The 144,179-nt window shown below is 43.1% G+C and overlaps 1 long non-coding RNA gene across 1 annotated transcript; it reads left to right on the top strand.

Moving 5' to 3' along the window:
* Nucleotides 1–25,682: 25,682 nt before the first annotated feature.
* LOC140187685 (uncharacterized) lies at nucleotides 25,683–86,885 on the top strand. The gene is made up of 4 exons (XR_011883137.1): nucleotides 25,683–25,904; nucleotides 73,479–73,585; nucleotides 75,334–75,402; nucleotides 85,173–86,885. It is a non-coding gene; the product is annotated as an uncharacterized lncRNA (long non-coding RNA).
* Nucleotides 86,886–144,179: the final 57,294 nt, after the last annotated feature.

Genomic DNA, 144,179 nt, shown 5'->3' on the forward strand with positions numbered 1-144,179 from the left:
AACAGACGCACTGTCAAAATGTGAATTCGGTCCTGCTCAATAGGTTAGTTACATCTAGCTGGCTTTGATACCCACGTGGAAAGCTCGCACGCTTCTCTCTGAAACCTTGTCAAATGAGTTAACGACAGCAGCTGATACTTCACTGACAGCGACTTTGACCTGTTTATTTAGGGTTGGAAATAGGCGGGAATTCCTCAGTGGAATGGAGGATATGTCCTGGGCCCAGCTCATAAGTGCAATTATGAAGAGGGCACGGCAGCGCTTCTAGTTCCTTAGGAGCTTACGAATTTTCAGCATGATATCTAAAGTTTTGACTAACTTCTATTGATGTGTGGTGTAGAATATTTTTCAGGCTGTCTCACAGCCTGTATGGAAACACCAATACCCTTGAATGGAAAATTCTACAAAAAGTAGGGGATACAACCCAGTCCATCATAGGTAAAGAAGCCCCACCATTGAGCACATCTACTCAGAGCATTGCAGGAAAGTAGCATCCATCATCACGGTTCCCACCACCCAGGCCATGTTCTTTTCTGGCTGTTGCCATCACGAAGAAGGTGCAGGAGCCTCAGCATTCACCCCACCAGGTTTAGAAACAGTTATAACCCCCTCAAACATCAGGATCTAAATCAAAGGGGATAACTTCACTCAACTTCACTTGCCCCATCATTGAAATGTTCCCACAACCTATGAACTCATTTTCAAAGACTCTTCATCTCATGTTGTCAATATTCATTACTATTTATTTATTATTGTTTATTTATTTATTTTGGTGTTTACACAGTTTGTTGTTTTTTGCACATTGGTTGAACCCCCAGCTGGCCTTTCATTGATGAATTAGGAATTTATTGAGTATGCTCACAATAAAATGAATCTGAAGGTTGTACATGTTGACATACAGGTGCTTTGATAATAAATTTATGTTGAACTTTGAATACAGAAGAGTTCAAAGAGTCAGGTTACCACAGGATAGTATAGCCTTTTATTCTATCTAAGCTCTTAATTTGATTTAATTTTAAAACAGTTCACTGGATAGTGTTTATTTTTGTTTGGGAAGGTTCAGTGATTTAAATATATCATTTGGTTAAGCATTCTTTGTTGTTTACGTAAGTCATATGTCATTATGCCACCACATCATAAGTGCGTGCCTCATTTAAGTAAAAAATGAAGTAGACATATTATCCCAGGTTCCATGTTTTTCTTACAATTTGTTTTATGTTTTTAAGTTGCAAAACATACAGTGGGAAAAGAACACAAAACAACTTCCTACAAGTTGAAGCACGGCGAGGTGTTTGACTTAAAAAAAAACGCAGCACCTTTTTCCCCTTCAGAAGGAGGAGAGAAACAGTCAAGATAAAAAAAAAGAGGTAGATAACAGACAAAATTCACGAGTTCATAAATAATGACTACTACGTGATAATATTCAACAATTCTTTAAAAAGCAGAAATGGCTGGCTACATCAGAAAGATGGACACTTTTGATTACACAAGAGATAACCAGCTGATGTATACTGAATGAACTGAACAGCATTTTAAAGCAAATGGAATAACTGATGAGAAATAAGTGTCAATTCTGTTGAGTGCAATTGGTGGAAGAAGATGCCATTTGCTCAGAAGTCTGTGGCAGTGAATTCCACAGATTTGCCACTCTCTGGTGAAAGAAATTCCTCTTCATCTCCGTTCTAAAAGGACAACCCTCTATTCTGAGGCTGTGTCTTCTGATCTTAGACTTCCCCACCATAGGAAACATCCTCTCCACATCCACTCTATTGAGGCCCTTCAACATTCGATAGGTTTCAATGAGGTCACCACGAATTCCAAGAATGAGGAGTGGCCTCATTGAAATCTATTGACTGGTGACTTCAGACACTGTACTGACATGTTATGATCCACATTGTCCTGTGAAGCTTGGCTGTGATGCCTCGCTTTATGTTATGTTCTGCAGTCATGTCACATGTGATGAAAGTGAATGCCCCATAGCATTTTGCATCATGTTTCCTTCCTACCACAGAGAAAAATTGCACACAGATTTACAGACTGGCCTTGAGTGTGGTTTGGGGTGTAAAACATTTCAGTCAGTACTTGTATGGGACAGAGTTTACCCTCATTACTGATCCTCAACCGCTAGTGTCCATTTTCAATCCACAGAAGTTACAGAGAAAGGTTGAACAAGTTAGGTCTTTATTCTTTGGAGCTTAGAAGGTTGAAGGGGGACTTGATAGAGGTGTTTAAAATTATGAGGGGGATTGATAGAGTTGACGTGTTAGACTTTTTCCATTGAGAGTGGGGAAGGTTCAAACAAGAGGACATGGGTTGAGAGTTAGAGGACAAAAGTTTGGGGGTAACATGAGGGGGAACTTCTTTACTCAGAGTGGTGGTAGCAGTGTGGAATGAGCTTCCAGCAGAAGTGGTTGAGAAATGGTTGTTGTTGTTTAAAGTTAAATTGGATAGATATATGGACAGGAAAGGAATAGAGGGTTATGGGCTGAGTGCAGGTCGGTGGGACTAGGATAGGGTAAGAGTTCAGCATGGACTAGAAGGACCGAGATGGCCTGTTTCTGTTCTTTAATTGTTATATGGTTATATAGAAGGGTGTTCCACTAACAGCAGCAGTATGAATGCAGAGGTGGGCTTCGTTTCTTGGAGGGCCTAATTACGAGAGTGAATTCAAGAGGACAACTAATTATGGAAATGCTGATGGATTGTCCCTTTACCCTTGGAAAAGTAAATAACTATTTACAAAAGCGGACACTCCTCTTGAAGTATTCTCCCTAATGCAAATCAGAAGTCTTACTATTACAGCAGAGCGGATCCAAGGGAAACCATAAAAGACCCCAGGCTGCCTCAGGTCTACATGGCAACACAAAATGGAAGGAATGTGCAGTAGAAACTCCAGTTCCCCCATTTTTACCAACGTCAGGATGAATGTGCCCTTTTGATGGGGATTGCCTTACGTGGGGATTGAGAGCTGGATCATCCAAAAGCTGAGAGCTAAAGTGCTGGTGGAATTACATGCCGGTCATCTAGGCATGGTCAAAATGGAAGCATTGACTCGAAGCTTTGTCAGGTGGCCTGGAATAGATCAGCAGCTCCAGCAGCTTGCCATGTGCTGTTCCGGATGCCAATACGCCCAGAAGAAAGGTAGTCAGAGCTGTCAGAACCACTTCCTGCAGTCCCAGAGTCTATTCCTACAGCCACCATGGGGGAGGCCTCAGAACCTGAGATTGTGTCACAACCACATCTCACCTGCCAGGCAGAGTGAGCTCCCTGGTCAGGAAAGATGTTATCCTGCAAGAGCAAGAAATCCTCCACAACGATTAAATCTTTAGGCCTGAATGTTGTACATTTAATATTTCAGTAATATTTGCATAATATTGTCAATATATTGTCTGATTAAGTGTTCTTTGTTGTGCACATAATTCATTATAAGTTATATGTAAAAGTACATCATCACACCACAACATCATAGCTGCACACCTCACTAAAGTAAAGAATGAGGTAGACACCCTATTCCAAGCTCCAAGTTTTTCTTTCAATTAGTTTTATGTTTCAGAGTGACAAGCAGTATTTGTGGAAAGAGAAACAGAGTTATTGGACTAGGTCAATGACCTTTCATTGTTTTTAATGATGGGTTGAGTGAAAAAACAGAGATGAAGAAGCTGCAAACTAGATTTAAGAATTAGATCCTGGACAGGACTGGGTCAATCCCCTTCCTTCTTACTGATGTGATCTTAGGGAGAGAATAGTTATATATTTGTACAGCTTGAATGTTCCCATTGAAGACATTTAGGAATGGTTATTGGTAAAATTGTTATCCTTAACCAGTAAAATTTTAGGCTGATAATCTACAGTACATTAACAGACAGAATTTACATTTTTGTTTGTTTTGCTTTCTAAATCTCACAAGTGGATTTCAAAGTGTGAGGATAGGTCACTAGTCTGAACCTACTTGTGAGATATGGTCATTGATGGAGTATGTGTGGTAGACTGGTGGTAAATTTTAGCAATATATTATCCATGTGTTAATATTATAGTTGTGCTTTATGAATGGGGGTGTTGACCCAAGACCGGCCCTCTTAACAACCGGAAGTACCTAGCTTTTGCCAGATACCAAGAAGGGTGCAGCAAGAGGAGCAGCAGCATCCCAGCTGGTTTGACCCTGGTTCTGTGCTCTCTACATGTAGCTTGCACCTTCGCCTTGTGACTGTGTGGGGTTCCTCTCGGCACTCCAGCCTCCTCCCACATCCCAAAGCTGAGCTGCTTATGAATAGATTGGCTTCTGTGACTTAGATTAGGTGGGTGGTGGGAGGCACATTTCACTGTGTGTTTTGATGTCCTGATGTACACGTGACAAATAAAGCTAAACTTTGTCTTTTTCTGTTGTAAGGGGTTTCTTCTTTTATGTTACTGCGTAGGCTAATTAAAATGGCTTCTTTGTTATGTTAACTTCTGAGAAAGTCCTCCTGCTAGCAGTTTGTTTGGATTACGTTATTGATAAGAGAGTGAATGAACCAATTGGGATAGATGTTATTCTTTCTAGTGTGTCTGTAAGTTATTGTGATGCGCGGGTTTTGGGGCAGAAGGTGCGAGAGAGAGACAGAGGATGGACAAGGTGCTGTGAGTCATCTAACGGGGTCCGACCCCGAGCAGGAGTCCGAGGTCCAGGGGACTCAGCGAGGAGAGGAGACGGAGATGGACTCGTGTGGAGCATTTGGTCGACCACCGCTGTTGGTCCCAGGCGGCAGGTCGAGGTGGTCCGAGGGAATCGCAAGGTGAAGAAGGAAGGTCCCGAGCTCCAACTGTTTGTGCACGAAAAGATTGAATTTTGATAAGTGTGGTGCCCTTTATCTTCCTTTTATATTTTATCTCTATTAATTATATAGTTCCAGTAATATCTATAAACTGTAATTCATTTAATTGTATCTGGTGCATTGTCGGTTATTTGGTGGGGTGGGGTACATCGCACAGCATCCACACAAACTAATTACCCAGTTTGGCAGGGCTGAGGGCTATTTCCCTAGACGACAGCAAGCTGAGCGACCCTGAGGCTTGCCGGGGGGGGGGGGGCGCTACACTGTAACCCAAATTGATGGGTAGATGCGAGAAGATAGGAAAGAGGAAAGTAGATTAAGTATATTGCTCTCAGGGCTGACATAGACTTGATCTCATTGAGAAATAAAAATAAACAGAAAGACTGCCAAATGAACTAAAAATAAAAGTCAACCATATTCCAGAACTGTCTATCTCTATTCAGAGTTATCCATCTAAATGTCACGGCATAAGCTGAAGAAAGAACAGCAGAAATATATTCCATGGCCAGCAGATGGCGCAGTGAACTGCATTTACAAAGGGTCTTCTGCAACAGGCTCTCGAACCTTCCCCAATAGAGGAAAAGAACATTTTTTTCTCATTATCAGTATTGTTACTCCACTTTACCTTCCTCCTGAAATCTCAATGTACTGATGCATGTCACATGTGGATTTGTATGTTATTTTCACAACCCAGTACACCACCACTAGCATTTATTCCACTGTCACTTCTACTTCAGAAATTATTTTGCCCTCAAACTTTTCACTATATTTGAAAGAATCTTTCATTTTCTCTATTTCCACCACTTCATGTGTTTTTTTAATCTCTCATTGTAAGTGCAATCATCCTTTCCCAATGTCATAGAGCGAGAAAATTCAACATGAGAGCACAGTACATGCCCTTAGGCCCACAATGTTACGCTGAACTTCGAAACAACTCTAAGATCAATTGAACTCTTCCCTCCTACATAACCCTGCATTTTTTAATCATACATGTACCTATCTAAGAGCTTCTTAAACATCCGTAAAGTATCTTCCTCTAGCACCACCCCTGGCGTTCCATACACCCACCGATACTCAGTGCGAAAAAGCTGCCTTTAACATTTCTCCCGTACTTTCTTCCAATCACTTTAAGATTAACCTCTTTTGGATTAGTCACCATATTATGAAGTGATGATCTTCCAGCTCCTGAGAGTGGTCACAAATACCTTTCCAAGAATTCACAACCCATCATTTTAACCAAGGACAAATAGCTAATATGTGTTTGTTTAAAAGTTGTTCCTTTAATATTAGTCATCTAATATTAAGGAATATTTTGTTAAAGTTTCTTGTCACAGATTAAGGCTGCTAGGTTATTAATTGAGCATATCAACTGTGATCTAACAATAACAACAAAGGTCTGAGGGCCTGGTTAGCCTATTAATATTGTTATGCAACACACACAAAATGCTACAGGAACTCAGCAGGTCAGGCAGCATCTACAGAAATGAATAAATAGTCAACTTTTCAGGCCAAGACCTGAAGAAGGCGACTATCTATTCATTTCCATAGATGCTGCCTGACCAGCTGAGTTCCTCCAGCACTTTGTGTGTGTTGCTTTGGATTTCCAGCATCTGCAGACTTTCTTGTGTTTGTATCATTGCTAATGTAGCAACGTGCTACACACAGAGTTAGAAATAACGACACGCAGTCTGTAAGTTGCACTGGAGACTAGTTTATCCAAACCTCGCGCCACTGGCTTTTACGCAGCTCCGTTCCCGCCCTCTCTGGGCGGAAATGACATCAGAGGTGCATTACAAAAATCTCTTCCCGCGTGCGGGCTTTCTCCCCTTGCTGGTGAAGAAGAAGGTCCAGCGCCATTTTGGGGCTGGCCTCTCTGCCGACACGCGCGCCATTTTGTGAGCCGGTTCGCCTGCGTAGAAAATAGGTCGCCACATAACCCCCCCAAAACCGGCGATACACCCCCCAATGTCCACAGTCTGGATCAGTCTCTGTTTGGGTGGTCTGCCTCTGCGCCGCGGTGCCTGAACCTCGACCGGCTGCGCCAAATCCACATGGGCCACTTTGAGTTGGTCCACCGTAAAAACTTCCTCTTTCCCCCCAATGTCCAGAACGTACGTGGGCCCGTTGTTCCTGATCACCTTGAACAGCCCCTTGTAGGGCCGCTGTAGCGGTGCCCGGTGTGCCCCCCTTCGTACAAATACAAACTTACAGTTCTGCAGGTCTTTGGGTATGCAGGTCGGGATCTGTCCGTGCTGTGAAGTCGGTACAGAGGCCAGGTTGCCGAGCCTTTCGCATAGTCTGTCCAGGACTGTTACGGGTTCTTCCTCTTGCCCCTGTGGGGCTGGTATGAACTCTCCTGGGACGACCAGGGGTGCGCCGTACACCAACTCAGCCGACGAGGTGTGCAGATCCTCTTTGGGTGCTGTGTGGATTCCAAGCAGGACCCAGGGAAGCTCGTCCACCCAGTTAGGCCCCTCCAGGCGGGCCATGACAGCCGATTTCAGGTGACAGTGGAAGCGCTCCACTAGTCCGTTCGACTGTGGGTGGTAGGCAGTTGTGTGGTGTAGCTGAGATCCTGAAAGGCTGGCCATAGCCGACCACAGGCTGGAGGTGAACTGGGCGCCTCTGTCGGAGGTAATGTGGGCCGGTATCCCGAAACGGGCTACCCAGGTTGCAATCAGTGCTTGGGCGCAAGAATTGGCGGTGGTGTCGGTGAGCGGGACCGCCTCTGGCCATCTTGTGAACCGGTCTACCATAGCTGGGAGGTACCACGCTCCTCGCGACACTGGCAGGGGCCCCACGATATCCACATGGATGTGGTCGAACCTCCAGCGGGTGGATTCGAACTGCTGCGGCGGGGCTTTGGTGTGCCGCTGCACCTTGGCCGTTTGGCACTGTGCACACATTTTGGCCCATTCGCTGACCTGTTTGTGAAGTCCGTGCCACACGAACTTGCTGGAGACCAGCCGGACGATTGTCCCGATAGATGGATGCGCCAAGCCGTGTATGGAGTCGAAAACTCACCGCCGCCAGGCTGCCAGGGCGATGGGGCGAGGTTGGCCGGTAGCCATGTCACACAGGAGGGTCCTCTCACCTGGGCCTACAAGGAAGTCTTGCAGCTGCAAATCCGAGACTGCGGTCCTGTAGCTGGGCATCTCGTTGTCTGCCTGCTGCGCCTCCGCCAGTGCTGCATAGTCCACCCCCTGGGACAGGGCCTGGATAGCTGGTCTGGAGAGTGCGTCCGCCACGACGTTGTCCTTTCCCGAGACATGCTGGATGTCCGTCGTGTACTCGGGGATGTAGGACAGACGTCGCTGCTGGCGGGCCGACCAGGGATCGGACACCTTCGTGAATGCGAAGGTCAACGGTTTGTGGTCCGCGAACTTCTAAGAAGTACCTGAAATGCCGGATTGCCAGATATAGTGCCAACAGCTCCCAGTCGAAGGCACTGTACTTGAGTTCGGGTGGCTATAGGTGCCTGCTGAAGAATGCCAGGGGTTGCCAGCGCCCCTCAATGAGTTGCTCCCGCACCCCACCGACTGCTGTATCGGATGCGTCCACTGTGAGGGCGGTTGGAATATCCGTTTTGGGGTGCGCCAGCATCGCAGCATCTGCCAAGGCTTCCTTGGCTTTAACGAAAGCAGCCGTGACCTCTGTGTCCCAAGTAATGTCCTTGCCTTTACCCGACATGGGTAAACAAAGGACACATGATACGGGCTGCTGAGGGGAGGAAGCAGTGGTAGAAGTTCACCATACCAACGAACTCTTGCAGGCCTTTGACTGTGTTGGTCCGGGCGAAGTGGCGGATTGCGTCTACCTTGGCGGACAGAGGTGTTGCCCGGTCTTTGGTAATCCTGTGGCCCAGGAAGTCGATGGTGTCGGGTCCGAACTGGCATTTGGCCGGATTGACCGTGAGGCTGAAATCACTCAGGCGGGAGAAGAGCTGGCGGAGGTAGGACAGATGCTCCTGACGACTACTGCTGGCTATGAGGATGCCATCCAAACCGATGAACGCAAAGTCCAGGTCGCGTCCCACCGCATCCATTAGTCGCTGGAACATCTGTGTGGCATTCTTCAGGCCGAACAGCATTCGGACGAATTCGAACAGGCCAAATGGGGTGATGAGTGCTGTTTTGGGGATGTCTTCAGGGTGTACCAGGATTTGATAGTATCCCCGGACGAGGTCTACTTTGGAAAGGTGCTTGCCTTGTGCAGGTTTGCTGCAAAGTCCTGTAGTGGTAGCGGTCTGGAGTTGTAGCCTCGTTCAGTCTGCGGTAGTTGCCGCATGGTCTCCAGCCTTCAGCTGCTTTGGGCACCATGTGCAGGGGGGAGGCTCATGGGCTGTTGGACCGCCGTACGATCCCCAATTCCTCCATCCTCTTGAATTTGGTCCCTGGGTCAGAATGTGGTGCTGTACTCCATGGCTGGGCATGGCTGCCGTGATCTGCGGTGCCAGAACCAATGGAAGGTCCAGGATTCTGGTGAATTCATTGTCAGACAGCATGATGGAGTCCAGGTGTGGGGCCAGCAACTTGGCTTCACCCAGGAAGAACGTCTGGAAAGTCTTGGCATGGACCAGTCTTTTCCCTTGCAAGTCGACCAGCAGGATGTGAACTCGCAAGAATTCCGCCCCCAGGAGTGGTTGGGCCACGGCGGCCAGTGTGAAGTCCCACGTGAACCAGCTGGCGCCAAACTGTAGCTGCACTGTGTGGGTGCCATAGGTCCGTATCGTGCTGCCGTTTGCAGCCCTCGGGTGGGTCCCAGCTCCCTGTTGCGGGTGTTGTACCCTGTCGGGGGTAAGACGCTTGGTGTCGACCAAGAAGCAATGTCCCGACTGTTTGTCCCAGACGTACAAGAGGCTGTCCTGGTGGCCAGCCACCGTAGTCATTAGCAGTGGCTGGCCCTGGTGTTTTCCAGGAACTTGCAGTGTAGGCGACAACGGCGGGCTTCTCTGCCCCACCGCTGGTGGTAGAAACACCACTGTTCATTGGCCTCCTCACTCCTGCCTCTGGGTTGTGTGTGCTCCGTTGCCGGGCCTGGTCTGGCCTGCTGTTGGGGCGTGGCTTGGTAATCTGTCCGACAGATGCCTCGCTCTCCCTCTTGGCTTTCCACAGCACGTCTGCCTGGGCCGCCACCTTCCGGGGGTCACTAAAATCTGCGTCGGCCAGCAGCAGATGTATGTCCTCGGGCAGTTGCCCTAGGAATGCCTGCTCAAACATGAGGCAGGGCTTGTGTCCTTCAGCCAGGGCCAGCATCTCGTTCATTAATGCTGACGGTGGCCTGTCTCCCAAACAGTCCAGGTGCAGCAAGCGGGCACCTCGCTCACGCTGTGAGAGGCCAAAGGTCCCTATGAGCAGCGCTTTGAATGCTGCATACTTGCCTTCTTCCGGGGGTGACTGAATGAAATCCTCAACCTGGGCGGCTGTCTCCTGGTCAAGGGAGCTCACCACATAATAGTAACGCGTGGAATCAGAAGATATCTGCCAGATCTGGAACTGGGCTTCTGCTTGGACAAACCACACGCGTGGTCACAGCGTCCAGAAAGTTGGCAATTTTAGCGAAACTGCGTGAACAGATAAAGAGTCGATCATCTTTGGTCCAAATCCCATTTGGACCGTCAGGGTCACCAATGTAACGATATGCTCACAAGCATTCAGATGTATCTTCTGCACAGTGCTGGCAAAGGGCTTTGGGTGAACTCTTTCACCAGTATGGGTGATTGCCTTGGTAAACATGATAGCATCATGTGACTCCTGTATGAAATAAAAAGTCATAGTATTACGGTATAGAAACAGACTCTTCAGGCACAAAGTCCACAATGATCATTAACGGCAAGTTCCCTTGCAGAAGTCATTGGCTGGGCTGTGCTTGGAGTACGGCGTACAGTTTTGGGCACCTGTTGTAAGAAAGATATGATTAAAATGGAAAGAGTGCAGAAAGGACTTAGGAGGGTGTTGCCAGGGATAGAAGGTCCTTGGCAAATTTTTCTACAGAAGTAATTTACCATTGCTTTCTCCTGGGCAATGTCTTTACAAGACAGGTGACCCCAGCCATTATGAATACTCTTCAGAGACTGTCTGCCTGGCATCAGTGGTCGCATAACCAGGACTTGAGATGTGCAATGGCTGCTCATACGACCATCTGCCACCTGCTCCCATGGCTTCAGGTGACCCTGATCGGGGGTGGGAGGGGGTGAGAGGGCTAAGCAGGTGCTCCACCTTGCCCAAGGGTGGCCTGCAGGCTAGCAGAGGGATGGAATGCCTTACACCTCCTTTGATAGAGATGTATCTCCACTCCGCCACCCATCTTTAGAGATACAGCGCGGAACAGGCCTTTCCAGCCCTTCGAACCGCAATGCCCAGCAACCCCCAACAACCTTGATTTGACCCTAACTAAATCACGGGACAATTTACAATGACCAAATAACTTATCTGGTGCGTCTTTGAACTGTGGGAGGAAACCAGAGCATCCAGTGAAAACCCAAACGTTCCACAGGGGAGGAGGTACAAGGAATCCTTACAGAAAATGCTGGGATTGAACTCTGAACTCCAAAGCCCCAATCTGTAGTAGCATTGCACTAACTGCTACACTACCTTGGTGCCCTGAAGGGGACCTGAGAGGCAACATATTCATGCAGAGGGTGGCGAGTATGTGGAGTGAGCTTTCAGCAGAAGTTGCTGAGGCTGGTAAAAAAAATATTATTTGAGAAGCAATTAGATACATACATGGATGGATAGGGCCTAGAGCAGGGGATCCCAGCCTGTGGCCCATTGACCCCTCAGTTAATGGTAGTGGTCCATGGCATAAAAAAAGCTGGGAACCCCTGGCTTAGACGATTATAACCATATAAACATATAATAAATAACAGCACGGAAACAGGCCATCTCGGCCCTTCTAGTCCATGCCAAACTCTTACCCTACCCTAGTCCCACCGACCTGCACTCAGCCCATAACCCTCCATTCCTTTCCTGTCCATATATCTATCCAATTTAACTTTAAACGACAACATAGAACCTGCCTCAACCATTTCTGCTGGAAGCTCATTCCACACAGCTACCACTCTCTGAGTAAAGAAGTTCCCCCTCATGTTACCCCTAAACTTTTGTCCTCTAATTCTCAACCCATGTCTTCTTGTCTGAATCTTCCCCACTCTCAATGGAAAAAGTCTAACCACGTCAACTCTATCAATCCCCCTCATAATTTTAAACACCTCTATCAAGACCCCCTTCAACCTTCTACACTCCAAAGAATAAAGACCTAACTTGTTCAACCTTTCTCTGTAACTTAGGAGATGAAGCCCAGGCAACATTTTAGTAAACCTCTTCTGTACTCCCTCAATTTTACTGACATCTTTCCTATAATTCGGTGACCAGAACTGTACATAATACTCCAGATTTGGCCTGACCAATGCCTTATACAAATTCAACATTACATCCCAACTCCTATACTCAATCCTCTGATTAATAAAGGCCAGCAAACCAAAAGCTTTCTTCACCACCCTATCCACATGAGATTCCACCTTCAGGGAACTATGCACCATTATTCCTAGATCCCTCTGTTCTAAAGCATTCTTTAATGCCCTACCATTTACCATGTATGTCCTATTTTGATTAGTTCTACCAAAATGTAGCATCTCACATTTTTTCAGCATTAAGCTCCATCTGCCATCTTTCAGCCCGCTCTTCTAACCGTCCTAAATCTCTCTGCAAGTTTTGAAAACCTACCTCATCATCCACAACACCACCTATTTTAGTATCATCTGCATACTTACTAATCCAATTTACCACCCCATCAGCCAGATCATTAATGTATATGACAAACAACACTGGACCCAGTACAGATCCCTGAGGCAAAACACAGGAAGTTGTGACTAATTGGGTAAGTACTGTGGTCAACATAGAAAACATAGAAAACTTCAAGTGCAATACAGGCCCTTCGGCCCACAAAGCTGTGCCGAACATGTCCTTACCTTAGAAAGTACCTAGGGTTACCCACGGCCCTCTATTTTTCTGAGCTCCATGTACCTGTCCAGGAGTCTCTTCAAAGACCCTATCATATCTGCCTCCACCACCGTTGCCGGCAGCCCATTCCACGCACTCACCACTCTGCGTAAAAAAACTTACCCCTGACGTCTCCTCTGTACCTACTTCCAAGCATCTTAAAACTGTGTCCTCTCGTGCTAGCCATTTCAGCCCTGGGAAAAAGCCTCTGACAATCTACGCAACCAATGCCTCTCATCATCTTATACACCTCTATCAGGTCATCTCTCATCCTCCGTCTCTCCAAGGAAAAAAGGCAGAGTTCACTCAACCTATTCTCATAAGGTAATGGAGTCATTGGGCTGAAGGGCCTGTATCTATGCAGTATTGCTCTAAGACTCTATATGGTTGGGTATATGACAATAAACGCAACCTTGATTTTGATTTTAAGCACCCCATTTACACAAACCCTACACTAATCCCGTTTTATTCACCCCGCATTTTGAAAACTCCACCCACTTGCCTACACACTAGGGCTGACTCGCACTGGCCAGTTAACGCCTCAGTCCACACATCCGGGAAGAAAGCCTGAGCAGTCAGGTGAAACCCAGCTGGTCACAAATTCCGCACTGACACCAGCCGAGTTTGGGACTGAAACCAGGTTGCTGGTTCGTGAAGTAGTGGCTCAATCAGTTCGGCCCAACGTGCTGCCCAAGTGATTTCAAATTTGGACGCATACCACAGGCAAGAGAAACGGTATTGAGTAGACATTGGGAAAAATTCCCTATACTTCAGCAGCCAACATGCATTCGCAATGGATGAATGAGTAGAAAGCACTTGGAACGACAAGGGACTGACACATTGAGTTCTATAAATACTCCTGGTTACTTATTCATCATTCACTGGTTCCTAACCACACAGGGTGAATCCCCACTTGTTCCATCGCTTTAAATTACCCCCACCCACACCATCACCACTAGGTAGCTGGTGATGACACAGATCACTTCTTTTACAGAATTGGGCTGCCCCAGGAGTTATCAAAGACTATTAGCAGCCCTACAACCAGAGAGGAAAACATGCCAAATTTATTGTTTATTCATACTTTGACTTCTGTTTGAACTTTCTAATAAATCACCTCAATATTATGCACCCTCCCAAGAGGAAGTCACACAACCCGGCTGGATAACCTATTTGAAGAACACATTCTGTTACATGTGGCCTGGTATGGGAACACAAATGCCCTTAAATGGAAAATCCTACAAAACGTAGTGGATATGGCCCAGTCCATCACAGGTAAAGCCCTCCCTACCATTGTGCACATCTACATGATACACTGTTGCAGGAAAGCAGCATCCATCATCAGGGATCCCTACCACCCAGGACTTGTTCTCTTCTTGCTGCTGCCATCGGGAAGAAGGTACAGGCGCCTCGGGACTCACATCACCATGTTCAGGAGCAGTGGTTACCCCTCATCCATCAGGGTCTTGAACCAACAGGGGATAACTTCACTCAATTTCACTTGCCCCTTCATTGAAATGTTGCCACAACCAATGGACTCACTTTCAAGGACTCTTCATCTCCTGCTCTCGATATTTATTTATTATTATTATTTCTTTCTTTTTGTATTTGCACATTTGTTGTCTTCTGCAACAAAACTTCTGCCCAGGTTGGGTGGTCTGTCACTGATTCTGCTATAGTTATTAATCTATAGATTGAGTATGTCCACAAGAAAATGAAGCTCAGGGTTGTATATAGTGATATATATGTAATTTGATAATAAGTTTACTTTGAACTTTGAACATTGAACGTTACTTCTTTGTGGCACCCTTATTGGACTAATGCAATATTGTTCGATGTCAGTCTGAACAGGAGATGAGTCACAGAGTGACATTATCACCTACATATGCTCAGATGAAACTCAGTCGGCTAGTAGTAAGGTCACAGCCCTAGTTCTGGGTCAATGATCAGTGTGTTAGTGGGAGGGGGGAAAATCTGGGGGGAGTTGATAAGAACGTGAGGAGCTGAGGAGGTTAAAAGACTTTGGATCAGTGCAGCGTTTGTGTACGTGCAGACTCAGTTAGATAAAGAGCACATTTCTGTGCTCTATTTCCCTATGACTCATGTGCAAGATAAGCTCTTCGTTGTACCTCAGTACATGTGACACTAGTGAACCAGTTCCCATTCCAGTTTGAATCCCACTCACATCCCTAACTGTGAGAGAGGATTTGAAGTTCAAGCAAGTATTTTTTTAATGATTTTAGATTGTTGATAGGAACCTGGCTGGTTTGCTATCAACGTTCCTTGGACTGAGATCAATTGTATTTACTTATTTATTTAGAGATGCGGCCCAGGAACAGGCCCTTCAGCCCCGAGGAGCCCGCACTGCCAAATTACACCCATGTGACCAGTTAGCCTACTAACCCGTACATTTCGGAGTGTGGAAGGGGACAGCAGCACCCAGAGGTAACCCACTTGGTCATGGGGAGAATATACAAAATCCTACAGGCAGCGGTGGGAATTGAACCTAGTCGTTACACTAACCACTATGCCACTGTGCCACGAGTGTGGGTCCAGACCACCAATCTTGCTGATCCTTACTTCAGGGGCAATTAAAGCTGAACGAATAACATGAGCATTGACAGTGATGGCCAAAAATGAATCATTTTTAAATAAAAATGGTTCCAGACTGTGCTTTTGTTATGTTGTTTTAGAATAAGAGAATGGCCACAGTATAGAAGGAGACCACTCAGCCCATCTAGTCTTTACCAGAATTATGTAAGAGACGTTCAGCTTGTTGCACTCCTCTGCAAGTTTAAAGCAGGTACACCAGATGACTCTCCTGTCCAGCAATATCACAATCCATGGATAGGCAGAGTGCAATATGTTCAGGCTGATTGATAAACTCTGTTTACAGTCTAGAGAATTCATACACACTTCTCCTCAGTGCACTGATTGCTCTGGGAAGACTCAGAAGGACAAAGCACTGCCCACGTCTTCCAATTGTGTACTTTTAACAAGATTTTCCCCAGTGGTGTCCTCAATGTGATCCTTGTTACAAGTTCTAGACAACTATTCTGTGAAGTATCTGGCCTGGCTCTCTATTCCTGTGCCTTGATTTTTTTTAATGGATAAATATCTTAGCTTTTAAATTTAGCTAAGAATTTTCTTTTTGCTTTCAAATCCTCAGCTGAAAAATTTATTGCAATTTGGGATCCACAAGTTGTTTTGCACCACTGTGAAGTAAGGTGTGGTATGGTAGCACAGCAGCTGCTGCCACATTTTACAGTGCCAGCTGTAGATCGGAGTTCGATTTCCACTGTTGCCCATAAGGAGTTTGCACATTTCCCCTGTGACTGTGTGAGTTTCCTTCTGGTGCTCCAGTTTCCTCCCACATTCCAAAGATGTACGGTTAGGATTAATGAGTTATGGTTATGCTAAGTCAGCACCGGAAAGGTGGACAGTCCTCCTATTTTGATTTGATGTAAACAACACATTTCACAGTACGTGTCGAAGTACACAAGACAAATAAAGCTAATCTTTATCTTTTCTTCAGTTTACAGCTACTGATCCTGTCCTGCAATGGCTCCGTTGTAGAGACTGATTAAGTACCATATTCCCATGGCTAATTATGGAAAGACCAAAGCACAGGTCACAAGTTGATACTGGCAGCCTCCGAAGTAAATTATGGTCCAGATGGCAGTCAGAAGGTTATGGACTGAAGTTCCACTCCAAGGACATAAAACCCAGAACAGCTGGAATGTAAGAAACAGAAGCAGGATAGAGCACTGAGCCTTTTGTGCTTGTTGTCGCTCAGACTGGGTGATCTTTTACTTCAACACCACTTTCAATGCTAATCCCATATTCCCTACTGCTGTCAGTACATACCACCTATCTTCAGTCGTGTGTTCAAATTTTGTTTAATAGTCCCTTATGTGACACCTATTGAAGATTTCCTGAATGTCCAAGTGCATCCTAGACCATAAGACTTGGGAGCAGATTTAGGCCATTCTGCCCATCAAGCTTGCTTCGCCATTCAATCAAACCCATTCTCCTGCCTTCTCCCCAAAACCTTTGACACCCTTACTAATCAAGAACCTACTCAACTTCTGTTTCCGTGGCAATGAATTCCACAGATTCCCCACCTTCTGGCTAAAGAAATGCCTTCTCATCTCTGTTCTAAATTGATATCTCTGTATTCTGAGGCTGTGCCCTCTGGTCCTAGATTCCCCTACCATAGGAAACATCCACTTCACATCCACTCTATCTAGGACCTTCAATATCTGATAGGTTTCAATGAGATCCCCCCTCATTCTTCAAACTCCAATGATTCAATTCCCAGAGCCATCAAATACTTCTTATATGGTAACACTTTCATTCCCAGAATCATTCTCATGGACCTTCTTTGGATTCTCTCCAATACCAGCACTTCCTTCTTATACAGCTCTTCTTCTTCTTCTTTTTGAGCCCATCGCCCCTAGTGTGGTGTAAGCTGCTGACAGCAACTCGTCGGAGTCCTCTATCTGGGGCTGGTCTTTCAAGTTATCCCCAGGTTTAGCCCATCTTCGAAGATTCCCTCCCAAGGGTGAGGTCTTTGGAGCTTCTGTTGGTGTTTCTGTAGTGCTGGGTTTTTATGGGATGGGGTTGCCAGCCCCATGCCCAACCCTCCTCCTTTCATATCCGAGCTTGGGATTGCACATGTCAAAATGAATGCTAACATTGCATTTGTCACCTTACTACTGATTCAATTGAAAAGGTAACTTTTAAGGAATCATGCCCAAGGACTCCCAAATCCCTTTGCACCTCTGATTCCTTCCCCTTTAGAGGAAAGCCTATACCTTTATCTCTTCTACCGATATGCACAACCACACACTTACATACACTACATTCCATCGGCCACTTCTTAGCTCGTACTTCTAATCTGTCCAAGTCGTTCTGCAGACTCTCTGCTTCCTCAACACTACCTGGTCCTGCACCTATCTTTGTATCAAAGACCTATCTTTTGTTCCCCTAATGCATCCTGCTAACTTCAACTTCAAAAAACTTTGTTGAAAATCATTTTCTCTTTATAGGTCCTTGTTGATTCTACTCAATCCAGTTATTATTTTCCATGACGAATAATGCTGTTGAGAGAGAGTGGGAGGAGGGAGGGATAGAGAGAGAGGGGAGAGAGAATGAAAGGGAGAGGGAGAGGGAGGGGGAGAGAGGGAGAGGGAGAAGAGAGGGAGAGGGTGGGAGGGGGAGGGAGAGGGTGAGGGAGAGAGAAAGAGAGAGAGAGAAAGAGAAAGAGAGAGAAAGAGAGAGAAGACACCATGAGAAGGGCTGAGAAAGAAGGAAACAAGTAAAAGAACAGTGAGCTGGGAGGGACAGGGACAAAGGGAGGTGCAAGCCCCAGGGAAACAGGAAAGACTGACATGGTGCGATGGGGGAAGTAATCAGCTGGTAGATGTGAAGGAGGGAGCAGAAGGAAAAACATGAGGCTGGATCACGTGTTTGTGTGTGTGTGTGTGTGTGTGTGTGTGTGTGTGTGTGTTTGTGTTTATGTGGGTTCCTGTTGTGATAGATGTTCAGCCAATGGGCTGCTTGGTTGTTTGCTATCTTGATTTTCTACACACAGTATCTGCCCCTTGTGAGATCAAATCAGATGAGAGTAAACTTCCAACTTCCAACTAATATTGCTTTGTTTAATTTCTGGTCATAAATGGGAATCGTGGGCACGTGGCCAAGTGGTTAAGGCATTGGACTAGCGATGTGAAGGTCGAAAGTTCGAGCCCCAGCTGAGGCAACGTGTGTTGTGTCCTTGAGCAAGGCACTTAATCACACATTGCTCTGCAACGACACTGGTGCCAAGCTGTAATGCCCTTCCCTTGGACAACATTGGTGTCGTGGAGAGAGGAGACTTGCAGCATGGCAACTGCCGGTCTTCCATACAACCTTGCCCAGGCCTGCGCCCTGGAGAGTGAAGACTTTCCAGGTGCAGATCCATGGTCTCGCAAGACTAGCGGATGCCCTTAAATGGGAATCAGTCTTCAGTTCTTAAAATGTAAATGGAAAGCAGTAATCAGCTTGAAGTTAAAACAAATATTGTCTGTAGAACAGCTTTGGAAACAAGCTCTGTTTATAGCATGAGTGCTCTGTCTGTGAAAAACAAGTACTAGCTCACAGCAACCTTTCTGAGTATAAGACAATGGGTTATTTACTTTAGGTTGTTTCAAACAGACAAGCTAACTTTTAAGCAACACACATAAAAGTTGCTGGTGAACGCAGCAGGCCAGGCAGCATCTCTAGGAAGAGGTGCAGTCGACGTTTCAGGCCGAGACCCTTCATCAAGTCCTGACGAAGGGTCTCGGCCTGAAACGTCTACTGCTCCTCTTCCTAGAGATGCTGCCTGGCCTGCTGCGTTCACCAGCAACTTTTATGTGTGTTGCTTGAATTTCCAGCATCTGCAGAATTCCTGTTGTTTGCGTTTTTAAGCTAACTTTTAAGCTGCTTAGTTCAAGGAAGCTCGCAGATCAGGTGGAAAATATAATTTAACATATAAATAACTAATGTGTTTATACTTGGAAGGTTTTATTATTCAAGGAAGTTTGTTTTACAGCATTAATTGTGGAACTGCATGTCTAAGATGCTTTTAGACTATTAAAATGATATCTGAGGAAATTTCATATGCATCTGAAGTCACTCAAGTAGCTGAAAAGGGTATAAATGCAGAGAACAGTTCAAGTGTCTTAGGAATGGGGTAAAGAACATCAAAAAGAAACCTGAAGGAAACATGGGGTGAACTAAAATCCATTCCTCCTGCTTCGGTTTCTGCAGCAGACAATTCGTCTTCTGCATTGTGGTATATCTTCATTGTCAGTAGGAATTCTACCTGTGTTTTGGAAATCCTTTATCCTTTATGTTTACAGAAATGCTTTGTGTTTTGAAAATGGTTTGTAATTTGGAAATGCTTAAGATAGAAATCCTCTGTGAGTCTTAAATATGCTTTAAGAATATTGTTTGGATTCAAACATCTATCTCAGAAAATAAATGAATTTTGTTTTAAACTGCTTTGTTAGATGGAAGTATCTTCTTCTTGGTAGGGAGAGGGAACCCACCACTCAAGTACTGGGTATTGGCAGCTGAACTCGCCGAGGAGAATAAACAGGGAAATAAACTAGCCTTTGAAGATTAGCTGGTTGCAGTATAATCTCCCTTTATGAGGGTACTCATGGCTATTTATACCCTATAGGGCTGAAGGTCTTTGTTTGTGTTTAGAACTTTGTGGTCAGCAAAGTCAATTTTATCACTGTGTGTGTGTGTGTGTGTGTGTGTGTGTGTGTGTGTGTGTGCGCGCGTGTGCATGTGTCTGTGCATGTGTCTGTGTATGTGTGGTGTGTGTGTGTGTGTGTGTGTGTGTCTGTGCGCGTGTGCATGTGTCTGTGTGTGTGTGTGTGTGTGTGTGTGTGTGTGTGTGTGTGTGTGTATATGTGCATATGCTGCCACTGGGCAAGAAGAACAGAAGTTTGGAGTCCCTAGCCACGAAGTTTAAGAACAGCTATTTCTCTTCAACCATTCAGTTGTTGAATAGTAAAACGTTAATCACTGCTTCAGTACAGCACCATTATGATAACTCTGCACTACAATTGTTTCAATTGCATCCTTTTTTATAAACATTGTGTATAACTTAGATTTAATTTATATTTTTCTTGGGTATGTTGCAGATCTGATGCTATGTGCCCATGATCCTGCTGCAAGTCAGTTTCTCATTGCCCCTGTGCGTAGGTGTACTTGTCCATATGACAATAAGCATGACTTTAAACTTTGACTTTAGTTGAATGCAAATGCAACCATCTCTTTAAAAATAACAGTAAATTTCCATTGATTATGAGATAACGTATCTGCTCGAGGAGTTGAGAAAAACCTGAAGAGTGACTAACTCCAAAACTTCGTTTTGAGTGTGAGCCAGTACCGATTTTGAGCACGAGCTACTACTGAACAAGTAGACAGAGGGCTGGTGCTGAGGGCCAGTTGAATGTGCGTGCAGAATGTGAATCGGTTTCACCGTGCAGTAACTGATGCTGATCAAGAATAAAAATCTTAACATAACTTGTTAATTTTTTTTTCTCATTTCCTTTGCTGGGCTATGTTGCTCCCTCAGAGACACCCACTCAATCTCAGACTGCCCTTAACCTCCACCTCCTTCCTCAGAGTCTCTCCTCCACCTTCACTTCCTCCCTCAGAAACTACCCTCCACCTTCATCGGGGTAACAGGTGAATCATTCTTAGTATTGCATTCATAACACTAGGGCTTGTGAACTGAAGGGTACATTTTGCCCATTTGCCTCCCCTGACAAGATGTCTATGTCATAAATCCTCTGTATTCAGAATCAGATTTAATATCACCGGCATATGTCATGAAGTTTGTTAATTTACAGCAGAGGTGCAATGAAATACATGATGGATAAATGCTGAGGATGTTCTACGAGTCTGTGGTGGCCAGTGCTATTATGTTTGCTGTTGTGTGCTGGGGCAGCAGGCTGAGGGTGGCAGACACCAACAGAATCAACAAACTCATTCGTAAGGCCAGTGATGTTGTGGGGATGGAACTGGACTCTCTCACGGTGGTGTCTGAAAAGACGATGCTGTCCAAGTTGCATGCCATCTTGGTCAATGTCTCCCATCCACTACATAATGTACTGGGTGGGCACAGGAGTACATTCAGCCAGAGACTCGTTCCACTGAGATGCAACACAGAGCATCACAGGAAGTCATTCCTGCCTGTGGCCATTAAACTTTACAACTCCTCCCTTGGAGGGTCAGACACCCTGAGCCAATAGGCTTGTCCTGGACTTATTTCCTGGCATAATTTACATATTACTATTTAACTATTTATGGTTTTATTACTATTTAATTATTTATGGTGCAACTGTAACGAAAACCAATTTCCCCCGGGATCAATAAAGTATGACTATGACTATGACTATGACTATCAAGAACAAAATCGGAGTTACATTAGTTATATGTACATGTCTATAAAATCGTTAACTTAAAATAAGTAATGCAAAAAAACAAAAATATAAAAGTAATGAGGTAGTGTTCATGGGTTCATTGGATGGCAGGGGGGAGGAAGCTGTTCCTGAATCGCTGCGTGTGCGCTTTCAGGCTTCTGTACCTCCTTGCTGACAGTAACACTGTGAAGAGGGCATGTTCTGAGTAGTGGGACTCCATACTGATGAACGTCGCCTTCCTAAGGCATCGCTCCTTAAAGCTGTCTTGGTACCCATGATAGAGCTGACTGATTTTACAAGTTTCTGCAACCTATTGCGATCTTGTGCGGTAGCCCCCCCTCCCACCCCACCCCCCCATCCCCGTACCAGACGGTGATGCAGCCAGTCAGAATGCTCTCCACAGTACACTTGTAGAAGTTTTCAAGTGTCTAACTTCTAAAATTCTAAATTCTAAAATCTTCCCAGTTGATACTAAATTAAATTTCAACTCATGAATTGAATCCATCTCACCTCATTCTGGTAAGGGTTCTGGGATCTCATCCACCCCAGTGATGCGCTGGCTACTTACACCTGACTCCTGGTTCAAGAGCATATCATGGATCATGAAGCTAATCCCAAAGAGCATGGGGGAAACAAGTTGTTTTTTATCGTACTTCAAGATATTTTTCTTAAATTCATCACTTTTTTTTTCAGATAAACTCAGGCAGGAAATGAGGCAAAAATAGATAGTGCTGCAGATTTTCCATTGCAATGTGGTTTCCTTTCAAATACCGAAATTAAAATCATATCGTTTGCCTTTTGACAAGCTGTGGTGGTAAAGGGCGGCAAAGTTGCAAATGCTGTGGAAATTTATCAAAGTAGGAGCTGTTTACTTTAATCTGCAAGAAATGTAGGTTAATGTTGACTAGAACAACAGCAGCAACAAAGGCTTTCATACAATATAGTATCTTTCAGCAAGGGTGTTATTGAACAAGATCAGATACCACACTATATTTTGTAGATACTTTGGGCAGCTGTTCGATATAGGTTTGAAGAAACATTGTAAAGAAACAAGGTAATGTGAGGAGGTGTAGGAAGAGAATTCCAGAACTCAGGGCCCTGACAGCTAAATGCACAGCCATCAGTGGATTCTCAGCAGACTGGAATTGCAGAGATCTTGGTGCTGGTGGAGATTACAGATAGTGAGAGGATGGGATGGGAGAAACAAAGCGGGAACTCTTCAGAGGAGTCATTGCTTAACCAGGAAACAATGTAGGTCTGCAGGATGTCGAGTGAGCGAGCCGCAACACGGGGAACAGTCCTGCTGAAGGGCCCCCAGCCCAAAACATCGACTGTACTCGTTTCCATAGATGCTGCCTGGCCTGCTGAGCTCCTCCAGCATTTTGTGTGTGTTGCTTGGATTTCCGGCGTCTACAGGTTTTCTCGTCTGTAACGGAAAACAGAGCCTGGGTTTTAGAACATTTGAAGATCTTGAAATAATCAGTTCCAGTGGTAATAGAGAAAAAGATGAAGGGTTTCAGAGCCAATGAAACTGAGGTAAAACCAGAGTCAAACATATCACTGAGATGGAGAGGAGACAAAGAGGACAGTGGTAACTTAATGCTAAGTGTTGTCACAGTGCATGTGCTGATCAATTTGTTGAATGATGTCCCTGGCAAATGTTGTGTAGCCATGAAACAGGACCAGATGAGAAGCAGTTATGAGGTCTGAGAGTGATACTATACAGAAACACGCCAATCAGCCCATTTTGTCCAAGCCAACCAGCAAGTATGGATGCTTCAGAATGTAATAGTGCCCAAGAAGAGCAAGGTGTCCTAGCTTAATATCTACCATCTCACAGAGCTTACATCCATCACAAGGAAGTGCTTTGAGAAACTGGCTATGGTTCAAATCAACTCCTGCATTATTAAGAACCTGGGCCCACTTCAATTCACCTATTGCATAATAGGTTGACAGCAGACTTGCTGGCTCTCCAGTCTGCTACGGACATGGATTGTCAGACTGTGTACAGTAAGCCATTGTTCATTGAGTGCTGCTCTGCATTCAATACCATCATCCCCTTAAAACTTGTCATCAGGCTCCAAGTCCCAGGCCTCGGTGCCTTCCTATGCAATTGGATCCTCGACTTCCTCTTTGGGAGACCACAATCGTTGCAGATCGAAGACACCTTCTCCTCCTCGGTGACCATTAACACAGGCACACCTCAGTATTACGTGTTTGAACCGCTGTTTGACTCTATACCCACGACCACGCAGCTCAGCGTCACTCCAGTTCCATCTACCGATTTGCCAATGATGCCAATGTTGTTGGAAGAATCATGGATGGTGGCAAAGAGGCACTCAGGAGTGGTTGAGAGGTGCTGTAACCACAACCTTGTGCTGCAGGTCAGCGAAAAGAAGGAACTGATTGTGGACTTTGAGAAAGGAAACTTGGGCAAATATGTGCCAGTCCTGTTTGAAGAGTCAACGGCAGAAAGGATGAGTGGTTTCAAGTTCCTGAGTGTCAGCATCTCAGAGGACCCATCTTGGCTCCAATACATAGATGCAACCATGAAGAAAGTGTCTAATATCTCTACTTTCTTAGGACTTTAAGAAGTTTCAGCATTTCATTGACGGCTCTGGCAAATCTCTTCAGATGCACAGTGGAAAACATTCTGGCTGGTTGCAACATAGCCTGGTACGGAAACTTCAACGTACAGGAACACAAAGAATGATGGACTCAGCCAATTCTTTCTTGGATATAGCTTCCTCGACCATTGAGATCATCAACAAGAGGAAGCATCTCAGGTACGGAAGGTAACACCATCACTAATGACACTCACCATCTAGACATGTCCTCAATGGTGCCAACAATCAGGAGGTGCAGGAACATGAAGACCCACACCTCAAGCTTCTTCCCCACTCCCACCAGATTCTAGAACTGACATGAAAACCTTTATTCTACCTTGGACTCTATCTCGTTTCTCTCACCATCAATTTCCACTGATGTCGTCGTCTTTGCTTTTATTTATTTTTTCATGTGAAGTCATGGGTAACTTATGTTAATTTAAGTGCATATTAACTTATGTTTGTTATGCCTGTAACATATTTTGCAACATAAGTTAGCATGGGACGCCACAGCAGCATAGAGGTCAGTGTCTGCTATTACAGCTCGGAGCGTCGGGGTTCGGAGTTCAATTCTGACACGGTCTGTAAGGAGCTGGTACATCCTCCCTGTGAATTCATGGACTTCCTTCGGGTGCTCCTGTTTTCTCTCACATTCCAAACACCTATGGGTTAATGGGTTAAGTGTCCTGTGATTAGGCTAATGGGTTGCTGGGCAATGCGGCTCGTTGGGCTGGAAGAGCCTGGTCCATGCTGTATCTCTAAATAAAATGAGATAAATAACATAAAGAATTGTCATATGGTGTACGTATCTTACATGAAAAGCTGATATCCATGGCATTATACTCTAGGGATGCATGCTCAAGACAATCAACTTGAACTTGACCGCTAAAGACGTTCAGTCACACCAGCACTTGGTCCATTATCTACTATGCCTTGGAGATTGAGAAGTGCATCCAAATACTTGCTAGAAACCATTGCAAGTGGTTCTGTGGCTACAACTGGAAAGGCAAAAATGAAACCAGAAAAGCATATTCTACACTTCTTCATTAGTTTCAGTTCAAGATAAAGAATCATAATTTACACAATTAGAAGACAACGCAATGTCCAGCTGCGTAAGAAGGGCCAGTGTCAAGTAGTCATCACTGACATTATAATGAAAACCACGGTGGTACTGCAGTGATCAACAAGGAGATGTCAAACATTTATTTTGGTTTAGAATCGTACCTCTGATTTCCTCATCAGCTGAAATGGCGAATCACTGAATAGTGCGTGGGTGTCATTTTCATCTCACCTCATGCTCTTGCACACATCATGGAAATAGTTATTTATAAAGATGGGCTGAAAATTGTGGCTGATTGATTTTTTTTATCATCAATGCAACTTCACTGAATCTCAAAACTGTTCAGTCGTTCACTCTGCATAGAGTTATGAATATGAGTGAAATCAAAATGTTTTGGCGTTGGATTATAGTATGCAATCAGCAATTGCTTCATGAGGGAACTAAATGCCAACAGAAGTAAGGTAAGATTTCAACTTTGAATCATAAATTGCTTGTATATATTTTAAAGGATATTGATGTTTATGTTTAAAGGATATTGATGTTTAAAGTGAATTATACCTAACAGTGAGTATTTATTCTTGATAAGCACAATAATGGGAAAGCAATCTTCTGGAATATTCAGTGATAGTGACTGTAGGTGCAAGCTTTAAAATTTTAATGAACATGAAATGGATTCTGACTAATTTGTGAATGATGCTGATAATGTGTTGCTGCAACAGACTTATTGGCCAAAAGAGATAGAAGGAGTTGTACTCCTTTCACAACTTCACAAGTAGTAGTGTACTTTCTGAAGAGAAGATGCTGACATGAATGAAGGGTCTTCCAGTCTAGAGTTCCACTCAAGTATTCTCTTAGAGAAGATGCTATGAAGCATTAGGCACCCTCACACTCTGTGAAGAAGAGAGAACCCCTCCACGCTGTTTCAAAGTCGTGAGAGACAAGCCCAGCCACCCACAAGGACCACCTTGTTGTCTGCTAGGAGAGGGGAACAAAGTATGAAACCAGGAATATGAATTTCACCAGCAACTGACCACAGTGAAAAAGAGGACTGTGTCCTATTTTCCATCAAACGGCAATGCACACCTCAGTGGTTAACCCTTTGTGTTCCAGCATTTTTTTTTTTGCTTCATCCATTCATGGAATGGAGATGTCTCCTGGTATTCATTCTCCACCCCAAACTACCCTGAACTGGGGGAGGCAGCTGAGTACCAACCACTCTGGTGGGCCCGAGGTCAGACCAGATAAGATGGCAACAAGAACATTCGTGAACCAAGAGGGGTTTGACGTGACATTCTGATATTTTCATGCCAGTAATTTTTTTAAATTCTGGTTTTATTTAACTACTTGCCCGTTGCCTCACCCCACCATGACGGGATCTGACCTCAAGCCCCCAGATCAATTATCCTTGTCTCGGACTACTAACCCAGTAATTTAACCATTAAACAGTGTCGAAGAAAATCCAAGATTTCTTCATTTGCCCCCATTCAGATCAGTGGACTCTGAGAAGTTCAGTGAGGTTATCATCTTCCCTGTTAATACTGCACTCGTGATGGGCACAGTAAGTTCTGAGAACTGTCTGATGTGTCTAAAGGTGTCCAGTAGAAATGAGAGTGGAATAACACATGTGTATGGGAATAGGGAGAAGTTACCTTAATATCAGAAAATCATTTTGACAGTCAGGTGAACGTTGAATATGAATATTGCTTTTCCATTGTACTAGCTCTTTGTACTGATGTGATGAAATGTTCTGTATGAATGGCATGCAAAGCAATGTGTTTCACTGTACCTTGGTATATATAATATTAACAATAATGAATATTAATAAATAATAATTATAATCATTCATTCAGGACTATTCAGGGTAGGTAGTGCATGGTTGAGTAATGGGAGGAACTGTTCAAATCTCTAATAGGTATAATTTGTTTTTCTTTTATGTTTTAATGGAAGTTTATTGAGATTTAAGAATAGCAACATGATAAAATAACATGACAGTGCCAATGCTACCAACCTTGCAGAATGTGCAATAATGACTCTGTGCTAACTGAACCTGTGGGCAAAGACAGCATTTTTAAAACTGCTTTGATAAACTTCTCATTGAGGTTAGAAGAATGAACTAGACTGACTGAATTCTTGGATTAATACATGATTGGTTCTTAGTTTCTAGTTTAAAGTGAGTAGCAGGTGGAAGATACAAACTTCTACTTCTCCGTGTTATTTTGAGATAGCCTCTGTCAAACTCAGCATCTTTCACAAGCCCGTCTTGCGTGCCTTTAAGTAAATCCACTTCCTAGAAATGCTGTTGCTTACTGTAGATGTCAGAGATATCTACAATGAAACCCACACAACTTCATTAGCTTCGACACAAGAGATACTGCAGGAGGGTCCTAATGCAGGGTCTCAGCCCAAAGCACTGAATGTTGATTCCCATTCGTAGATGCTGCCAGACCTGCTGAATTCCTACAGCACATTGTGTGTATTTCATTAGAACTTGTAAGGGTCTTCAATCTGACCTGTGAATTCAATGTCATTTTCCATGGTTTCTGCTTAATCTGTGATGCATTTCCAGTATTTTCTGTTTGTTAATCCCAAAGGCTTGGGCCTACTCAGCAAGATCCAAGGTCACCAGGGTTGGAATGATTAACAACAGAACACACGTGTTCCAGAATTCTTTTTATTAACATATACTCTATTCATAGTATGTACAGTAAATACATTCAGCCCGTGATCCTTTAGTTTTCTGAAAATTCTATACTTAAAGATCTGTAGCAGTTAAGTTGAATGTGTCAAGCCCAGTTCACACCACCTTTACCAATGGACGTTCGTGCACCAAAAAGATACACAGTTGTGGTTACTTTAAGTTTATTTCAAGAAAAGTTAATCTGTGCTTTTGCCAAAGAATATTTCTGTTCTATGAATTCGGCTTTGAAATGTAAGAAATAAAATTTTAACTATTTTGATTAAACATAAGAATATTTTTGAATATTGCAAAGGATATTTAATAACAGAAGAATTGATATTTACTTACTTTGCACAGTACTGTACCCTTTGTGTCTCCCAATTATCTATAATATTTGGTGAAATAGGAGGAAATAATCTGCTAGTTAGGTTAATAATCTATTTTTCAAGATAGCTAGTTGGAGGCCTGGTATGACACAGCTGCTTATACCCAACTATAGAATAGAAGGGCTTGTATTGGCAGCAGAGAGGCTGTCTATTCAATGCTAAACACATTTATGACAGCAATCAGCTTCCAAAAGATAGAAAACAGTGGTTGGGAACTACCACACCCTATGGAAAGGTAGTATATGAACTAGCAGGTCGTGCAGCATCTGTGGAGGTTTAAGTTGAGAGGGCTAAGAATTAAAAGGGATCTGAGGGGCAACTTCTTCATGCAGAGGTACATGGAACAAGTTGCCAGAGAAAATAGTTAAGGCAAGTACAATAACGACTTGTAAAAGACCTTTGGGTAAGGCTCCTCCCCAATCATCTGTAATATTTGGTGGGATAGGAGGAGATAATCTACTAGTCAATCTAATAATTTGCCCCCACTTACTTGAACTTCAAATTTAACTACAAGTCTATTATGAGGGGTTTTAGAACATAGAACATTACGGCACATTTAGTTTTCAACATAGTCCCCTCCTACATTTACACACTTAGCCCAGCGGTCATGGAGCATACGGATCTTGGACCTCCAGAAAGAGTTCACAGATGGGTGATTAATAAGTTCATGGCCTAAGGTAGAAGAAGATGAATTATACAGCTGTTGTTACATGCACGTGCAGGTCAACCCTTTGAGTGTTTATGCAGAAAGTTTGAAGTTAATAACTCATCTTCTTCTACCTTAGGCCACAAACTTATCAATCACCCCTGATGAGTTATTAACTTCAAGCTTTCTGCATAATCACAAAGGGTTGACCTGCATGTGCATGTAATGAAAGTTGCATAACTCATCGCCTTCTACCTCAGGCCAAGAAATTATCAATCGCCCCTGCTGTGGACACTTTCTGGAGGTCCAAGATCCGTATGCTCCACGACCGCTGGTCTAAGAGTGTAAATGTAGGAGGGGACTATGTTGAAAACTAAATGCGCCAGGTTTTCTAAAATTGACTCCTTCTACCTTAGGCCACGAATTGATCAACCACCCCTCGTAAGTTGTTGCTTGGAAACATAGAAAACTACAGCACATTACAGGCCCTTCGGCCCACAAAGTTGTACCGACCATGTAACCTACTCTGGAGACTGCCTAGAATTTCCCTACCACACAGTCCTCTATTTTTCCAAGCCCTGTGCATCTATCTTAGAGTCTCTTAAAAGACTCTATTGTATCCACCTCTACCGCCTTCGCTGGCGTGCATTCCACACACCCACCGCTGACCGATGAGGAGTCTCAGTATGAAACATTGACTATCTATTCCTATCCACAGATGCTTCTCAACTTTTGGATTCTTTTGAAAGAAATAATCAGGGCAATGTTCAGAATATTATGAGTATTAGTTTATCTCCAGGCATGGCAGTAGTTGCTGTGGTTTCATTCACCAACGGTGCTGTAGAATAGTGCTTCCCTGTTGATGAAAATGTGTTGCCAATGCTGGTTATGTTAAGCACAATCAAACTTAGGGAATCGGAAGGTGAGAGGGAGCACCATATTAAGCTTGTCTACCCGCACTCAGAGTCACAGAGTTCCACCGCTCCAGAAATGGGCCCTTTATCCAATGGCATCTACTTCAGCATTCTTGCCCATCGACACTAATCCCTTCGGCTGTACTGGGATGGTATTCTAACGTAATCAGCTGAAGAGCTCAGACTTCTCACGTAGACTGGGGACAGCTCAGTTAACAAAGGCGAGACATTTCTTAATAACATTATTTCAGAAAGAAGCAGGCTGCTTTTGTACTTATCTAACACGTTAGCAACAGAAAAAAGCACGTCAATAGTATCAAAATGTTGTACCAAGTCATCAACTGTATATTGCTCTCCGTAGATGCTGTTTGACCTGCTGTTACTTTAGCATTTTATATGTGTTGCTCCATTTTTCTAGCATCTAAGGTCTCTCTTGTGTCTCTGTGATAACATGGGGGAAGGAAAGACCGAGACAGAGCATTTTAAAGGAGGAAAAAGGGAGAGGGAGGCAGGGTAGCTTGTGGAGGGAGAATTTCAAAGCTCATAGCCTTGGCTACTGAAGGCATGGCCAACAGTGGTGAAAAGATTAAGACAGAGTGTCATTAAAAGGCCAGCACAGAGAAGATTTTCGTGGTCAATAAAGGTGTTGCCATGGAGGGATTTGAATTTGAGGACAAAAATTTAAGGTGACACTTTGCTCAGCTGGGAGATCAGCAGCAAACAATAGGGAGACGTGCCTTGTGGGAGGAGGATTTTCGACGATTTCAGGTTTACACTGGGCTAACCCGTGGGCCGCCTTGGAAATGTCAACACTAGGAGAAGAAAAGATGTCTGCAAGCGAGCAGGAGATGGGTCAGGAGTTGAGTGGGATCACCTTAATAATGGTCTGGATACAATTCTGGGTCAAACAGCTCACAGAGGTTAGAAACAGGGCATTTCTGCCTCAGACTGTTGCTAGAAAGAGATCAGTGGGATCTGGATCCGGTGCCTGAGGTTAAAGGCTCAAAAGTTCAAAGTTCAAAAGTAAATTTATTATCAAAGTAGCATATACTACCCTGAGATTCATTTTCTTGTGGACATTTATAGTAAATACAAAGAAACACGATACAATCAATGAAATCTTCACAAACAACAAACAACTAATGTGCAAAAGACAACAAAGAGTACAAATATAAAAAAGAAAAAGAAAGCTGTGATAATAAATAGCTATTGAAAACATGAGTTGTATACTCCTTGAAAGTGAGTCCATAAGTTGTGGAATCAGGTCAGTGTTGGCGTGAGTGAAGTTATCCCCTCTGGTTCAGGAGCCTGATGGTTGAGGGGTAATAACTATTCCTGAAATTACACACACAGCCAACATGCCCTCTAATTGTTTTACAGCAGTGCAGACCAACCATTGCTTTGTGCAGGAAATGTTTACACAGCTTGAAATCTGCACGGCGCTAAGTGTTTTTTTTTGCAGTCTACACATCAAACACAAACCACAACTCACAACACAACAATGTCAAGTAGTCAAAACAACAAACAGGCACAATGGAGAAAATAAAATGTTTTGACTAGATGGCGTCGGCATTCAAAAGGCCTGCTGTTTATTAACAATGAGCTACTGACTTCCATTCTGTGTTTATTGTTACAATTCCTAACAGTAGTAACATAAAATACTGACAATACAAATATGTCGAAGCTCTAAAACATTTCAAAGTAGAGAGTGTGGTATATTTATTACTTAGAAAATTTATGGATTATATTCATTAACATAATTATTTGCAGGACATTTCACAATTATATTAACAAATTTTAAAATTTTATTACCATAATTTCAAAATTATATAAACATAATGTAAAAGAAAATTTCAACTGCATGACAATAAAGGCTATGTGCTTGAGCACAGCTTGAAGGAAACAGTGCACACAGTTCTGTTCTGATTGTCCCGATATTTAGTTGGAAGAAGTTTCTACACTTCCAACATTTTAGTTGATTGTTCCCAGCCTTCCAGGGGTTGAGACAGAAAAATTTGCTGAGCCTGAACATTGCCACCCAGGTATTTAGAATGAGGTAAGATGGCAACTGGAACATAAGCCCTGCAGAGCCCCATAATGCAACTCACGTTTTCACTAAGAATGCCTGGCATACACTCAGTAGCCACTCTATTAAGTCCTTGCTGTATCTAATAAAGTGGCCACTGAGTGTATGTTCATGATCTTATGCTGCTGTAGCCCCTCCATTTCAAGGTTCAATGTGTTGTGCATTCAGAGATGCTCTCTACACACCACCGTTAGTTGAGTTATTGTTGCCTACCTGTCAGCTTGAACTAGTCTGGCCATTCTCCTCTGACTTCTCTTAATAACAAGGCATTGTTTCCCAAAAAGCTGCTGCTGACTGGATGATTTTTGATGTTCACATCATTCTTGGTAAACTCTAGAGACTGTTGTGCATGAGATACTCAAACCACCCCATCTGGCACCAACGATCAATCCACAGTCAAAGTCACTTAGATCACATTTCTTCCCCATTCTGATGTTTAGTCTGAACAACAACTGAACCTCTTGACCATGTCTGCATGCTTTTATGCATTGAGTTGCTGTCACATGATTGGCTGATTAGATATTTGCATTAATGAGCAGGTGTACAGGCGTACCTAATACACTGATTGTCTGTTTATAATGTGTGTCTGTAAATGTGGTCAGAGTTAAATTCCTGCATAATTTGCTGAAACAGTAGACATGCTAGTCATTTTCTTAAGCCCTCTGCATTTGTGAATTACACTCTAGGATTGAAAAACTCTTGTTCCATTATCTAGGATGAGTAGATGGGAGAAACTAGACAGATACAGAACGGCTGGTTTAACTTAGTATTTGTGGAACACAACTTTTCACTGGGCCCTGTGTTACATAGTGACACATACAAGATACTGGAGGCAAACATGAGGAATTCTGCAGATGCTGGAAATTCAGCAACACACATCAAAGTTGCTGGTGAACGCAGCAGGCCAGGCAGCATCTCTAGGAAGAGATACAGTCGACGTTTCGGGCTGAGACCCTTTGTCAGAACTAACTGAAGGAAGAGTGAGTAAGAGATTTGAAAGTGGGAGGGGGAGGGGGAGATCTAAAATGATAGGAGAAGACAGGAGGGGGAGGGATGGAGCCAAGAGCTGGACAGGTGATAGGCAAAAGGGATATAAGAGGATCATGGGACAGGAGGAACTCTCTTTTTCCCCTCCACCATCAGATTTCTGAACAGTCCATGAACCTATGAGCTCACAATTCTGATCTTTTTTTTGCACTGTTTTTATATTTGTTTTTATTGTAACTTACAGTAGTTTTATGTATTGCTCTGTACTGCTGCCGCAAAATGAAAAAATTCACAAATGCCAGTGAAAATAAATCTGATTCTGAGGTTGGGCAGCATCTGTGGAGGGAAACGAACAGTCGACATTCGAGGTTGAGACAAACAGTGACCGTTTCATTCCCCCGCCCTCTCCACAGACGCTGACTGACCCGCTGGATTCCTCCAGCATTTTGTTTCCCGTGTTTGCCGAATCCCTTGTGTCCATGTTTTGCGCAGGCCTGGGCAAACAGTAGCTAATGAGAAAGCTCCTGTTTCACAAATCTAGTGTCACATCTTGAGGAAGTCACTAGCACAGTGTCTGTGTCACACCTGTGAATATTCGTAAGAGATTTTATAAATCTGCACAACGATACTATTGTAGCTATATATGTTGTGTGTGACTCTGTGGACTGCGCTGTTCACCTTGAGCCCAGCGAAAAGATGTTTCATTGAGCTATATACATGTACATGGTTGAATGAAAATAGAGTTGAAGTTAAATTTGAACTTGGAGTGGTTAACACATAGCCAGGCAACCTTACACCTAAAAACTACCTTCCCCTCACTCTGCCCGAAAGCTAAGTTGTTAGGGACAATGTACAGTGTAGTAGCTAGTGGTGCTGAGAGGTATTGCTAAAATTTGCAAACAAGAAAGCCTTTGAAAGGCCATCAGTACATCATACTTCTTTTACCCGCACCCGTCTCACCTCAGTCCCGGGTGAATTTCTCTACATGTCTGCTGCCATAGGCAAGAAAACAATCAGCTTGGTTCTAAAGCGGAGTTCATTTCTAGAGTTAATGCCTACAACGCAGCCACAACCACCTCCTATGACGTAAATAAATTTGTTTCGAAGAATAGCAGCCGAATATACTTGCTTGCTGACGAAGAGGGAATTTCCTGATGAAAGATTATTAACGTGGAGTTAAAACAATGCTGCTTGATCTCTGGAGTATATCCAACAACCTTCTGAGTTTATTTCCGTTTGTTTTTTTTACCATTTGTCTGTTAGTCTATGAAAGCAAAGAAATGGTTGAGGTTTCAAGTAGAGACGGCACTGTTTCAAAATGTGACCATCCCTTTACATCCACAGATACCGCCTGACCTGCTGAGTTCCACCAGCAGTTTGGCTTTTGACTCAACAGTCTGACTGCATACCTAAGCCCTGAAGGATATCTCCTCCTCCACTTCTTTATTCTTTTCCAGAGGTGATGCCTGACCTGCTGAGTTCCTCCAGCACCTTGTGTATGTTGTTTTGGATATCCAGCAACTGCTGGATCTCTTGTGTTTATTATCACCTGAGTAGTTCTCTCCCAGCATAGAGAACAACTACGCCTCAACCTGTGTTTGCCATTGGTTTGTCACCATTAGACCACAAGATATAGGAACCGAATTCAGCAATTTAGCCCATCAATTTGGCTCATTGGGCAAAGAACATTTCAGCTCTCAAAATATGGAATAGACAAACATTCCTTCATACAACATTCTAATAATGAATGAAAAAAGATCTTTCAAATCAGCCACCTGTTGAGGTATGACGGTCGTGTGACTTAGGATACTAGGGGGTTTTCTCAGATGTTTGATCAGTGAGCACATTATGTACCCAGTCTCTATTCTGTTGCATCAACATCCCCTAAGAATAAGAAAAGACAATCAGAATCACTATCAGGTTTATTATCACTGGCATGTGTCATGAAATTTTAGCAGCAGCAATTCAATGTAGTACATAATATAGAAGAAGAAGAAGAAAAAATAATAATGATAATAAATAAATTAGTAAATCAATTACGGTATACGTATATTGAATAGATTAAAAATCGTGCAAAAAGCAGAAATAATACATATTTAAAAAGTGAGGTAGTGTTCACGGGTTCAATGTCCATTTAGGAATCGGATGGCAGAGGAGAAGAAGCTGTTCCTGAATCACTGAGTGTGTGCCTTCAGGCTTCTGTACCTCCTACCTGATGGTAACAGTGAGAAAAGGGCATGCCCTGGGTGCTGGAGGTCCTTAGTAATGGATGCTGCCTTTCCAAGACACCACTTCTTGAAGATGTCCTGGGTACTTTGTAGGCTAGAACCCAAGATGGAGCTGATTAAATTTATAACCCTCTGCAGCTTCTTTCGGCCCTGTGCCCCCGCCCCCCATAACAGACAGTGATGCAGCCTGTCAGAATGCTCTCCACAGTACATCTATAGAAGTTTTTGCGTGTATTTGTTGACATGCCAAACCCCTTCAAACTCCTAGTGAAGTATAGACACTGTCTTGCCTTCTTTATAACTGGTCCTTCAAGCCTATTCTATCCTCCAATCCAACCCGGCCTATCCTGCACCTGAATCTTCTCCTCCGCTTTATGCCAAACCAAACAAAAAAAAACTCAATCTCAATAAATGCACTTGTCCCCAAATCTGCAGCTTCTTGAGAGAGGAAGATGATAATTTTGCATGAGAAATACAGTACTTTCTGGTTCCGCTATAGTTTCCATTTGCAAACTCTCTTCCTCCTGTAATAAACTCCTTCCAGTGTAAACTCAAGGGACGGTTGATTTATTCTGCATGTGGCCCTTATCATTTTATCCTTAACTTGGACCTTCTTGGACAGATTGTTTCCAAGCACATATCTGTAAGTGGCCCATTGTCAAGTTAATTGTTCATGGTTCATTGTCTTCTCATTACTGTCATCAGGGAGGAGGTATAGGGGTCTGAAGACACACACACAGCGTTTTAGGAACAACTTCTTCCTCTCTGCCATTGCTGCTTGACCTGCTGAGTTCAAGTTCAAAGTTCAAAAGTGCATGTAAATTTATGATCAAAGTCCGTATATGCCACCAAGAACTACGCTGAGATTAATTTTCTTGTGGGTGTTCACAGTAGATACAGAGAAACACTACAATTCAATGAAAAACTACACACCAACTAACCAATCTGCTTAAGAAGCCAAACAGTATAATTACAAAAGGAAACAGATAATAGTAAGTAATAAATCATATTGAGAACATGAATTGTACAAGTCCTTGAAAGTGAGTTCATGGGTTCAGTGTTGAGGTGAGTGAAGTTATCCACACTGGATCAGAAGCCTCATGGTTGAAGGGAAATGATTGTTCCTGAACCTGGTGGTGCGGGTCCTAATTCTCCTGTACCTCTTTCCAGATGGCAGCAGCGAGAAAAGAGCATGGCCTACATGGTGGGGATCCTTAATACTCGAGATTGCTTTCTTGTGACACCGTTCAATGGTGGGGAGGGCTTTTCCTATGATGGGGATGGACTAGACCCTATTCACTACATTTTGTAGACTTGTCCATTCTTGGGCATTGGCGTTTCCATTGGCCTTGATACAACCAGTCAGGATACTGTCCACTGCGCATGTGTACAGGTTTGTCAGATTCTAGATGATGTGGCGAATCTGCACAACATTCTAAGAAAGTAGAGGCACTTCTTTGTATTGGAGATTTCCCTGCAGTTTGCTTCATTTTTGCCCCAAATTCCAGCACCTGCAGTTTTCATGAGTCTGGAATCTTGAGTCAGTCCGGGACTCCTTATACTCACCAGAGCAGGGCAAAGAAAAGCTGAAAGAAAAATTGGACAGAAGTTGAAAACCTGAAGTTACAGATGTGCCCACCAGATGGCGCCCTCCACCACGGTGATAAACTGCAGCGTGAGCAAACCAAGCAATTGGTTTTCTGAAATAACTGGAATTCTGAAATAAAATCAGAAGATACTGGAAGGACTCAGAGTCTTGGAGAAAATACAATCCTGCTCTTCCTCTCTCTGCAGATACTGCCTGACCTACCATATGTTCCCAGCATTTTTCTGGTCTTATTCTTGATTACCAAAAGACTTCTTATTCTTAATATTCTATTATTTTTATTTTGAGAAACCGCACGGTTATGCCCATGTGACCAAATAATTTACTGACCTGTATGTCCTTATAACGTTGGAGAAAACCAGAGCACCCAAAAGAAACCCACAGGGTTGTAGGGAGAATGAATCCTTACAGAGAGTGGCAGACTTGAACTCGGGTTGCTGGCGCAGTGACAGCTACACGAGTGTGCCTCCCCATTTGTTCTCCTGCCTCTTCTTCAGCGGTCCCTTGGAATCAAGGATGACTTGCTTCAGTCTGGTCCTGTGTGTTTTCAGGCATGTGATGAGGCCTATCTGGGAATCTACAGAACGGCCAGTAGGGGGCAGGATTTTAACAAGAGAAGATCTGCAGGCTGGAAATCCAAAGCAACACACACACACACACACACACACACACACACACACACACACACACACAAATGCTCGAGGAACTCAGCAGGCCAGGCAGCAACTATGGAAAAGAGTAAACAGTCGACACTTCAGGCCAAGACCCTTCAACAGGACTGGAAAAACGGATGAGAAGTCAGAGTAAGAAGGTGGGGAGGGGGAGGAAGAAGTATAAGATGATAGGTGATGGGTAAAACTGAGAGGGAGGAGGAGTGAAATAAAGAGCTGGGAAGTTGATTGATGAAAGAACTACAGGGCTGGAGGGGGAATTTGATAGGGGAGGATAAAAGGCCATGGAAGAAAGGGAAGAGGGAGGAGATGGGCAGGTAAGGAGATAGAAGAGAGAGGGGAACAGGAACGAGGAAATGGTGAAGAGTGGCGCAATTACTGGAAGATTGAGAAATCTATGTTCATGCTGTCAGGTTGGAGGCTACCCAGACGGAATGTAAGGTGTTGCTCCTCCAACCTGAGTGTGGCCTCATCGCAGCAGAAGAGGAGGCCATGGACTGACATGTTGGAATGGGAATGGGAAATAGACTTGAAATGAGGGGCCGCCAGGAGATCCCGTTTTTTTCTGGCGGATGGAAATGATCCGAAACGATCTCTCAATCTACGGCAGGTCCCACCGATATACAGGAAGCCACACCAGACCACCAGACGCAGTAGATGACCCCAACATACAGAGAAGTGAAGTGCCATCTCACCTGGAAGGACTGTTTGGGGCCCTGAATGGTAGTGAGGGAGGAGGTGTAGGGGCAGGTGTAGGACTTGTGTTTTAGGAGCTTTGGTATTGCACTGTAAGGCCTGCTACTGAAGACCTGATCTTCAGTGAATGCGTTTAATGGTCTCAGCCTCTGACCACACTCAGCAGCACTTTGACTGCCGAGCTTTGGGAGACCCTGGTTCCAGAGAGCTGTCGCCATAAGTTGCACAGTTTCCCATTAACTCTGAGGATTCACTCCACTTCTGCAGAAAGTTTGTCAGACATTGCAACATCGTGCGAGAGAGTTTGAGAGAAGTGTCTGGGTAGCCTCGACTGACCTCAGTCTGCACTGACGTGGGCTCTTTTGTAGACCTGATCTAATACCAACCAATACCCTGTCAGGGTGAATCAGTGAGGGCCTCCTTGATTTCGGGAGAGGATGATACAGGAAGACTGTCGGAGAAATTGGATGGAATGGAAAAACCCTGAATAGCAGTTCTGGAAGTGTCCATTAGGTGGAGCTCTCCACCACATGAGACAAATGCCAGCTCTGTCTCCTAGTTACCAATAGGAGAAGGCCAGAGTGTCTGAAAATATATTTTAAGAGTCACAGTATAATATGCAACATGATGAACAGTGATTAGATTAAACAGTGAATGAGAAGTAAAAGTGAATAAGTTTACGACATGAAAAAAACTATAGGATATCTAAACACAAGGAATTCTGCAGATGCTGGAAATTCAAGCAACACACATCAAAGTTGCTGGTGAACGCAGCAGGCCAGGCAGCATCTGTAGGAAGAGGTACAGTCGACGTTTCAGGCCGAGACCCTTCGTCAGGACCAATTGAAAGAAGAGCTAGTAAGAGATTTGATAGTGGGAGGGGGAGGGGGAGGGGGAGATCCAAAATGATGGGAGCAGACAGGAGGGGGAGGGATGGAGCCAAGAGCTGGACAGGTGATTGGCAAAGGGGATACGAGAGGATCATGGGACAGGAGGTCCGGGGAGAAAGAAAAGGGGGAGGGGGGAAAGCCCAGAGGATGGGCAAGGGGTATAGTGAGAGGGACAGAGGCAGAAAAAGGAGAGAGAGAGAAAGAATGTGTGTATATAAATAAATAACGGATGGGGTACGAGGGGGACGTGGGGCATTAGCGGAAGTTAGAGAAGTCAATGTTCATGCCATCAGGTTGGAGGCTACCCAGACGGAATATAAGGTGTTGTTCCTCCAACCTGAGTGTGGCTTCATCTTTACAGTAGAGGAGGCCGTGGATAGACATGTCAGAATGGGAATGGGATGTGGAATTAAAATGTGTGGCCTCCTGTACCTTCTCCCTGATGATAGCAATCAGAAGAGGGCATGTCCTGGGTGCTGAGGGTCCTTAATAATGAATGCCACCTTCCTGTGGCACTGCCCGTTGAAGATGTCCTTGATGGCGGGGAGGGTCGTACCCACGATGGAGCTGGATGGACCTACAACACCCTGCAGCCTCCGCACCCGGCAGTGACGCAAACAGTCAGAATACTCTCCATAGTACATCTGTAGAAACTTGTTGGAGGCTTTGGTGACATCACAAAGCTCCTCAAAATCCTAATGGAAGCGTAGCTTCATAACTTCATCTGTATTACACCCGGGATAGATCCACTAAGATGATGGCTCCCAGGAACTTGTTGCAAAAACTGAGTGAGAAGCCCATGTCAAAGATCTTAACAGTGCTCCCCAAACCCTACCTCTGCTGGCTAAAGCCCTTTCCTCACTGGAGTGGGTCACTGTCCGAGGTTTAGTGAAAAATTTGCTTTGCACACTGATCAGGTCGCTACAGAGCGCACTGAGGTGGACCAAGGTAAAACAATAACAATGCAAAATAAAGTGTAGCGGCAGCAGGGATCGAGCGGTGCAGGTAAACAATAAGGTGCAAGGTCACAACGAGGTGGACTGTGAGGTCAAAAGTCCTATTTATTGTGCTCGGGAACTGTTCAACAGTCTTGTATTGGCGGATAGAAGCTGTCTTTGAACCTGGTGGGGGGTGAGAGGGCAGAGGGATTTATGCCAGGACCATGGTCTAATTAACATGACACATTCTCAGAATGTGGAGGAACTCTCCAGTTAAATAACATCTTCTCCGAGTTTATACAATTCATACTCAATGCATGCATCAGGGTCATATTATCAGAGACAGGAAAATATTTCCATTTTTACACCCACCTGAATCCAGTTTTTGGATTTTCCATAAATTCCAGCACAGAGAGCTTGGTGATTATTTGAGAAAATCCCTGCACACCCCACAACCCATTTTGAGCTTTTCCCACAGCTCACTCCTGAGGCACTGGGTAGGATATTGCTAACTCCCTGAGTGTGATTATCGCAGCATAACTATTTTCTGCCTTCCCTGAAATTCTCCCGGGCCGTTCTCTCCTAACCCACCTGTGGCACCAATTTCAGACCTGAGCAGATCTGAATGAGGATTTGGCTCCCAGCGTGCATCGTAATTATTCCAAATTGGCCACAGTCAATTTAACAGAGGTCTTACTTTGCTCTGCTCTGTGGTTTTGAATACCTCGGAACACGTGGCTCACAGATTGTTACTGTGAACCTTGGGCTCCCGCTGTTTGCTGTTAGCTGTTAGCTCAGCCAGGCTCTTGGCAGAGAGCTGAAAGTGTTCAGCTCCTTTCCGCCCCACTCAAACAGAAGGGAGCAGAAAGCTGAACTGCAGGGGAGGCAAGCGACAGCGGGAGAGTTTGAGAAAGTGGTTGCGGAAGTCAAAATTGGATTAGCCATGAATCGTGGAGCGGGCTCGTTGGCCTATTCCCTTCCAGGTCTCCCATGTTCTTAAACCTGTGTTAGCTCTACATCTCTCCAAGGTTTCTGTCCTCCCCAAGTTCCGATCCCCTGCATATCCTTCATTTCCAAGTTGCTACAACTGGCCACAGTGCCACCAATATCCTGGGCCCTGGGATACCATCCCTAGACCTTTTCCTATCTCCCTGCACTGCACTTTCTCTCTGACTACAACACTACGTTCTGCATTCCAGCTTGTTTCTCTTCGATTCAGCTCAATGTACGTTCTTGTGTGTGCAATGTCCGGGCTAGATGAATAGCGAGTGGTGGTTTTTCACTGTATCTCGGTACTTGTGACAATAATAAAGCCATTTCCCCTTCTCTAATACTCTCTCCTTGGTGATTCTGCTTGAAATGTGTCCGTTCCCAAATCCAGACCCATAACTCCTCCTGCAGGAAGAAGACAAAGGCCCATCATTTCCTCAATTACCCTGCTTCCACTCTTGAAGAAGAGAATGTCATCGGCTACTCCAGGACCCGTTGCTGGTGGGGATGGAAAGATCTTCATCAAGGCCCCAGCAATCTCCTCTGTTGCCTCTTTCAATAACCTGGGATACACGCAACAGGCCATTGGGATTTTCCCACCTTGATGAACTTCAAGAGATCCTGCACCACCATTTTCTTGATCTCAAAGTTCTCCAGCATATTAGCAGGCCCCACACTGTCCTCAATATGCTGTATGTTGAATACCGATGCAAAGTTTTCATTGAGTAGCTTGCCGACATCCTCTGACTCCTTTCTCCTTGAGTGTTCTTGCCCCCTTCCTAGTTTTTAACACAAGCATAAAATACCTTGGGATTCTCTTTAGTCCTACTTGCCAGGGCCATTTCGTGCACAAAATGCTGGAGGAACTGGGCGGGTCGGGACGCATCTATGGAGAGGAGTAGGTAGTCAACGTTTCAAGCTGCGACCCTTCACTAGGACAGCTTTCACATATCATACGTGGACTTTTCCTAATGACGGGCCGCAGCTTGAAACGTTGACTATTTACTCCTCCCGGTAGATGTGTCCTGACCTGCTCAGTTCTCCTAGAATTCTGTGTGTGTTATTCTGGATTTCCAGCATCTGTAAAATCTCTTGTGATAAGGATATTTCATGGCTCCTTTTTGCCCACTTAATCTCCTACTTGCGTTCTTCCCTGCTTTCCTTAGATTCCTCAACTGCGCTGAATGATTTTAGCCTCCTAAGCTTTGTATACGTTTAGTTTTTTTCCTTTCTTACTAAATTCCCAACCTCTCTCATCATCCAGGGTTCCCTCACTTTGCTATGCGTGTCCTTACTCCTTACTGGAACATACTGATCCTGAGGTCTGATCAGTGTTGTAGGCAACACTCACAGGTTGGATGTGGTCTTGCTTGATTAGACTTGATAGGTTAGATTAGATTCAACTTTACTGTCATTGTGCCGAGTACAGATACAAAGCCAGTGAAATGCATTTAGCATCTAACCAGAAGTGCAAAGAATAGTGTTATTTAGAAAAATAACTGTGAATAAAAAGTAAGTGCTACAGCACACAAATATAGAAGTACTGAGACAGTACAATATGGATGCAATACTGCTTAGCGCTGTGACGTGAGGTTCAGCAGGGTCACAGCCTCAGGGAAGAAGCTCTTCCTGTGCCTGCTGGTGTGGGAGCGGAGGCTTCTGTAGCGCCTACTGGATGGGAGGAGAGTAAAAAATCCGTGGTTAGGGTGAGATGCATCCTTGATAATGCTTTTCGCCCTGGCCAGGCAGTGTTTATGGAAGATGTTCTCAATGGTGGGCAAGTGGGTGCTGATAATCCGCTGGGCAGTTTTCACCACACGCTGGAGTGCATTGCGGTCCGATACGGGACAATTGCCATACCACACTGAGATGCAGTTGGTGAGTATGCTCTCAATGGTACAGCGGTAAAAGTCCGTCAGTATCCTGGAGCTTGCTTGATGCTCTGCAGGAAATAAAGGCGCTGTTGCGCCTTTTTGATCAGGATGGAGGAGTTCAGGGACCAGGTGAGATCCTTGGAAATGTGGACACCAAGGAACTTGAAGCTTGATACTCGCTCCACTACAGCTCCATTGATGTGGATGGGGATGTGAGTGTGGCTCCTAGCATGCCTGAAGTCCACAATGATCTCCTTGGCCTTCTGGGTGTTTAGGGCCAGGTTGTTGTCGGCACACCACGCGGCCAAGTGCTGGACCTCATCCTTGTAGGCTATCTCGTCATCCCCTCTGGTCAGGCCAACCACTGTGGTGTTGTCTGCGAACCTGATAATGGAGTTAGGACCATGTACAGGAACGCAGTCATAGGTGAAAAGGGAGTACAGAAGAGGTCTCAGCACACAGCCTTGAGGCACGCCGGTGTTCAGGGTGAGAGTGGAGGAGGAGAGGTTGTCTAACTTAACTGATTGGGGTTTGTTAGTCAGAAGGTCCAAGGTCCAATCACAGAGGGATGAGCTGATACCAAGCTGGAGAAGTTTAGCGATCAGCTTGGAGGGGATCACAGTATTGAATGCCGAACTAAAGTCAATGAACAGCATTCTGACGTAGGAGTTGGGGCTGTCCAGGTGGGTCAGAGCAGAGTGAAGTGCCATGGAGATGGTGTCCACTGTTGACCTGTTGGTGCTATAGGCAAATTGATGGGGGTCCAGGGTAGTGGGCAGGCAGGATTTCAGATGTGATAGAACCAGTCTCTCAAAGCACTTTGCAATGATGGGGGTGAGTGCAACTGGGCGGAAGTCATTCAGGCCCGTGGCAGTGGAATGCTTCAGCACTCCACTGATAACAGCTGCTCCCCCAACTCCTGACAAATAATGTCGTAGTTTGTCCTTTCTCAATTTAGTAATTTTCCTCAAGGTCCAGAATTATCCTTATTGATAACCATTTTAAAATTTAAGGAGTTATGATCATTGTTCCCAAAATTCTCCCCCACAGAGAGCGCTATCGCCTAGTGGGAGGCTCATTTCTCATGGCGAGGCCCAGTGTGGCGCCCTCCGCTTGTTGTACTATTTCCAGAAACTCTCTTGGAAGCACCCAAGAAATTCTGCCCCATCAAAGCCTCTTGCGTTAAGGAAGTCACAGTCAATATCACCCACTACGATAATCCTGTTGTTTTTACATTGACTTTGTCAGTTACCCCCCCCCCCAAGACGCTGCCTGACCTGCTGAGTTCCTCCAGCATTTTGTGCGTGTGTTATGCCTTTCAATAATCTAGATTCTTATTCCCCTGTTAATTAACTGAACTGAAATTCAGCTTCAAATGCCTCTCCAGGTCAGTAATCAATGTTTCCCGTTTCATTAACAGGACTATTTTGCTGCAGGATCACCTGGAGGACTGTTAACCCCCAGGCCCATTGCTGGGGTAAGGATTCACTGACAGGATGGTCCTCCCTGTCCTGACCTCACTCATGAGCCAGACACTTCTAAACAATGATTTAATTTGGAGGACCAGCACGGTTACGGGTCCTTCTGGCCCAACGAGCCTCACTGCCCAATTACACCCATGTGAGCAATTAAACTACTAACCGAAGTTCAAAGTATATTTATTATCAAAGCCTCTGGAATGTGGGAGGAAACCAGAGCACCGGGAGGAAATCTACGCAGTCTCGGGGAGAATGTACAAACTCCTTACAGGCAGTGGCAGGTATTGAACTTGTGTCATTGGAGCCATAATAACCTAATGTTAGCTGCTCCATTACCACGTTGCCCATAATCTGGCTGTTTCATTGCAAGCACAAGAAATTCCACTCTTTATTCCCTTATACGCAATTAACTGAATCCAAATTTCCACTTGCGGAGGAATTCAGAATGCGCAGCTATGAGTAAACAGTCCAGGCCTCTAGAGACCAGAAACATGCCTTTGCACATGTCTGATAGTGTTACTGTGCAGCACTTTGAGAGGGACCCACTTAAATTGTGGGATGAACCTGCAGCCAGGCTACAGAGAAGTCAGGGATATCATGGAAAAGTAGAATAGTTTTTTTATTTATTTCAGCAATCTGTGGAAGCCGACAGCAAATATGTGTTGATCATTGACACAAGTGCTGCATTTCACAGTTTCAATGCACATCAGATACTGTACGTCTAATTTGTTTCTCTTTTCCTCATATTTGATTCAAGAAATATAAAACAGATTAAACTACTTGCTCGGAACATTAAAGTCCTGTCTGTGGAGTGTTTGACTTTCGATTTGGCCTGAAACATCGACTGTTTGTTTCTCTCTATAGACGATGGCTGGCCTGCTCGTTTCCTGTGTTAGTCCAGGTTTGTAACTGGGTTGGTAGGTAGCAAGTTGCGAAGTGGCTGAGAGGCAGGTCAGGGGTCAGGAGCTGGTCCAGCTCTTACCCCTGGGCTTTGTAGAAGGCGATGTCATGGGATCTAAGTGACCTAAGCCTTGCATCCATGGCCCCTCTTGAAGGTAAGGTCAGATTGAGAAGAGCAGGTCTGGAATTCCATAGAACATTAAACATCGAACAGGACAGGCCTTACGGCCAATGATGTTGTGCCAAACATTTCCAGCCAAAGCTTTGCCCCTGATGAACAGTTGCTTAGTGACAAGATGTCTGTTTCTCACTCTAGTGAGCAACCTTATCAGGCAAATTCAGCTGCTTGTTTACTTTTCACTTTTAAGTTTTATTTTATTTTCTCATGATGTAGGAGAAAGCCATTCAGACCATCAAATCCAGGTTGTGGTCTCTGAGCTATCCTCTCAGTCCCATACCCCACCCAGTACCCTGTAATCTCTCATGGCCATCAACCCCACACCAACCTACCCGTGCTCCTGCCAGCCACCAACGCCAGGGGTGAGTCACTGTCGCCAATTAACCTGGCAACCAGCGTGTCTATGGGAAGTGAAAGGGAAGGAGAACCCTCCGGGGAAGTCCCCAGAGAGCCACACAGAGAACATAAACACTCCACGCAGGCAGCCTGTGGGTTCGTGATCAAACTCAGGTTACTGGAGAGGTGAGGCAGCACTCTGCAAACCTCCAAACTTTGGGTTTAACACAGAACATTAAAGCACACAACAGGCCCTTCGGCCCATCATGCTGTACTGACCTCTTAGCCTACTCTAAGATCAACTTAATCCTTCTCTCCTACATAGCCCACCATTTTTCTTTCATCCTATTTAAAAGTCTCTTAAATACCCCCAATACATCTGCTCTATCACCAACCCAGCAAGGATTCCACACACTCTGATAAAAAGCATACTTCTGACCTCTCCCCAATACTTTCCTCCAATCAGCTGACAATAATGGCACCCCCCCCCTCGTATTAGCCATTTCCTTCCTGGGGGAGAAGTTGCTGGCTGTCCGCTGTATGTCGTTTGCCATCTTGTACAGCTCTGTCAAGTCACCACTCGTCTTCCTTCTTCTCTCTGGAGAAAGAAGCCCGAGCACACTCAGCTTTCCCTCATAAAACAGAGCCAGCAATAATTCTAGCTCTTTCTCTGCCCTCAGACTGTGGGTGGGGTTGACAAGTGAAGCAATGAAACTTTATCACTGTAAAATCTGTCAAATAACCTTCACTGTGTTCAGATGGTAAACTAATGAGGAGCTAGAGAAATTGCTCAGTAAAGAAGCGGTGCCTTAGGCGAACCATAATCACAAACTACAATATTTCTCATGAAATAATCAAGTTAACGAAGACGTCTCTCCTAACATTAGCTCCCTTCGTGGACTTTATTTCAAAACATTGTTGTTCAATGCTTGCAGTTGCTTAGGGTGTGAATAGCCTTCCTGGCAGCCTTGATGCAATTTGTTATTGAAGTAACTTAAATTACCAGAGGGATGAGGTAAAAAAAAAGCCCTGTAGCTGCTGGAAATCTGAAATCAAAATTCTGGCATTATATACCTGCTTTTAAGGTGGGTGTGGGAAGGGTTAAAAGGTGATGTGAGGGGTCCGTTTTTTTTTGTAGAGAGTATTAGGTGCCAGGATTGGGGAACCAGGAAGCAGGTAGCTTAGTGCAGCTTAGAATCAGAATCAGAACCAAATATTACAATTTAAAAATTAATGATTGGCTTTATGTGTCGCATGTACGTCGAAACATACAGTGAACTGGGTCGTTTGCATCAACGACCAATGCAGGCGGGACGTGCCGGGGACAACCCAGAAGTGTCACCGTGTTTCTGATGCCAATGTAGCATCCCCCACAACTGGCTAACACTCACGCTAACCTGTATGCATTTGGACTGTGGGAGCAAACCAGAGCACCGAGAGCAAACCCATGCGGTCGTGGGGAGAGCGTATAAACTCCTACAAGAGGAATTCTGCAGATGCTGGAATTTCAAGCAACACACACAAAAACTGCTGGTGAACGCAGCAGGCCAGGCAGCATCTCTAGGAAGAGGTGCAGTCGACGTTTCAGGCCAAGACCCTTCGTCAGGACTAACTGAAAGAAGAGATAGTAAGAGATTTGAAAGTGGGAGGGGGAGGGGGAGATCCAAAATGATGGGAGAAGACAGGAGGGGGAGGGATGGAGCCAAGAGCTGGACAGGTGATTGGCAAAAGGAATATGAGAGGATCATGAGACAGGAGGCCCAGGGAGAAAGAAAAGGAGGAGGGGAGGGAAAGCCCAGAGGATGGGCAAGGGGTATAGTGAGAGGGACAGAGGGAGAAAAAGCAGAGAGAGAGAGAGAGAGAGAGAGAAAGAGATAGAGATAGATAGATAAATAAATTAATAAATGAGTAACCGATGGGGTATGAAGGGGAGATGGGGCATTAACGGAAGTTAGAGAAGTCAATGTTCATGCCATCAGGTCGGAGGCTACCTAGACGGAATATAAGGTGTTCTTCCTCCAACCTGAGTGTGGCTTTATCTTGACGGTAGAGGAGGCCGTGGATAGACATATCAGAATGGGAATGGGATGTGGAATTAAAATGTGTGGCCAGTGGGAGATCCTGCTTTCTCTGGCGGACAAAGTGTAGGTGTTCAGCGAAATGGTCTCCCAGCCTGCGTCGGGTCTCGCCAATATATAGAAGGCCGCATTGGGAGCACCGGACACAGTACATCACCCCAGCCAACTCACAAGTGAAGTGTTGCCTCACCTGGAAGGACTGTCTAGGGCTCTAAATGGTGGTGAGGTAGGAAGTGTAAGGGCATGTGTAGCAGTTGTTCTGCTTACAAGGATAAATGCCGGATATAACACCTTATATTCCGTCTGGGTATCCTCCAACCTGATGGCATGAACATTGACTTCTCTAACTTCTGTTAATGCCCCACCTCCCATTTGTTATTTATTTATTTGTTTGTTTGTTTGCTTGTTTATTTATTATTATTTTTTCTCTCTCTTTTCCTCCTTTTTCTCCCTCTGTCCCTCTCATTATAACTCCTTGCCCATCCTCTGGGCTTCCCCCTCCCCCTTTCTTTCTCCCTAGACCTCCCGTCCCATGATCCTCTCCCTTCTCTAGCCTTGTATCCCTTTTGCCAATCAACTTTCCAACTCTTAGCTCCGTCCATCCCCCTCTTGTCCTGTCCTATCTTTTCAGATCTCCTCCTCCCCCTCCCACTTTCAAATCTCTTACTATCTCTTCTTTCAGTTAGTCCTGACGAAGGGTCTCAGCCCGAAACGTCAACAGTACCTCTTCCTAGAGATGCTGCTTGGCCTGCTGCGTTCACCAGCAATTTTTGTATATACTCTTTATAGGGAGATGAGGCTGAGTACAGGCTACGGTAGGAAACTTTGTCACATGGTGTGAGCAGAATTATCTGCAGCTTAATGTGAAAAAGACTAAGGAGCTGGTGGTAGACTTGAGGAGAGCTAAGGTACCGGTGACCCCTGTTTCCATCCAGGGGGTCAGTGTGGACATGGTGGAGGATTACAAATACCTGGGGATACGAATTGACAATAAACTGGTCTGGTCAAAGGACACTGAGGCTGTCTACAAGAAGGGTCAGAGCCGTCTCTATTTCCTGAGGAGACTGAGGTCCTTTAACATCTGCTGGACAATGCTGAGGATGTTCTACAAGTCTGTGGTTGCCAGTACTATCATGTTTGCTATTGTGTGCTGGGGCAGCAGGCTGAGGGTAGCAGACACCAACAGAATCAACAAACTCATTCGTAAGGCCAGTGATGTTGTGGGGATGGAACTGGACTCTGTCGTGGTGGTGTTTGAAAAGAGGGTGCTGTCTAAGTTGCATGCCATCTTGGTCAATGTCTCCCATCCACTATATAGTGTACTGGGTGGCCACAGGAGTACATTCAGCCAGAGACTCATTCCTCCGAGATGCAGCACAGAGCGTCATAGGAAGTCATTCCCGCCTGTGGCCATCAAACTTTACAACTCCTCCCTTGGAGGGTCAGACATCCTGAGCCAATAGGCTGGTCCTGGACTTATTTCATAATTTACTGGCATAATTTACATATTACTATTTAACTATTTATGGTTCTATTACTATTTATTATTTATGGAGCAACTGTAATGAAAACCAATTTCCCCCGGGATCGATAAAGTATGACTATGACTCTGACTATAGGCATCGGCAGGAATTGAACCACAATCTTACAGCTGGGGTTGAAGTGTATTACACTAACTGCTAGGCTAAAAGGCCACCAATCAGGGTCTACTGTCACTGACATAAGTTGTAAAATTTGTTGATTGTGGACATCAGTATAGTGCGGTACGTAATAATAGGGAAAAATCTGTGAATTACAGTCAATATCATCACCATCAGGTGCCGTGCCCAGTGTGAGCTTTGACTGCCATGGCCCACACACTCCTGTTTCGGGTCAAGTGGATCAATTCTTTGGTATTCATTTCCAGTTCTCTGGCTGCTGTCTCTATCATCATTTGTCTTTGCCTTCCTTTTGCTTTCTTCCCTTCAATCTTTCCCATAATTACCATGCATTCTAACTCCTCTTTCCTAATCACATGTCCAATGAAGTTACGTTGCCTTTTCATGATCTCATACATTATTTCTCTTTTTGTGCTTGTTCTGTTCATGACATCCTCGTTAGATACTCATTTCATCCATGATATTCTTTGCATCCTCCTCAAAAACCACATCTCTGCTGCTTCAATTCATTTCCTCATGTTACTAGATATTGTCCAACATTCTGAGCCATATAACGTAACTTGATAAACGAAACATTTCAGTGCTCTGAGGCAGGTTGTCATGCCTAGTTTAGTGTTGCCATGTCTTCATCCATAAGAATTCCTATTCCATTAGTATGGGATGTTCCACAAGAATAAATTAGTCTTTTATTTCTATTCTGACATGTTCCAGCACCTGTCCAATGAACTTCGCTAATTCCCATGATGTTAATCTTTAGATTTTCCAATTAATTTATCACATTGTCCAATCTTCTTGCTTGATATAGAGTTTTTACATTCCAAGTGGCAATAATTTTCTTTTGTGTTACTTGAATTTTATGAGCAGTAGCTTGATGACGGTCGGGGATCCCCTGCTGCCCAGAATCAACACTACCGAGCGAAGCATCTTCAGAATTGTCTTGAAGATCCACTTAACGCTGTTGTTGTGTGATACATTTTGTGAGTTTGACCATGGTTTTCTTAGTAAATAGATTCTATGAAACCTAGTATCTAACAAGTGGTTTGTATTGCCTTCCGTTAGGCAAATTAAAGAAATCGCCATTCCTCTTTCCAAATGTTCATCCGTCTGTACTATAGCCGTTGACATTTGAGGTCCTAGCTCATCCGCCTTCTCCATCATAAGTTCAGTTATTGAACCCCCAGATCTGCCATTGGCCTTCGCTCATATCCTGAGCAGGAACCCTTGCAGGTGCTACCGTTCCGGGTCAGAGCGGCCCTGGGAGCAATGAATGACTGAGGAGTAACTCCACTTTCCCCAAAGCTCTGAAAGTCCCCAATCAGAGCCTCATCACCAGTTGCAGTTTAGAGTCATACCCAGGACTAAACAGTAAATATACAATATAAATTAGTTGAATAAGTTGTGAAAAAAAAAGAAATAAAAAAGTAATGAGGTAGTGTTTATGAGTTCAATGTCTATACAGAAATCTGATGGCAAAGGGAAAGAAGCTTTTCCTGAATCATTGAGGACCCTGTACCTCCTCCCTGATGGTAGCAATGAGAAGGGGGCTTGCCCTGGGTGGTGGGGGTTTACTATAAGTTAAAGTAATTATTAATAAATAAGTAGCGCAAAAACGGAGTTCGTGGACTGTTCAGAATTCTGATGATGGGAGGGAAGAACTGCTCCTAAATAATAGAAAGACAGGTGAGTGGGAAGAGAATGGAGAGTTAAGAATGACATTCAGGAAGAGGACACTTGGTAGAAATTGGCATCAAGATCGGCTCATCGCGGTGGACATAATGGCTTGTCCCGTACTGTACTGTACGATGTCGTATACAGTAAAAGCCACCAAACAGCATCCGGTGAGTGTTAACCCCTTATCTCCCAGTTCCCTCATGAATTTCCGTCATCTTCTGCTCTTGACGTGGAGAGCTGCCTGTCACTTTGCGGTTGCCGATCAGACAAATCTTTTGAAAAGTCCCTTAGGTTGCCGGTCTCCCTTGAACGAGACCGAGTGGCCGGAATCATTGCTGCTACCATGGAACCGCCCCCCCCCCCCCACCCTCACTTTACACCTCGCTGTGAACACTGAACTTTTCAAAGTTAGGTCTTGTTGAACAACCTCTCCTTCCTTATCAGGGCCACCTCTTATTTTCACCACAGCTGAATTTTATCCCCTGCTCCTCGTAGGCTGGTAATCTCTGGTGAAGTAGATTTGCCCATCACATTTGTACTGTAGATGGGGACACCTGATGAATCCACATTGCTGAGGGTCTGGACTGAACAAGGTGGAATTCTCCCCAAGCCAGGCACTTCACGTCACTTGTTATTTGAGGCAGTGGTAAGGAAGGCAAATGCAATGTTAGCATTCATTTCATGAGAACTGGAATATAAAAACAAGGATGTAATGCTGAAGCTTTCTAAGGCACTAGTCAGACCACATTTGGAATATTATGAACAGTTTTGGGCCCTTAACTAAGAAAGGTTGTGTAGCCATTGGAGAGGGACCAGAGATGGTTCATGAGAATTACCCCAGAAATGAAAGGGTTAACATGTCAGAATCATTTGATGGCTATGGGCCTGTTCTTGCTGGAGCTTACAAGAAATGAAACCTATTGAACATTGAAAGGATGAGATAGAGTGAATGTGGAGAGGATGTTTCCTATAGTGGGGGAGTCTAGGACCAGAGGGCACAGATAGACTGGACGTGGAGAGGTTGTTTCCTATAGTGGGGGGGGTCTAGGACCCTGAGGACACAGATAGAGTGGATGTGGAGAGGATGTTTCCTATAGTGGGGGAGTCTAGGACCAGAGGGCACAGATAGAGTCTAGGACCGGAGGGCACAGATAGAGTGGATGTGGAGAGGATGTTTCCTATAGTGGGGGAGTCTAGGACCAGAGGGCACAGATAGAGTCTAGGACCGGAGGGCACAGATAGAGTGGATGTGGAGAGGATGTTTCCTATAGTGGGGGAGTCTAGGACCAGAGGGCACAGATAGACTGGACGTGGAGAGGATGTTTCCTATAGTGGGGGGGTCTAGGACCCTGAGGACACAGATAGAGTGGATGTGGAGAGGATGTTTCCTATAGTGGGGGAGTCTAGGACCAGAGGGCACAGATAGAGTGGATGTGGAGAGGATGTTTCCTATAGTGGGGGTGTCTAGGACCCTGAGGACACAGACTCAAATTAGAAGTACGACTTTTAAGAACAGATAAAGAGGAATTCTTTTAGCCAGAGGGTGGTGTATCTGTAGAATTCATTGCCACAGACGGCTGTGGAGGCCAGGTCATTGGGTATATTTATTTAAAGCGGAGGTTAATCAGTTCTTGATTTGTAAGGGCATCAAAGTTACAATTAGAAGGCAGGAGAAAAGGGTTGAGAGGGATAATAAATCAGCCATGATGGAATGGCAGTGCAGACTCAATGGACTGAATGGCCTCATTCTGCTCTGGTGACCTATGGTCTCATGGTAATAAACATTAGAATTTTTACATCACAACACTGAGCCTTTGTTCTTCCAATCCCTCAAACCGGGTGCAGCCTCTAAGCTATGGAAAGAAAACATTTTAATTTAGAGATACAGCATAGTGACAGGCCCTTCCAGCAAAACAAGTCGTAACACCCAATTATACCCATGACCAATTAACCTCCTAATCCATACCTCTTTGGAATATGGGAGGAAACCAGAGCACCTGGAGGAAACCCACATGATCACAGGGAGAACGTACAAATGTCTTACAGAGAGTGATGGAACTGAACCTGGGTTACTGTAATAGACTTATACTAACTGCTACACTACTGTGTACCCTCTCATTCAAGACATGCGGTCAGAACGTGGTACAGAGCACAGGACAGCACCGCACAGGAACAGGCCCTTGGGCGGACCATGTCTGTGCCAAATATGATGCCAAATTAAACTAAATATCTTCTGCCTGGTCATTATCTGTATCCCTCCATACCCTGTGTATCCCACACATTATCCATATCCCTCCATACCCTGTGTATCCCACACATTATCCATATCCCTCCATATTCTGTGTATCCCACTCATTATCCATATCCCTCCATACCCTGTGTATCCCACTCATTATCCATATCCCTCCCTACCCTGTGTATCCCACACATTATCCATATCCCTCCATACCCTGTGTATCCCACACATTATCCATAAACCTCCATACCCTGAGTATCCCACACATTATCCACATCACTCCCTACCCTGTGTATCCCACACATTATCCATATCCCTCCATATTCTGTGTATCCCACTCATTATCCATATCCCTCCATACCCTGTGTATCCCACTCATTATCCATATCCCTCCATACCCTGTGTATCCCACACATTATCCATATCCCTCCATACCCTGTGTATCCCACACATTATCCATAAACCTCCATACCCTGAGTATCCCACACATTATCCACATCACTCCCTACCCTGTGTATCCCACACATTATCCATATCCCTCCATACCCTGTGTATCCCACACATTATCCATATCCCTCCATATTCTGTGTATCCCACACATTATCCACATCACTCCCTACCCTGTGTATCCCACACATTATCCATAAACCTCCATACCCTATGTATCCCACACATTATCCATATCCCTCCCTACCCTGTGTATCTCACACATTATCCATAAACCTCCATACCCTGTGTATCCCACACATTATCCATATCTCTCCATACCCTGTGTATCCCACACATTATCCATATCCCTCCCTACCCTGTGTATCCCACTCATTATCCATATCCCTCCCTACCCTGTGTATCTCACACATTATCCATATCCCTCCATGTTATGTTTGGTAACATCAAAACACTAAACTAATTCAAAGAAAGACATGAGAGTCCGGGAACACGGGTCCAGTTCGTTCCTTACTTTAAGCGAGGCTCACCCTTTCATGTGATAGTGTGATGACATATCCAGTTAACCTATTTTTACATAGAATCTGTAATTAATTATTTAAATGAACAGGAATGCTTAATCAACCAACATGTATACAAGATTACTCAAATATCATTGAAATATTAAATACAGAACACTCCATTCCCTATTGATTCCGCACATTATCCAAATCCCTCTATTCCCTGTGTATTCACACATCTTTCTAAAGAACTCCTATCAAGTCTGTTTCCACTATCATCCCAGCAGCCCATTCTAAGCACCTACCATACTCTGTGTAAGAAAACTTGCCGCACACATCTTCACTAATTTTCCCCCTCTCACCTTAGATGCATGCCCACTACAACTTGACACTTGTACCCTGAGAAAAATACTCTGAGTGTCTACCTATTTTATAATTTTACATATTGAGATACAGCACGGAATAGGCTCTTCTGGAACTTTGAGCCACGCCGCCCAGGAATCCTCTGATTTAATCCTAGCCTAATCACCAATGACCAATTAAATACAAACTCCTTAGGGGCAGCGGCGGGATTTGAACCCAGGTCACCTGCACTGTCAAGCGTTGTGCTAACCACTACACTTCCGAGCCGCTCCTACCCGATCTATGCCTCTCATAACTTCATAAACTTGAATCAGGTGTACCGCCATGTCACGTACTCGACGGCTAATGAGGCTGTCTTGGGGCAGTGCACCCAGATCCCAGACCACGTGAAGGGGCAAGTTTCAGGTCTGTGTGTGTGTGAGCAGGGGTGATGGCAGATGGGGGAGAATTCAGGGCCTTCACAGCGGAGAAAGACACTTGGACGATCTAGTGTTTTGTTGACTCAGAAGTTATGCAGCCGCCGTTCCTGAATCAAGCTTTCTATTCCTGATTTACTTCTTGAACTAAATTTAGAGTTGAACACCTCTCTAATTCATCTGGGCTGGCATCTCAGTGAGACAGGTTCAGTGCTACACAGCTTTCAGTATGATTTAATGCACGGGAAGTTCAGAAGGCCCCCGTGTTCTTTGTGGATTCACTGCTTCTTTGACTCCAGACCAACTTCCAGATATTTTTTCTTCTCATTTTTTGTGCCATTTAATTACATTTTAATTTCCTAGCATTTCCTCTGTCTTGTAAACTCAGTGTTCACTTAGGTGCTCTCACATAAAAGCTTTCTAACCCCTTGACTGGCCTTTAGAAGGTGCAATAAAAAAACACCCCCCCCCATTCTCTCCAAAGCGTGTTGCATTGGGTTAATATCTTTTCTTCACCGCCAGCTGTACTTCCTGTACCAGTTTTCAAAACCCACAAGGAATATTAAAGTGCATCTCATGGACGCCCACCCCCATCGAGAGCATTTTATCTGCAGTAGCCTTTCAATCCTTCCTTTGAATATTCGCTTGATGTTTGTGAGAAACGTTTTTTTTAACGTCCAAAAAGAATCCTGCAGATACAAAGTCCGCTTCCTTTTGCTAAATGCTAAGTGGTGCAGGCCCACTCAGTTCTGTGGTTAAAAGCAGAAAATGCCAGAGACATTTAGCAGGCTGCCCTGTGAGAAGTAAGGCTGATGTGTCAGCCCGAGGGGCACTGGTCTGATTGGTAAAGCTGCTTCCATTACCTGTGGTGACTGCCTGACCAGCTGAGCTTTTTGCACATTTTCTGCATCTTCCGTTTCCTCCCTTGCACGGACGTGGCCATTCAGCAAGCGCAAGTAAGAATATTCAGAGCTCACCAGGAGATTTTACAAGCAGTTGCCTGGTCTAATGTCAATAGCTTGATTCCAGCTTCATTAAGAAACTACTTATTGGAAATAACTTAGTTCCAGGGGACAGTAAATTCTAGTTTATTAAGAAATTGAGCCTAGGTTGGCTATTTGTTCATTCAAGTTCCCCCCACTGTTCCATAACATGGATCACCTTGTCCAAGACCGGAAGAAGCTGCAGAAGATCGTGAACACAGCCCAGCACATCACACAAACCAATCTCTCGTCCTTGGACTCACTTTACACCGCACGCTGTCGGAGCAGTGCTGCCAGGATAATCAGGGACACGACCCACCCAGCCAACATACTTTTCGCCCCTCTTCCCTCCGAGAGAAGGCTCAGGAGCTTGAAGACTCATACGGCCAGATTTGGGAACAGCTTCTTTCCAACTGTGATAAGACTGCTGAACGGATTCTGACCCGGATCTGGGCCATACCCTCCAAATATCCAGACCTGCCTCTCAGTTTTTTTGCACTACCTTACTTTCCATTTTTCTATTTTCTATTTATGATTTATAATTTAAATTTTTAATTTTTGTTATCAATTTGTACTCCAGGGAGCGGGAAGCACAGAATCAAATATCGCTGTGATGATTGTACGTTCTAGTACCAATTGTTTGGCGACAATGAAGTATTTACACATTCACCCCCTCTTCCCAGGGCTATCGTCTTAATACCCAAATACCGGGTAATCTCAAACTCAAATATACACAGTGATTAAGCATTTGTCACCTTCTGGGAATCAAGCTTCTACAGCAATCGACCTTCAGCTCTTTCTACATCAAAATCAGAATCAGAACCATATTTTAATATCACTGACATATGTCATGAAATGTGTTGCTTTCAGGTAGCAGGACATTAGAAACTATAGATAATTATATGAAATATGCGTATATATTTTTAAAAATTAATTAAGTAGTGCGAAAAAGAAAGCAAAAATAGTAAGGTAGTGATCTTGGGTTGGTTCGTTATCTGTTCAGAAATCTGATGGCAGAGGGGAAGAAACTGCTCCTAAAATGTTGAGTGTGCGTCTTCAGGCTCCTGTACCTCCTCTTTGATGCTAGAAGTGAGAAGGGGGCATGTCCTGTGTGATGGGGGTCCTTAATGATAGATGCCTCCTTTTTGAGGCATCACCTTTTGAAGATGTCCGTGATGATATAATAAAAAATATTATTATATCATTTAAAATATTAAATAATAGAATCATATTAGCATTGTTTCATGTTTAAATGATACAATGATATTGTATTGTACAGATGATACAATAAATATTATCATTGTATCATTTTAAATAAATCTTCTGGGGAATACATCAACTTTCAGTTTCTATAATAAGTTAGTCATGGCAATAATAATGTCCATTTATTCAAAGCCACACGATCATCCCCATTCTGGATTACTTTTCTCTCATATTACTCTGTGCCGTACAGATGTTACAGTAAGAATGCAAACTCATGGTGAACCACAATTGACCGAAATTCTTTTGTCAAGATGCTGTGGAGTATTCAGTGGTAAGTCTGTCCGAAGTCACTGAGAGGTTTAAAGAGTGAGTAATATGTAAAATTAAATAATAGTTTGCAATGAGACTGCAGGGAAGTCTTATCATAAGTACAAAGATAAAGTGTGTATGTGAATGCATGCCATTTAAAGGTTCAATCTCTCTAAGATACATAATTTAGAGATCATATTGGAAAATGTCCATTTGCAGGATTTTACACACAATTTCATTTAACATCTTATTCTGTATTATTTATGGTGTTTGTACTGACTTGTGGTATTTACTTACTTACTACCCATTATGCCACTGGCATTTAGGGCAGCAGTGAAGGTCCTCTATCTCTGGTGGTGTCCAGGGCTTTTTCATTGCATCAGTAGCCTCCTCTTGGTTTTCGTTACCGTCAGTCATGCAAGACTTAGGAATACTATCGCACTCAGATGTAGAAGGATTCTTCTTTGCTGTTTCCATGACAGTTTTGTTTGACCAGTCAGGCTTGTTAGCCCAGAGCTGAACCTCCGAACCTGGAGGATCGGTGGACCCTTTTTAGTCTGGCCTCTGCTCTTTGACCTGCTTGGCATGGGTGACCCTACCAAGATCCAGCCAAAGCATGAAGCCCTGACTCCAGCCAACATAGCTCTTTGGGTCATTGAGGCACTCATGCCCCCATACCAACAACAAAGCTGTGGTGCTCTTGGAGGTTGTGGCACTTGCTCTGTCTGATTTAACACTTTAGAAGAACCCTAGGTTGTGCTACTCTCTGGGTCCTGACCTGGATGGGGTACAGGCTGAACAGAATAACTAACTGTAATGGGTAACTACCTACAAAAATCAGATAATAAAAGCATAGATGCTGCAAGATCTCAGCCAGTCAGGCAGCATCTGTGGAAAAGAGTAAACAGTCAATGTCTTAGGCCGAGAACCTTCTTCAGGACTGAGGGGGAAGTGGGGAGATGCCTGAATGAAAAGGTGGGGGGAGGGGTGCTTGGTGAACTCCAACATGGACGGTCCCAAACCCAGCTGCAAAAGGCGGAGGGTTGGGCATGGGGTTAGCAATCCATCCCGTAAAAACCCAGCGCTACAGAAACACCAACAGATGCTCCAAAGACCTTGTCCCTCAGACAGGTAGGATCTTCGAACATGGTCTACAGCTGGAGACAACTTGAAAGATCGGCCCAGGACAGAGGGCTCTGGCAAGCTGTTGTCAGCAGCCTATCCCCCAGTAGGGCAATGGGCATCAGAACGGAAGAATTGAACGGTAGGAACGGAAGCCTGGTTCCTACAATGAGAAATAGGGCATAACAACTCCGAAAAAGATGTCAAATGGCCATGTCTTCATTTAAAACATCATGGCTTCTCAATGACCTAATATATATTTTATCTGATTTGAAATTGAAAACTAACCAAGCAAAAGTGGAATTTAGCAGAGGCAGTTTGCAAATGTCAACTTGAAGTGGAAATGTTTCTTATTTTACTCCTCTAGCACTTGTCTCTAATGTTTGAAATAAGCCCAGCAGTCACGGATTTTCTATCCACCAGAATTAGTCTCTCTGTACCTGAACCCTCAGAATCTAAAAACCTACAGTCAAAACACATCTTGCCATCATTCTTTGGAGAGCTGCCCTCAATTCTCCAAGCCTTCCTTTTAATTGTCCTTTGGCATCCGGGAATCTGCAGTCCTTCAAAGGCCAATACATACGGTACTTCAGCAGATGGTGTTTCTCAAACCTGTGTAATGTTCAAGAATATATAGGAAACAGAAGGTAAAGTAAGCCCATCATACTGGTGTGCCTGCTCTAAAAATCTATCCATCACTACCTTGAAGATTGTCGCAGTAACAGTTCTGTTGGGCAGAGAACTCCAAAGATTCTCTCTCTTCTGAGTGAAGAAACCTCTTCCCAGCCCTGAAATAAATGACCACTTATTTTGAGAATCCGTTCTCCAATTGTAAAATCTCCCAGCCACCAAATATGACAACACAGCCTCTGCAGAGCCCCAAAAGATTTTTTTTACATTTTAATGAGATACCTTTCATCTCTCTTAACACAAGAGATTACAGTTGGTTTATCGATCTCTCATACAGGATCAACTTGGTAAATCTCTGATATGCTCCCTTTATTGCAGGGTATCTTTCATTAGGAAGGGAGGTCTGTACATAATATTCCATCTGTCATCTCACCAGGGCTGTCTATGATTGAAGCACAATGTTTTTTCTGTATTCAAATATTTTCCTAATAAAGGCCAACCTGCTGAACCTGTATTTCAGGGGCCCATCCGGGAAGATTGGTACCTATCAGTGTCTCGCCATTTAAACATTACACCACCTTTCTACCAAAGTGGATGACCTCAGACATCTGTATACTAGATTCCATTTGGTTTGTCATTCCTCTTTCACCTGTATTATGTACCCTAAATCATTTATCAATCCTGCTCACAACCACCTTGTTACTGTTCTTTGTATCATCTGCAAATTTGAATATATTAAACTTGATACCCATGTACAAATATAAGCAGTTCCTTCCCCCATCTCTCCCCTACCTCTATTTTGCCCCACCCTCTCTGTTCCTTCTAGCCCTTTATCTCTCCCACCCCTGTTTGTCCCCTTCCTTTTCCCTCAAACTGCAGATTATGCTCGGGCAGTTGTTGACGAATGTCAGGCATATTATATCAATTTGATTACTGGCCCATTATCCCTACTGTATGTACCTCCTGGGAATTTTCCAGCCTGGTCAATAAATTTTTGCTTTGATTCCATGATCTGTAAATCTAACAGATAGTTTCTATTAAATTCTTTCTGAAATCCATCCAGATCACATGCAACTGAATGACTGTTTAGTAACTTCTCCAAAATGTTTGCACAACTTCCCCGGGAGAGAATACTCTTGACACATCCATGCAAATAACATCAGTTATACCGCACACTTAATGAATTTAAATGGCTGAAGTGGCACTTGCAGCAGATGCAACAAAATCTGCCTTGTGCCTTTGAAGCTGTGTGGTAATTAAAAATAAGTTCGGTGGTCGCTTTATTAGATACCTCTGAGTGTGTGTTCATGGTCTTATCCTGTTGTAGCCTGTCCACTTCAAGGTTCAACATGTGAGAATTCAGAGGTTCTCTCCTGCACATCAAAGTTGTAATATGTGGTTATCTGAGTTACTGTCACCTTCTTGTCAGCTTGAACCAGTCTGGCCATTCTCCTCTGACCTCTCTCTCATTAAAAAGACGTTTTCTCCCACAGAACTGCTGCTCAATGGATGTTTTTTTTTGTTTCTTGCACCATACTCCGTAAACTCTAGAGATTGATGTGGATGAAAATCCCAGGAAATCAGCAAATCCTGAGATATTCAAACCACCCCATCTGTCACCAACAATCATTCCACAGTGAAAATCACTTACATCACATTTCTTCCCCATTCTGATATTTGGTCTGAACAACAACTGAACCTTTTGATCATGTCTGCATGCTTGTATGCATTGAGTTGCTGCCACATGATTGGCTGATGAGATATTTGGATAAACAAACAGATATACAGGAGTACCTCATAAAGTGATCACTGAGTGAGAGGCTTGACCTGGGATCACATTACTCAATGCTTCCTCAAAGGTTGCACTTCAGTTTCATGGTGAATGAGTAATTCTCACTCACATTATGAGCGGTTTATCATGACAGCTGATAAACAAGGCAACACACACAAAATGCTGGAGGAACTTAACGAGTCAGGCACTACTACTACTACGTCGACTCAGGCCTAGGGGGCCGGTGTCGGGCACGATGACGGACTCTCCACTTCTCCCCCTCCCTCATCAGTGTGTTCAGGTCATCTACATTAGCCGCGCCGCTGTCTTCTAGGAGCGTGTGACCATAGTCTTGGGTTCATCCTCCCGTGCTTGGGCTCCCATGTGATGACTAGGCTAGCAGGTAGCTCGGGGTGGCGTAGACAGTGCCCCGCTAGTTGCAGTCTTCTCGCCTCGATTTTAGTGGTCGTCATAGAGCTCGACGTTCGTCATGTGCTGTTGCCAACTCACGTCAAGAGCCATCGGAGCATTTGTGTATAGCAACCATCTAGAGACTTTCGCATCGTCTTGGTGAGTGTCCACGTCTCGCATCAGTACGTGAGAATGGACTCTATGAAAATCCTCTTTTTAAGCCCTCTGGTCAGGTTGGACTTCCAGATTTCCTTCATGTCGTTCATAGCCTTCCACGCCAGCGCCTTCCGTATCTTTATGTCCTTCTCCGAACTCCTCATTCTTGACCCGAGGTATTTGTAGTCAAAGACTTTCTTAATGGTATCATTCTCTACGGTCTTGAGAGTACCTTCATCTCAGGAGAGGCAGGCAACATCTCTGAAATTAATGACCACCTACTGTATCTTGAGACCCTGTTCTCTGATTCTAGGCTCCCCCAGTCAGGAAATATATCAACCAACCAGCTATCCCAAGCATTAAAATATCCATGGTTCTCAGTCCCTGCCAGTACTTACAGACCCCTACCACTATCAGAGACGTTGTCTCTGTGGGCAGAATTCTTTTCCCGCCTGACCAAAAGAAGCCAACCAAGGTGTGGGTCACGGAGAAGTTACTGTAAACACCCAGATCATTGACTCAAAAACATCTAAGTATGTAATGCTGAATCTTTACAAGGTGTTGGTCAGACTGCACTTGGAGGTATTGTGAGCAGTTTTGGGCCCCTTATCTCAGAAATGATGTGGTGGTGGAGGAGAAAGCCCAGAGAAGGTTCACATGAATTATTCTGGGAATAAAAGGGTTAACGTATGAGGAATGTTCAGCAGCTCCGGGCCTTTACTCGCTGGAATTTATAAGAATGAGGGGGGGATCTCAATAAAATCTATAGAATATTGATAGGCCGAGACAGGACGGCCATGGAGAGGATGTTTTCTATAGTGGGGGAGTCTAGGATCAGGGGGCACAGCCTTAGAATACAAGGATATCCCTTTAGAACAGAGATGAAGAGGAATTTCTTTAGTCAGATGATGGTGAATCTGTGAAAGTCAATGCCACAGACAGCTGTGCAGGCCAAGTCATTGGGTATATTTAAAGCAGAGATTGATTAATAAGGGTGGCAAAGATTATGGGGAGAAGGCAGGAGAATTGGGTTGAAAGGGACAATATGTCAACCATGATGGAATGGTGAGCATACTGATGGACCAAATGTCCTAATTCTGCTCCTGTGCCTTATGGTCTTATAGTCTAAAACTAGTCTGTTCATTTTCCATTTATGCAGACGTCCTGCATTTATTTGACAGAAGTCCAGACTAATTAGATGATTGTTATGGGGCCATTGGGTCAAAATGGTAGCCTCTGAGACAAAGATAAATTGAATTCTAGCTGCGTCAGCTTTTGACCAATATATGAGCCAATATTCCATGTGGCTGCTGAAATGAAACTACATGACAATATTGAGTGGTCCACTTTTTAACAGAGGTACAGGACCTAATTGTTTGGAGTAATATGCGACGTCAGGCCAAGTACCCAGATACGTCTAATGAAAACTGGTATCTTGTGGGTAGAGTAAAGCTATTGCCTGGGAGAAGTAAGTTGGTAAATGTGTTTATTTTTGTCAAATGCGCCAAAGTACGTTGACACACTCGTTTTGCATACTGTCCATACAGCAGCGCAGTGAGGTAGTACAAGGCAAAACAATAACGAAGTACAGAATTAAGTGCTACACTATAAAGAAAGTGCAAGGTCACAACAGGTAGATCGTGAGGTAAAGAGTCTTACTTATCGTACTGGGGTTACCATTCGATAGTCTACAGCAGGATAGGAGATGTCCTTGAGTCTAGTGGTACCTGCTTTCAGGTTTTTGTCTCTTCTGCTTGATAGGAAGAGATCATGTCTGGGCTGGGTGGGATCTGTGATAACGTTGTCTGCTTTTTCGAGGTAACGAGAAGCGTAGAGCAAATCCATGGAAGGGAGGCTGGTTTCTATGGTGCACTGAGCTGTGTCCACGTCCCTTTGCAGTTTCTCCCGTCATGGGCAGCGTAGTTGCCATACCAGTCCATGATGCATATGGTTAGAATATCTTCTAAGGTGTGTCGATAAAATTGATGAGGTTCAAAGGGGGCGTGGCAAATTCCTTCAGCCTCCTGAGGAAGTAGAAATGCCAGGGAGCCTCCTTAGCTATGGCATCACCATATTTGAACCAGGACAGGCTGTGGGTGTTGTACTCTCCTAGGAACTTGAAACTCTTGGCCATCTTGACCTCAACACTGTTCATGTAAACAGGAGCATGTGTATAGCACCCCCCCCCCCCCCCACCACTTCCTGAAGTCAATGACCATTTTATTAGCACTGAGGGGAAAGTTGTTGTCATGATACCAGGTCACTGCCCTCTCTCACATTCCTGTACTCTGACTCATCATTAATTAGGATATTAAGCATAAAACACAGAACATTACAGTATAGTACAGGCCCTTTAGCCCACAATATTGTGCCAACCTTTTCATGTACTCTAAGATAAATCTAAACCTTCCCTCTTTCATGGACCATGGTGATGTGGCCCATTGCGATGCTGGAGTTGGAATAGAATTTCAATTCAATTTAAACACCAGCCCAGATCAGAAGTGAGAGCCAATTTCACTCACTCACCCCAGGGTGCCAGCGCTTTTCGCTGTTCCGTTGTGAAATCAATTTAAACACCAGCTCAAGTAGACTGAAAAGACAGGGTGTTGGTTGGGACAAGAGCCGATTTTACTCATTCTCCCTGACAGTCATATCCATGGCGCTGAGGCTTTGAATTCTGCCCTGGTTTCCGTGCTTTGTGCCTGCTAATATGATGAATTGATAAGTGAGGCTTTGGGCCTACTCTGGGCTGCTCCAGGGTTCAGACCTGAGGACTCAATTTTGGTTTGGAATGCTGCTGTTCGCTTCAATTGTTTGTATGATTTGTGTTTTTTTTCCTTTCGTTTAGTCTTTTATTTTAGTTTTGATTCTTTTTTTTTAATTGGGTTATTTCAGGTTCCTTGCTTTGTGGCTACCTGTGAGCAAACAAATCTCAAGTTTGTATAATTTATACATTCTTTGATAATAAATGCAGTTGAAACTTGAATATGGCCACACAGTCATGAGTGTACAGGGAGTAGAGTAGGGGGTCAGTGGATGCAGTCTTGTGGGTTGCCTGTGCAGTCTTGTGGGTTGCCTGTGCAGTCTTGTGGGTTGCCTGTGTTGAGAATAATTATGACAGAGGCGTTGCTGCCTATTACTACTGACTGTTGGTCAGGAAGCCAAGGATCCAGTTGCAAAAGGAAATGTTGAGTACCAGATTTAGGAGAACAAAGTCATTCTCAAGTAACACCGAGAAGACATGAACTGACTGCTAACACACTCTTAGTTACCCATTGTTATGAACCGAGTTATTTAGCTGCATCTTGTAACTTTCCATTCAATTTTTATGATACATCAGGAAAGCTGTAGATTTTACTATTTAGGTGGCAATGTTTAGTAAGGTCTAGCGCATTGATTTTGCAGCGCCAGTGACCTGGGCTTAATTCCTACTGATGTCTGCAAGATGATTGCATAGGTTTTCTCCGGGTGCTCTGGTTTCCTCCCAGATCCCAAAGATGTGCATGTTAATAGGTTAATTGATCATGTGGGAATAATTGTGTGGTGCGAGCATGTTGGGACAAAGGGCCTGTCATTGTGCTGTACCTCTAAGTAAAATAAAAACTAAATAAAATGCAGTGTTACTATATCTGAAAGGTTTTGCAAATGGATAATACCATACCGATGCAAAATACTGTGAAATGAAAACAGAAATTGCAGGAAATACCCAACTGGTCAGACAGCATCTGTGGAGAGAGGAAAAGAATTGGCATTTCAGCTCAATAACCTTTCATTAGAATGTGGAAATAAATTAGAGATATGCAAGTTTTAACATACAGAGAAAGAGAAATAGGGAGGGGCGAGTAAGAGGGATGGTCTATAATGGAATGGCAGGAAGAGAATAAATAATAAAATGGAGGAAAGTGCAAGAGTATGAAGGTGGGGGTCATGTGACCTGTGAACTAACGGCCTGGTTGAAGAGGTAAATTCAAAATATTTATCTGAAGTTACAATAAAAAGATGGAGTGCATGGTGGAAAAGCAAATTATCTGTAGTTGTTAAAGTCTGTGATGAGTTGAGAAGATGTGACAGACAGTGACATTCCAGCGGGGGATTTCAGAAATTGTGTCGGAGCAGCTAATGAACATGGTGGTTGCTGGGGTGGGGTGAATCTCCAGTGCAAAGCCACTATAACGTGTATTGGCCTTTCCCACCAGCACAACATTCCCAGAGACCATCCCTCCAGAATGCTCTCCTTTACCTTTATATCTTCACTGATAGTCACTTCCCTTCTCATGACAATTCCAGTGCGACTACAGAAGATGTCACACCAGCCCCTTTACCTCTTCTCTCTCCATTGAACAAGACCCCAAACACTGAAACAGCAATTTGAGGCACAAGAGCGACTGCGGATGCTGGGAATCTGGATCAACACACACAGAGTTCTGGAGGAACACAGCAGGTCAGGTGGCATTGATTGAGGAAAGGAAACAGTTGACATTATGAGCTGAGACCTTTCATCAGAGCTTGATGATGGGTCTCAACCCATACCATTTACTGTTCATTTGCCTCCATGGGTGCTGCCTGGCCTTCAGAGTTTCCGCCAGGGTTTTGTGTGTGTTGAAATGGCAGTTTAGTTGTATTTCTTTCCAACCAGTACACTGCATTCAGTGCCCACAATTTGGTCTCTGCTACATTGTGAAAATCAAATGCAAATTGGATGGCCACTTTGAGAATACTTCCAATCAGACTGCAGGAATGGCCACTGTAATTCTCCTTTACATAGTCAGCTCTGACCTCAACCTCTAACAATGTTCTAATGAGGTGCAAATAAACTCACCTCATCTTTTGACTTGGCGCATTACAGACTTCTGAACTCAACACTGAATTCAATTATTTCAGATGATCACCATCTCCAACCTCGTATTTCAATTTTACACCATTCACTCCATTTTCTTTTCCACAAAATTATTCCTCATTTTCACCTCTCCAAGCCTTTGTTTCCTCATTATTCCTACTTTGTACGACTACCTCCTCTCGTCCAATTTGTCCTATCATAGATCCTTCCCCTGTGGTCTTTCCCCCTGCTCCTCGCCTTCACTACCTCTTTCCTTGAACCTTAAAAATCTTGCCTTTCCCAGTTCTGATGAGAATCATTGGGTCATAGAGTCACACATCACAGAAACAGACCCTTCAACTTAACTGGTCCGTCCTCATCAAAATTCCCTTCTAACTACTACTACTACATCAACTCAGGCCTAGGGGGCGGCGTCAGGCACAATGACGGACTCTCCACTTCTCCCTCTCCCTCATCAGTGTGTTCAGTTCATCTACATTAGCCGCACCGCTGTCTTCTAGGAGCGTGTTGACCATAGTCTTGGGAGGGCACCCAGGGTTCATCCTCCCGTGCTTGGGCTCCCATATGATGAGTAGGCTGGCAGGTAGCTGAGGGTGGTGTAGACAGTGCCCTGCTAGTTGCAGTCTTCTCGCCTCAATTTTAGTGAAAGTCATAGAGCTCAACATTCGTCATGTGCTGTTGCCAACTCACATCAAGAGCTATCTGGAGCATTCATGTATACCAACCATCTAGAGATTTTCGTGTAGTCTTAGTGAGTGTCCATGTCTCGCATCCGTACATGAGAATGGACTCTATGACTGCCATGAAGATCCCATGAAGATCCTCTTTTTAAGCCCTCTGATCAGGTTCGACTTCCAGATTTCCTTCATGTCGTTCATAGCCCTCTACGCCAGCGCCTTCTGTATCTTTATGTCCTTCTCCGAACTCATCATTCTTGACCTGAGGTACTTTTAGACAAAGACTTTCTTAATGTTATCATACTTTACGGTCTTTACAGTCTTCATCGCAGTTAAACGCCATGTACTCTGTCTTTTTAGCGTTCAGGTGAAGTCCAACTTCATTGCACTCAATTTCCATTTTTGTCAGTAGCTGCTATGCTTCCTCCATCTGGTCAGAGAGCAGGACTATGTCATCTGCAAAATCGAGATCTGTGAGTGTAACTGGTCTGACCTTTTTGGTTCATCCTGGTGTTATGGTAAAACTAAGCTTGTCATGATCTTTGGTAGCTTGACGTAGAGCATAATCAAGGATGATTATAAAGATGTAGGGTGCCAGAGTGTCTCTGGCACCCATCTAAGCTAGTACCATTTGCTTGGGTTTAGCCTATATCCCTTTAAACCGTTCCAATCCATGTACCTTTCCAAGTACTTCTTAAATGTTGTTAATGTACCTCCCTCAACTACATCCTCTGGTAGCTCATCCCATGTACAAATCACCCTCTGTGTGCAAAAGTTGCCTCTCAGGTTCCTATTAAATCTCTCCTTTCTCACCTTAAGCCTGTTCCCTCTAGTTCTTGATACCCTAACCCTGTGGAATAGATTTTGTGCATTGACTCTATCTATGCCCTTCATGTTTTTATGCACCTCTATAAGATCACCCTACATTCTCCTGTGTTCCAGTGGATAATGTCACTACCTAATCAACCTATCTCCATAACTCAGTCCCTCAAATCCCTCACCCCCACATAAATCTCTTCTACATTCTTTCCAGTTGTGTCCACTGACAGGACATGTTATTCCCTTCACAGATTCTGCCTCCACTCTTTTTGTATTTCAATTTTCATTTTAAATTACATATTGAAAGGACATTTTAGATACCAGTAATGCTAGTCACAATAACCAGAAAGTGATAGGAGTTACAATAGAATATAAAATTAGTCGGATGTCGATTACCGTCAAATCAAAAATAGTGAGCTTGCTTTGAGGTGGACTCTTTAAAGTCACGCCTAAGCATTACATCATGCTTTGTATCTTCAGGTTAAAAGAGATCAATTGAGCACGAGGTGGTTACTTGTTGCGTGGTTTTCAAAATGGCTGTACCGTACATTGAAGTTGTTACCTCAGAGGTTTGCAATTTTAAACATTTTATCGAACTTATCTGTTATTATAACTGGTTAAGTTTAGTAGAAGAACAATGTTGCCTGATCATTGCAGGATTATTATGATTATGATTTTCTTCATTGATAGGATACTTAGAAATTATTCTCACACGATGCGAATAACTCTAGCCTGCCATTGTTTACAATGTAAAGGTAACGGAAGTGTACATAATTAACTGTTGGTAATCATTTTCTGTTGATATACTCGTGAACGGTCTTCTTTCTGCTTAACCTTATTAGAAATCGGAAAGTTCTAGACTAGAGTGACGTAAATTAAATCAAAGATATGTCTTGTCTTTGTGGCAAAATTTTAACTTTTAAACAGTTGTGCTTGCGCAGTGAAGCTTCACTGTGTAAGGTTTGTCTCGGTGCCTTCATATCTTATCAGCCGTAGAATCTACTTAAAGTTGCTGCTCATGGTTAGTGGTCATCCAGTTTTTGAACGGAGCGAGCTGTGCAGTTTACCTTCTCGTGCCTTCTGGCTCGATGCACAACTTGCTGCCAAGGAAGCCATGTTGAAAGCCTTCATATTGTTTCTATTAAAAGTTCCTTCCAACTGCAGTTTCTGGTAGAATCAAACTTTTTTGTTAATCTAAAACCACATGTAACGGTAATATTTTGAATGCGATAAGACTATCATGGGTATAAACAAATTAGCATATTTTGGGTGTATTTTAAAGTAAATAATTTCTACAGTTATTACATGAAAACATTACTATTTTTATGTTGTCCTTATCTTAAAATTCTTAAGGGACTGTGGCAATCTATTGCCATTTCAAAGCGCAAAACCTCTGAAGAGCAATAAGTGCCTTCCAATTTATATCAACTTAATCATTTATTTTGAAACTTGTTTGGAATTACCTGAGTCTACACAGTGATATTAATCAGAATCTCATTGTATCACTCTTGAAAATCTTTTATGTTGATGTGGTTAACACTGAATCAGCAGCTGCATTTGGTGAATCTACCGTTCGTGTACACTGGCAAATAGTGAAAACTACATTGCCCAAAACTTGCAGGTTTATGCTAACAAAGAAAATAAAAAAGGAACTCTTCAAACACTTTAGTAGCATGTGTTTACAGAATTGTAGAAAACACACAGGGAACTATTTTTAATCAATTGTTAAAATATTCTTCTGCGCCCTATCAATTCTCATTCAAAGCGGTCGAATAATACTGAGAATATCTTCAATGATACTAAATTGTTTCACTGCTTTCATGGTTAACTATAGCTGTATTAATGCTTTTGTTGTTATAAGTTGTGGTTTTTTTTTAACAGTACCTAGGGTAGCTTAACTTCCGCCAATGTTTACTCAACATTTTCTAGTCAGGGTCAGTGTTGGTGACCCATTCCTGCTCCCTTTCATTCTGAGAAAAAAATGTTGGCATAATTTAAGAAGTCAGCGTAAAGTCAGGTTTTGGTCTTAATATCATAGCACAGTGCATTTAAACCAATAACCCATATACAAACCTTCCTCATAATGTGGTTCACTATCACTGGTTATAATACCACAGCGGCAGAATAACTATAATTACTTACTTTGGGAACAATCCACTAAGAGAGGAACAATGGAGGAGTGATTTTTCTTGGGCAAAGATGAAGAACAAAATGCTACTGTGGTAATTGTTATATTGCTTATTGCTGCTGGAATAATACTGATCTGGAATAGTCTAACTCTGTACCTGAGCCTGACCATCACCTACAAATGGTATGAATAGTGAATGGTTTCACATACAGTAGCTCTATTGGGTTGTTGTGGATATGTTTGCCAGCTACAAAATGGTGGACAGCCACAACTAAATCCAGGTCTCTAACCAAAACTCTAGTTTGGCCGCATCTGGAGTATTGCATATCATTCTGGTAGACCCACTATAGGAAGGATGTCAAGGCTTTGGAGAGGTTTACCACGATGCTGCATGGATTAGAGGGCATGTGCTAGAATGAGAGGTTAGACAAACTTGGATTGTTCTCTTTGGAGCGGCAGATGCTGAGGGGAGATCTCATAGAGAAGATAAGATCAAGTGAGGCATATCTAGAGTAGATAGAGAGTATCTTTTTCCCCAGAGTTGAAATAGCTAGTAACAGAGGGCATGCACTTATGGTGGGGGGGGGGGGGGTTATAATTTCAAAGAAGATGTGAGGGAGGTTTTTTTTTAGAGAGAGTGGTGAGGGGCTGGAATGTACAGCTTGAGATGGTGGTAGTGGCAGATACACGAGGGGACTTTTAAGAGACACTTAGATAGGCACTTAAATGTGAGGGAAGTGGAACGATATAGACATTGTGTAGGTAGAAGGAATTAGTATAGTTGGCCATTTGATTCCTATTTAATTGGTTCAGCACAACATTGTGGGCCAAGGGACCCGTTCCTGTGCTGTATTGATCTATAATCCAGCATATGTCCTGCGCTTATATAATTGGACTTAAGAATTATTGGTTCAGAATAAATAGTAGTTTTAAATTCACTCTGAATTATCTCCATTTTATTTATACTGTATGTCTGAATTTAATAACCTTTGATGGAGTAATGAATATTCATGATATTCATTATGTGACAAAATATGTCAGTTACTTTGATAAAAAGCAACAAACTTCACACTGAATTAGGAGCTTAGTGCAGGTTAAAAAAAATCATTATTTCTAAAAATTGTTTTGACGATAGAGTTAAACCAAACTAAAACCCAGTCAACTAAGAGCAGACAGTTACCAGTTGGTGCTTCTCTCAAGTAAACGGCCATCACTAAACATAAACCAGAAATTAAAAGTTACAAATCTGTAACAGAAATGAGAATCAAAGAGTTATGTTTATTTTCATTAAACACAACTGAATTTAATATGTTCTGTTTGGAAATATGTTAGAAAGTTAACTTTCACATCCTAAAACTCATTAGGGAAAAGACCTTGGTTAGATTTATGCCGTTGAATTCCATAGCTTAATATTTTATTGGACATCACTGAGCTTAAAATGGGTGAAAATTCAGATCTGTGTATCACTGCCTCATTCTGAAAATATCGCTTTCACAGAGCTTCTGTCTTATCGTGGTCAAACACAGGATTGCTCCTCAGTTAGTGGGTCAATCTGATGGCAAAGAACTTTGTCCTAATTAGAATAGTTTCATTGATCTTTTCACAGAGTCTGCTTTTGATTTAAGGAGCAGAATATGACATTGATACTTTCAACCATTAAATGTATTTTGAATAAATTCAGCATCGCTTTAAGAATTTAAAGAATAAATTTTTATCTTGCCACCCAGAGTAAATTGGTAAAGAGGCAATTGATTTTAATGGACATGAAAACTGGGCATTTTCCATAAGGGGCGGCCATTTCAAAGCATCCATTTTAAAGTCCAGATCAAAATGAAAATCTTCCCCGATTTATTATTTACTGTTCTCTTCATAGAAACATAGAAATCTACAGCACATTACAGGCCCTTCAGCCCACAAAGTTGTGCTACTCTAGAAATACTCCAAGTAGATTTTGGATTCTATATTGGGTTGTGAGATCCAGAAATCTGATTCTGATCATCTGTTGTCATAAAGTGGTGTGCTTTAAATACTGCTGTTGGGTAATCTGTTGATGTTGTTACCGGAGAGAGACAGAGAGAAGCAGGATCATGATATATTATTACTACATCTGTCAAAACGTTTGAATATGGCCTAAGTGCTGAGAGAGAGACATTGAAGCAGGTCAACAGTTCACTGACTTTAATGAGAACTGTTGTAGAATTTAACGGGAAAGAAAAACAGCAAATACTAGGCTAACAGGGCTGTTAATTTTAAAACTCTGGAACTGCAAGTTAATGCCAACACTGCTACTGGAAGCAATAACTGATTTCTAAATGAATACTGCTCCTTGACAGCGTCAGTTGAAATGGTATTCTTTCCCAGACAAGGGCAAGGGGAAGTAGGGAGTGTAAATGTTGCTGTGCTTTTGGTCAATTCTCGACAAGACCAGAATAAAAAGGAGGGAGTTAAGTACCACCATAATGGAACACTAATTAGCTGGAAATATGCTTGGTCACAGGCGCAATTGTCGAACCTGCTCTGCGGCACACAGACCCTGCAGCAGTGTTTGTGGTTGTGACAACGTAAAGTCTGTCCCTGCATAGCGGTTCACAAAAAGTGGACCTGCACCCAGCGATCCAGAACTTCTTCCCCTCCACCATCAGATTTCAGAACAGTCCATGAACCCACAGATTCTATCATGTTCTTCCTTTGTCTTTGCACTTTGTAATTTATAGTAACTTTATGTCTCTGTATTTTACTGCTGATACAAAGCAGATTTCACATCATGTAAATCAGTGATAATAAATCTGAATCTGAAACAAATGAGAAGATTTTGTTACTGCACTGAGGAGCAAATGTGATTGATCCACAAACCTCCAAACTAGTCTCAATGGGTCAACCTACCATCTTTCTGTACCATAACAATTTGGTAATTCTACAAGCACATGCTGCTAAAGAGACTGAATCATCTCCAGGATGATACTTAAAAACGAAAGTTGGATCAGCCGTGATGAAATGGGGAAGCAGACTCAATAGGCCAAATGGGCTAATTTTGCTCCTATACCTTATGGTCTTATGATCTTAACCACAGTTGTCTTGATTTTTAACCAGTGCTAGGTGTGTATATGTTAAAGTGACATCGTTCTTTGTACCCCGACAGAAACCTGTGCAGCCTGTTGATGATCCCTATGGCACAAATGCTGAAATTGTTTTTGGGAATTTCTCTGTCCCACTAGTGGACTTATATCCTGAAAGCATTAATCCAGAGTGAGTACACATTTATATTTGCTATATATAGGGAAGTTGGGATAAGTACATGGATAGGAGGGGTATGGAGGGCTATGGTCCATATGTCAATGACCTATGCTCCAGTTATCCTGGACATGATCCAGGGGCTAGGCAGAATAACAGTTCTGGACAGACAAAATGGTCAAAGAGCCTGTTTCTGGACAGCAGTTCTCTATGACTTTGAAGGTTCCTTTACTATCAAAGTATGTATACAGAGTACAACTCTGAGGTGCATCCTCCCACAGACAGTCATGAAACAAAGAAACACTATGGAACCCGCTCAAGAAAACATCAAACAGCCAACGTGTGAAAAAAGAACAAATTTTGCAAACAGTGAAAAGCAAGTGAACAGCGCATAGAATATCAAACATCAAACCAGTACTATTCAGCTTAGCTCAGCTTGGCACCGCGCCACTAACCAATGCAGGCCACAGGGTTACTCTTTGCTGAAGTGCCCCAGTCCACACCAATTGCCACATTCAAACTGCTCAAAAACAGCAAAAGAGGACAGTAACCAGAACCCAGGAGCACATGTAACATGAATCTCAAAGTGAGTCCACAGCCTCGCCTTCGACATCTACTGTTTCAGAGACATATTCTGCAAAATACATAAAAATATGTAACCAGATCTCAAGCATCACTTCCTGCTCCTTGGAATTTGCCTTACACATGCGTGATTCCCTCTTGAGTTTCCAATCCTGTTTAACAGAAAATCTCAAGGGGTGAAAGGCTTCTCCTGATGGAGGCAAGGGCAACAGTAACATCCAAAAGGAACTGGATAAATATTTGAAAAGAAACAAAACTGCAAGACTCTGTAGAAAATAGAAAATTGAGAATTCAGGTGATTGTTTCAATGAGTCAGTACAGGCTCAATGAAATGAATTGCCCTGGACTCCAAAAGTTTTTGATTTTATGACACCTTACACAGAACATAGAACAGAACAGTACAGCACAGGCCGTTTGGTCATTGTATTTTCTCTTTCTTTAAGCATAATTAGGCCATTCAGCCCATTGAATCTGCTCCCCATTCCATCATGACTGATCCCCCCTTCCCCCCTTATCCTTTGGCACCCTGACTAATAAAGGACCTATCAACCTCTGCTTTAAATATGTCCAATGACATGGCCCCCACAACCTTCTGTAGCAATGAATTCCACAGATTAGCCACCCTCTGAGTAAAGAAATTCCTCTTCATCTCCATTCTAAAAGGATGTCTTACTATTCTGAGGCTGTGCCCTCTGGTCCCTGACTCCCCACTATAGGAATTATCTTTTCCATATCCACTCTATCTACACCTTTCAATATTCATTAGATTATGAAGAAGTTTCATCAATAAATATTTTAAACCACTCCACAATCAATATAATCCTTAACTCCTACGTAGCCCATAACCCTCCATTTTTTTTCATCTAAGTGTCCCTTAAATGCCACTTCTCTGAAACCAATGGTGAAAAGATCCTCAGAACAAAATATTTCACACACACTGGAAATATTTGTGGAATTTGGTTGTCTGGTCACTTCTGTCCACATCCCCACAGGGTGGGATTCATACAATGACATTAGGACATCAGAAGTTATTGACATCTATCAGTTCTTTGCAAACAACACACAAGGAGATTCTCCAGCCATTTCACAGTTATTTCATCCACGCAACACTTGAAATGGAATCTCATTTGAAGTTTGTTAATAATAGTCGATACAATAGAAGTATTTCATTTATCTTTTAGAGAAACAAAATTTGGAGTTCCTGAAAGTGGAGAACAGAATTCTGTTTCTGTGGTTGGGTAGTGCAATACGTAAGTGATCGTTTTTTGACATTTTATCTTTTACTAATTTGCCGTGGTACTTTTAATGTCACAAAACGTTGATAATGTTGAAAGACTCAGAGAATGGCCTAGTTATTTGCACAAGTTATTTCAATAAGAATGCCTCCATTGATTAACGGAGGGTGAGATTTTGGTGCTGTTTTGCTTATTCTTTCAATGAACGATAATGCGTACAGTGAGTAAACATTGCGGGTCTTAAAGAGGAGTTTTGGGGCTGAAATCTGCTCTTCTGCTGGATGCATTAAGCCATCCAGGATCCTGCTAAGAGGAAAATGGAACCATCTCCCCGAAAAGTTTCTGACAGTTGTATCACCATTCACGGGACAGAGGTGATCCTGTAGATTACGGCTCCCTCACCACTCCATTACAGTACTTTGTCCACTTCATCTCTTGAAGCAAAAATCACAAAGTGTGCATGAATTATTAATTTCTTCCATCAATAAATCTGACTTGTGACAGTGTTAGCCCAATCCCATTGACTGGAATGCACTGCTGAAAGTGAATGCCTGAAATAATATCCACAGAGAATATGTTGTTGTTATTATATCATTTTCAATTTCTTTCAAATCAGTTAGTGCATGCCAGAGCAAACACGTAGTCCCTAATTTTAGCGCCAGTCATTTGGGAAAGCCTAAAAAAATGGCAAATTAAACACTGGGATTTGTACCATCTGGTCCCATTTCCTTTCCATCTGTTCTTAATATTACATAGAAGATAGAAAGTACAGCACAGAACAGGCCATTTGGCCGATAATGTTGTGCCAAAGCAGCTAAAAAAAATCAAAACCAACAAAACACCAATCCCTCCTAGCTACACCATGTCCATATCCCTCTATCCTTCTGACATACATGTGCCTATCCAAACGTCTCTTGAAAGCCTCTAATGTATTTGCATCTACCACCACACTAGGCAGCAGATTCCAGGCATTCAGGACCCTCTGAGTAAAAAACTTACCCCTCATATCCTCCTTGAACCTACCCCCTCTCACCTTCAATGCATGCTCTCTGGTATTAGACATTTTAACCCTGGGAAACAGATACTTTCTGTCCACTCTATCTGTGCCTCTTATAAACCTCTATCAGATGGCCCCCTCAGCCCCTGGTGCTCCAGAGAAAACAACCCAAGCTTATCCAGCCTCTCGTGATAGCAAATGCCCTCTGTAGCAGGCAGCATCCTTGTAAACCTCTTCTGCACCCTTTCCAAAGCCTCAACATCTTTCCTATAATGGGGTGACCAGAACTGTATGCAGTACTCCAGATGTGGCCTAACCACAGTTTTATAAAGTTGCAAAATAACTCTACTTAACTGCTCCTTCTACAACTTGGCATGAATTATTCGTTTTTGCAAAGCATCTTGGTTGATGTTCTATGTTGAAAGGACTTAAAAGAGACTGGATGAGATTCCATCACCTTTAGCCCTTTGTTGCCTCTACCCATCACCCTCGAGCCTCTGTCACTATTTCTACACTCCTCTCTTCCATCTGCCTGAATGACCTTCATCACTTGCATCCACCTATCACTTGCCAGCTCTTGCTCCACCTCTTCCCTCCACCTTTCTTCATTGGTTACCTCCCCTCTATCTTTTAGTTCAGATGCAGGTTTTCAGCCGGAAACGTTGACTGTCTATTTCCCTCAGTAGTTGCTGCCCGCCACATTGAGCTTAGCCAGCATCTTGTTTGTTACTACAGATTGCAGCACCTGTAAACTCCTGTATCTCACATAAGACAGTGCTTGCTATTGTGAACATATGGAGAACATAACAGAATTAGGAAATCTAAAGTCTTCCTCCAAATAAACAAGGTCAAAATCAGCTTTACACTCAAGTACCTTTTGTACACTCAATGGCCATTTTATTAGGTACACCTTTGCACCTGCTCATTAATATCTAATCAGCCAAACATGTGGCACTAACTCAGAGCATAGAAGCACGCAGACAGCGTCAAGAGGTTCAGTCGTTGTTCAAACTAAACATCAGAATGGGAAAGAAATGTAATCTAGGTGACCTTGACTGTGGAATGATTCTTGGTGCCAGACGGAGTGGTTTGAGCATCTCAGAAACTGCTGATCTCCTTGGATTTTCATGCACAACAGTCCCTATAATTTAAGAGAATGGTGCAATAAACAAAAAAAAATTTCTAGTGTGGGTGGCAGTTCCTTGGATTAAAAAGCCTTGTTAATGAGAGAGGTCAGAGGAGAATGACCAGACTGGTTCAAGCTGACAGGAAGGTGACAGCAATTCAAATAACCACACGTTACAACAGTGTGCAGAAAATGCACAACATGTCAAACATTGAAGTGGATGGGCTACAGCAGCAGAAGACCATGAACATACACTCAGTGGCTGCTTTATTAGGTACAGGAGGAACCTAACAGAGTGGCCACCGAGTGTATATTTCTATTTGGACCCTGTCTTTGTAGAATTATTTACCTTCCTCATTTGAATGTCATGACCATTGAGTCATACTGTGTGGAATTGGGCCAATTGGCTCTGCTAGTCCCTGCAGTCTAAGTAAGAGCTTCCTGTGTTTACAAGTATCCCAATCTGGTATGTTTCTTAAATGATTGCACGTGAAACAGTTCCGAAACAAAACAATTCAGCTAGAGGAAGCCTCGCTTCTGAGAATACAGGAAGAGTTCCAACAATGGGGAGCTGCAAGAGCTAGGTTCATTAAATTAATATCCCTTTTTAACATTTTCTCCACAATCATCTGTTATATGCCCACAAGAAGATGAATCTCAGGGTGACACTGGTGATATGGTGACACATCATTAGCATGTACACTTTTACTGCCAAATGTCAATCATATACATCCACAAATTAACATGAACCTTCAGCATCTATTGCCTTCACTGATCAACATGTCCTTTGTGATGACTTTACCGTACACTGAATATCTTTCATAGCTGTAAGCATACTTTTGTGCTTCAATTTGTTTGAAAAGATCCAAGCACAAGGCTGTTTGAAAAAAAAAATCATGCTGCTTTGTACTTCCTGTCTGGGTAGCACTGAGACTTCCTCGCTGACAGATAAGCCTGCTTCTCGCCCTGCACCCTACTCACCCTGACCCCACTTCCTCCACCACCATTCCCATCCGTAGTCTCACTCCCTTTTAGAATATTGAACGTAGAATATTATAACACAGTACAGGCTCTTTGGCCCAGGTTGGTTGTACCTACCTTTTAACCTGCTTTAAGATCATCTAACCCTTCCCTCCTACATAGCCCTCCATTTTTCTATTGTCTTTGTGTCTAAGAATCTCTTAAATACCCCTAATGTATCTGCCTCTACTACCACCCCTGGCAGGGCATTTCACACACCCACCACTCTATACGTAAAAAAACATACATCTGACATTCCCCCTACACTTTCCTCCAATAACCTTAAAATTATGCCCCCTTGTATTAGCCATTTCCAGCCTGGCAAGAAGTCCCTGGCTGTCCACTCAATTTATGCCACCTATCATCTTGTAAGCTCTATCAAGCCACCTCTCAACCTCCTTCCCTCCAAAGAGAAAAGCTCTAGCCCGCTCAATCTATCTTCACATGGCATATTCTCTAATCCAGGGGCATCCCGGTAAAGCTCCTGCGCACCCTCTCTAAAGCTTCCATTTATTCCTGCATGAAGCGGTAAATCTTTGCAGCAGTTCATCAAAATAAATATCTGGAGCGTCAATCAAAAAAATTCACACTGCCATAGTTTTTCTCTTCTGTAAAATGGGAGGATGTTGAATGTGAAGTAGAAGCAAAATTCTTTCCCTTTTACTCTGGCAATAGCCTGGCCATCTATATTAAGACCCTTTCCATTCAACGAGATGAAACAAGATTAGGAGAAACAATTTCATTATCAGTAGTTTTCTGACCCTCATTTCATCCACCCAGTTTTCAGGCTGATCTACAGTATATCCTTCTGTAACTTTAGACAACCTTCCTCGCTATGATAACAAAATCACAAATGCAAGCTCATACATAAAGAAATGTATGTATAACAAAATTATAATTAAAAATACAATGTGTGGCTTGGTGGGAAAAGCTCAAGGAGTTACCTTCAGCACAGAACATAGAACGGTACAGCACAATGTTGTGCCAAACCAGTTAAGTTAGTAATCAAACAGCCAGCTAAATTAATCTCTTCTTCCTACACTATGTCCATATCCTTTCATCTTCCTCACATTCATGGCCAGTGATACTCACCTCTACTGCAATGAAGTGCTTTGAGAGGTTGGTCATGGCTAGAATCAGCTCCTGCTTAAGCAAGCACTTGGACCCACTGCAATTTGCCTATTGTCACAATAGGTCTACAGTGGATGCAACCTCACTGGCTCTCCACAAGGCCTTGGGTCACCTGGACAATAGCAATGCCTACATCAGGCTGCTGCTTATTGACTACAACTCAGCGTTCAACACCACCATGCCCTCAGTTCTAATCAATAAGCTCCAAAATCAGGGCCTCTGTACCTCTCTCTGCAACTGGATCTTTGACTTCCTCATTGGGAGACCAGAGTCTGTGCAGATCAGAAATAACAACTCCTCCTCACTGACAATCAACACTGGCGTTACTCAAGGAGGTGTGCTTAGTCAACTGCTCTATTCTCTCCACACCCATGATTGTGTGGCTGGGAACACAACCTGAATGGACAATGAACCCATGAATATTACCTCAGCATGTCTCCTCTCTTTTTGTATGACTTATCTAATTTATTTTTTATATATATTTCTTATTGTAATTTATAGTTTTTATTAATATGTGTGGCAATGTTCGGCTGCTGCAAAACAACAAATGTCATGACATATGCCAGTGATATCAAACTTGGTTCTGATTCTGCCTTACTGTATCTAAACATCTTTTAAAAGTCGCTAATGTTTCTGCCTTGACCACCTCCCCAGGCAGTGCGTTCCAGCCACCCACCACTCTCTATGTAAAAAACTTGCCCGTCACACCTCTTTTGAAATTACTCCCTCTCACCTTAAAAACACGCCCTCCGGTATTAGACATTTCAACCCTGGGAAGGTATAGTCTGTAATACTGTATCCATGCCTCTCATAATCCTATGAACCTCTATCAGATATCCCCTCAGCCTCCACCGCTCCGGAAAAAAACAACCCAAATTTGTCCAACCTCTCATTTTAGCACGTGGCCTCTAATCCAGACAGCATCCTGGTAAACATCTTCTGTACCCTCCCTAAAACCCCGTCATCCTTTCTATAATGAGGTGACCAGAGCTGTATGCAATACTCCAGATACCGCCTAACTGGAGTTCTATTAAGTTGCAACATAACTTCCTGACTTTTGAACTCAATATTTTAACAAATGAAGGTAAGCATGTCGTATGCCTTCACAGTCACCCTATCAACCTGTGTAGTCAGTTTCAGGGAGTTATGAGCTTGGACCCCAGGGTCACTCTGTTCATCAACGCTTTGACCGTAGCAGTGTACTGAGTGAGGGTGAATGGGATGTGAATACTATCTCAGCACCATTGCGACGTCAGCACTTATGCCAAGTGCAGAGAGTCATCACCAAAGGGGCGATTGAAAGATCTTCCTCATCATGTTCAGAGTGCAAAGGCTACTGTTGACACTACAGTTGAGATTAACATGATTGCACTAACGGGGATGTCAGTCACTAGATTGCCTTGTACTATGCTGTTGGCCACCAAACATTTCATTTCATTGAAGATATCCCATAAATGCAATCAGGCACTTAGTGTGAGTTACATAGTGTCCGTGACACTATTCCCTCTAAGCTGTGCGAGTGCGAGGCCGCGCAGTAACTGAAATGCTCCCGTGCACACAGCCTTTGTTGCCACATAGTTTGAATTGTCTTCACGCTTAGACATTAAAAGTGCCACGCAGTTTTCAGGCCGTAGAAAAATTTCCTCCTCAGAGCAATGATTGGTCTACACAACTGTGTAAAAAAAAATATGAGGAAACGTTGGTCCATGATTTTCCTTCGGGATCCTCAGCCACCTCACTTGCCCATGTGCAGCAGAGTTCAAGCACACACAGTGCTGCCCATTGTTGTAACTGCCACTGGTGGGTTTCTGGATCATGTATGTAAAGGCCCACAACTGTGATGACATATACCTACCTTGATATCAATTTTACCTTGAACGTTGAACTTTGGATTGCTTTCACCACCGGCTGTCAGGACTGCCTTACCCACCCAGAATGAGGAAACTCCTTAGGTTGTTGCCCTCTAACAAAAAAACTTGTACTTCTTTAGCATTTCCCTTTCTAGGCACAAAACCCCAAGATAAGACTCATCTATTACTTGGTTCACAATCTTTGCCCCATACCCACACCTATGCACTGAATCACTGACCCAACCTGATCGTACTCCAACCTGTCAACCGATCCAGAAACCTCCCCTGACTACAGCTAACAATGGCCCCTTTGACTGAGTCCATCCCCTTACTTACTGCTGTCTGACATCTAGTGTTATCAGCACCAACAATCACTTCCACTGACTGCCAATTGCCTCATTACTGATGCCAACCTCAACTTGGCATCCAATTGCTTCCTGACGCATGATCTCCAGGAGCTAACCAATGCCCAACCTAATCAGCTGACTCCTTCAATAAACACGTTCACACAACTTTACATGCCCATTGACCATACATACCATCAGATACCCACTTCTGTTCCCCAACATCCCAGCTCCCAGCCCTCTTCTGCTGATTTCATCCCAGACTTAGCTCCTTTGCATCCTTCCTAACAATAAATAGATTTTCAGCAGTTGTTATTGATTCCCGTGCACAAAGAAAAATATTTTCCACCTGGGGGTCCTACTGAATATCAAGCAATACCATAGGCTTAATAACCTGCTGAAATTCAGAGGGGTAAGGCCATCAAACAAAAGAGACACAAGAGATTCTGTAGTTGCTGGAAGTCTGGAGCCACACACACAAAATGCTGGAGGAACTCAGCAGGTCAGGCAGTATCTATGGAGGTAAATAAACAGTAATGATTCAGTCCCAGTGAAGGGTCTCAACCCAAAATGTCAATAAATGTTACCTGATCTGATGAGTTCCTCCAGCATTTTGCATATGGTGTTCATCAAACAAAATACCTTGGGTGAAAATGCTTGAATATTGCTGAAGTTGAAATGATCGCATTGACAAAGAGGATGGAGTGACTTCACCAATGGTGAAGTTGGACTCATCGCACCAATACAGATCTTGGAATTATTACATTAATGCTGAGGTCAGAGTGATTAGACATAGAATCCTAGAGAATCAAACCTCCATATTGGTGTCATCACACCAACTTCAGCTTTGCTGCAAGAAGCTGCCCTCTTGGTGGTTGCAGCCCGAATACACATGATTATGGGACATCAATGACTGCATTGGTGCTGCTTCCTGCACCCATGCAGAGCTCATCCATTTCATCAACTTTGCCTCCAACTTCCACTCTGCCCTCAAATTTAGACCTCCCTCTCCTTTCTCAATCTCTCTGTCTATCTCTGGAGACAGCTTATCTACTGATGTCTTTTATAAACCCAAGGACTCTCACAGTGACCTCAGCTATACCTCCTCCCACCCTGTTACCTGTAAAAATGCCACCCCCTTCTCTCAACTCCTCCGTTTCCGCTGCATCTGCTCTCAGGATGAAGCTTTTCACTCCAGAATGAAGGAGATGTTCTCCTTCTTCAAAGAAAGGGGCTTCCCTTCCTCCATCATCAACACTGCCCTCAACCACATCTCTTCCATTTCGTGCACGTGTGCTCTCACTGCATCCTCCCGCCACCCAGCTAGGGAGTGGGTTCCTCTTGTCCTCACCTAGCACCCCACCAGCCTCCGTGTCCAGCACATAATTCCTCATAACTTCCATTATCTCCAACAGGATCCCACCACCAAGCACGTCTTTCCTTTCCCCTCCCCCCCCCCACTTTCTGCTTTCCACAGTGATCACTCTCTACACGTCTTCCTTGTCCATTCGTCCCTCCCCACTGATCTCACTCCTGGTGCTAATCCTTGCAGCAGAACAAGTGCCACACCAGCCCCTATACCTCCTCCCTCACTACCCTTCAGGGCCCCAAACAGTCCTTCCAGGTGAGGTGACACTTCACCTGTGAGTCTGCTGGAGTCATCTACTGTATCTGTTGCTCCCAGTGTGGCCTCCTGTATATCAGTGAGACCTGATGTAGATTGGGAGACTGTTTCGCCGAGCACCTACGCTCTGTCCACCAGGAAAAGGAGGATTTCCCAATAGCCACCCATTTTAATTCCACTTCCCATGCCCATTCTGACATGTCAGTCCATGGCCTCCTCTACTGCCACACTTACCTTAGCTTGGAGGAGCAACAGCTTTTATTCCGTCTGGGTAGCCTCCGGCCTGATGGCATGAACAGCTATTTCTCAAACTGCCCACCCCCCTTCACCATTCCCCATTCCCTTTTCCGTCTCTCAATGTATCTCCTTACCTGCCTATCACCACCCTCTGGTGCTCCTCCCCCTTTTCTTTCTTCCACGGCTTTCTGTCCTCTCCTGTCAGATTCCCCCTTCTCCAGCCTTGTATCTCTTTCACTGATCAACTTCCCAGCTCTTTACTTCACCCCTCCCTCACTCCTGGTTTCACCTGTCACCTTGTGTTTCTTCCTCCCCCCACCCACCTTCTAACTCTGACTCTTTCTTTCTCCTGTACTAATGAATGGTCTTGGCCCGAAATGTCAACTGTACTCTTTTTCATAGATGCTGCCTGGCCTGCTGAGTTCCTCCAGCATTTTGTATGTGCTGCTTGGATTTCCAGTATCTCCAGATTTTCTCTAGTTTGTGATTATGGGAGACCCCTGATTCAATCCTGAAAATATGATCCCTTACTCATTATTACTACTTTGTCTCCTGCAAAGGATTTGATGGAAACAGAAGTCATTGACAACCAAAAGAAACTGGAAAGAACTTGAAGGAGATACTATTTAACTATTTATGGTTCTATTACTATTTATTATTTATGGTGCAACTGTAACGAAAACCAATTTCCCCCGGGATCAATAAAGTATGACTATGACTATAAAATTATATAGAACTCAGACATCCCACCTCTCCCGGAACTTCCAGGAGTCTTCCACATATTAATAGTGGCTCCCTGATGCCCGCAAATTATATACAATATCACGGAAATCAATTTTTTTGAGAGCGAGCGAGAGAAAAGCAAGAGAGAGCGCGAGAGCGACCACGAGAGAGAGAGAGAGCGCGCCATGGCAGAGTGTGCCAAAAAATATAAAACGTACGTCACCCCAGACTACACTAAAGTGTACCCCTGCCTAATAGGGGTCAAAATAATGACAGTGTTGTTCGCTGCATTGTTTGCAACAGTGACTTGGGGGGGTTAAGACTGTAAAAGACATGTTGAGGTGAGTTTAACAGGTGTCATTCGTTCATTAGCATAGCTAATGTTATTTAAACTAGCTGGCCAGCTGCTAAGGAGCTACTCTATTGCAGACATCCCACCTCTCCCGGAAGTCTCCCGCAAATTGATGGTTCTACCTCCCTGAAATGAGTTTTAGCAGGGTGGGATGGCTGAGAACTATGTTCACATAGTGGGAGTGGCGGGATGGGGCTGATTGGATTGGTATCTTAAGAGCTGGCCTAAAGATAATGGGTGCGTCAAGCATCTTCCCACTTTGCCTTAATAACTCCATAACTCTATGATCTCGATTAATGTTGAGGTCTGATTAATTATAGAAATCAAAATCGAATCTGGTGAACTATTTATAAGAAAACTAACTTGATCTTTCTGTTATAGGATGCGTAACAGATGACATTGGAAGCTTTTCTATCTGAAGACAAGATGCTTCATCAAAGCACGTTGTAGCACTTACAAAGCAATGAATATGCAAACTTCTAGTTCCTTTAGCTCATTTTTGTTCAATGTTTGTTTTTATTTAATTTTAGAAATGGTGCTTTTCCTTTATGTTGTATTGTAAAATTACAAAACTTTCTTAAATATGTTATAGCTTGATATTCTTTATATTTAGTTTCTGTAAATTACACTTGCAAAAATTCACTTTGAAATTATTGAAACATGTTGACTGAGACGGAGGTACTGTATAATGGAGCAGGGAGTGTGAAGAAGAGAAACTTGCAATTCAATGCAGCTTTTATGCATTGGAGTGGCAGGACACAGAAAATGATGATCATGAGAAGAGGGAAAATAGTAAAGGATCTCTGGACCCTGACAACCTGCCAAATTGCTCTCATAAAGCCATAAGACATAGGAGCAGAATTAGGCCATTCAGCCCATCGAATCTGCTCCACCATTTCATCATGGCTGATCTATTATCCCTCTCAATGCCATTCCCCTGTCTTCTACCCATAAACTTGAGTACCCTGACTAATCAAGAACTTATTGACCTCCACTTTAAATAGACTCAATACTTGGTCTCCACAGGCATCGGTGGCAAAGAATTAGAAGTTCACACAATCCAAATTCCTCCCAAGAATGGAGAAAATGCCAAGTCTGGGACACCAAAGGAGGGTATAAGGGGAATCTTGGCTGAACAGGATACCTTACAAGAAAATCATTGATATCTTTATTCAAACACTCTGTAATCCATGTAACTGGAACGTCACTGTTCAAATGTGGTGATATCTGTTACACATATCCATTGATTTGTATATGACTGTAGTATTCATGATCCTTCAGTGAAGTGACACCCATTTCAATGGAGAATAATATAGCAATAGAAGATATTTGAACTCCATCCTGCCCCGCACATCTCAATTTCACCTCATTGCTATTTCCAGCACTGGCTCCACTCTCCTGCCAAGCCTGCTATGTTGTCACCAAAATATTGTCAATGCTTGTGTTGGTTACAAAAACAAATGAAGCATTTCACTGTAAGTCTCAATGCGCATGTGATAAATAGAATGAATTTACATGAATCCTGCTTTCCTTATATTAAAACTTCCACCAGTGTCTGTTTTGAATGTACTCAGTGACAGACTGCACAGCCCTCTTAACAAGAGAATTCTTAGGATTCACTACCCTCTTGGTGAAGAAATGTTCTTTGTTTCAGTCTAGATAGGCTGTCTCTTGATTTTTAGTCGGTGACACCAGTTTCAGACATACAGCCAGAAGAAACATTGTTCGATCTCCCTGCCAAGCCCAATAAGAATATGGGGTATTTCAGTTCTTAGGCCTCTTACTTCCAGAAGGTATAGCCCAAACTGCTTAATCCCTCATTGTAAAACAGTCCCACCCTTTCCATCCCAGAATCAACTTTATGAACGGTCATCGCGCTTCTCCAAGAAAATCCTTGCTCAAGTTGGGAGGGCAAACCTAAACATTATATTCCTATACACTTTCACCAGAATCTTATGTAAGTGTACTACAATTACTTTAATTTTTATCAAAATGAACATCTGAAGTATTAATACTATAGTAATTATTATCTACACTATTGTACCAATTGATGTGTGAATATGTGTATTTAAAATAAATAAAATTTGGATTTCACTTTGACTTTAATGATGCTGTCTGTAAATAACACACACACCGAGTTCCAGTACGGTATAGGCAGCACAGTAGTGTGGTGGTAAGCACAATCGATGTACAGTGTCAGTGGTCATCAATCAGAGTTCATTTCCCGACGCTGTCTGTAAGGAGTTTGTACGTTCTTTCCATGACCGTGCAGATTTCCCCCAAGTGCTCTGGTTTCCTCCCACATTCCAAAGATGTACAAGTTAGGTTTAGTAAGTTGTGGGCATGTTATGTTGGCGCCAGAAGCGTGGCAACATTTGCGGGCTGCCCAGCACAATCGTTGCTGATTTGACTTGATGCAAATGAAGCATTTCACAGTATGCTTTGACGTACTTGAGACAAATAAAGCTAATCTAGTCTAATCTAATTCCAGAGGTTCCAATTAGGTGAGGGTGACCAGCCTTGACATGAAGACAGCATTTGGACAAGTGAAGCACCAAGGATGCCTAATAAAACTAAAGTCAATACACTCAATGCCCACTTTATTAAGTACCTCCTATACCTATCAAAGTGACGACTGAGTATATGTTCATGGTCTTCTGCTGTTGAGACCTATCTGCTTCAAGGTTCATCATGCTGTGCATTCAGAGGTGCTCTTCTGCACACTACACATGCTTATTTGAGTTACTGTCGCCTTCCTGTCAGCTTGAACCAGTCGGGCCATTCTCCTCTGACCACGCTCAATAACAAAGCATTTTCACCCACAGAACTGCTGATCAATGGATGTTTTGAGTTTTTTGCACCATTCTCTGTAAACTCTAGAGGCTGGTGTGTATGAAAATCCCAGGAGATCAGCAGTTTCTGAGATATTCAAACCACCCTAGTACTCAAATACATAAGGCATTGACTGGCGACAGTTTGGTCCTTTGAGCAGTGGCTAATCAGCGATTGGGATTGATTGGTAAGAACAAATTAAAATAAGTCAGGGGAAGAGGAGTGGCCATCTTTGGAGTGGACAGTGTTAGAGTGAGGATTTTGAGGCTTTAGCGCTTCGAGGCTTCGGTGAGAGAAAGTGAAAAGCTGTAGGTAGATATTTTTCCATTATTTATTTTTTGTTTTCTCTTCGTATATATAGAACAGTAGGAATGCCAAGCAGAAGAATTGAAAGCTCTTCTTGCGCAAGTGGGAAGACAGGGAGACCCCCAGTGCACCTAACAACTTCACCTGCAAAGAGTGGCTCTGGCAGCAGCTTCTAACAATCTGCCTTCAGGAGCTGGAGCTGGAACTGGATGAACTCCGGATCGTTCGGGGGAAGGGGTGGGTGTTGATAGATAAGACATTTGCAGAGGCAATTACACCCAAGGTGCAAGACACGGGCAACAGACAGGAAGGGGAATGGGTTTAAACAACCAGTGCAGATTACCCGTGGCCACAAAATACTCTGCAGATGATGGGGTCAAAGCAACACGCACAGCACGCTGGAGGAACTCAGCAGGTCGGGCAGCATCCGTGGAAACGACCAGTCGACGTTTCGGGCCGGAACCCTTCGTCAGGACTGTAGAGGGAGGGGGCAGAGGCCCTATGAAGAAAGTGGGGGGAGGGTGGGTAGGTGGGTAGGTGAAGACTGGTAGGTGCCAGGTGAAAAACCAGTAAGGGGAAAGATAAAGGGGTGGGGGAGGGGAAAAGTAGAAAAGGTGAAGAAGGAATAGGGGAAAGCACAATGGGTAGTAGAAGGAGGCGGAACGATAAGGGAGGTAATAGGCAGCTGGAAGAGTGGGCAGAGTGAAACTGGGATGGGGGAAGGGAGAGGGAGGGAATTACTGGAAGTTGAAGAATTCAATGTTCATGCCAAGGAGCTGGAGACTACCCAGACGGTATATGAGGTGTTGCTCCTCCAGCCTGAGTTTGGCCTCATCATGGCAGTAGAGGAGTCGCCCTCAACTATAGGTATATCACTTTGGATACTGTTGGGGGGGCGGGGGGGAATGACCTTGTAGAGGAAAGTCATAACGGAGTCCGGCTCTGTGACTCAGAAGGGAAGGGGGGAGAAGAAGCGAGTTCTGGAGATCAGGGATTCGTTTGTTAGGGAAGGAGAAAGGAGGTTCTATGGATGAGAACAAGATTCCTGGATGGTATACTACCTCCCAAGTGCCAGGGTCCAGGACATCTCCAGTCGAGTCCTCGGCATTCTTAAGTGGAAGTGTGAGCAACCAGAGGTAATTGTCCAAAGGTAGGAAGAGTGACGAGGTTCTGCAAAGTGAGTTCAGGGAGCTAGATGCTAAGATAAAGTGCAGGACCTCCAGAGTTGTGACCTCAGGATTACTACCCATGCAACATACTAGTGAGGTCAGAAATAAGATTATGCAGTTTAACATGTGACTAAGGAATTGGTGTAGGAGGGAGGGTGTCTGATTTTTGTATCATTGGGCTCTCTTCCAGGGAATGTGGGACCTGCACAGAAGAGATGCTTTACATCTGAACTGGAGGGGGACGTATCTCCTAGCACGAAGGATTGCTAGTGCTGCATGGCGCGGGGGTGGGTTGAGGTGGTTTAAACTAGAGTTGCAGGGAGATGGAAACCAGAATGCCAGGACAGATAGTGCAGAAACTTGTGAAATTAGACAGCTCCATCATGGCAACGAGCCTACGTAGTATCCAAGACATCTTCAAGGAGCAGTGCCTTAGGAAGGCAGTATCCAACATTAAGGACCCCCACCACTCAGAGCATGCCCTCTTTATATTGTTACCATCAGGAAGGAGGTACAGAAGCCTGAAGGCGCACACTCAGTAATTCAGAAACAGCTTATTCCCCTCTGCCATCTGATTTCTAAATGGACATTGTACCCATGAACACTACCTCACTACTTTTATATTTCTGTTTTGTTGCAGTACTTATTTTAACATAACAATTTAACAGTCATATATATACTTACAGTAATATAGTTTTTTCTATATATTTATTTATTTATTTATTATGTATTTCATTGTACTGCTGCCCTAAAGTTAACAAATTTCACAACATATGTCAGTGATAATAAACCTGATTCTGATTCTGGAGAGGTTGTGGAGACAGATATTGTTAAGACCTCAGACGAGGTCAGGAATCAAAAGGTTGAGCATGGTGCGACTAGTGTCCTGAACTGCCTATCTTTCAATGCAAGAAGTATCATAGGAAAGACAGATGAGCTCAGGGCAATGATCAACACATGGAATTACAATATTGTAGCAGACATCCTACCTCTCCCGGAAGTTCTGGGAGTCTCCCGCATATTGATAGTGGCTCCATGATGCCCGCAAATTATATACAATATCCCAGAAATCGTTTTTTTTTAGAGCAAGTGAGCAAGTGAGAGCGAGAGAGAGAGAGAGAGAGCGCCATGGCAGAGTGTTCCAGAAAAAGAAAACATAAAACGTACGTCACCCCAGACTACACTAAAGTGTACGCCTGCCTAACAGGCGTCAAAAATAATGACAGTGTTGCTCGCTGAACTGCTTACAACAGTGACTTTTCTTTTGCCCATGGTGGGTTAAGACTGTAAAAGACATGTTGAGGTGAGTTTAACAGGTGTCATTCGTTCATTAGCATAGCTAACGTTATTTAAACTAGTTGGCTGGCTGCTAAGGAGCCACTTTATTGCAGACATCCCACCTCTCCCAGAAGTTCCGGGAGTCTCCTGCAAATTGATGATGCTAGCTCCCTGAAATGAGTTTTTGCAGGGTGGGATGTCTGTTGTAGCCATTTGTGCAACATGGTTGCAGGAGGGGCAGGATTGGCAGCTCAGTATTATGGGGTTCTGTTGTTTTAGACACAACAGAGCAGGAGGGATTAAAGGAGAAGGGGCAGTGTTACTACTCAGGGAAAATGTCACAGCCAGGACAGACTGGAGAACTCAGCTAATGAGGAGTTACGAGTGGAAATGAGGAAGAAGAAATGTATGACTACGTTAATGGGGCTGTATTACAGACCACCCAACAGTCTGCAGGATTTAAAGGAACAAATTTGTAGAGAGATCACAGACTGTTGCAAAAAACATAAAGTTGTTATGTTAGTTGATTTTAACTTTCCACATATTGAGTGGATAACTTGTTCACCTCAATGCTGAATTGACTCCAGAACCTATAGACTCACTTTCAAGGAATCTACAACCTAGTATTATTTATTTACTTTTTTATCATTTGCATGATTAGTCTTTTGCACCTCGATTTCTGTCAGTCTTTTTATTCATAGTTTTTCATAAATTCTATTGTATTTCTTATTTCCCTGCAAGAAAACAAATCACAAGGTAGTATATGGTAATACAGTACATATACAGTACATTCCTGGATAATGAATTTACTCTGAACTTCAAACTATCCAGCCAGTGGATTTGCTTTACAATTTTTGTTTCATGAATAGCCATCAGGAAGCATCTTTAACCTATTATAAAGTCAATTGATAAATTTAAATTCAGATGAATAAAATAAACTTGATAGGGGTTACCATTTATACATAGTCATAGTCTATTGATCCCGAGTTTTTGTTACAGCTGCATCATAAATAATTAAATAGTAATAAAACCATAAATAATTAAAGTAATATGTAAATGATGCCAGGAAATAAGTCCAGGACCAGCCTATTGGCTCAGGGTGTCTGATCCTCCAAGGGAGGAGTTGTAAAGTTTGATGGCCACAGGCAGAAATGACCTCCTATGACGCTCAGTGTTGCATCTCGGTGGAATGAGTCTCTGGCTGAATGTACTCCTGTGCCCAACCAGTACATTATGTAGTGGATGGGAGACATTGTCCAAGATGGCATGTAACTTAGACAGCATCCTCTTTTCAGACACCACCGTGAGAGAGTCCAGTTCCATCCCCACAACATCACTGGCCTTACGAATGAGTTTGTTGATTCTGTTGGTGTCTGCTACCCTCAGCCTGCTGCCCCAGCACACAACAGCAAACATGATCGCACTGGCCACCACAGACTCGTAGAACACCCTCAGCATCGTCCGGCAGATGTTAAAGGACCTCAGTCTCCTCAGGAAACCTGTGCACATTACAATTTTTCATTCCATTTTATGGACATTAATTGCAGAAGTCAGAAGCGTCCATTATGTCTACCACAGGAAAAGCTTCTCACCACTTCCTTCCACTGAGTCGACAGGTGCTCTTAGCATTGCAATGCTGATTCCTTCCTTCCAAGGTTTCAATGAGTATGCTCTCAACTGCACAAAAAAATCCAAGAAAAAATTCCATAGAGTGTTTCTTTTTGGTGGCTTTTTTCCAGTGCTTGAAGATGTCCATTGTAGGCAAAAAGGTGTGGATTATTAATGTCTATTAGACCATGAGCTGGATGCAGGAATCCAAATCTTGGTCTTCTTAGACACTTTTTCAAACAACGCGGGATAATGCTGGGGGCAACAGTGACTTGTTTTTAATCAATTTTTGTTGTTGCTGGCTCTTAAAGTTTCGGAAGTGATCCATGTTTTTCACAGCTATGTGAGGGATGTTCATCACTTCGGAGCAGTGTTGCATAGCACGGGAAAGTTAGAGGAAGTCCATCCTCTGAATGTTAATGTAAGGGTCTCTTTACTAATTGTTACTACTACCTATTAACTAATGATGACAGAGTTCGATCTGTCTGTATGTCAAAGAATGCTGATGTGTAGATCACGTGTTGTGGTTCCCTCAAAATTGTGAACTAGACTGTTAGAAAATTTATATGAAGGACAACTGGGTACAGTCAAGATGAAGAATCTCACTCAGAGCTATGCGTAGTGGCCAGGACAAGACAGACAGATTGAAAACTGGACCAAAAGCTGTTCAGGATTCTACAAAGTTCAATATGCACCCCCACAGGCACCGTTACACCCATGGGAGTGGCCATCTTCACCGTAGCAAAGAGTACACATTGACATTGCTGGGCCATTCATAGACTCCATGTTTCTGATTGTTGTGGATGCTCATTCAAAGTGCCTAGAGGTCATACCAATGAAGCCAACCACCTCAGGAAAGACCGAGACTACCTTCTCCAAAAATGGCTTACCAGATTAAATTGTGAGTGACAATGGACCACAATGCATTTCAGAAGAATTTAGACTATTTATGAAGAAAAATGGCATCAAACATTTCAAGTCAGCTCCTCACCACCCAGCAATGAATGGGTTAGCTGGAAGGTTTATCCAAACCTTGAAGAAGTCCATTAAAATGATGAACAAGGAGGATATTTCTCTACAGCAGAAGGTGGACAACTTCCTTTTTGTGTACGCAATCTCTGTTCATGCGACGATAAATCAAACACCTGCAGTGCTGTTCATGAGCAGGAATCTGAGATCTTGCATGAACTTTCTGAAACCAGATCTCCAGCGGGAGGTGCAGAATAAACAGTTCAGCCAGTTGCCAGGTAAGTCAGAATACTGCTGCTGCTAAGTTAACAAATTTCACCACACATGCCGGTGATAATAAACCTGATTCTGATCTGAGACTGAAGAGACTGCAGATGCTGGAACATGCAGCAACAAGCAAGATGCTGGAGAACTCCCAATGGGTCAGGCAGCATCTCTGGAGGAAAATAGACAGCTGAATTTTCTGTTCAAGATGCTTCACCTGGACCGAGCCTCTGCCCAAAATGTCGACTGTCCATTTCGCACCACGGATGATACTGACCTGCTGAGTTCCTCCAGAATTTTACGGGTTTAGTTGAAATATGTTCTTCAAATGAGAAAATGGACTATGGTGATAAGCTGTTGAAGGAGTAAGAAAAGAAAAGAGGAACATGGTGTTTTCTTACGTGGAATGGAATGCTCACAAGGCAGCTACAGAAATGGGAACAAATACCCAGAATACTATTTCAAATCTAATTGTAAGGCTATCGCAAAAGGATATGTTCAAAGCTATTAAAAGAAAAACTTAAGATGAAAAAAAAAATTCAGAATATTTCTCCTCAAGACAAGTTATTTACATTTAGATAGACAGTTAGGCAGAGCAGCATAATCACATAAGAAACAACTATTTGCTTCAAATGGAAACAGTCAGATCCAGCTGAATAAATTAATTAAGATGGGATGAATAGATTCCTCATTACCTCTTTGCATTCTGTGCAGATTCTGAATGACAGTCCCAATAATGAAGTTTGTTGAATTGGCTGACAGATGATTCGTTTACAAGGTAGCAATACAGAACACACAGAACCATTAATATAGCATGTCCGTACCTTTCAGGGATTCATAAAGTGCTGTACAGACAATCAAACTCATTTATGGATGCAATTATAGTCCAGGAAATGTGGCAGCAAAATTGTATGAAGTAAGCACTCTCAAATAGCAATCTGAACATGATAATTTTTCTGGTCTTTTGGAACAGAGGGATGAATAACTACTGACCAAAAGTGACACTTCTCTAGACTTGCCTCTCATCTAATTACTGGCCAGATTATTGGGAATAACCACAGGACGCAAAGTTCAATGTAATTTTTTTATCAAAGTACGTATACGTCACCATACACAACCTTGAGATTCATTTGCTTGTGGACATACTCAATAAAATCTATAGAATAATAACCATAATAGAATCAATGAAAGAATGCACCACAGAATACAACAAACTGTGTAAATACAAAAAGAATAAAAACAGTGACAATAAATAATTAAGCAACAAATATTGAGAATATCAGATGAAAGTGAGTCCATAGGTTGTGGGAACACTTCAGTGATGAGGCAAGTTAAATTGAGTGAAGTTATCCACTTTGGTTCAAGAACCTGATGGTTGAGGGGTAGTAACTGTTCCTGAAACTGGTGAGGTGAGTCCTGAGGCTCCTGTATCTTTGTCTTTTAAATAGCAACATGGGATTTATTAGTTCATCAGTGGGGTTAGATGGGATCTTGGTTTAAATTTGAAAGTGAATTCTAAATCTGAACCATGTTATTAAGCAGTGAGAAGCAGAGACTTGATACTTCATCAAACATTATGTCTGAAATCACCAGACACCATGCTGGTAATCAAAATTTTTTATTCATCTCTACTCCCCATTCTGTAAATGGTTTTGAAAATGCTAAGGAGAAGAAATATATTAAAGACACAAGAGATTCTTAAATGCTGAAAATCTTGATCAACACACACACATACACACACACACACTCACACAAAATATTGGAGGCACTCAGCAGGTCAGGCATCATTTATGGAAATGAATAAACAGTCAACAGTTGACAATTCACTTCCCTCCAAAGTGTTGCCTGACCAGCTGAGTTCCTCCAGCATTTTGTGTGTGTTGCTAAAAATATATTGAACTGCATTACACATCAGACCAGAACTCCCAGTTCATCTAATTAAAATCAGTTGGAATTCAGTGGCATAATTAACACAGGAGATGCTTCCCTCTTTTCTGTGGGTGTTTCTCCAACATGAGTCATGCCCACAGCCAGCGTGGCACTTGGCAGATTTCTGGTGGGAATATGGCAGCAAATTACTTTTAGCACATTAACCAAATGCCTTATCCATTCCCATGAGTTAAATTTCAGCTAAATTTTGGTCCCTTATTTGGCTTACAATAACTGGTTTTCAGAGAAGCAAAAGACTGCGACTGGTGCTCTGCACCTCCGTCTGATGCAACCGAAGTCTGAAGGTACGGTGTGGAGGTTGGTCTCCGTGCACCATTCCGAGCCTGTGGTTGTCTGCTCAACAAACCGTGACTGCCCAAATGTTGAAAAATCTTCAAGTGGTGTCAGTCATTGATTAAGTCTCGCTAGAGGTGTGAAAAACTGAATCCAGGTGCAAGTGTAGATGCAATTTAACCAGATTGGTACCTTGGAGTGTTCACTTTCTCACTTACCCTGTAAAACGGAAGCAGCACCAACTGGGACTTTGGCACAAAATCCAGCAAATAACCTTGTAACTTATCCCCATGGTCACCCTGGCTTTATCCTATCAAAGACAACTCCACTCCCCACATGTTCAACATGGAATCATGGACTTACATAGCACAGAGACAACCTCTTCAGCCCATCATATCCTACATGACTGAAGTGCCCTGCTGGGCCAGTACCCTGCATTTGATCCACATCCCTCTAAACCAGGGGTTCCCAACCTTTATTATGCCATGGACCACTACCATTAATCAAGGGGTCCATGGACCCCATTTAGGACCCCATGCCCTAAACCTTTCCTATCCACGACTAGATTAGAATGTAGACTGGAATTTTTTGTACTTTTCTTGTATTTTAATCTGTCCCATGTTGGCTTGTATCGCAATAGGTTACAATAGGTACATTTAATGTCAGAGAAATGTATCCAATATACATCCTGAAATTCTTTTTCTTCGCAAACATCCACAAAAACAGAGGAGTGCCCCAAGGAATGAATGACAGTTAAACAGCCGTTCCCAGCTCCCCCCTCCCATGCACGAGGAGCAGTAAGGCAACAAACCCCCACTCCAACCAGCAAAAAACCATCGGCGCCTCCACCGAGCACTCAAGAGTGCAGCAAGCTTCAATAAAGAGACAGACTTGCAGTACCCCAAAGACTACTCTCTCACCCGGTAACTCAACATACTGCAGGCTCTCTCTGTCTCCCTAATAAGGGAAAAGGAGGTGTCCCTGTTTCACCTATACACATATAATGGTTCAGTAAATTTTCAATAACTGTAGTATAGCTGCTTCTGCATTATTATTTACCTATTGAGATACAGTGTGGAATAGACTCTCTGGCCCTTCAAACACGCTACCCAGCAACCCCCCCCCCCCAATTTAATCCTAGCCTAACCATGGGACAATTTACAATGGCCAATTAACCTACCAACCAGTATGTCTTTGGACTGTGGGAGGAAACCCATGTGCTCACAGGAAGAACTTACAAATTCCTGACAGGCAACGTCAGGAATTGAACCCGGATTCCTGGTACCGTAAAACATTGTGCTAACCGCTATGCTACCGAGCTGCCCCATGGTTCTTAGTTTTTGTATTGCCCCTTGAATCTGGCTATTTTCTGGTTAATTGTTATCACTGGAATATCCTGTGACCTTTGTCGCTTTTGTATAAGATGACCACGACTTCTTTATCCTCTTTTTTTTCCTTGTCTTCTTTCTTTGTTCGTTCTTTGTTGTTGTAGCACTTAATAAAATGACCATAACCACAAAGCCTTATGCCTCATTCTTGACATCCAAACTTCTGGATTGAAAAAATCATGTACCTGCCCAAATGCCTTTTAAATCTTGTCATTTTGACAGCTGTCACACACCACCTTCCATGTGATAAATTTGCCCTTCAGATTGTTTCAATATTTCTCCTTGCTCTAAATGGGGAAAAATACTGCAACAATCCAGCTTACCTAGGTCTTCCATGATTTTATGAACTTCCATAAGACCACCCCTCAAACACTTTTATTCCAGAGACATCAGTCCCAGCCTATCCAGTCTCTCCTGGTTACTTAATCAGCCAAAAGGTCTCCTTCTATCCATGAATAATCTATCTCTGTGTTAAATTAACTCAACGTTGAGTATCCACAACCCTCAAGGTAGAAAATCCCACAGGTTCTGCACCAGGTGAAGGAAGAAATCTCTCCTCATTTCAATCTTAAATCATCAGCTGCTTATTCATAGACTGTGAATTTTGGAGAAACCCTCCCTGCACCCACCCTGTTGAGCCCTGTAAGAACTTTGTAAGTTTGAACGAGATCTCACATACTTCTTAACTGCAGAGAATTTTATTTTATCATGGTTCCAGGTAAGAGCCGATTTCACTCACTCTCCACGATGGTCACCCCGCTCTCCATGGCACTGAAGCTATGAAGACTGCCCCCCCCCCCAGATGCCATGCTCTGTGTCCGCTAATATGATGAACTGAGAAGTGAGGCTTCGGGCCTACTTCGGGTTTCAGATCTGAGGACCCAATTTGGTTTGGAATGTTGTTCGCTTCTATTGTTTGCAGGATTTTGGGGTTTTTTTTTCCTTTTATTGGATTCTTTCAGGTTTCTTGTGTGGCTGTTTGTAAGGAAACAAATCTCAAGGTTGTATAACTTTATACATTCTTTGATAACAAATGTTCTTTGAATCTGTGACTTCATTTGGGAAGGGCAGGTTTACCATATGAAGATACACTGAGTGTATCCTCAATGTGGTAAACCTGCCCTTCCCAAATGAAGTTTGGTGAATCTTCGTTGTACTCCCTCAGTGGCAACTATATTTACTTTCAAGTATTATAATCAAAATTGTTCACCTGCTTCAAGTGTGGACTCACTAAGGCTGAGTTTAATTGCAGTACTATAAGCCATCTTCACTTTTGCACTCAAATCCTCTCACCATGAAGATTTGGTTTAAAAATTAGTTCATGATGCTGGTAACATAGAAACCACTAGACTGTGACTAAAACCCAATCTGGTTTGCAAATCATCTGCAAGGATGGAGGTCAAAAATCGTTACATAGTGTGGTTTACAGTATATGTAACTACAGATGCTAGCACTAATTAGAGAAGTCAAAGCCAACATTAAAACCAAAGAGAGGGCATAGAACAGAGCAAAAATTAGTGGGAAGATAGAGGATTGGGAAGCTTTTAAAACCCGTTAGAAGGCAACTAACTCTCTTTGGCTTTTATGTTGGCTTTGACTTCTCTAATTACTGCTATTACTGTCATTAAGAAGGTAAAGGTGGAATACAAAAGTAAGCTATCCAACAATATTACCAAAATTTTTTCAGATACATTAAAGAGAGGCGAGAATGGATATCGAACTACTGAAAAGCGATGCTGGAGAGGTAATAATGGGGAACAACAAAATGGCAGATACACAAAATACTGGAGGAACTCAGCAGGCCAGGGAGCATCTATGGCAAAAAGTATTGACAACATTTTGGGCCGAGATCCCTTGCCTGCATTTCCTGCAGATCTTCTCTTGTTTGTAAGTATTTGGCCTCAATCTTCATTGTGGAAGGCACCAGAAGTATAGTGGAAGTTCCAGGTGTCGGGGGCATGAAATGCGTGGTCACCATAATGAGAGAGAAGGTTCTTCGGAAACTGAAAAGTCTGAAGGTAGATAAGACACCTCGATCAGATGGTGTACGTCCCAGGGTTCTGAAAGACGTGCCTGAAGAGATTGTGGAGGTAGTAATGATCTTTCAAGAATTACTAGATTCTGGAATAGTTCCGGAAGACTGGAAAATTGCAGATGTCGCTCCACTCTTCAAGAAGGGACAGAGGCAGAAGAAAGTAAATGATAGGCCAGTTCGACTGACCTCAGTGGTTGGGAAGATGTTGGAATCGATTATTAAGGATGAGGTCTCAGAGTACTTGGAGACACATAATAAAATAGGCCATAGTCAACATGGTTTCCTCAAGGGAAAATCTGACCTGACAAATCTGTTGGAATTTTTTGAAGAAATAGCAAGCAGCAGACAAAGAAGAATTGGTTGATGTTGTGTACTTGGATTTTCAGAAGGCCTTTGGCAAGATGCCACACATGAGCCCATGGTATTACAGGAAAGATTCTAGCATGGATAAGGCAGTGGCTAATTGGCAGGAAGCAAAGTGTGGAGCTAAAGGGAGCCTTTTCTGGTTGGCTGCCAGTAACTAGTGGAGTTCCACAAGGGTCTGTGTTGGGACCGATTCTTTTTATGTTATATGTCAATGATTTGGATGATGGTATGGATGGCTTTGTTGCAAAGTTTGCAAACGATATGAAGATTGGAGGAGGGGCAGGTAGTTCTGAGGAAGTAGAGAAGCTACAGAAGAACTTTGACAGATTAGAGGAATGAGCAAATTAATGGCAGATGGAATACAGTGTTGGGAAGTGTATAGTCATGTACTTTGGTAGAAGAAATGAAAAGGTTGACTATTTCCTAAATCAAGAGAAAATACAAAACTCTGAGGTGCAAAGGGATTTGAGAGCCCTTGTGCAGGATTCCCTAGAGGTTAATTTGCAGGTTGAGTCTGTGCTGAGGAAGGCAATTGAAATGTTAGCATTTATTTCAAGAGGACTAGAAAATAAAAGCAAGGATGTAATGTTGAGACTTTATAAAGCATTGCTGAAGCCTCACTTGGAGTATTGTGAGCAGTTTTGGGCCCCTCTTCTGAGATAAGATGTGCTGAAACTGGAGAGGGGTTGAAAGGAGGTTCACAAAAAATGATTCCAGGATTGAATGGCTTATCATATGAAGAGCGTTTGCTGGCACTGGTCCTGTATTCACTGGAATTCAGAAGGATGAGGGATGACCTCATTGAAATCTATTGAATGGTGAAAGGACCTGACAGAGTGGATGTGGAGAATATGTTTCCTATAGCGAGAGAGTCTAAGACTAGAGGACACAGCCTTAGAATAGAGGAGAAAATTGGATCAGCCATGAGGAAATGGCGGAGCAGACTCGATGGGCCAAATGGCCTAATTTGGTTCCTATATCTTATGGTCTTAAAGTAGACTTTTAACTGGCTCAGCAGCAATTGAGAATGGACTTTTGACATGTCATCACAAACTTTGACAATTTTTTACAGATGCACAGTGGAGGGTATCCTAACTGTTGTACCATGGCCTGGAATAGAATGCGCCAATGCACAAGAATAGAAAAATGTGTAGCTCATGATGGATACAGATCAGTCAATCACAGGCAAAGCCCTCTACGCCACTGAATGTACTTACAAGAAGTGCTGTCACAGGAAAGTAGTATCTATCATCAAGGTCTCCCACCATCCAGGATATGCTTTCTTCTCACTACTACCACTGGGCAGGAGGTACAGGAGCCTTTTGTCCCACAGGAGCAGTTATTACCCTACAGCCGTCTGGCTCCTGAAACAGTCTCGAAACTGAACTGAGTCCAGAACCTATAGACTCACTTTCAAGAAATCTACAGCTCAGTATTATTTATTTTCTTATTTAATATTTGCACAATTTGTCTCCATTTGCACATCATGGATAACTTTACTCACCATAACTCTGAACTGATTCCACAAATTACAGACTCACTTTCAAGGACTCGACAACTCATTCTCAATATTATTTATTTATATTTGCACAATTTGTCTTCCTTTGCACACTGGTTGTTTCCACTTTGTTTATGTATAGGTTTTTCCATAAATTCTATTATAATTCTTTATTTTCCTGTAAATGTCTGCAAGAAAATGAATCACAAAGTGGTATAGGTAGTACATGGTGACATATACATACTCAGATGATCAACTTAACATAGACTTTAACTTTAAGTAAATGCCAGTTATAGCCATTAATGTTCATACCTCGTCAACAAACAGAAACATCTGTGTTCTCCTTTCAATAGTTTGAATTGATGTTGACTTTCAGTAAAGATACCCAATTGATAAAAGGCTTCCAATATTTTTCTCAATAAGGCTCAGCTATTGCTGTAAAAAATTATTCCTAATTAGCCTGCTGCTGCAAAACAACAAATTTCATGACGTACACTCAGGTGCCACCTTATGAGGGCCCTCTGTATCTGATAAAGTGGCCACTGAGTACATCTCCATGGTTGTCTGCTGCTGTAGCCTATCCATTTCAAGGTTCAATGTGTTGTGCATTCAAAAATGCTCTTCTGTACACCACTCTGGTGAAGTGTGGTTATTTGAGTTACTGTCACCCACAGAACTGCTGCTCACTGATTATTTTTTTGTTTATCACATCATTCTCTGTAAACTCTAGAGACTGTTGTGCATGAAAACCACAGGAGATCAGCAGGTTCTGAGGTATCATCCTATTCCACAGTGAAAGTTGTTTAGATCACATTTTTCCCCATTTTGATATTTGGTCTGAACACGTGAATTCACCTGTCACCTTCTAGCTATTCCTGCTTCCCCTACGCCTACATTTTTGCTCTGGCATCTTCTCCCTTCCTTTCCACCTTCAGCCCGAAACATCAACTATTCATTTTCATTGACGCTACCTGACCTGCTGAGTTCCTCCAGTATTTTCTGGATTGCTCTGGATTTCCAGGATCTGCAGAATCTCCTGTGTCACTGATTTGCTGCTCCACAGCAAAATCTCTTCAAGGGATGCCTACTCTGAAGAAGTTTGAATCTTCTCTTTGATGGGAGTTCGGTGAGACCTTTTCTCACTGCTCTCCTTCTGTGATCTCTGCCCCCCTCCAACTCTTCAGCCATTTATTCACCCAGCCTCAATAGTAGCCTTGTGTCCTTCCTGGGAACTTGCCTTCACCGCTATCTTGCTCCACATGGCTTTTAGTTCCATTTTCAGGTCTCTCAGCTTGGGCCTACAGAGGATCCCAGGTACCTATGTTCAGTTCCTATCCCCATTCCTGCTCCTATCAGATTCCTTCTTCTCCAGCTCCTTACCTTTCCCTGTCACTTAGCTTCACCTACCAGCTTCAAGCTGGTCCTCTTTCCCCTACCCCTATCTTTTTATTCTGGCATCTTCCCCCTACCTTTCCAGACTTGAAGAAGGGACTCGGCCTGAAGCATCAACTGCTTGTTCATCTCCATAGGTGCTGCCTGACCTGCTGAGCTCCTCCAGCACTTGTGTGTGTTGAACTGAAACTCTTGACAATGTCTGCATGCTTTTATATATTGAGTTGGTGCCGCATATTGGCTGATTAGATGTTAACGAGCAGGTCTACAGGCGTAACTGATGGTGACCACTGAATGTAGGTTTCTCAAGAAGAAGGAACAGCTGCTGCTGTAAAAGATTTTGCCAGTGAGCAATAATTATCCTGCTGCCACAAACCAAAAACCTTCACAACGTGTATCAGTGTTTAACATACCTGGCTCTAATTCAAATTTTGATTCTCCTAGTGTAGGGTTTCCCCTTCATAAATGTCGAAGATCTTGCGGATTCTAGGAAAATGAACAGATCACTACCTTTGATCACAGAAAATGTAGCAATGCCCTTCACTTTTACCATTGAAAGTGGGAACAGTTATCCAACACAGTAAGGTTGAACAAGTTATCTTTTGCATTAAAGGATACACCTGATGACATTTTAATTCAAGTCTCACACTCGTTATCTCATTAAAACTGCAGACCTCTTCCTTTCAATTGGTTAATTCTTTCACCTGCCACGCTGTTGTTGCAAATACTCTGATAGCTGGTTTCTAGGAGCAAGCAAATCATAAACATAAGAGATTCTGCAGATCCTGGAATTGCAGAGTAACACACATGAAACACTGGAGGAACTCAGCATCTATGGCAATGAATGAACAGCCAATATTTCAGGCCAAGACCCTTCTTCACGACTGAAGAGGAAGGGGAAGAAGCCAGAATAAGGAGGATTGGGGAAGAATGACCTCGACTGTTTATTCCTTTCTGTAGATGCTGCCTGACCTTCGGGTGAGCTGCCTTCACAAGCAAGAAAAGCCTTTCTAATCCATAAAAATCACCGATAAAGGTTGTTGAAGGAGGGAGGAAGGCCGACAGGCAAATCCAGTTTCTGGATTGTATTTTTAAAACTTTCCAGGTTGCCATTATGGAGATTAATGATTAGTTATAATGCATTAGATGCCCTGTGACAAGAAAAGTCGAACAATCGTTCTAACCCACACCCATACTTTCTCAATTAAAATCAAAATAACTGAAAATGCTGAGAATAAGACATAAAACCCAGACAATACTCAACCAATGAGGAGATTCAGCCTTTTCTCTTATTATTTCAGATACACTGTATCAACTTGTTGCCAGTACTGGTTTCACGCTGTTACCTGTTCATGCTGTTAGATCTTCAGCATTAAAAAAATTACACTTGTTGATGAACTTTAGGTAACTGATCAGGTTTCAGTCATTTCAGTAAGTAGTTGTGTCACCAGTTTAACTTGGCACAATCCTATTAAGTAAAATTAAATCTTTCTCCTTCTATTTACGGATATGTAGGCTTTCCCCCCTCAGGTTGGGTGTGACTAAAACTAGAGTTCATAGGTTAAGGGTGAAAGGTGAAATATTAAAGGGGAATCTGAGGAAGTTCTTCACTCAGAGATACCATCAGAAGTGGGTAGATGTGAGCTCAGTTGTAGCATATAAGATACATTTGGATAGCTACATGGGTGTGAGAGGTATGGAGGGCTATAGTCCAGGTGCAAGAAATGGGACGAGACAGAAGACCAGGGTGGGAGAGGACAGATGTCCTAAAGGACCTGTTTTTGTTCTGTAGTATTAGACATTAAGAGCATAAGATGTATGAGCAGAATTAGACCATTTTGGCCCATTGAGTCTGTTCCACCATTTCATCATGGCTGATCTAATTTTCCTCTCAGCCCCAATCTCCTGCCTTTTCTCCCGTATCCCTTCATGCCCTGACCAATCAAGAATCTATCAACCTTTGCCTTAAATATATATGAAGACTTGGCCTCCACAGATACCTGTGGCAAAGAATTCCACAGATTCACCACTCTCTGGCTAAAGAAATTCCTCCTTATCTCCATTATTAAAGGACGTTCCCTCTATTCTGAGGCTGTGTCCTCAGGTCTTAGAATCTCCCACTATAGGAAACATCCTCTCCACATCCACTCTATCAAGACCTTTTGCCTTTCGCCCTTTTGATAGGTTTCAATGAGGTCACCCCTCATTCTTCTGAATTCTAGTGAATACAGGCCCAGAGCCATCAAACACGCTTCATATGTCAAGCATTTAGTCCTGGAATAATTTTTGTGAACGTCTTTTGAACCGTCTCCAGTTTCAGCACATGCTTTCTAAGATAATAGAGCAAAAACAGCTCACAATATTCCAAGTGAGGCCTCCCTAGTGCTTTATAGAGCCTCAGAATTACAACCTTGCTTTTATATTCTAGTCCTCTTGAAATTAGTGCTAACATCACATTTGCCTTCTTTATCGCAGACTCACCCTGCAAATTCTATAATTGTCTGACTATAATTATTTAAGAAAGAGAGAGAATTTACAATTTTATGACATGAAAGAGAACAGACAAGAAATTAGAACTAATAGTGTACCTTTGTTTAATTTAAGCATAAAAGTTATATTGTGTCACTGGATCGCACTTGAAATCTTTTCCAGGCTGATTAACAACAGTCAAGAAATTTGCCTAGGACACTTCCTCTTATGATACCCTTTTGCTTGTCCATCATTTGTTTAGCAGAAGATACATATTTACTGATGTCATGCGGAGCACAGTTCACCAAATATGGTGTTAGAGACACGACACACAGCATGGGTCAATCACTCAAGTAAAAGAGGAAGCAAAAAATTGTAGGAGGTCAGCAAGGAGACAAGAATGGAAGTGCCCCATTGAGACAGAGCTGATGATATCTGAAACCAAAAAGAGAAGCCTGGCAAAGTCCAACAGATCAGGCAGTGAATGAGGAGTTAATGTCACAGGTGGATAAGCCTATGGTAGGCATCATCATCATCAATTTGTGCCATGACATACGACGTAGGAGATCATGGTCTTTGACCATGATTATTCTAGGCAGATTTTTCTACAGAAGTGGTCTGCCATTGCCTTCTTTGGCCACTGTCTTTACAAGACAGGTGACCTCAGTCATAATCAATACTCTTCAGAGATTGTCTGCCGGGCATCAGTGGTCGCATAACCAGGACTTGTGATGTGCACCAGCTGCTCATACGACCATCCACCCCCTCCCATGGCTTCACAGGACCCTGACTGGGGGGCTAAGCAGGTGCTACACTTTGCCCAAGGGCGACCTGCGGGCTAGCAGAGGGAAGGAGCCCCTTACTCCTCCTTTGGCAGAGATGTATCTTGGCCTTCTGGAACAGTGCAGAAGTCAAAGCCAGATACGTCAGGGCGAGAATGGGATGGAAGTTTAGAGTTACTCTGATGGAACAAAGCGGTCCTACAGAGTGCTCATGCAGTCTGGGTTTGCTTTCTCCAATATTGATCGCTAAAATCAGAAGCGAGAAGGATTTGCTGCCTCACCTGGAGGAGATGAACACAAGAGATTCTGGAGAAGCTAGAAATCCAGAGTAACACACACAAAATGCTGGAGGAACTCAGCAGGTCAGGCAGCATCAATGGAAAAAAATGAAGAGTCAATATTTCAGGGCAAAACCCTTCCTTTCCATACAATACTGCCTGACCTTCTGAGTTCCTCCAGCATTTTGCATGTGTTACCCTGGAAGATACAGTATGTGTTTGTAGATGGTGGAACAAGTTGAGGAAATAGGACAAGCGTTGCACCCCCTGCAGTTGCATGGGAAAGTACTGTGAGAAGAGGAACGTCTAGGGGAGACGGAGGAGGTACAAAGGGAACAGTCCTTTTGTGGTGCTCAGATGGGAGTGGATGATCCACTGAAGGTGGAGGATTGTTGGGTAAAGGATGAGGACCATGGGAATCCCCTCCTTGCTTGGCTGAGAAAAGAGGGTTATAAGGTAAATACATGAATAATTATAGGGGCTCTGCCAACTATGTAAGAGGGCAATCCTCAGTTAATGGAAAACATGTCAATTACTTCTCTAGGTGAAGTCTCCACATTGGAGCAGGTACAACAAAGAAAGATCATTGGAAAATGGAATTCATATACTGTAAATTGGTACTTGATAGACACCATAGGCAATGTGTGCCATAGGGCCTATTTCCATTCTGAAGGACTTTGTGACTCTATGTTTTTAAAACAAAATGATTATTGGTCCCATTTTTGTCCTCTACAGTAAAAGTGATTTGAATGTCTCTGATTGAGATTTAGATTTAGGTTCCTTTAATATCAGAGAAAGTATGCAGTATACAACCAGAAATGTGTACTCTTCACAGACAACCATGAAACAAGAGACCCTATGGAATGAATAATAGAACATCAAAGCCCTGAGCTCCCTCCACCTCCCTTCACAGAAGCAGCAGCAAGTGCATAACCCCTGTCACCTCCACTAGTGCCAGCAAAAGGACTGACCCTCCTGCATCAGGCAACGAGCAGCAAAAGCCCCCAAAGAGACATTGATCTAGAGTTCAAAAAAACTACAGTCCATAATCAGGCTCTCTCTCTCTCTCCAGCGAGGGAGAGTTCACTCCTGTAACAATGAGAGCAGAGACCAGCTGCTCGCTGTTCAGAGGTTACAATCTTTCGCATCACTTCTCCAAGCCCCTGTCTCGAGGACCGACAGGCCCTCGCTCTATCAGAAGCGAGAGAGGGAGGGTTCACTCAAGTGCAGGGACCTCTTCCGACAGCAGGCGGCAATTGGCAAATGCACAGCCTACTGTCTCGATGTTTCAGTCACCCACAATGCTTCAGTTGGCAAAACCAGCGAGGAACCGGGCCATCCACAAGGCCACTGCCCCAGGGCACACGGCTTCCAGGCTGCTTCTGGAGATAGCAGAGCACTAGGTCGCACAGCTGGTCCGAAAAACCACCGCTCGTGAAGAGTTGTAGTTTGTACTATAGATCACTGACTCTGACCAAATCCCAATCACCTTGAAAAGAAGGGAAAGAAATAAGAAAATAAGAATAAGCTGTTTCGTGGACAAACTGGAAGAAATTGCCTGGGTCTGCAAAAACCGCTGGCGCCATTTTTCCACGCTGCTCCTACTAGGTGGACCAGTTGGCCTAATTCTGCTCCTATGTCTTATGGTCTGAGAGACTGGGAATGAACGTCATCCTTAATCAGGCTTCCTTCAGTGCAGGAAAGAACTGATTGCATTCACTTCAGGCGTGCGTGATTCAGATTACTTGTTGTTAGGCGACAAAGCGTCAAATAATCACTGTTTCCCCCAGGTGACTGGTGGCAGCATTGGGGTTTCTGCATGTGATGGAGTGGAGAGTGTTTGGTAACCGTACCCTGTACACATTTTGCACAAACGTTGCCTTGTCATTCTGCTGTCATCGTGTTGCATGTGTGCACTTCAAAGTCTTCCACTCCACCCCAGTATATTCTACTAAGGGGTCCTAAAGGGTGGGCTTTCTGGCACCTTTCCCATGATACACTCCAGAATATTCCATCTCTTTCATAATGGGGATGTGTAAATATGTATATTGTTTGTATACTGTATTTAAAATAGAAACTTCTATTTATTTTGTAATATGATTGTAAATACATTGTGGAGTGCATCATATTCTGATGCGTGTGTAGTCCTAACTTTGTAGGTAATTAAAGATGGTATGTCCTGGTGCCGAGAAAAAAAACTGGGACAGAGGGGGCGGGGGGGGGGGGGGCGGGAGAGAGAGAGAGATGTTCACAATTGACAATGTAAGGACCTTTTTTGAAATATCTGGTAGATATCTTTTTGTAAATATTGGCAGTTTTCTTTCACTACCTTCACTAATTCTTGTAAATATGATTTCTCAATGCACCGAATAAACACACTTGCACAGAAGTGCTAAGCAACCCTAGCCTTCTTTTCTTTGTTCAAAACCCAGGACATCTCTTGGTTTCAAAAATTAATTCTCAATACTTTTACAACAATGGTCTGACATGTGGAATACAGTGAGGGAGTGCAAGACTGTGGCAGCTCATCATTCCCTGAACAGTACTTGGATGGATTTGCACAAGGACTGGTTCTCCATTAGTAAACACAGGAGAACCTGCCAACACTAAAAACTTAAGCAGCACACATAAAGTGCTGGAGGAACTTGGCAGGTTAGGCAGCAACGATGGAGGGAAATAAACAGTCAACATTTCTTGACAAGACCCGCCTTGAATTGGAAAGAAAGGGGGCAGAACCCAGAATAAGAAGGTGAGCAGAGGGGAAGAAGCTGGAAGGTGAAAGGTGAGCCCGAAAGGGGGAGGGGGGGATAAAGTAAGATGCTGGGAGGTGATAGGTAGAAGAGGTAAAGGGCTGAAGAAGGAGGAATCTGATAGAAGAGGGCAGTGGACCAAGAGAGAAAGGGAAGGCTGAGGGGCACCATAGCAGAAGGAGGTGCAATCATCTCCAAGCTTCTGACCTCATCTTCCCTCGTCCACCCAGCCACCCACATTCACCCTCACCTAGTTTCACGTATCTCCTCCCTGCTTGTATTCCTCCACCCCCCCCCCCCCCACCCTTCTATTTCTCCCTTCCTTTCCAATACTGCTAAAGGGTTTTGGACCGAAACATCAACTGTTTATCATCCTCCATAGACGCTGCCTGTCCAGCTGTGTTTCTCCAGCATTTGGAATGTGCTGCTCAAGATTTCCAATCCTGCAGAATCTCTTGTACTTAGAATAATAAGGACATTTACTTGGTTTACAAAGACGGATCACCAAAGTGAGAAACAGATCATGAAGATCTCAAGGTCATGGGTCTGATAGAAACAATTTTTTCAGTTTTAGACTTAGAACCAGGTTTAATATCATTGGCATATATCGTGGAATCTGTTGTTTAGTAACAACAGTACTTTGCAATACGTAATGAAAACATTATAACTTACAATAAGGAATATATATTATACTTTATTTTTTTATTTATTGAGATACAATGCAAATAGCCCCTTTCATCCCTTCAAGCTACGATGCCCAGCAATCTCCTGATTTAATCCTAGCCTATTCACGGGACAATTAACAATGACCAATTAACCCATCAACCAGTATGTCTTTAGGACTGTGGGAGGAAACCAGAGCACCTGGAGGAAACCCACACAACCAGAGAGAGAACGCACAAATTCCTTGCAGGCAGCGACAGAAATTGAACCCAGGTTGCCTGCACTGTAAAGTGTTGTGCTAACCATTACGTTACCGTGGAACCTAGACACACACACACACACACACAATTACATAAGCAGTGTAAAAAGAGGGGGGAATAGTGATCAAAAGATATAAAAGCAGTACACTGTCTCTTGTTTTGCTCACTGACTGGTTAAAGTACAATGAGTAGCCTTTAAAGAAAAAACCCTTTACTGAGATACTGATGTAGAGTTGCAGCCAAAAAGTTCTAATTTAACTTCATCAGTCCACAGGACTTGTTTCCAAAATGTTTAGATGTTCCTTTGAATCTTTTGATTAGAACTTTTTGGCCGCAATAAGCAAAGGTATGTTTGGAGGAAAAAAGGGTGCAGAATTTCATGAAAAGAACCCCTCTCCAACTGTTAAACATGGGGGTGGATCGATCATGCTTTGGGCTTGTGTTGCAGCCAGTGGCACAGGGAACATTTACTGGGAGAGGAAAGAATGAATTCAATTAAATACCAGCAAATTCTGGAAGCAAACATCACACTGTCTGTAAAAAAGCTGAAGATGAAAAGATGATGGCTTTTACAACAGGATAATGATCCTAAACACACCTCAAAATCCACAATGGACTACCTCAAGAGGCACAAGCTGAAGGTTTTGCCATGGCCCTCACAGTCCCCTGACCTAAACATCATCGAAAATCTGTAGATAGATCTGAAAAGAGTAATGTATGCAAGACAGCCCAAGAATCTCACAGAACTAGAAGGCTTTTGCAAGGAAGAATGGGCAGAAATCCCCCAAACAAGAATTGAAAGACTCTTAGCTGGCTACATAAAGCATTTACAAGCTATGATACTTGCCAAAGGGTGTGTTACTAAGTACTGACCATGCAGGGTGCCCAAACTTTTGCTTCGGGCCCTTTTCCTTTTTTGCTATTTTGAAACTGTAAAAGATGGAAATAAAAAAGTTTTCTTGCTTAAAATATTAAAGAAATGTGTCAGCTTTAACTTTATGCCTTTTGGAAATCAATTCATCTTTTACTCGCTTAGCTATTTACAGTAACAGAAATTTTGACCAGGGGTGCCCAAACTTTTGCTTGCCACTGTATATATAGAAGTTTGTCAGAGTTTTAGATGTCATGCTAAATCTCTGCAAACTCATAAGGAAGTAAACATACTTTTGCGCTTACTTTGTAATTGCATTTAGGTGCTGGTCCCATTATAGGTCCTCCAAAATAATAACACTGAGAAATTTAAAGTTTCTGACCCGCTCCACCTCTGATCTTCCGATGAGGACTGGCTCTGGTTTCCTTCTCCAGATGTCAATAATCAGCTCCTTGGTCTTGCTGACATTGAGTAAGAGAATGTTGTATGGCGCCACACAGCCAGATTTTGTGGCAGCAGGATGATGCAAGACATAAAAAGTTACTCTAAGCTACAAAAAAATAAATAAATCGTGCGAAAGACAATTGTAAAAATAATAAAAGAAATCGGTGCTTATGTTTCCAGAGTAAAAAAAGTTTTGTGCGCATTTGTAACCGCTTCCTTTTTGATTGTCTGCAGATCTTATGAACAGTGTTTTCAGAATTCACGTTTCCAGCTCCAGGCATAATGGGGGTTGGGACTTCAACTGCTTCAGTAATAACATCCCTCACGAGGCAACCGCAGAAAGCTTCACACCATAGAGCTCGGCAGGTGTTGAATTTCTACACTCGAGCTGTCCTCAAACGTGCGAAGGAGGAAACAAATTATGTTTATTTACTCTCTTTGTCTCAAGTTATGTTGCACATAAATAACATTATACCAATATACAGTAAAGCTTGACTGCTTTTATGGCCTTTTTTTAAAGTAGTTTTTATGCCCTGTGTTTGCACTAAGCTGGAGGGACAATATTTACTTTGGTGTACGAGTAGATTGATAATCTACGTACAACAATGATATCTGGCCAATACTGCTAATTAAAACAAGGATGTGGAAATAGTTTACAGTTAAAGCTATTTGAATAAAAATAAAGTGGTGAATGTCTGAAAAATGATTAAAAAATAATCACCTGAAATTTATATTAAGCAGTGAGCTAACTGGTTAATGAAAACACTTGAAACTGCCTTGTGTAATTAGTTCCTCTTGGCAAGAAATCAGCTCCATCCACCTACTGATATCCTGTGTGGTGCCGGATATTCTACAGTGTAATGAATCACATGTGGCTAATGTTCTAGCCGCAGCTTCCACCTAAAGATCTTTGACAGCCAGCTAAGCTTTGCCCTATGATCTTCATAAACTATTAGCTGTGAGAATTTAAAACTAATTGTGTATGTAAGTAAAGGAAACTAAAATTACAGTTTTATAAGAATCCGGAATTACTTATATTTATCACTTTGCTGCTGTTTTCTTTCAAAGGTTTCAAAGATACATTTAATGTAAGAGAAATGTATACAATATACATCCTGAAATGCTTCTTCTTCGCAACCATCCACGAAAACAGATGAGTGCCCCCAAAGAATGAATGAAAGTTAAATGTTAGAACTCCAAAGAACCCAGCTCCCCTCCCTCCCGGGCGCAAGCGGCAGCAAGCAACGATTCCCCCCTTCCCCCCACCGGCAAAAATAAAGCATGGGCACCCACCACCGGGCACTCAGGTGTGAACAAAGCAACAGCAAAGGCAAAGTCTTGCAGTACTCCAAAGACTGCTTGTTCACCCGGTATTCAACACACCACAGGCTCTCTCTCTCTCTCTCTCCCCCGAATAAGGGAGAAAGAGATGTCTCCGTTACACAGCAAAATTAATGAACCCCCTTTTTGTCTCCTCACCTGCCCATCACCTCCTTCCAATTCCCCTCTTTCTCTTTCTTTCATGGTCCACTATCCTCTCCTAGCAATTCCCTCTTCTTCATCCCTTTATCTCTTCCACCTGTCCTCTCTCAGCTTCTTAATTCTTCCCCTCTCCCCCTCATCCATGTTCCTCCTATCACCTGCTGGCTCCTTCCTCTCCCCCCACATACTTATTCTGGCTTCTGCTCTCCCTTTCCAGTCCTGATGAAGAATCTTGTCCCAAAACATTGACTGTTAATTCCTCTCCATAGATGCTGCTTGACCAGCTGAGTTCCTCCAGTATTTTGTGTGGGAGGTATATTATTCTGAGTCTATGTTTAATTAGATTCCTCCTCAAAGAGCTGATTATTGACTACAGGAGGAGGAAACCAGAGATCCATGCACGAGTCATCATCAGGGCATCAGAGGTGGAGGGGGTCAACAACTTTAAACTCTTTGGTGTTATTTACTTTAAATTCTTTGGTTGTACTGTGAGTGCTGTGTCCAGTTCTGGTCGTCTCACCATAGGAAGGATGTGGATGCATTGGAAAGGGTACAGAGTAGATTTACCAGGATGCTGCCTGGTTTAGAGAGTATGCATTATGATCAGAGATTAAGAGAGCTAGGGCTTTACTCTTTGGAGAGAAGGAGGATGAGAGGAGACATGATAGAGGTGTACAAGATAATTAGAGGAATAGATAGAGTGGATAGCCAGTGCCTCTTCCCCAGGGCGCCACTGCTCAATACAATGGGACATGGCTTTAAGGTAGGGGGTGGGAAGTTCAAGGAGGATATTAGAGGAAGGTTTTTTACTCAGAGAGTGGTTGTGCGTGGAATACACTGTCTGAGTCAGTGGTGGAGGCAGATACACTAGTGAAATTTAAGAGACTACTAGACAGGTATATGGAGGAATTTAAGGTGGGAGGTTATATGGGAGGCAGGGTTTGAGGGTCGGCACAACAATGTGGGCTGAAGGGCCTGTACCATGCTGTACTATTCTATGTTTTCTGTCCTGGGTCCAGCACCTATAAAAAAGGCACAGTACTGCCTCTACTTTCTTAGAAGTTTTCAAGGTTTCAGCATGTCATCTAAACTTCGACAAACTTCTACAGATGTGCAATGGCGAGTATACTGACTGTTGCATTACAGTTTGATATGGAAACACCAATGCCCTTGAATAGAAGAGACTATGAAAAGTAGTGGATACAGCCCATTCCATCACAGGTAAAGTCCTCCCCAGCACTGAGCACATCTACAAGGAGCACTGTTGTAGGAAAGCAGCATTCATCTGTCATCAAGTACCTCCACCATCCAGGCTTTGCTCTGTTCTCACTGCTGCCATCAGGATCCTCAGATCCCACAGCACCAGGTTCAGAAACAATGATTTCCCCTCAACCATCAGGCTCTCGAACCAAAGTGATAACTTCATTCGACTTCACTCACCCCATCATTGAAATGGTTCCAAAACCTAAGGAATCTACAACTCATGTTCTCAATATTTATGGCTTATTTGCTTATTATTATTAGTTTTTTCACTCTTTTTGTAGTTGCACAGTTTGTTGTCTTTTGCACACTGGTTGTTTATCCGTCTTTGTCATGTGCTGTTTTTCATTGGTACGATTGTGTTTCTTTCTAGTTCAATGGTCATATGGTTCCATTTAATATCAGAGAATGTATGCAACCTGAAATTCTTACTTTTCACAGATATCCACGAAACAGAAGAAAAGCCCAAAGGATGAATGACCAAAACAAAAAGTTGGAACCCCAAAGCACCCCCCTCCCATGCTCAAGCAGCAGCAATGCATCAAGCCTCCCCTTCCCCTCCCCCCATTTGTTCCAGCAGGAAGCCAGCGCCCACCACCCACTGAGCAAGCAATAGTAAAGCCCCCAAAGAGACCATGATCTGGTCTGTCAAGAACTACAATCTATAATCCAGTACTTCAGCATGCCACAGGCTCTCTCTCTCTCACTAACAAGCGAGAGAGTTGTGTCACCCCTTCCAGAGCGAGAGGGGAGACAAACTGCTCACTGTTTTGATGATACAGTCCGCGGCCTTGTTTTAAGCTCGTACGACTCAAGAACCAGCAGACTCACCCTCCCAATGAATGTGTGTATGTGTGAGAGAGAGAGAGAAAGAGAGAGAGCTCCCAATGAATGTGAGAGAAAGAGAGAGAGAGAGAAAAACGGGGAGCCCTCCAACAGTCACTCCCGCTGTCTCCATACTGGTGAAGAATCGGTCGCCTACAGGCCTGCGCAAGGCTGCACGCTGAAGGCGCAAGTTTTCCAGGCCACTGCTGGAGGTATCGAAATCAGCTGGTTGGCACGCACCAAAGCGGGAACACACTGCCTTGAGGAACCAGAGCTTAAGTGCGAATGCCCACAAGAAAATGAACCTCAGGGTAGAATATGGCGTTATATATGACTTGCGGAGATGGGAGTATATTGATCAGAATCTTCACTTTTAATCTGCCAACAGCACTAAAGCCATCTTGTTATCTGTCCTTAGTTTCACGTACCTTCAGAATGGCCAACATCCTCATTTAAAAGTTTCAATTCTGCGGTGTGATTACCAACTTTACCCTCTGGGGAGTCCAAAGAGTTTTCACCTTCTTCACACTAGTCTTGGTGTCTAGAAACTATCGCTAAAGCCTATGGAGTTTCATTTTCACGTAAGTGGGATGACAAGGACAGCAGTCTGAAAGAGCTAGCAACTAGTGGGTTGCCACAGACGACAAAATATTGTGGCTTAAAATATATAAGAAATTTCAAAGTTCAAAGTAAATGTATGATCAAAGTACATATGTATATGTCACCCTACACAACCCTAAGATTCATTTTATGAGCCTACTCAATAAATGCATAATAGATTAATAACCATAATAGAATCAATGAAAGACCACGCCAACTTGAGTGTTCAATCAGTGTGCAAAAGACAATAAACTGATGCAAAACACAAAGAAAAAAATAATTATAATAAATAAATAGGCAATAAGATGACTTAAAATTTAAGACACCTTTCAAGTTATTTATTACAATCTATAATAAAATAGATAATAAAATAGCATAATAGATTAAGAATCTATAAAGGATATACAGAGTACAGTTCCATTCCAGAGGTAAAAGATTGCAGTGGACGTTGTGCACCTGTGATTGACCATTTTAACCAACATCACCAGCATTTGTACTGTTCACTCTCTCCTGGTCTCTGTCACACTCTGTATTTTTTGCTATTTCCACTCACATACCCTCTCCTGCAAGATGAAGCATTAATTCTGTTTCTCCTACCATAAGTGTTGCCTCACCTGCTATTTGTTTCAGCAATTCCATTCTCAATGAGGTGTTCAACCCCTATGTATTTTCTCAGGTGGACCTAAAAGGTGCTGTCGCACTATGTTACTAGTCCTTCACTCGACATTATTAAAACTAGTTATCCAGTCATTGTTTCAGAAACAGTCTGTTTTCCTACAATCATCACATTCTTGAACCGAGCTGCACAAACTCTAATCTCACCTCGGCCACAGAATACTATAAACCACTTCTTGCACTGCCATAGATTTGTTACTGATTATAATTTTTTGCATTTTGCACTAATGTCTCATTTCGCATAGTCTTTTTTTTTCACTTATTGGTATAACTTGTGTTCTATGTGGTAAGAGTTCTATAGGGTAAGAGTTCGGCATGGACTAGAAGGGCCGAGATGGCCTGTTTCTGTGCTATAATTGTTATATGGTTATGGTTATATGTGCTGTCTGAATCAACGTGCCTGTGATGCTGCTACGAGCAAGCTTTTTATTGTACCTATACCGCGCTGTATTGGCACGTGTGATACTGTCATGAACCTGACCTGATTTGACTTGCTGCAGTCAGAGATTCTCGCCTTCCTCTAAAGGTTATCAGTCGTACTGGGCCCACGAACAGCAGGCTGAGTTTCCTCGACTACCACTGCCGGGCAGTACTCAAATCTACTGTAATGAAGTACTTTGAGAGGTTGGCTAGAATTAACTCCTGCCTGAGCAAGGAACTGGACCCAAGCGACACACACAAAATGCTGGAGGAGCTGAGCAGGCCAGGCAGCATCTATGGAAAAGAGGACAGTCAAGGTTCTGGCCGAAAGGTCAACCGTACTCTTTTCCTAGATGCTGCCTGGCCTGCTCAGCTCCTGCAGCATTTTTATGTGTGTTACTCGGATTTCCAGCATCTGCAGACTTTTCTTTGCTTGTGGGAGCAACTGGACCCACCGCAATTTGCCAACTGCCACCACAGGTCTACAGCGGACACGATCGCACTGGCCCTTCACTCAGCCCTGGAGCATCTAAACAATAGCAAAGCCATTGATTGTCGATTGCAGCTCAGCCTTCATCACCATCCTGGTGATGATATCGTATCTGTGAAGTAGGGTACTGTACACAATCCTGATTTGATAGAGACAGACGTGAAGAAGCACGGAGGAACATCTGGAGTAACTTCTGAAATGCCTGCTTCACTGCCACAGCTACTGTGTGATCGAGAATCTCCAGAGGGGAAGGCCCCAAATCCTTGGCCTTGCTTATTGCCTGTTGCCAGGGCCGGGGTTGAAGCGCTCGGCAGAGATAGTCCTCGGTGCTCGGTGTTGGAGAGTTAGTCGGAGGCTCAGAGTTTTTGGACGGACTCGTAGTTGGACTGTGGTCGGATGCTTCCGGGATGCTGCATCGGCAAGTTTGCGGCGCTGGAGGTTTACCGTCTGCGTGAGATGATGGGACTTTCGAGGGGCTTTGAGACTTTACCGTGCCCGTGGTCTGTTCTTATCAAATTACGGTATTGCTTTGCACTGTTGTAACTGTATGTTATAATTATGTGCCTTTGTTAGTTTTTCAGTCTTGGTTTGTCATGTGTTTCTGTGATATCATTCTGGAAAAACATTGTGTCATTTCTTAATGCATGCATTACTAAATGACAATAAAAGAGGACTGCGTGTCCTCATAATCTAATCTAATCTAATCATTTTCTCAGTACCAATCCAACACCATGGGCCTCTGTACCTCCTTCTGCAATTTATGAGGGGACCACAGTGAGTGCGGATTGCTAATAACATTTCCTCCTTGCTGACAATCAACACAAGTATACATCAAGGAAAGGCTCTCGTCTTTCTACACATGACAGTGTGGCCAAGCACAGCTCAGATGCCATCTATAAATTTGCTAATTTATTAAAATTCAGGCATTGCACTGTGCCAGGATTAAATGAAGTCAAATGACTGGAGATTCCATTGCTCTCAGCAACTGAGATTCTGAGCTGTATCAGGCAAGGTATTTTCTCTCCTTCAATTACCATTTCAGAATAATTCCATTAGCTTGGTATCTGCACAGTAAAGCACTAACACTGCTGTAAGGGCTTGTTCAAAATAAACCTCAAAATATTGCAGTTCAATTATTTTCCTACCAAGTGCTAGAAATTTTAATCAGAAATGTCAGGCCCTCCCTCAAACCCTTGGAAAGGAGTTTTATTTCCTTGCTAAGTTGATATCATTTTGAAAAATAGTAGCTATTTGCACAGAAAAATTATTATTAAAATTCAGAAAAGTTTTGCGTAACCTTCATGTCATATATTACAAAATACAGTAAGAACTTTTCTTAGATTCAGTGTAAGAGAAACAAAAGCATGCAAGGATTAAACATTATCTTAACTCATGCAAATGCTCAACAGTTATACAGCTCACAAATCACAGAGATGGTTCTAAAACCTCAGCAATGTATAATGACAATGCTAATGTATTGATACAGTATGTCACCAACATTGGCCTCTAAGAAAAATGGCTTTTAGTCATAGTCATAGTCATAGTCATACTTTATTAACCTCAGGGGAAATTGGTTTTCTTTACAGTTGCTCCATAAATAATAAATAGTAATAGAACCATAAATAGTTAAATAGTAATATGTAAATTATGCCAGTAAATTATGAAATAAGTCCAGGACCAGCCTATTGGCTCAGGATGTCTGACCCTCCAAGGGAGGAGTTGTAAAGTTTGATGGCCACAGGCAGGAATGACTTCCTATGACGCTCAGTGCTGCATCTCGGTGGAATGAGTCTCTGGCTGAATGTGCTCCTGTGCTCACCCAGTACATTATGTAGTGGATGGGAGACATTGACCAAGATGGCATGCAACGTAGACAGCATCCTCTTTTCAGACACCACTGTGAGAGAGTCCATTTCTATCCCCACAACATCACTGACCTTACGAATGAGTTTGTTGATTCTGTTGGTGTCTGCCACCCTCAGCCTGCTGCCCCAACACACAACAGCAAACATGATAGCACTGGCCACCACAGACTCGTAGAACATCCTCAGCATCATCCGGCAGATGTTAAAGGACCTCAGTCTCCTCAGGAAATAGAGACGGCTCTGGCCCTTCTTGTAGACAGCCTCAGTGTTCTTTGACCAGTCCAGTTTATTGTCAATTCGTGTCCTTATGACCTTACCTGGTGAGTCAGGGCTGGGTGTGTCTGCACCCGTACCAGCTCCTGCCCCCGGCACTCCTCCTCTGCCACCTGACCCACATTCCTCCCAGAACACACTCTACCCTCGTCATTCCCAACATCCTTTGCCAGATTTACAAACTTGCTCTCCGCTCCACATTGTCAATTTGTGCATGGAGCATCTTCTACAATCTCAAGATGTTTGAAAGTGCTTTAACAAGTGCCTTTGCTTCCTGAGAACTTTGCAAAGATTCAGTATAACATCTAAAACTTTGACAAACGTCTATAGATGTGTGGTGGAGAGTGAACTGACTAGCTACATCACAGCCTGGTATGGAAATACCAATGCCCTTGAATGGAAAAACCTACTAATATAGTGGATACTGCCCAGTTAATCGCAGGTAAGGCCCTCCCCACCATTGAGCACGTTCACATCGAGCGTTGTCGCAGGAAAGCAGCATCCAGTATCAGGGACCCCACATCCAAGTCGTGCTCTCATCTCACTACTGCCATCAGGAAGAAGGTAATGGAGCCTCAGGAGTCACACCACCAGGCTGAGCAACAGTTATTACCCCTCAACCATCACGCTCTTGAACCAGAGGAGATAAAACCACTCCACTGAACTGTCCTCACAGCCAGTGGACTCACTTTCAAAGACTCTTCATCTCACGTTCTCAATATTTATTGCTTGCTTACAGTACATATGTAGAGCTAATGTGCCTAAGAGTTTTGTACAGTACTGTAGTAATTTTATGTACTACTGCACTGTACTGCAGGTGCAAAAAAAAACAAATTTCATGGCGTATGTGAGTGATGATAAACCTGATTCTGATATGGGTTTCTACTGGAGACTGACAGAGGGATGGTGGAAGGGTGGGGGGGGCAAGGAGAGGATAATCATGGTTAGGAAAAGGGAAAGGGAGAGGGGAGAGTGTGGGAAGTACCAGAGAGACACTCTGTAATGAGTAATAAACCAGTTGTTTAGAATGAAATGACCTTACCTGGTGTCTCAGGGCTGAGTGTGTCTGCACCCGCACCAGCCCCTGCCCCTGGCACTCCTCCTCTGCCACCTGACCCACATTCCTCCCAGATCACACTCCACCCTCGCCATTCCTAATATCCTTTGCTCCTGCCAGATTTACAAACTTGCTCTCCGCTCCACATGGTCAAATACAGTACTGAGCAAAAGTCTTAGGCACCCTAGCTATATATATGTGTGTGTGTGTGTGTGTGTGTATGTATACTTATTATCGTCATTTCTCTTGCTTCATTTTGTACTGCACAGTTTGTTGTCTTTTGCACACTGGTTGGCTGCACTGTTGGGTATGGTCTTTCACTGATTCTATTATGGTTATTGGATTTATTGAGTATGCCTGCAAGAAAACGAATCTCGGGGTTGTATATGGTGACATATATGTACTTTGATAACAAATTTACTTTGAACTTTGACCTCCAAGAGGACCACAGCCTTGTCATAGGGTCAGTTGGCTGGTTCAGTCACCTGGACAGCCATGCTGGCTGGAGTCAGGGCTTTATGCTTTGGCTCTTGGTAGGGTCACCCATACCAGACAGGTCAAAGGGCAAAGGCCAGGCTATTAGTGGTCCACCGGTCCTCCAGGTTCTGCGGTTCAGCTCAGAGCTAACAACCCTGACTGGTCAAACAGAATTGTTATGGAAACGGCGAGGAAGATTCCTTCTACATCTGAGTGCGATGGTATTCCCGAGTCTCCACCTGGAACTGGCATGACAGATGGTAGTGAAAACCCAGAGGAAGCAACTGACATGATGAAGGAAGCCTTGAACACTACCAGGGGTGGAGGACTTATTGCTGCCCTGAACACTAGTGGCACAATGGGCAGGAAGTAAAGTTTGAACTTTGAACGCAGTTTGGCACTTGAAGGGTATTTAGTAATATGGGAAATGTGACAACTAGTTTTCACATAGAAAGATCACTCGTACCGTAGCGTAACAATGATCAGATAACATTTTAGGGATGTTGAGTGTGAAATAATATTGACCAAGACATCAGCGTTAACATTGCTATTCGACTTCAGATAGTAATAGAACACAGAGAAAAGCCCTTTAAGACCCATAGCCTACTGATTCAGGCAAAATGGCCTACCAACTGAACCACAACTGACACTATAACAACGCTAATTATTTCCTGCAGTACTTTTCCCAAATGACCACTCATCATAAATAACTTTACAACAGGGGTCCCCAACTTTTTTTACGTCATGGACTCCTACGGTTCGGTGGATCCCAGGTTGGGAACCCCTGCCCTCGAGGGTGAATGTTGACAATCTATTCAGCCACAGGGTAGGGGGGGTGGGGGGAGAGGAATGTTAGCAAAGCTGATGTCAACCTCCTCTAAATGTATCCAGGTTTCTGATCTTTCATTTCCCACTCCCCACTATCAACTGAGTCTGGGGGTTCTGAGCCCAAGGGTGGTATACTTACAATTTTTCAGAAGGACATTGACTGAGCACAAAGCCAGGATTGAACGGAGATCAGGTGGAATGTGAGGTGTTGTCCCCCTAGTTTGCATTGAGCCTCACCCCAGCGGTAAGGGTGGTGAATCTGTGGAATTCATTGCCACAGAGAACTGTGAAGGACAAGTCATTGGGTACATCTAAAGCAAAGGTTGATAGGTTCTTGATTAGTAAGGGCATCGAAGGTTACAGGGATAAAGCAGGAAAACGAGGCTGAGAGGGAAAATAAATCATCCATCATCAAATGGCAGAGGAGATTCAGTGGGCTGAATTACCTAATTCTCTTCGTATGTCTTGTGGTCTTATAGTCTTAAGAAAGCTGAGGACGGACTGGTTAATATGGGAAAGGAAGGAGGAATTGAAATGATATGCTTCCATTTAATATTTAAGACATCAGACAATCACATTTCTTCCCCTTAAAATATCTGTATCAAACCTTACCCTCCATGTAAACATTTCCTCATCCAGTGAAAAACAGCTGCCTATTTGAAACAATGTGTAATATGGTTTTATTTGCAAATTGTTCCCCTGATACCAATCCCAAACAATCTTATTACACTTTAATAAATATTGTTTAAACTTATAATTTGAAGCTTCTCTGCTGCAACAGGAGATGATGATTCCAATTCAGATGCGAGAAGCGGTATTAGATGGGAATCTTAAAATATTGAAAAGATTTTCTTGTCAATAGCCTAATGAAGGGAGCTAATGTGCTTTCGTTGCTATGGAAATGTGTCAAGCTCAATCTGACTTAATTTACATGGAAATGCATTTTCTGCTTGGCACAAAAAATTAAATTCAGTCACCAAGCATAAATTGTACTAGGATCAAATGCTGCTATTATGACTGATAAATATGTTAAGTGGAGAATTTTGGAAGGACCACTACAGAACTATTGTCCTCCAAACCTTGCGGCTGTGAATGCTCCCAGTAATACTACGAAATTTGTCCTTGTTTCATTCTGAGATTAAGGAAAAGACTTGACGTACCACACAGTCAAAAACAAAATGGATTTGTGTTCAGCATAAGATTCCAGGTCTCAAATGCCTGGATTGTGGGATGAGAAAATAAGATAGAATGAGGTGCAAAGTGCACCACACTGAAAGTAGCCTATCCCATCAAAAGAGGACGAGGCATTACAAAAATAAGTATCACCCTTTCAGAATCAGAATCATTTCATTGCCAGTATGTGAAACATACCAAGCAGAGTCCACTGCCAAGAAGGCCCACCAGCGCCTTTACTTCCTGAGGAAGCTAAGGAAATTTGGCCTGTCTCCTAAAACCCTCACTAATTTTTATAGATGCACCATAGAAAGCATTCTTCTGGGGTGCATCACAACCTGATATGGAAGTTGTCCTGTCCAAGACTGGAAGAAGCTGCAGAAGATCGTGAACACAGTCCAGCACATCACACAAACCAATCTTCCATCCTTGGACTCACTTTACACCGCACGCTTTCGGGGCAGTGCTGCCAGGATAATCAAGGACACGACCCACTCAGGCAACACACATTTCGTCCCTCTTCCCTCCAGAAGAAGGCTCAGGAGCTTGAAGACTCGTACGGCCAGATTTAGGACCAGCTTCTTTCCAACTGTGATAAGACTGCTGAACGGATCCTGACCCGGATCTAGGCCGTACCCTCCAAATATCCGGACCTGCCCCTCGGTTTTTTTGCACTACCTTACTTTCCCTTTTCTATTTTCTATTTATGACTTATAATTTAAATTTTTAATATTTACTATCGATTTGTACTCCAGGGAGCACGAAGAGCAGAATCAAATATCGCTGTGATGATTATATGCTCTAGTATCAATTGTTTGGCAACAATAAAGTATAAAGTACCTGAATTGATTATGGTTCAGTACCAAGCATAAAACACAGGACAGTACCATAACAGGCAACACATTAGCAACCAACAATTTACAAGACAATAGTGCAAACAGCCATGAGCAATCAACAATTAGCAGAGTGGTCACGTGCACAAATGTCAACAATCAAATAAGTAAGTGTGAACATGTGAACAGACTAAATAATTATCAACAGAACCAGGAGAGAAAGAAAGGCAGATGCTGTGCAGGGACATTTAGGGTATCACACCCGAGTGAGTTTTGTTGAGACCTTGGTAGCTCAAGGAAATCAGCTTTGGGGATGACATGTAGTCCTGGTGGTGATGGACTTGTGGCGGCTCCCTGATGGCAAGTGGGTGAATAGATAACTGCTAGGGAGGGTGGAGTCAGCAGTAACCTTTCCAGTTCTTTTCTTCACTGGGTCGATGAACAGATTTTTTAATGTCGATAGCTGACAGCCCATGATCTTCGCCACTGAGTGGACCTCTCGCTGGAACCTGGAATTGGAAAGGGAGGAGGTGGCGGGAAATCAAGTGGCAATGGAGGCGGTCACAACACTCTTTAAACAGAACTTTGAATTCTTCTCCAGTTTTTCACTCTGAACTACAGGTTTGTGTAATTTTTCCATTTCTGATTTTTATTGCAGTTAATTTAATGTTCTTCCAAAATGTTGTTACTTTCAAAGTACTTATTAATATAAACACGAGCACTCTCAGAGAGAAAGATCAACAACTATACACTGAAGATGTCACCTTGACTGGTAATGAAATGTCTGCAAGTTAATTGCCAAGCTTGGTGAACATAAAACTCATTAACATGTTTGATCAAAAGGAAAGTGTCAACACTGAAAAGGCTTTGATTTCTTTCTCAAAGCAACAAGTATGATATGTAGCTTTCTTCAGAGAAATAATTAAAAATAAAGAGAAATAATCTGATTCTCTTCATTTTTTAATTTGTTCCTCTTCATGTTCATCTTCTCATAGACAAATTATTTTATCCAACGTTTTCAGACTGATTTTGTCTCCAAAGAATTGATTGCGGACTTCAGAAAGGGTAAAACAAAGGAACAAACACCAATGCTTATCAAGGGATTAGAAGTGGAAAGGTGAGCAATTTCAAGTTCGCGGGAGTCAATATCTCTGAGGATCTATGCTGGACCCAGCATATCGATGCAACTATGCAACTACAAAGAAGACACAACAGCTGCTATATTTCATGAGGAGTTTGAGGAAAATTGGTATGTCATCAAGGGCACTCACAAATTTCTGCAGATAACAGTAGAGAACATTCCAACCGGCTGCATTACCATCTGGTGGGGTGGATGGGGGCGGGGGCAACACAGGATCGAAATAAGCTGCAGAAAGCTGTAAACTCAGTCAGCTCCATCATGGACTCTAGCCTCCCCGATATCCAGGACATCTTCAAGGAGCAATGTCTCAAAAAGGCGGCATCGATCATTAAGGGCTCCCATCACCCAGGTCATGCCCTTTTCTCATTGCTACCATCAGGAAGGAGGTACAGGAGCCTGAAGGCACACACTCAATGATTCAGGAATAGCTTCTTCTCCTCCACCATCAGATTTCTGAAAGGACAATAAACCCATAAACACTAACTCACTACTTTTTTTCCTCATTTTGCACTACTTACTTAATTTAACATTATATATACATGCTTTTCACTGAAATTTACAGTTTTTATTATGGTGTATTGCATTGTACTGCTGCCACATAACAACAAGTGTCACGACATATGCCAGCCGATTCTGATTCTGATTCCTTGCAGTCTCTACGCTTAAATGGCCTGAAAGCCTGGTGTGATATTCCGTCTCAAATCTTGATACATGGTAAAATTACAGAGAGAGGATGGCTTTCCTCTTTCCTTTTTGGTCATTGTAGTAGTAGTATGACTACTCGAGATGAGTACAATGTTCTCCTGAGGGGTTATTCCCTTAATGGAAAGTGCCTGTGCATGACTTTGTTCAACGTGGGAGGGTGAGTACGGGCAACCACCACATGGGTCCTTGACAGATCAGGTCAGGGCCCAGTAGCATGGAAGGCAAGACGACTGTAGACCCTTCACTGCTGACCCTTCCTCCGCCTTCACTGCCATTGTGATGTGTCACCATCTTCCACCAGCTCCACCGTTGTGGCCTTGATTGGATCGCTCTTTGTCTGGAGCTCCATGGCAAACCCTACCAGGAGCTAAGCTCCAGATGGCATCACTCTCAGGATCACACAAGCCTTTCCATCACAGCAAGGTGATGATCCTCAGAGTGGAATTTGGTCATAATTGCAGAAGATACCAGGAAGGATTTTGCATTTTTGATGACTAAACATAACACTGTGAAACCTACATCAAATCTGGGATTAGCACCTGAGAGCAGGTTAATGCAGACACTCCAAAGTCTGGACAATAATCAGAAATGGTCTCGGTATATGGAACATTTGGGTTTTACAGGTATGTCCACAAGAGTATATTATCTGCCTTCAAAAGTACAAGAAAATTGCAGGTGCAGGAAATCCAAAGCAACAGACACAAAATGCTGGAGGAACTCAGCAGGCAGGCAGCATTTATGGAAAAGAGTGAACAATCAATGTTTCGAGCCAAGATCCCTTATCAGGGCCTTCAACCTGATGAAGGGTCTTGCCCCAAAATGTCAACTGCTTACTCTTTTCAATAGATGCTGCCTGGCCTTCTGAGTTCCTCCAGCAGTTTGTGTCTTTTTATCAGCCTTCGCTTTTGGTGTGAAATTGATAACTGTCCCCTGTAATTAAAGTAGCCACTTTCAACAGATGTCAGTTTAGCTGGGTGTACTGCAGAAACGCACCTCATCACCAAGGCTAAAGGAATCTGGAGGGCAAGTTCAGTGACAGTATGGCCACTGCTTGCCATCATTATAAGCATCCACTGCTTTCTTACAATCTAACCTATAAAGAATCCTAGTTACATTATGATATGACCTATTATGAATTGTTATCAATTCTTTTGTCAGATGTCTTTCTCCTGTTGCGAACTTAGTTGTGATTTGATTTTGCATAGTATTTTTTCTGATAGTTCTTATTTTTTGGATACTTAATTTTTTTTTAGGGAGAATCTGCTTAAGTCATATGATCACAAACACAAGATAATCAGCAGATGCTGGAAACAAACACAAAATGCTGGAGGAACACAGCAGGCCAGACAGCATCTATGGAAAAGATGGTATTCTACCCTCTCCTATTAGATTTCCCCCTCCTCCAGCCTTTTATCTCTTTCACCAATCAACTTTGCATCTTTTTACTTCACCCTCTCCCCCTCTTCCGGTTTCACCAATCACCTACCACCTTGTACTTCTTCCTCCCCTCCCCCCCCACCTTCTTACTCTGACCTCATCTTTTTTTCCAGACCTGATGAAGGGTCTCGGCCCAAAACGTTGACTGTTTACTCTTTCCCATAGATGTTGCCTGGCCTGCTGAGTTCCTCCAGGATTTTGTGTGTGTTGCTAAGTCACGTGGAGATGTGGTGACCGGAATCTCTGGATCAGTCTGGTTGAGTTTTTTTTTTAACACCTCAGCTGTGCAGCACTCTGTCAGAGAGATGTGTCTGAGTGTGAGTTAGAATGGGCTGTAGTGTTGTCCAATGCATCAAACTTCAGTTGAGTTCAGAATTAGGAGTTCATCACCCGCAACCCTATGACCAAGGAAGGAAAGGTGTTGCAATGGAAGTTCTGGTTAAGGGAAGAAAAGAACACATCTTGAAGGCATGTATGGAGGAAGAATCATTTTGGTCAAAAGAGTAGAAAAAGGGAAGAGTAGTGCTGTTCTATTAAGAACTATGTATTCTAAAATCAATTTTACCTGATGATGACTATGTTAGCAATTGTTCCAAGGTGAAATTTTGACAACCACAGAATTGGATAGGCCACCATTGTGTGTATTTTTCCAGCAGCCAGGTGAGGTCACTAATCACACACCTTGTATTTCCACTCATACAGACATAAATTGAATTCCTGAGATAAGAAAGATTAACTATATTTGTTACACATACATTGAAACATACAATGAAATGTGTCATTTGTGTCTACAACAAACACATCCAAGGGAGCCCGCATGTGTCAACATGTCTCCAACGCCAACATGGCGTGCCGCCATTTACTAACCCTAACCCGTATATCTGTGGAATGTGGAGCAAACCAGACCATACTGAGGGAACCCACACAATCGTGGGGAGAGTGCACAAATTCCTTACAGATAGCGGCAGGAACTGAACCCCCAAAAAGTTGGTGCGGTAAAGTGTCGCGCTACCTTGCCACTGTGTAAAGTCGTCCATCTCAAAGAGTAATCAGGAGCAGAACATTCTGTGTTCTTGCTTTTCCTACTCTTTAAAGGGAGACTCTGTTAATGATGCCAGATCTTGCAGAGTACTTCAGAACCACTCGCGCATCTTACAAAGTCCACGGTGTGCTATAACCAGTATTTTCTAGTTTCCTTTTCTCAGAAGGATCTCCTGTCATTTTTTCTTCAGAATTCTCTGCTTAACTAACAGGGAGTGTCTTCTTCCCTATTTGTCTGATGAGTTAGTCATTCAATGGGTGACTCAGTAATGACACCTTTGGCACCATTCCATTGCTGGAGGTCATTGAAAAGCCGTAGCAAAGCACCCAGGATGTGTTGAGAACCTCGAGAAGGAGAAACAGACACGCCCATCTGTGAAAAGCCTACTTTCAGAAGGTCCTCAGAGGCTAACTGAGAACATCCTAACCGGACTTGTTCAAAGGCAAAATGTATTCGAAGGCTGTGGTTTTGCAAGGCTGACTTCAGAAATACAGTATATGTGATATTCTGTTGGACAGCCACTCTCTCACCTCCCAGCTGAGCAGAGAAAGGAAGCAACAGAACTGCAAAAAATTGCAGAGGCTGGAAACCTGAAATAAAAACAGAAAATATTGGAGGAACTCAACAAGTCAGTCAGCATGAATTCCTGTTGAAGGCCATTGGACCTTTCCTCGCCACAGACACTGCCAACAATTTTCTATATTTACCTTGGAGAAAGGGGGCTTTGTCCACACAGGATATATAGGACTTCCTGGTGGAAATGTGGCCAAGGAACTTCCTAAGTAAAAGACTCCAATACAAACCAACTGATTTTCTCCAGCTATAGCACCAACACAGTACACAAAAAGCAGCCAACAGAGCCTAGATGGGACATAAAGCTTTCTCACATCCTGCTTTATGGCTCTGCCTACAATCATTGCAATATAATAAAAATGCGTACCTAATCACACATTATGAATACCTTTTAAAGACATTTCTGTGTTTCCTGGTGTGTGGTAATTTGCGTAAAACTTCTGCATAAAGTATTCATTGTTTGCAGTATCTGGTTTATTAGGATTTATGTGTTGGCCAGTGCACCTGAGAATGTCCTGCTTCTCCCGTGCACATTTGTGGAGAATTATGTGTGTGTATGAGTGTTTATGTGCTTGTGTCTCAGCTGCCCTGGGGAGTACTATGGGGATGCCTTTCTCTGAAAGTTGAGTTGAACAGTGACAGTAACTGCATTGAACTTATTAAGGTCTAGTCACTAATCATGAAGACTCATTTTATAATTTCTTTAGTGGTATAAAAGACTAGTAGCATTGCATTCATGGTTTCAACCAATTTGTGATATTGCCAGGGAGACCTTACTTGGACCGGTGTTCAGTGATTTCTTGCTCCAGAAATGAATGTTCCAAGTTGAGAGTTTAATTATTCAATACAACAGCCAATTATATGTATTTAATTTTACCCAGAAAATATTAGTCTTCAGAAGAAATTTGACAAGGACTTTTGAATTGTAATCCAGTACTCTAATATGGTGTTTCGCTCTGGGTAGCTTTGTTTTCCAAGTCAAATTATCATCTTGAGGACAAGTCTGATCAAGTCCACTGTATATTCTTATAACCTACCACTCTCTCAACAAAATTAATATTACAAAATTAATACATGAAGGCCTTTGTCTCTCTCTTTGTTCGCCACTCAAGCACAAATTTTCCCACCATTCCCCCTCTACTATTTCCTAATTTTCCCTAGTTCTGTAGAAAGGTGATCAATCGGTTTCACTCTCTAGATTTGCATATTGACTTTGAGTATTTCTGTTTTTGTTTCTTTTTTTCTAGAGTAGTTACTACCGGCATTATAGAACACAATAATATTTAATGTAAATCCATAATTAAAACTGAATACATAAATAAGGCTAGTATTTCAGTTTCATATCCCTTTTGCCATATATTCCTTGCCCGTCATCTGGGCTTCCCCCTTTCTTTCTCCCTAGGCCTCCCATCTGTCCCATGATTCTCTCATATCCCTTTTGTCAATCAACTGTCCAGCTCTTGGCTCCATCCCTCCCCCTCCTGTCTTCTATCATTTTGGATCTCCTCCTCCCCCTCCCACTTTCAAATCTCTTACTAGCTCTTCTTTCAGTTAGTCCTAATGAAGGGTCTCGGCCCGAAACGTCGACTGTACCTCTTCTTATAGATCCTGCCTGGCCTGCTGCGTTCACCAGCAATTTTTATGTGTGTTGCTTGAATTTCCAGCATCTGCAGATTTCCTTGAGTTTGCAAATTCAGTTTCATCCTCTGTTACGTGCTGTTGGTTTTTTCCTATTTAGCTTAAATAATAACCCATAATTGTTAAATCAGCCTTTGTTTTCTCCATAGCTAAACGGCTAGAAGGTCTTGAAAAAGGTTACTAAGTATTTCAAGAAGATAAGGACAGTTGTCATTCTGACTTCTGTCATCTTGCAGTTTTTAAAGAGAATTCTAGATTTTTTAGCTAATAAGCTTTGATATATTTAACTGAATGCTTTTCTTGATTGTTTTAGAGAAATTTTAGATACAGTGCTGTGTCTTTCACTAGGTTCAGCATGTGGAAATTAATACAATTTAAAATTATGATCTTAAATTATACCTGAGGCAAAGAGAGTTTCTTTCAGATAAGTCTGCCTGAAATATTCAGATAGTAATTTGCAATCTGACTGCATCATTGAGGTGCTAATTCCTCCAATTTCATATATGGATGAAGCAGCACAAAATGAGAAGTGTATTATGACTAAACAAGGTTAGTATGTTCTCATTTGAGCAGAACAGTTCATCCAAGGACAATCATGTGCACAAATCAAGAACTTCCAGAAATATATGAGACAATAGGCTTTAGTATTTATCTGGCGTGGACTCTGCTGCTGGTGAGGATGTAGCCTACAGATGACTAGCCAGTCTATAACTGACGGTTCCACAATGCCATTTCTGGAAGATTTAGAAATTAAATTTCAGACCATAGCTGTACCTGATCAATTATAATAACAGCAAGTGATAGAAAATTTAGTATGAAAACTGACTTCTTCTCATATACTATTCAAATCAATTACTGAGAGTCATACATGCCTGGTTTAATCTGTTCATGGTGCCTGAAGCAACTACTTCGAATTCTCTCCCTCATTTGAAGGTTTCTTGTGAGATTTACCGTGGTTGTGAATGTTAATAAATCCAAATGTGTTCAAATATCCCCTAAAATAATGGCTATTAAATGAGTAATCAGCATAGGTTACTGGTGAGAAATCTGTATCAGTGATCTTTTAAGAAGCAGCAAGAGTAACATATACACTCAAGTGGCTACTTTATTCAGTACACCTGCTTGATAAGGCAAATATCTAATCACAAACAAGAGAAAACCTGCAGATGCTGGAAATCCAAGCAACACACACAAAATGCTGGAGGAACTCAGCAGGCCAGGCAGCATGTATGGAAAAGAGTACAGTCAACGTTTATCAGCCAAATATCTCATCAGCCAATCATGTAGCAGCAACACATAATGAATAAAAGCATGCAGACATGGTCTCGAGGTTCAGTTGTTGTTCAGGCCAAACACCAGAATGGTGAAGAAATGTGATCTATGTGACTTTGGCCGTGGAATGATTGTGGGAAACCCCACATGGTCATGAGGAGAACATACAAAATCCTTACAGATAGCAGTGGAAGTTGAACCCCAATCACTGATTGCTGGTGTTGTAAAGCGGTGTGCTAACCACTACACTAACATCCTGCCCACATGAGATATCAAGCTGGAAACAAACTCTCTCAAGTGGAAGCAAAAAAAGGTCCCTGGTATTATCCTGAGCAAGGATCTTATTCCCTGACCATTATTGATCTCTCAATCAATATAACTAATAAATTACTCGGCTGATCACTTTCATTGTTGGTTGAGGAATCTTTCTGCACAGAAATTAGCTGCTTTTGCTTTGTACTCCACTGGATGTGAAGCAGTTTCAGTAGAACTTGGAGAGGAGGGAGGGGAACATAAAAGGCCTTTTTAGTTTAATAGCAAAAATGCAGGAGATGGTGGAGTGATCGTTTAAGATGCAGCATTTTTGTTGGAGTAATGGAGTATTCAAAATCTTCCCTTCATTTTTTTTTTGAGAAGTCACATCAGCTGGATCCTCTAAGTTTATTGAATTCATTTATTTTTATTGGGTGTGGAGTTAACAGCTGAGGACAGTTTGCATATCCTTTCTTAAAAGTGAGATGACAATGGAGAAAATGGAGTCATGGTTTCAGAGAAATATAAATTGCTTTAATCAGAACATATCATTGATGCAATTTCAGCTTTTCCTATTTCACTCGTTCACGTGCTCATTACATTAATACAACTGAGGCAGCATGTGGTGTCAGCACCATGGCCAGCCAGAGTGGAGATAATTGAGTAGTTGAATTGGGTAATAAAGCTTGAAATCCACACTGCTATATGCAACTAAGTTTGATTTTATGCACATAATTATTGTCCACTCACTGTATGTTTCTGGTGAAATTATCTTGCATTTATCTAGATGAGAGCTACCTTTGCCAGTTAAATAGACTATATTTTCTGATTAACTTGACATCTTTTGCTGTTCAATAGACTGCCTGTTGTAAACCAGATGCTACACTCTACTCCTATTTCATGAACTGATTTCAATAAATACTGGGGCCTGGAAGTTGCTGGACGCCATCAGAAGGACACCCTGTGGTTATTCCCCATTACACTAATGACTTGAATTGTGAGCTGTTTTGGTCAAGCCTCAGGAATCCTCATGCATGCAAAGGAAAGTGCAGGGTCCTGGGCCAGATATTGAGGGGATGAGGGGAGAGGCGACCAGCAATTAGAAACACAAACAGGGCCTTGCGGTGGATGAAGGCCTTGGATTGTCAGTTGGGGCCCGTATGCTCATGTTGCAGACCTTCCAGATGTTTTGGCTTGCAGGTGATCAGTGTCCTATGATGAAGGGAGGGGTAGAGACTGGGACCTCCAGCGATAGTTAGGGTTGTGTACTGCTTCTGGAGGGGAGAGGATGGGGTAGCTTGTGCTATGCTAGTGGTGACCTGAGATTAGTCAGTGATCTAGGGTTTGGCATCATCTTTGTCAGGGGATTACTAGTCAAGTAATGTGATTTACTGTACTGTAGTCCTAGTCCAAAGAGGAGTTAGAATGCACGGTAATTATGGGAAAGATTGAAGGGAAGAAAGCAAGAGGAAGACAAAGACAAATGATGTTGGAGATGGCAGCCAGAGAATTGGAAATGAATACCGATGAATTGATCCACTTGACCCGAAACAGGAGTGTGTGGGCCATGGCAGTCAAGCATGGCACCTGATGATGAAGATGAGTCCAAGTCCAGAGTAACTCAATGAAAACAAAAAACAGAATTCTGGAAGAACTCAATGGATGAAACAGCATCTGTAAAGAAAAAATGTAATGTAGGATGCTGTGTTGATTTAAGACCTTGCATCAGGACAGTGATGGAAGAGGAAAGATTGCCAGTATATGAGAGAGGAGCGGAATGGAGGCTGGTACAGTAGGTGATAGGTGGAAGCAGATGGAGGAGTGGAACAGAAGGTGAAAGGTGAAATCAAATCAGGAGGAGATGAGACCAGATAGGGAGAAGGGGTTGGAAATGATAAATAAAAGGAGGGTAAAACTAGGTGGACAGGTAACTCCTAGGTACAGGCTTCAGCGGGTCTGTAGTTGGAGGTCCCATTATTGGCTAGTCCAGAGTTCACGGCCTGGAGTTGGGGATCCTGTCATCGGCCAGTCCTGGGGTCAATACTGAAGATCAAAGTTCAAAAGCCAATCAGAAGTTGGGAAGTCAAACTCCAATGGCTGGAACCCTTGGTCCACAAGTTTGAATTCCACTGGGGGAGTTGAAGGTCCATTGTCCACAAGTCTGCCGGAAGTCCAGAGGCCTGTCCTTGAGTTGGAAGGCTGTCTATGTGGGTGTATGGATGGATGGCAGAGAGGAAAGGGACTGGATTTTCCGTTGTTGTTTGTTGTGTTCTGTTTTGTGGTATTCTGTACTGTTCTGCTGAACTTTGTGGGCACACTATATTGTGCGGAGACACTATATTGTGTGGACTGCCCCCAGCACATCTTTAGATTGTGTTGTGTTGATAAAGCAAATGACATATTTCACTGAATGTGATAAATAAATGAATCTGAAAGTAAGAAAACCCAATGTTCATACCATTGAGTTGTAAGCTGCACAGACAGAATATGTGTTGTTGTTTTTCCATCATGCATTTGGCATCATTGAGGCAACATTAAAGGCCAAGGATAGAGCAGTCAATGTAGGTATGATTGAGAGTTAAAATGACATGGAACTGGAAGCCCAAGATAGCCATGGTGTACAAAGTGCTTGTGCTCCAGAAAATAGTCACCAAGACTATGCTTGGTTTCTCCAATCTGCAGGAGGCCACGTTATGAGTGCATGCAGCAGTAATCAGGTTGGAGGAGGTGCATCTGAATTTCCGCCTTTCCCAGAAGGTCAATATGCATCCCTGGATGGTAATCAGGAGTGAGGTGAAGCAACGTGTTACACGCTTCCTGTAGCTGGAAGTGGACCAGGGAGTCACAAAGATGGCAAAAAGGGGAGGTGAGGGGTGGATTTACAGGGGGTAGAAAGAAGTAATTGACAGTGGGATTGCACTGGAGCTGGTAGAAATAGTGATGGGTGATATGGAGGTGGATGGGCTGAAAGATTCAAAGGTTCATTTAATTTCAGAGTATGTTTACAATATACAACCTGAAATTCATACTCTTCACACCAAGGGAACTTAATCACTGTTCCATTCTGATTGTTAGAAACAAAGGAACTATGCATGGCACCTCTACCAACTACAGCAGAGGGGAAGCTACTGTATGTTTTCAGAAGAGGGAGAAGCCCTATAAAAAGAGAACTCATCTTGAGAACAGAGATTGCCAATTCTTCCTCTTCCCTCCAAGTCCTGATGTAATGTCTGGGCCCAAAACAGCAATTTAAACACTTTGCCTCCACAAATGCTGCCGAACCAGCTGAATTCTTCCAGCATTCTGTCATTTTATTGTTACAGCTTCCAGACCTGCAGTCTCATTCGTCTTACCACAATTGAAATATGATTGGTGAACAATTATCCATCTGTGGAGCAATCTGCCCTAATTTCTCCCAGCAATGAGAAAATAGCTCATTTGATGCACATCCAATGAGTTCCACACCGGTGAGTAACTTGTCTTATTTTGGAATATTGTAAAACTATGCTGGGCCTCTCCAAGTATAGTCTTGTGCACTGTCCAGCAAATCAAAAAAAGCAGTATTTGGCTGTTGCTTTGCTTTCCCACTATATTTGCTATTCACAAAATGAACCCCAAGTCTACAAATCTGTGCATCTGCTGAGAAAGTCAAAGTTCCAATATCTGCCAGTCCAAGTTAGCTGGAGGCCAGAGACAGCCTGTCCTAGTGTTGAAGGACTTCGTTTGCGCGGGGGGTGGGGGAGGAGGAACAGGGATTGTTTTACTGTTGTTTTATCACTTGTTGTGTTCCGTATTGATCTGCCGAGCATCACGGACATGCAGTGTTGGCACCAGAATGCGTGGCAAAACTTGCACCGCTGCCCGTAGTTTATCTTTGAGTGTGTTGATTGTTATCACAAACGCATTTCATGGTATGTTTCAATGTACACATGATATATAAATCTGAATCTGTTGAACAAAAGCCTACACATTCATTCATTCATTATACATGAGTACATGTGCACCATTTGCTATTAACTTCTCCTTTTTGAATGGACTATACATTCATAAAGTTCACCTGTCATCTCTAAAAGTGGAAAGCACTTTAATATACACAAACAAGCACAGACCAATTTACCTAGACTTATTTTCTGATGTTATAATATTCAGGAGCAAACAACCAATAGATAAAATCAACGATTAGATTAGATGTACATCGAAACATACAGTGAAAAGTGTCCGCATTGACAACCTGAGGAGGTGCTGGAGGCTGCCCACAAGTGTCACCACACTTCCAGTACTAACATAACATGCCCACAATACCTTAATACCTATACCCTAACAAACAAGAGAAAATCTGCGGATGCTGGAAATCCGAGCAACACACACAAAATGCTGGAGGAACTCAGCAGGCCAGGCAGCATCCAAGAAAAGAGTACGGTCAACATTTTGGGCTGAAACCTTTCAGCAGGACCCGAGATGCTGCCTGGCCTGCTGAGTTCATCCAGAATTTTTTGTGTGTTATCTATACCTTAAGTTTCTCTTCCCAAAAGATTTCCACTGGATGTTGGATCTTGATGGGTAGTTATTCTTTATGCTTAGAAAGAGTCTTTTCAAGTGCAAGAATAAGCAGCATCAATATTTATAGGAAGCCATTAACACGGCAAGGTTTGCCAAGGCTTTTCATAGGGCTATTAATCTAACAGAAGGTGGCAGTGAACATAGGCAGAGAGCAGAAGACTAAAACCTAATGGAAGCGCCAGCTCTCAATGTGTATTTTATAGGACAAGAAAGGGAGAAAGTAATTTCAGCACTGGTAAGCCATCAGTGCAAGCCTGAGCTGTTATTACCACGTTCTAGCAATTCAGACAAAAATCCACAGGTACTGAAAACCTTTCCATCCCTCACCATTTCCGCAAATCAATAAATGTTCTCTCACATATTCAGCCTTGATGGGAAACATTGACTCAGTTTCTCTCTGCATAGGCGCTGCCTGATTTGATGAGTGTTTCTGGCATGTTTACTGTATTCCCATCCTGCTGCTAGTAAATATACCTAATTCACATTCTGTCCCGCACTTCCGCCTCAACGCACCCCTCCCTCGGCCTTGAAGCCTCTGAACTCTTCCCATCAAAGGGACTTGTTTTATTGAGAGAATGCTTACAATTTAATGACAGTTTTCATCTTCACTCTGTTAAGTAAACACAGATGGGTACACATCTTGATACCAAAGCCCACAGTTTAGGTGTGTCAATCAAATAGTAATGGGCAATGTCCCAGAATGATTTAGCAATTCAATTGACTCATTATAGGGAACAATTTTTCTAATCATATCTCGCAAAAATCTTTGTAAACAGAAATTAGTGAAATGCTGTGGATAGCTAAGCAGCTTCCAACAAGCTGTTATTGGACCTGGCTCTGGACAATTAAAGCACAGAGTAATTTAACCTCTTCCATATGCAACCTTGAATTGTAGGTAAACCAGAAGCTAAATATATATAAACTATATAAAAGATTTTTACATTGTTTATTTGAAAGAAATATGACCCTGGCATCCACCAATGTTTAAAAGAGTGCTATAATCATTTTGCTCCAACTTCCATATAAACCATAAACAGAGCATTCTGTAAATCAGATATTCCATTAATTTTGGCTTCCTACCAAAGTCTTTCATTAAAACTGGGTCAGGTTGTAGTTAAGTATGATCTCTCCAAAAGTTTTGTTGTCATGGCAATTCAAATGGAATCCAAGAACTGAAGTTAATAAGTTTCTAAATGTTTGGGAAAATTAATTATCTAGCTTGCATGAAAATAGTGGTTTGTGTTTTCTACCTGGTTAGAAAAGGTGAATTAGGATTTTTAGCTTTTGAATGTATTACTTCAAGCATTTGGCATGGATTTCAAGTCTCAGATGCCATCAGATCTTGTACTTTTCAAAACTTCACTGTACGATGCCAGGCCTACTTAGACAAGTAATGGTAGTTGTGTGTAGAAACCTTGCCAATTTTAATGGTAGGGCTTCTTTTAAATGTTCTACTTTCATCCTTTGGGCTCAAGAGTGGCTTCCAGTCCAGTTGTGTAGGGCATGGGATGATTAATGAGGCCACAGGCATTATCACGGGGTGCAAGAGATTCTGCAAGTGTTGGAAATCCTGAGCAGCACATTCAAAATGCTGGAGGAACTCTGCAGTTCAGGCAGCATAGATGGAGGAGACTATACAGTCAACATTTCAGGCTGAGTCCCTTCATCGGGAGTGGAAAGGAAGGGGGCAGAAGCCAGAATAAGAAGTTGGGGGGAGGGGACAAGTGCAAGCTGGCTGATGGTAGGTGAGAACATGGGGAAATGGGTGAATGGGAGAGTCAAATGTTGTACAATGCTGGGAAGTGACAGGTAGAAGACGTAAAGAAGAAGCAATCTTTTGGACAACCTCTTTCAATCCTGATGAAGGGTCTCAGTCTGAAACTGTTTCTTTCCTTCCATGGGTGCTGCCTGACCTGTTGAGTTCCTGCAACATTTTGTGAACACTGATCATTATCATGGGATGGGTGAGCCGGTCATTTTGTGCTGCAGTACCCTCCTCTACGAACAGCACAAGGCTCCCAGTGGATGGACTTCAGCTTCCCAAAAATCACTCCAAGTGCTCCCACTCAATCCTGAGTAGTTATAGGGCAGGCATTCTGAAGAATCAATGGGGACATCACATATTGTTGAATCTTTCTCTCTGTCCACCAGCTAATCTCAGCAAATGAAAGCTTACAGAGAGAACATTTTGAATGTTTGGTGCTGGGCATGCAAATGATGTAGCCTTGCATGGATAGGTAGACTGGTAGAGCACAGAAACAGGCCCAGAGGCCCATAATTTCCAGATCTTCATCTATACTATTTCCATTTGCCTGCAATAGGTCCTAGTGTGCCTTGCCTATTTGTGCCTATTTAATTTCCTCTTAAACACAGTGATTACACCTGATTCCACCACCACCAAGAAGGCCTAGAAGATCATCGGGAACACCAGTCACCCCAATCATAAACTGTTTCAGCTACTTCCACCTGGCAGACAGTACCGCAACATTAAAGCCAGGAGCAACCAGTTACGGGACATCTTCTTTCTACAAGCCATTAGATAAATTCATACGTCTGTACATTGCAACAGAGTCATAACACAGAGATTTTTACTCACCCACATTGTGGGATGGATGTAAGATTTAAATAAATTCAAATTATAGCGGAGTTCAAGATATCAACTAGACCTTGTATTAAAAACTTTCACCTGAAATCCCCTTTAAAGCTCCTTATATTTCATCTTACAAAATAAGCCATCTTATTTTTGAAAGCCTTACCATAGGATAGTTTCTGCTAATCTTTTATAATTTTATATCCTCCTGTCAGGTCACTACTCAGTCTCCTTTGCTCCAGGGAAAACAAACAAACATGTAACTGGAGTCCTCCAATCCAGGCAACATTGTGATGGACCTCTTCTCTATTTTCTCCAACGTAGCCTCATGCTTCCTATATTCTGGCAACCAGAAACCAGAATATTCTAAGTGCAATATTCTAAACAGCAGTGTTTTTTAAAGGTGCACCATATGTCCCAACTTTTAGATTCTGTTCCCTAACCAACTAAAGTAAGTATGTCATATACAGAGGAGGTCTGCAGATTCTGGAAATCCAAAGCAACGCACACAAAATTCTGGAGGAACTCAGCAGGTCAGGCAGCGTGTATGGAAGTGAATAAACATTTCAGGCCGAGACCCTTCTTCAAAACTGAAAAGGAAGAAGAAGACGCCAGAATAAAAAGGTGGGAGTAGGGAAGGAGGGAAGAGCTGGAAGGTAATAGGTGAAGCCAGGAGGGTTGGAAAGATGTCGGTCTGGAGAAGAAGGAATCTGAAAGGAGAGGAGAGTGGATCATAGGAGAAAGGGAAGGAGGAAGGGACCCATGGGGAGGTGAAAGGCAGGTGAGAAGAGGTAAGGGGCCTAAGTGGGGAATAGAAGGGGGAGGGGGAGGAAATAATTTTTTTTAGTATGTCATATGCCTTTTTCATCACTCTGTCTACCTGTGTTACCACTTTCAAGGAACTATGGACTTGAACCCCAGGGTCTCTTTTTGTTCAGCAACATTCCTGAGTGACCAACCATTTATTGCATATCTCCTATCCTTATTTGACTTCCCAAAATGTAACAACTGTTGGAATTGTTTGAGCAGCTAACATGCAAGACAGACAAAGGAAAGTCATTGGATGTTGTTTATTTGAATTTCCAGAAGGCCTTTGACAAAGTTCTGCACACAAGGCTGTTAAACAAGTTAGAGCCCCATGGTATTACAGGAAAGGTACTCGCATGGGTAGAAGACTGGGAGAAGGGAATGAAAGGGAATAAAAGTTATTTTTTCTAGTTGGCTGCCAGCGCCTAGTTGTGCTCACCAGAGGTCAGTGCTGAGGAAGCAGGGAGTCTGCCGAAGGACATGGGCAGCTGGGCAAGCCCATAGCAGAACGGGCAAAGTAGAGGCAGATGGAATACAGCATCAGGAAGTGTATTTTCATGCACTTTGGTAGAAGGAATAAAGGTATAGACTATTTTCTAAGTAGAAAGAAAATTCAGAAATCGGAGGTGCAAAGGCACGTGGGGGCCTAAGTGCAGGATTCAACTGAGTTGTTAGTAAGGAATCCAAATGCAATGTTAGCATTTACAAGGAGGCTTTACAAGGCATTGGCCAGATCACATTTGAAATACTGTGAACAGTTCTGGGCCCCATATCTAAGGAAGAATGTGTTGCATTGGAGAGGGCCCAAAGGAGGTTTATGAGAATGATTCCAGGGATGAAAGGGTGAAACTATGAGGAACATTTGTTGGCTCAGGCCTAGTACTAATTGGAGCTTAGAATGACGAAGGGGGATCTCACTGGAATCTACCAAATATTGAAAGGCCTGAGTGGACATAGACAAGATGTTTCCAGTGATTGAACAGTCTGGGACAAGAGGGCACTGCCTCAGAATGAAACAGAGATGTAAAAGTGTTTCTTTGGCTAGAAGGTGGTGAATCTGTGGAATTCATTGCTACAGATTGCTATAGAAGCCATGTCATTGGGTATATTTAAAGCGGAGGTTGACAATTTCTTCACTAGTAAGAGCGTCAAAGGTTACGGAGAGAAAACACGAGAATGAAGTTGAAAGGAAATAATACATCAGCCACGATTGAATGGCAGAATAGACTTGATGAGTCAAGTTGTCTAATATTTCTCCATTTTCTTATGGTGTAATAAAGACTTAGACTCCAAGTGGCACCTGGCAAGTCCGTAGCAGTATGAGGGAAACTGGGTGCAGTGTTTGATAGCTGGAACCAGATGGGGAGGGGATGATGGCGTATGGGTCCGTGTGGGGGGAAGGGTGAAAACAACTTGGTAAGTAATAGGTAGATCTGGAGAAAGCACTCCTGTTCCCGCTAACCGCCAAGATACTCTGAAAGGAGTAGATGGTTCGTCTTTGGCTAATTAATACCTTCCATTTGGATCCGCTGCTCGGTAGGTGAAAATGTGAAAAGTTCTCTGAAGTCACTTCTATATTGCCATATAAATGATATCTTTGGGGCCTAGGAAGAAGGGTCTTGGCCTGGCACACCAACTGTTTATTCTTTTCCATTGATGCTGTCTAGCTTGCTGAGTTCCTCCAGTGTGTGTGTTGCCCTGATATCACTGGACTCTGTGATTTTAATTCAAAACCTGCTACTCACATTCTAAAATTCTTTCTCTCACTCTCCTTTTTCTCCCTCTGTCCCTCTGAATATACCTCTTGCCCATCCTCTGGGTCCCCCCCCCCCCGTCTTTCTTCCCGGACCTCCTGTCCCATGATCCTCTCGTATCCCCTTTTGCCTATCACCTGTCCAGCTCTTGGCTCCATCCCTCCCCCTCCTGTCTTCTCCTATCATTTTGGATCTTCCCCTCCCCCTCCAACTTTCAAATCCCTTACTCACTCTTCCTTCAGTTAGTCCTGACGAAGGCTCTCGGCCTGAAACGTTGACTGTACCTCTTCCTAGAGATGCTGCCTGGCCTGCTGCGTTCACCAGCAACTTTGATGTGTGTTACTCACATTCTTTCTGGTTATCCTCGTGGTGCATTTTGCCGGGAACATGCTGTTTGCATTTTCTGAGAATTGATGCTCAAGAGCAAGGCACCGCCCTGTTGCCCAATCCCTCGGTCCCATTAATAAGCCACAAATCACTTGCTTCTGTACGATACCATCCTCCACTGAGGATTTCCGAACGAACAGAATGCTCTTAAAGTTCTGACACACTGTGATTCGTTGTGGAACATGGCAGTCAATTTTCACACATAAATGCTTTACGAATGGAAATGAGGTGAGAGGCCTCTTTGGCCACAATTCTATACATCTCTTAAGCAGACAAAATATGCATATGGAGCTTTAGTTTAACATGTCATTACAAAGTCAGCTCTCCCCAGTAAAATATTTTTTACATATTTCAAGACAAACTTGTTTTATAATAAAAATATATATGAAGGAAGAAACCTGCCAAGACTTCTACGTTCGTGGATATTACTGTAGTGTATTTAATATTTCATTAATATTTGAGTCATATTGTAAATATATCATTTGATTAAGAATTCTTTGTTTTTTACATAACTCATTATGGGTCATATGTAAAGTACGTCAATGGCATATGTCATTATGCCACATCATATGTGAGTACCGAATACACAAGTATCCACAGCTTTTGTGCTTTCCTTCCATTCATGCTTTTGGAGTAAAGCATAACAGAAAGCATTGTTGATTGCAGAATGTTTTAGGTTTCATAAATGGAATCAAAAGGAAGGAGAGCCCATTTCAACTAATGGGGCCGAATTGAAGAAATTGTCTGAGCATAGTCAGTTCAGTGATGGGCTTAGTGATGCACTGAGGGATCATTTAGTTTGTGGAATCTTACAGGAAATCATTCAAAATCAGCTCCTAACTGAAGCACAACTTACATTTGAAATTGCTGTATCAATGGAAACAACAGCCTGACTCATGTTTGAATTGAGGTCAGGAATGAAAGTGAGTATGAACAAAAGCAGAAAACTGCCTTGCAGAACAAATTGTCTCAGGTCTAAAGGGGCACCCAAAATGGCTGGAATGTGCGCAGAAATTCCAGTCTCCCCCATTTTTTGCAGCACTAGGATTAGTTTTTCCTTGTCATTGGTTGCCTTATGTGGGGATTGAGAGTTGTTGTATCATCCAAACTGAGAGCTAAAGTGTTGGAGAAGCTACGTGCCAGTGATCTAGGCATGGTCAAAATGAATGCTTTGGCTCGAAGCTTTGCCTGGTGACCGAACAACTGGCAATGCACTCTTCGGGAAGCCAACATCTCCAGAAGATGCCAAGAGCAGTGCCTCTCCATCTCCAGGAATGGTCTGCATTGGCCTGGCAAAGGATCCACGTGGATTTTGCCAAACCATTCATGGGCACAAATTTCTTGGTAGTCGAGGATGCAGCGACAAAGTGGTTAGAAGATTCCCCAGTAGCCTCCACTACAGCCTTGCATGCTTCTGATGTGTTGAGAAGCCTCTTTTCAAGGGCTAGTGCTCCAGAATATATAGCCAGTGACAATGGACCACAGTTTGTTGAAGAACAGTCTCAGCAATTCCTGAAAATAAATGGAGAAAAGACATCTTACATCAGCACCGTACCACCTGCTAGAAATGGCTTGGCAGAAAGGTTTGTCCACAGTCTAAAGAACGCACTGCAAGCAATTTCAGGAGAACACATTGAATCAGAAGCTTGCCAGCTTCCTCCTTGTATGTCGCAATGCAGCACACTCCACAACCAGCAACTCACCAGCTCTGCTGTTACTTTGTCGTTCTTTGTGCTCACACTTGGATCTCCTCAAACCCATTCTCCGATGGAGTAGGCAGGACAGACAGCTGAGACAAATTAGCGGCTCCTCAAACAAGGAGGTTCGATGTTTCATTCATGGTCAAGCAGTTCTGGTGGGGGACCACGGAGGTGATCAAAAGTGGGCACTGGGAAGGATTAAGGACAGAACTGGAACACTCTCCTACACAGTACAGATTACGTTTAAGATCATCTGGAGATGACACATTAATCATTTGAGGAGAGCAGAGGCAATTGTTAAAGAAGCAAGCTGTCAAGAGCTCTCAGAACCACTTCCTACAGTACCAGAGTCAACTCCTACAACCACCATGGAGGAGTTCCCAGAACCTGAGATTGGTTCACAGCCACAAGTCTCACCTGCCACGCAAAGTAACCCCCCCACCGCCACCACCACCACCAACCTTGTCAGGAAACATGTTATCCCACAAGAGTAAGGTATCTTCCACAGAGTTTAACTCTTTAGGGCTGAATGGGAAAATTTTAAATTTACTATGTTGTGTGGATGTCAATACAGTAGTTGTATCATACAGTATACTGTGTGTGTGTATATATATATATAAGATGCATTCTACATTGAGTTGGAGTTTATAGCTAAGCTGGGAGGAGTGTAATGAATGTAAATATATTGTTTGATTGGGGTGTATGGGGTGTCAGGGGGGGTAGCGCCTCTGGTGGGGGAACAAGTTGCGGCCTTTTCAAGGTGGTTAGTCCACCTTGGTCCCCACCCGGCACTCAGCTCTCACCTGTGGGTCTCCGTTGCTGTTTACATGCGACAGTGGCCACACCCCGGGCAACGGCTTCAACAGGCCGGCTAAACCAGGTGAGGGTAGCCGACAGGTCTCAAACCCTCAGTGAGATAGGGAGTTGTGTATCCCAGCATGTGAAGACAGACTCTGGCAGATTGAGCGGACGAGACCAATGGAAGGTCCAACGGTCAAGAAGGCGGTCTCTGCAAGCGTCGTGGAACGTGTAGAGCAGGACAAGACACAGAAGACGTCCTGGTCATCCACTGCACCTAGTCCCATCTCCAGCCGTCTCAACTCTGTCTTGCCACTGGATCCAGATGGGAATTGGGAAGAGAGAGTGAGGCTGACGCTGCGCAACTCTCCCTCACTTAAATCCAAATCACACGCTATTCTCGACACCATCATAATGGTGTCAAGGTCCTCATCGACATTGACAATAGACGAACACATATTGTTTGATTATGCGTTGTTTATTGTTTACGTAATTCACTATGGGTGATATGTAAGAAGTACATGAACGTGTAACTTGCATCAAAAGGATTGTGCTGGGCAGTCGACAAGTATCGCCATGCTTCCTGCACCAACATAGCATCCCCATGGCTCACTAATCCTAACTTGTAC

The sequence above is a fragment of the Mobula birostris genome, chromosome 25, assembly GCF_030028105.1.
Source record: "Mobula birostris isolate sMobBir1 chromosome 25, sMobBir1.hap1, whole genome shotgun sequence".
Taxonomy (NCBI): domain Eukaryota; kingdom Metazoa; phylum Chordata; class Chondrichthyes; order Myliobatiformes; family Myliobatidae; genus Mobula; species Mobula birostris.